The sequence below is a fragment of the Halichoeres trimaculatus genome, unplaced genomic scaffold (assembly GCF_033239565.1).
Source record: "Halichoeres trimaculatus isolate MK-OKI-2021-1 unplaced genomic scaffold, fHalTri1.1 fHalTri1_scaffold_4, whole genome shotgun sequence".
NCBI classification, from domain to species: Eukaryota; Metazoa; Chordata; class Actinopteri; order Labriformes; family Labridae; genus Halichoeres; species Halichoeres trimaculatus.
Genome location: NW_027437182.1, coordinates 25,852,222 through 25,982,988, shown reverse-complemented (window position 1 = coordinate 25,982,988; position 130,767 = coordinate 25,852,222). Strand labels below are relative to the sequence as shown.

Here is a 130,767-nt window from a genome sequence, read left to right as displayed (position 1 = left end):
AAATCACAAACTTGGGCACCAACCATGAGGAGTTCGATGTTCAAGTAAAAAGGCAAGATGAATTGTCCCAGCTGTGGTTAAGTTGTATAAAGGTAAATGTTTTCAAATTGGTTCAGGTCTCATTCATTCATTCATTCATTCATTCATTTTCCAAAACCGCTTATCCTGTTCAGGGTCGCGGGTGGCTGGAGCCTATCCCAGCTGTCATTGGCCGAGAGGCTGGGTACATCTGTTTGGTAGTCAATCACAGGGCTGACTGGTTCTGGTTTCCAATACAAAAAAGTGATAATGCTTTTTTTTTTTTTGAAAAGTGTAATCTTTCAATTTGTAGTTTTTTTTGTATTCAAAGTAAAGTGTATTCATGGTTATTTGTCTTTTCTATAAATTCTTATTAAAAAGTCAAGGCATTTCACTAAACTGTCAGTTGCATAAAAGAATGCTACTGAAACTGCAAAAACAACGTGCAAGAAGCGGTCACAAGAAAAATGGGCCCAAGAAGATACAACAGCTAGTTTAGATAGCTACGGAGTCATGCTAATGGATCTCTTGGGAAGTGTGCACTTAGTGCTTCTGAGGGGATCAAAGGACACACTGAAATTCATCCTCTTGGCACAACCATGTAATGACAGGACATGACTTTACAGCTATACATTATATAGTTGTTAAGAAATCTCAGTCTAGACTTAAAGAATTATATCTCCATTTTTAAACATGTATATCTTGTTACCAGAGGGATTAAGAGATTTTTCACAATATTAAAATCAAATAAACACATTATTAGGAGAGTTCAAAGTAAATAGTGGGGGAAAAGTGGAAATGAAGAATTGATCAAAACTATGGAGATAATGTAGTGAGTCAGTATATCATATACCATCTCATATCATGGATGTTGATGCTGTGAGTATTTGCGGTAATTTGTATTTAAATAATTTAACTTTTTTCTCTCACCACAGATTTTAAATAACAGCCCATATTTGAACATCTTCAACCACTCGAACTGAAACATATGTAAACAACAACAAAAAAAAGGATGGTCAGACCACTTATTTCCCAGTGTGTCCATCTACTCACCTGTAATTGCCATGAGAAAAGTCCCTCCATCACATATCAGATGAGCTTCCCACCTCATCCCAGCTGCTTCCCTGTCTCTTTCCCTTCATCCTATCCCCACTTAGTCCAATCAGAGAGGAGGGAAGCTGCAGAGGAGACAGCAGCTGTACAGCAGAGGAGAGGGTCATAAAACGCAGAAGGCCAAAAGAGGAAGTCAAGGGACCTGGTGAGTTATTGCCCCACAAACGTACACACCGGGTCCTGGGAACGGAGAACTTCTCACGGGGGGAAACTTGTGGAGTGTTTTCCACAGGCCTGGACGTGCCCTTCACTATGTGTACTCTTTATCACCTCATCACAGACCAATCACGACCTCTCACACCTTTCTGTCATAATACAGCATGTGTATTTAAAACAGAGCTAACCTTTAACTGTAATAAAAACTGGCGTGATAAACTTCTTTTTCCCATCACTTCATGTTTGTAAATGTTTTCAGAAAAGTTTCTTATCTGTCCCACTACCTCCAATCAGACAATTCTGTTGGTTTATTAATAGTGACATATCTGAGGACGAGGGGGACGTACACAATGCTGAGCTGTGCCTGTGAGAAAGTGAGGGCTCAAGTGTGAATTCCAGCCATGCCTGTCTTTTAGCAGCTTGTGAATTTATGATACAATTAACCCTGGGAGATACTCCGAGCTCAGTCACTTTCCACTCAGTGTTGCTTCTCTCTAAACACAAAAATATGCAGAGAAAAACAAACTGCGTGAATGGTTTTTGAACTAAGCGTGGGGGAATGCAAAGTATAGCTGAAACAGGCTGAACCAGGTAGTGTTGAATCACCAGAGGATGTTAGACTGTTGAAACACTTGTAGCAGGAAAACAATTTTGAACAAAAAAGTGAAAACACATGTTTTTCATTCATTTAATCACAGTTTTAGTTAAGTTAAGTTTAGCTGATGGAACTGTCAGTAAAAGTCTTCAATGAAACGCTTGCTGCAACAACCATCAACAGTCTTAGCGTCATCACTGTTCCAAGGCAAAAGCTTATTTCAGAACTCAAGACTCTAATGACTACAACTGATACCTTTATTTTTAGCTCTATTATCAACAGTGTAATTATGAAAACACATATGAGACCTTAATATACGGATCAATCTGTTAGCATCAACTTGAAGTTCCTGCAAAAGGTGGAATTGTCTGTGTTGTATTCATGTTGTTATTGTCATTCATCCATGTCCATCTCTCTTTGTTTGCCTCTCCCTCTTCCCAACTCTTTTCAAGCAATTCAAACACTTTCCAGCACCTCTGTGAGTTGTGAATTAGCATGTTTCTGCAGCCAAGATACACAATCTGTATGTTCACATTCATCTAGCAGTCAGTAAAATGAGAGCCAAAGGACACTTGGTTAAATCAACTCATTCTTCATTCATGCAGCACATTTTATCCAAAGAAGTGTGAAGCCAAAGTGCTCATTAATACAAAGAAAAACTAAAAAAAATGTAAAAAAAAAAAATGTAAAAAAAAAAAAAAAGAAAAAAGAAAAAAAAAAAAGAAAAGAAAGAAAGAAAGAAAGAAAGAAAGAAAGAAAGAAAGAAAGAAAGAAAGAAAGAAAGTAAAACAATCAAAGAAGAAATTTAAAAAAAAGAAAATGTTAAACAATATTGTAAAATTATTTAAAATTACACAAAATAACTTTCTGGTGTGCTTTAAAAAATAAACAAACAGTTCTTTTATTTTCAGATGGAGAGACAGATTAATCCTGAGAGGTGAAAAACTTGGACAGACAGCACCTTGTTTGGCAGTGACCTTGGTAAAAACAATTTATGTGGAGAGGAGGATGGCACACCATCTAACTTCATACATTTTAACAACTATTAAAATTTAGACTAATGTCTGAAAATGTGTCAAAACAAATGTTTTAGAGATCTTTGATACCACTTTTTTTGCTGACCGAAACCAGTTCCAGTACTCCCTCTTGAGTTTTCACCAATAACAAGTGCTGATACTACTAGTACTTCTGAAACATAAAATTTCAATTAACAGTGACAGATCATTTTGAATAAGGACAGCAAAGTCCCTCTGCAATGAAGTCCAAATAAAACACAAACAACTCTCTCTGAGTTTAGAAGTTTTTTTTATAGATATTAAAAAAAATAATAATAATATTAAAAGTTCACAATAAAACTAGCAACTGTCAGTGTTTAAGTATTTTTTTTAAGTAAACAAAAGTGCAAAATAAAACAGTTTAACAGTTAACTTTCCCTGGTTTATTCATGTTGTATGAACGGGACCTGGAGCACATTTGCCGTGATGTTAAACTGCAGCAATTAGTAGCAACTAGTGGCAAGGAGGAGATTTTCTTGCCTAGAGTATCTGCTGCTAGTATCTGCAGCCTCCACAAGTACCAAAACCTTGAAAAAAGGCTGGTATCAGCCTGATACAGATACCCGGTATCAGTACTCACCCATCCCTAAAATGTTCACCAACTTATTTTCTCATCATCAGTTTTTTACTTCTCAGTCTGATTGTAGCTGGTTTGCTAAATGGCAGCAATGTGTAAAAAAAAACCATATTGGTCTTTAATCATTGATTGCTAACTGCCGGTTAAACTGGAGGCTCCAAAAGTTGGCTATCGTTCCCATCAGCAAACAGTATCAAAAGGTTGCCAGAGGATTTTGAGACTGTTTAACATGAACTGAAGTCAGACATGCTTTGGTCAAGTGACACACATGGTTTCAGTCTCAGTTCAGTACTCACACAGTAGAAAGCCTCTTGCCCTGACCTGGCCACTTGATTGAGCCAAGCTGTTTTACAGTATAAGCTTCACTCATGATAGAAAAATACAAATATAATCATTCAACTCATTCAATGCTTTCAATCTCTTTAATTTTTAGCATCATTGAACCTCTTTGCTCCACCTCTTCTTACTCCATTGCTGTGGTAAACATTGTGCACTGTGGTAGATTAGTTTGGCCTGTTGCACCCTTGGGCGTCATAGACCAAAGCCCGATGACAGCATAGGTTAAATAAGCATGTCAGAATTTCTTGCAGTAAGTCATTCACCCCCCACCCCACCCCTCCATGCACCCAAAGGCGACTGAGATGACTGGTGGGAGTAAGCAAAAGGGTCAGGGTGTGAAAGTCTCCTACTAAACTCCCCTAACCAGTTCAGCCCCATCAGTTCCCACTGTCTAAGCATACATCCACCTTTAAAGTGGTTCAAAACAGCAATTATCATGTACACTGGAGCATCCACAGCTTCTCATCATGGCACAGTTCCAGGCTTATGCTACATATATGGTAAAAATATGGTTACAGTGCAGTGATCATAATGTGGTAAGCAGGGTTTCCACATTAAAACACAAACTATTTGTTACGTCCTGGCTCTGTATTTGTTTTCTGATCCAGTAAAGAAGTTTTATTTGTTTCATAAATGACATATTGATTCTCTTCAGAGCTCAAATTTCACCCTCTGCGAAAGACAGTAAACTTACATTGATCCCTGAAGCACTTTTTGTGAGGACTGTTTGCACTCTGCAAATTACAATTGAGCATGCATGAGTGCATCTCTCTGTGTGTGTATGTGTGTTCATGTCTATTCTGTGTATTTAAAATCATTTCAAGGTAATTAAAATCTGTGTCCTTGTCCTTGCCACTGTATGACTTGAGGGCATTACAAACCTGAGTGTTCCTTGTGTTTCCAGGTTAATGATTCTCTCCTCTGCAGTCAAGTCTTAATCATCCATTATGGGTGATAATTCTTGTTCAAGGCAAATGTGCAAAGGAAGCTTTGCACATTTGTCCTGAAGTTGTTTGTGACTGAGGGGAAGCATGGCAATATGTGTTTGCATATGTGTGTGTGGGTAAGGAGCGTAAACATCGCACAACCCAGATGACACTGCCAGGGCCGTTATTTTCCCACAGTGCAATATAAATAGCCCGCTAGTGTGGGGTGACGGTGGGCAGGCTGGGGCGCTCAAGGGAGGATCCCATCCACACACAACAGCACATTCCTGTCCACCTGGCCCTGCCAGAGTCGGAGGTCACCTTACAGGATGTGTTCACACTCACACACATACACATCCCTCCTCCTCCTCTGGCGACTCACACCTTTCCTTCATCACCTGTTTCTTCACCTCCCTGCCACTTCCCCCCCTCCCCTCCTCATCAGACAGGGACGCCCCTGACAGGCCTCTGCCCACATCACGCCTGGTCCCTTACGCTTGCTGACTCTCCACCTTTAACCACTGAGGAACGCCATGACGCACAGTCTAATTCACACACACTATCATGATTTCTGACACCAACATACACACCCACCTCTGCTTTTAAATGATCTGTTACAACTCCACCTTATATTAATGATTTATGCTCACTGAAATGAATCTTATATATGGCTGTTATGCATTGTGCTTTTTGTTCATAGACTGCATAAAACAGATTTATCATCCATCCTGATGCCTAACTACTGAGTCTCACTTCAATGAAAATGAGCCTATACTTAAGTAAAGTGTTTTATTTTCAATATTGGATGTTTTTCCTTGTCTTCATTTTACTACAATGCAGAAAAAGGAAAACAAATCACATTTAAAAAATCTTGCACAGTTATGTTGACACTTTAATGATCCTGTGTGTAATCAAGAGATTGATAACACTAATTTAGCACACATTTTGTGTGCTTTTAAAATGTACACCTGCATTATTTGCCCTCATGTTGACACATGGCTCATATAAACTTAGAGTCACACAGGAAAATGATCTACTGAGATTAACTAACTGGAACGCCATGTATCAGCTCTGCTCTCAGACCATGACTCTGGCCCTGGTGGCCTATCTTTCAGTGTAGATTTTTGTTTCAAGGAGATCTGAAACTCAGCTGATCTGATACGCTCTGGTGTCTTAATAGTTCCTCGTTGTTATGGTCAGAGTAACAGGGCACCATGCAAAGTTTCCACAGCCCTCCTGAGTTTATTAAAACTATTACTTTATGAATCCTCTTGATTTTACACTCTCACAGGTCAAACACTGTCTTTGGCCTGTTTTTTTTCATCAGCCACAACAGGTCAGAGAGAATGGAAATGATAATCAATCCTAAATATACCCGCTCGCTTCCTCTCCCACAGATCTGCTTACACAGTGAAGTCCACATTAGACAGACGATGCTTCCAGCACAACATGTGCAAGAATCTTAAGCGGGGCACATGGGGGCATCAGCACTTCACACCCAATGATCTCAGTTCATGCATGCTCACCTCAGCAAAGCCAGCACAAAATGCCTGCAAGTCAACACTCAACAAAATCTCAGATATCAGTGGAGCATTCCATGCTGCATGAAAGGTTAAAAGTTTAAAATGGTGCAAAGAAGAGAATTTTAAAAGCCACTAGAGGCACAAAATGCAATCCAGAGCCACTGAACAAGACCTGCCTCAGTTTATGACTAACTTCTCATGCTGGAAATCAGCCCTTGCTACTACTAAATATAGAAGGCATCATATATACACTTGCTATCTCAGAATGTAAAGGCCTTGTGACTTCTTAAATGACAGACACTGGTTTGGTTTCCCATGGCTATCACACTGGGAGTTGGTGTGTTTATGGTTAAGGGGAGTGCACCAGAACACACACACACTCTCCACTGTAATCAGTCATTACTATCTGCCCCTGAAAACACAGTGTTCTGCAGTATAAATCTCCTGGCTGACAACCAGAGTCACCCTGACTGATGAGCTCCAAATCAGTGTGAAGAGTCCCAACAGCGGTGAAAGTGTCTCTCCCACCAGCACGGCAGGGGTCCATGGCTCTGATCTGGGTCCAGTTTTACCGCGGATCAGTGGTTGACCTGGACAGAAAAATACTTGTGCAGACAGGGGAGGATCCAGACTGTTTTGATAGAGGTGGCCCATGAGGGGTACTGATTTTTTTTCACTATCTGTACACACACGCGCAAGGATGATTAGCGCCGTCTACCAACCACATTCCCTGAGAATCTATATCCAGTTGAAATGTTGCAAAATTTTGCACCACATTAATTAACTGCTGGGTTTCTAATATTTTCTATAGTCAACAAAACCTGTTTCATCTGATAATATTGAGATATTTCATCATCTCAGTAGACTTAAGATGAGCTTGCTGATGCATTCAACATAAAAAGTGTTTCAATGGGAATTGAGCTGCTTTGTCTCCAGTTGCCATCTCTTCTCTTCGGAAACTGCTTCAGATTTATTGTAAAGAAGTCTTTCATCAGCACAGCAGAGAAAAGAGGAACTAATCAGCGTTTTCTGCTCACGAGGCGGCTCCACGCCCTTTCTCACCCCATGTTTCCTGATCTATATAGGCCAACATCTGGAGTGACATCATAAGGAAAACAGTGCTGCAGACAAAGTGAGGCTCTGCTGTGATTTCATTCACATTACTATTGGTGAGTATGAGCAAGGCTTCTTAGGTAATCAGAGGAATTATTGAGTGTTCTGAAATGAATATGAATTGATAACATGTTTTTTGCATGATGAAAAAGAGGAGCATCTGAGTCATTGTAATGATGTGGTTTGGAGATATGAGATCAAATCAAACACAAGTAGAGATAAACCAGAGACAGAATTTCAACAAATGCCTGGGCTGCATTTGTTGTGGTGCCAGCACCTGACACCCAAACAAGAACGGAAAGTGTGAGTTTGACATTAGCCAAAGCAACAAAAGCTTTGTGTATACAGACACCTGAAGAGTTCAATTCCCCCCTCCCAAGCCCTCACCCCATTTCCAGGCCTTTCAGCAGGGTTGAAAGGAGGACAGAGGGACCGTTGCAGCAGCAGGAGGCTTGGCAATGTTTCTCTAATGAGGTGTTAAGACAAACAAATCACTGGGATGAGACGAGGCCTTGTTATTGTGATGAGCCTGTGATTTACACCTGGATCATTCCAGCTGATAACAGATAATTAGTTTGCGATTACTCTGAGGGCTCTGTGAAGCTCTGTCAGTCTGAGGATGATTAAAAGGGTATAAAAGGCTGTGGCAGGGTTATGCTACATTATGGGAGTCAGGGCAAAGGCAGGACTTACTCTTATGGTGTGATAATGAAAAAGAATCAAACAAAATCAATACTGCCATATGTTTATTTCGATGAAAAGTACATTGGAGTTATTAGTTGTTTTTCTTTCTTAAAGTGTTTTGTGTTTGTGGTGCTGGAACCATACCAATTGGTATTTTTCTAGTAGAAATATTCAAACTAATCTCTTTTTAAAACCATTAAAATGCATTTTCTGTTGATAAACCTATAAACTCACTTAATTATAAGTACTTGATAATGCCATAAGATAAGCTTAATAATTATGCAACACTCATGTGTTCTTTTACTTGAGTAATAGTTGCGTTTTATTTGAAGATCACTGTAACCCTTAAACTATGAGAATGGCATTAATTTAGTCTCAAGATAAAATTTCTTTTTAAATAATAATTTTTGATACTCTCAACGAATTCAGTCCTTTAACATATCAAACTGGGAAAGGGGGATTTTGGTCTAGAAAATCTACATTTTGCCAACATAAGTGGTAAGCTATTGGTAATAGACTACATTAAAACTGAAAAAGCTGCTGCCATAACTCGTCTTGATTTGCAGGCCTGTTTATGCCCTGCCTTAAATTCCGTAAGACATGGTATTTTAATCAAGTTGTTTCATTCTTAGTCTTAAAATGAAAAAGATATACAATGTCATTTGACAGTAACTACCGAAAAACACCTTCATATATGCTGGAAAAAAAACCCAGACGTCATCAGTTTTCCACTTTTGGACTATTTGGCTTCTGTGAGTAAAGATCCAAATGCGCATAAATTACCTGGAGGCAAACGCTCCAAAACCTGAACCCAGGAACACACACAGTTTGGCATAAACAGTGGCAGTGGCATAGAAATCAAGCCAGAAGTGGGTGTTAAAAGACATATCAGGAGAAAAAAAACGTGCAGCGAAAGGGAGGGGAAAGAAAAAAAAAACAATCATTGAAGAAGGGGTTAATTTTGAGTCAATCCAGGCTCCGAGAAGTAGAAAAATGAGAAAAAAATTCCTCCGCCGCAGCGACAGAAAGAAAGAAAACTTTTCGTTTTAGAGTACATTCATGTGTATCCAGGTTAAACTTGACGAGTTTCTCGACTCGAAACACTGTTTGAAGCGTCACTTCACGACATTCGCTGAATAAAACCTCTAAAGATGTTTTCATCTTTTCAGACTGACAGTAGATCCGCGCTGACTTCAGCGGAAGGATACGTGCTGCTGTTCCTCCACTCAGGGTGACTTCGGTAACTGCTGAGCGGAGAGGTGGAAGACTTTTTCAGCGCCGACTGAGACTGGTAGAAGTTAAATACAAGTGTGTTTAAAGCGATTTTTGTTGGATAAACTTGCGGAAAACTCTCTAAATATGCTTGACTCGTTGTAATTTGGCGCTTCGGGCACTTTATCGTTTTAACAGAGTGACCCATTTCCGAGGAGACATTTTTGAGAACTAGCTTACCGCTCCGGGAGTCAACTCATTTTTGGGGCTGGCGACCTTATGTGGATATTACAGAAAATATGGAGCTGATTCCCGGTTTATCCTCGGGCAAATCACTAGTCCTGGTCTTCTGCTTCATCCAGCTATCTTTGGGTAAGTTTTTAAGACAGTGAGCGACTTAAAGGATCTTCCTAATTATTCATAACTTGTCATGGTCACGTTTTGTTGCCTCTGCATCTGCGGCGCACGGGGCAGACATAGCATCACTACACACACTGGTTTGCTCCTGTGTCTTAACTGTTTCTTGAGAAAACCAGTTTTCACACTATTAAAACTCCAAATGAGAGCCCGGAGTGTAGAGAAAGGGCCTTTTTGTTAAATGTGTTGTAAATTATAAGACATATTAAACGTTATTTGTGGTGACGTTTTCGTTTCTGGTGCGATTGGATGAACGCATAATTTACAGTCTTTACCCACACTTTCACTGGCACATGTCACATTACTCAAACAGCATCTGAAAAATCTTTACGGGTTAATCGTGTCTCACATTTTCTGACCCATTCAGTGGGGTTTTCTATTCGAGGTATCAGTGCCATTAAATTACCATACCTAAACGCGCATGTGCCATCTTGTTTGATTGTTAAGTGGCATTAAACGCACCTAAACCTGTATCAGACATAGTCCCATGTCCAGATCAGAGAGCTCTGGCCTTTATCTGACTGTTGCACCGCTGGCCAGATGTTGGAACAGCAAGAACAAGAGAGAGAATTCAAAATGGACACCTACAATGTCAAGACAGCGTCTGTGATGGAGTTTGGATATTTGGGCTAATACTCTTCATCATACTTAGAAACTCTCCTCCAACTATTTTCTCTTCACAGACTCTGGGTCCCACTGTCAAAAAAGGGCTGTAACAGAGGAAATATTAAGGCAGGTAGCTGTAGGATGACACAGGTTTGATTTGTTTGTCAATCAAGCATCAAACCCAGCATTTTGAATAAGTCATAGAAGCACAGGCAGCATGTAGAAATTTACTTTATAAATATGCATGTCATGTGAAAACTGGTTTGCAACTGTTTTCACTTAAGCTGTAATTATTTTCCACTGTGCACTGCCAGTTAGCAGCTCCGTACATGGAGGGTTGGTTTGGGCTCGGAGGAGATTAGGAAGTACTCAGGAGAACTGAAGTAGTAAAAAATGTTTCTCACCCAGTTTAGAGCAATGGAAGAAAGAAGGATCAGTAGTGTGTTCTATCTATCTATCTATCTATCTATCTATCTATCTATCTATCTATCTATCTATCTATCTATCTTGATAGAGAAAGAGAAATTGGGGTAAATCTCACTATTTTACAAAGGCAAGTAAAGAATTACTCCTGTTTAAACTTGACTGAGTCATAATTTCACAATACCCTAGTTTGATGTTTGATGCTGAGTCTGTGTGGAGGCACCTTTCGTTCCCTTCAGGTGCAGTGTAAAATGTCTTCTCCTGTCTAAATCCCTGTTCGATTTCCTCAGCTGCTCTCAGAAAGGAGACATAGCCTTTAGCTTTTTTAGCCTTTACGTAAAGTTCAATTACTCTCACAGTTTTTTTTTTAAGTCTTTGTAGCTCAGAGTTGATGCAGCTCTGCTCTTCTCTCTCACGTTTTTTTTTTTTTCCGTCATGGGCGATAGGTGACTTGTAAACAGAGAAGTTACACAAAAGAAGAAAAGACAATGTAAAGTGCTGCAGGCTGTGCAAGGAGAGGCAGTGGAATGTTGTTGGTGTTTGACATTCCTCCCCCCTCTCTGTTCAGCCTCTATCACTCACACACGCACACACATGCACACACACACACTTGCTTTGTGCACCATGGCTCTCTTTTCCTGGCTTTATCTTCCACTATACTTTCCATGTTGGTTCAGACCTTCCGAGCAGTTTGTCTGTAGCGTGTGAGGCACGAGAGGTTTCCCCTCAGCAGGATGGCACGATGGAAGGTGTTGCTTTATTGCTTACCTTGTTGACATGACAGATTTTTGAGGGTTTACTCTGGCTGGATTGACTTCCATAAACCTGCAGCTTTTTTTCTCTATGGGACTTAAGTATTTATGAAATGATTTGTCCAGGGTTTTTGTAGTTGCCAGGGTGCCATTAGGATTTGCAGTTGAAATGCAAACAAGATCTGGGCTCACCGTACCAAACTGTATCCAACTGTACCGAGCCATACTAAACCCATCCAGGTTGAAATGCACCACCAGAAACACAGATGTATGGAGAAACAGTCTATTATACAATATTGTATTTACATGTTTGTACAAAAACACTATTTTTATTTTTTGTGGGCATCACTTATTTTCCGTCCAAACCAAAATGCATTACAGCAGTTTTGGCGTTCAGAGATAAAACTAGGGATGCACCGATCCAGCTTTTCTGGTCCTGATACCGATGCCTGGGCTTTGAGTATCGACAGATCCAATACCAGTGTTAAATTATGACTAGAGCTGAAACGATTCCTCAAATGATTTAGGGTACTCGATTACAAAAATTACTCGAGTAATTTTCTCCGCTTGAGCAATCATTTAATTTTAAAGAAGATCAAAGAGTGGTATTTCAAATAGAGCTGAGGCCATATTTAGAGAGTTTTCAGACCCCTCAAGCTACCTCTTATACAAAATAGCAACTAACAACAAATCTAGCTTCTTTTCTGGAGTTTGGAGACTAATGGGTCATTCTACGAAACAGGGGCCATTTGGGTCCACAACATTTGATGAGATGTACAAGGCACAAAAAATGTGTCAAAGTGTGTTTACAGATTTTGGAGCTACCAAAGAAAGTGCTCTTATTGACATGCTGTATCAGAAAATAATATTTCTTAAAGAGAAAAATTCTCATTTGGAAAAATAACTGCTCTTTAACTAAACAAAAATGTATTTTATCCGATTACTCGATTAATCGATGGGATTTTCAGTAGAATACTCGAATACTAAAATATTCGATAGCTGCAGTCCTGATTATGACCTGCATGCTCTACTGTGGGATAAGACTGGCAATGTTTTGCGTAAAAGACAAAAAATAGTACAAATAGAATTATGAAGTTAATATTTATTTAAACTACAAGTGTCTAAATGTTTAACTGAAGTTTGGTTAAAAAATGCTTCAGAATTTAGAGAAACGAGTTATTGATTGTAAAATGTTATACCTTGTAGACTAAATCACAGTTCAGCCTTAGTTTCAAGTCTTGACCAATCCTTTCCCATTGATACCTGATCCAGCTTTGAGGGGCTGGATCGGCGCATCCCGAGTTAAAATGTCCTAAGTGTCAGCTGATTGTAGAAGAGAGCAGGTTTGACCTCAACAACTCTTTGAACCTAGCAACAGTAAGCTCCAGTGAGAAGCGGTATGACATCGAGGCTGTGGACACTGTCAGTAAAAACAAAAGGATGTACATTACACATCCTGAAACAATCGAGAACACAGTTTTGTTTATTGATTGTGCTGAAAACATTTCCCAAACACTTCTCCTGCAGCTCCTCTGGAAAGAACAAAAATCTTGTAGATTGTTTGGTCACTTTAAGGCAGTGACAGACAATGACTCCTCTCTGCATGTTGAAGTCCAGCTGACTCTTAATCTGATTCTTGAGGAAGCGTAGGTGTCATCTTGGTGGCACACGACAACTGAGTGTTACCCTGATGGTGTGGGCATGTGGATGGTTGCATATATTTACCCAGTGCAAACAGCAGACAGCTGACATGCGTGTGTGGATGTATTTGCGTGTGTGTATTTATTGCGGTGTGGATACAAACTGACAAAGGCCAGCGATTGTGCAGTCGGCAGCTTACTTGCATCTGACCCGAGCTGGAGCCTGGTGTGAAATGTGATTTATCTGCGACATGCTTCGCCCAGTGCTCTGAAGACAAAGATATTTATTGAGCTACCCACAACACTCTGTTATTTACTGACCACCAGCACTGCCCACTGCCGTGGCTGAGATATTAATGTGGCTTTAGAGATCTTCCCTGTGACACCCTTCCAGATTTCTCTTGTGTTTCTTTCTTCTCGTCTGCTCCCTGCAGTCGCTGTCATCCAAACTTTCCATTGCTTCAGCATGTTCATATTTCAGGTTATATGCAGTTCAGCCCTCTGATTAGTAGTGCAGTTACAGGCCTAAGCCTTCCATATGTTTCCCTCCTCTACTTGTTGGTTGCAGTAGGAGAGAGTTGTAAATAATGTGAAGACCAGACTTGCAGCTCCGTGGAGCTGTACTCCAGATGTATGCGTGTCCAGATTTGGATGCAGGCATACAACATGCATGTGTAGCGTGTGTATCACTGTAGCTGTGTTAGTAAGGGTTGGTGTTAACTAATCTAACCCCAGTGATTGGACACTTGAAGTTGAAGTGCATTCTGGATGGGGTTAAAGTCACAGCTACACTTACAGCCTCCCACCCTGAGGCCTCACAGAGCTAATGCAACATCAGCGCCTGCCTGACCAGTTTGCTCTCCTGACTGTGATCCTCCAACACTAAATAAATATCATTCAGATGTGAATAAAGCTAGGTGGATGCCCTGCATGAACTACACACACTGTTACTATAGGAGGTGGTGTTTGCGGCTGTGAAGGTCGAGGGGATTACAGAGCGTTGTGTATGCACTGTTGAACAGGTTAGCAAATTAACAGGGAATTACTGCGGCCTGCATTCCTCGGCCAACGCAGATCCGTAATCCTGGAGACACTCAGGCAGGACGCATGGAGTAATGAAGCAAGCAAGACACATTCAGCTGGAGAGAGAGGAAAGTACTTATGGGGCTTTCAGTATTAATTAAGTCTGCTTACTACCTATTGTACTTTCATGCTTTTAATCAGCTTAATTTCGCTGTTCAGGTTTGAACCCAATAAAATGGACTCTCAGTCTCTGTCAGCAAAAACTGCACTTGAATAAAAAAATCTGTTAGAGAGAAGCATTTCTCCTGCGATATAGTGAACTACACTTTCTATGAGCTCACACCATGTCGTGCTGTTAGTTTTACTTTGTCGATCAAACACCTTGGTGAGTGCTGACTGAGGCGATGAAGGCTCTGCCTCTTGAAGCGCAATTTTTTACCCCCAGCTGGGAAAACTGGGTTGACTGTTTATGATTAAGGTGTTTGTTGTGTTGTCTGTTTTTTGTTGGCACTACTTTCTATCAAATTTGGCGTGCTGGCTCGTCCATGTTGATGGGCTCACCTTCTGCATTCGGTTTGACTCTGAAATGTTCCCGCTATGAGACAAATGTGCCCAGGTGCTTTCTGTCATCCAGCCTGTTTGGAGGGGAGAGACAAGGAAAAAAAAACACCCAAAATTATTGTGTTCGTTTTTATGTATGGATTTATGATAATCATCATAGGGGTACTTACACTTGGTACTTTGAGTGCATAAATTTATTCATACTGACGGTATAGAAAAACATATTGCACTTTGATTTCTCAGCTGGTGCAGTTAAATGGTAAAAAGAGTGAGTGTGGACTGCTGGAGGCTTCTTACCCTCAGGGGTGGCCAGTAGGGGTAGGAGAAAATTTTGAAAATTGATATATTGGGATTTTTTGTTTGGCAGTATCAAAATCAGGATTCTTTGTCAAAAAATATTTTATTTCAAATTTAGATTCTTAATTTTAGTCTTTGTTTATAAACTGAATATGAAAAAAAGTTACCACAATTCTCCAGCTGAGGGTGAAATGTTTCTCTGTGACTCACGTAATGTGTATTTTATGGGAAAATATGGCTCCTGATATAGTCTGCAAACATTATCATCATCATTTAACTTGTCCACATGGTCTGGTGTGGAAAAAAGCAAACAAAAAATCACAAAAATCGTAAGTGTAAAAGAACCGCAATTTAAATCGAATTTGCACCCCAAAAATGGTAATCAAATTGAATTGACCCCTAGTGGGGGATATGTGCAGCGTAGACGAAGGGTTGATGGCTGTAATCATTGAAAAAATCAGAAGATTACCTGTAAACACTTGTGAACTATGATTGTTGTAGTAAGTGTGGAGCTGCAGTGTTTGATCTGGGACCAAACTACCCTATAAGATTTAGAGCACTGTTCTAGGCAGCACATAGTGTACGAAATAAACTTCATGTAGGTGTACACAGCCTTGGTTTTCCAAGGATGGAGAATCAGGAAGTGAGCTCACAAGACTCGTCAAGGCACTTTTGGAATAAGTCAAACTGATTGGCTACTGAAGTTAAAAGGACATTGATAGAAAAGTGTAAGAATACACAGTGCACAGGCGTGACCTGAGGAAATGTGACCGTGGTGGTGACATTATTCCCAAATTTTAAGTCCATTCTCTCCTCTCTCCAGAGTCTGAGGGATGTACAGTCCACAGAAGCCTCACCTGCTGCTAACAGTCACCACAGCTCTCATTTAGCCAATGTTACGGCTGATCAGTGCACGTGTGTTGTTTTATATTTTCAGTTAACTGAGGAACATTAAAAGGTCAGTTTAAGTTAACATCAGAGAAGAAAAATGTAGATACAGATGAGCAATGGAAAGTCCTGATATTAGCTCTGTCTGGTCTGCTCCCTCTGTTCCTGTCTGTCTGTCTGTCTGTCCCCTTTTGTCTCCAAAACACACACTGAGCCAGCAGGTCAGCTCTCAGTTCAGACAAGACTCTTTCAATTTTTAAAAAACAGCTAAAAACTTTTTATTTTTTACCAGCTGAAAGGTTTAAGAGTAGTCCTCATTTTATTTTCTGACAAATATCTTTGGATCTTTTATGCTTTTCTTGTTATGAACTTCTGTTTTTAAGGTTTCATAGTGTAAACATCAGACGCAGAAGTTCTCTTTGCTCTTGCAAAGAATCAGGGATTGATAAGTAATGCTGACACTGCTGCTCTTCAGTAAATCAAAGATGCAGGCTTGAGATTACTCTTGACATTGTTTGTGTTTGTGGTTTCTGTTGGCCTGTTCTGAGTCTTACTGTCCGTCCCCTCCCTCCACACTGAAGCTGACCTGAGACACTGAAGCTTTAAAGCCCCTGCTCGGTTCGTCTGCTGTTTGTGTGGGCCAGTGAAGCTTCCCCCAGGGTACTGGTGTTTAGTTTGAGCCTCGTCTCCCTCCTCCCATGCTGAGCTAAGGGTATTTTATTGCAAGTTACTATGACAACTGTGCAGCCTGCTGGATATAGAGGCTTGTGCAGCAATTCCAGGAAATGGGGTTGCTTCCTCACTCAGTGCGAACAACTTCCTGCCCTCCTTGGTGTGGATGTGTGCCAGGGCTCGGGGACACCCATTCGTGTGCAGTCTTTGTCTGCAGTTTCATAATTACTTCCTCGTCTCAATCCTCAGCTATTAACTCAAAGCCCGTCCACCCCTCCCTCCTCCACTGTCTCTTTTTCTTCTCATGACATGGCTGGATCTCAAGGGGACCCTCTGTGGTGTCTGTGGCATGACATGAGTGAGTATTAAGGGAGGAAGCAGCGTGTCGACAGCTGAGCACAGTAACCTGTACCTCCCCCAAAAACACACATCAGGATTTTCAAGCTACTTTCATCATTCAGGGGTTTACATCTGCATTAATTCTCAACTTTTCTGGTAAAAATGGGAAATAAAAATGTTGAATTTAAACTTTTTGAAAGATAAAAAATTTGCTGCTATCAGAAACTGTTAGCAAAGTGAAGCTGGTCCTCTTGAACAGGGAACAGCTTAGTGAACACTGCTGCTAATAGAATGAGACAAGATAAATAGAGAAGGGGAAAAAGAGCTGCTGACTGTATACAAGAGCTGTTTTAAGTTACAAGAAAACTCAACTTGGACTCTTAAGCCATGCTGGTCGCTCTGCTTGCCTTTGCTTGGAAACAAAACTGCTTTGTCTCAGATACCAAATATAGTATGCTAACAGCAATGCTAATGATAACATTTAGGGTTACTTTAAGTTTCTAAACCCAAACATTGTGTCATAGATTAGAGTTCGTCTGTGGGTCTATGTATCACCGGCTTTCTTACTGATCCTCCCTGTTGTGTGCAAGGTTATAATAGTTAACTAAAACGAAACTAAAAAGGAAAACTAAAATTTAAAATACATTGCAGTTAACTCAAACTAATAAAAACTAGAAAAGAAAACAAAAACGATAAGTAAACTAAAACTGTATCTTGTGTTCACAAAACTAACTGAAACTAACTAAAATGATAGACAAAATGTCCTTAGTTATCGTGTCCGACAATATTGATAGCCTATAGGATTTAAATTAATCCGACACATTTTCCAAACCAATTTTACGACAGTTTTCGGCAGTTGTCAGTGCCAGTACAGCACCGTCATAGCGACGTACTGGGTCGTGCTTGTTTACTGCACTGACTGTCTGTGCGCTGTGCTGCAACGAAACGTAGAGGAGCAATGAATCAGAGCATCTGTAACAGTTTAATTTCATGTGAGTCTGACTTTATTGTTACAGAGTCCAAGTTTCTGATTATTAAAGCTCATATTATACTGTTTATATAATTTATGTTTTTATTATTTTTATTTAATTCATGTTAACATTATGTTTTACATATTTTATGTTTAGATTTTTTTATGTAATTTATGTTAACACTAATTTCATGTAATTTATGTTAATATTTTTTATATTAAGTTTATATTATTTTCTTGTGTTTAAGGCAGCAGCCAACAGTTCAGTATCAGCATTAACTGAGCAGTGAGCTCTATGTTGGACTTAAAAATAAACAGTATTAAAAGATATTTACTCTGACCTTTTTGAATCCTGCACCTGGTTAATAAGGTATGAAAAAACTAAAACTAAACTAAAACTAAACTAAAACTAAGCCTTGTTGCAAAAATCAAAACTAAATAAAAACTAGAATGCCCGCTCTAAAACTAATTAAAACTGTAATAGAAAAACAATGTCAAAACTAACTAAAACTAAACTATAATGACAAATCCAAAACTATTATAACCTTGGTTGTGTGTAATACCTGTTACTGATTGGTCAAAACTCCTAAGCAAAAGTTACTGTAACCTCTCAGTCTGTTCTGTTTTGCTGCTGCAGCCAACCAGTCACGCTACTAAATATGGCAGAACTGGTAACCATAGTAACCTTGAAAATAGATGCCTGTCAGGTGACCATCACGTAGACAAGAGAGCATGTTTTTTTTGTGACAGTTGCTGCTGCTGAGTGTTGCAACAGAGAGATGAACAAAAAAACAGCCAGATGATGAAAACAAGGGGCCCCTGCTGGTTTCATTTTTGTTGCCTAATTGACAGAACCAAACCAGATTTTTTCTCTTTGTCGAGGCTTTTATGAAAAATGACAACTCTAAGCCTGGGATTGCACATTCTGTCTCTCTGTTCTCTTTCAAGGAGAATTAGGACCTCGTAGACAAGATAAATCATGAGCATCAAAAGAAAATGTCGAGTTATTTCAACCCAGAGGTGGCAAAGCTGAAACAGTTCTCAGTGTCATATTGAATTACTCTGTCAGGCGTCTGCAAACACTCCAACAACTAACACAGTGGCAACTAAGAGCAACAAGTCTTATTTTTGAAGGGAGGTGGAATCAACCTAACGTAGCATAGTATGCAAGAATCATAAAAAGTTACAGCTGCAGCCATCTTTGCCTTCATCATTCGAATGTTGCTGCCTCTGTGGGTGAACTCAAACTAGTTTTATACACCGCATCTGAGCTTATGAAAAAAAGGACACAGATTGTCATTTTTTCATTTACCATTTGTACCATATTACCATTTTTACCAACTAAAAGATTTTGAAAACATCTAATATTTTTCCAGTGATACATTTGTAAACACATAAACACAAAAAACAACTAAAAAACACATTTAACATTCATTTAAAAATTTGGTATAAAAACAGGGGCTGGACAGAGAGGCAGTACAAAAAATATTTCTACTGCTCAAATGATTTTTTATTCCCTAGGTAGTGACATGTTTTCTGCTTCATTCATGTCCCTTAGTATATCTAAGAAAAGTTTTTTTTCTGTTTTTTTTTTTTTTTACTTTATTGTTTCATGGATCACTGGCTCTTTGTTTTCAAAGCAGTTTGTTATCATCTCTAAATGTAGTAAGAACTCAAGATATTTGTTTCATGTTGTGGTCATTAGGAAGAGTCTTGACGATGTGCATTTGATTAAGTGAAACTGTTTTTTCACAAGCTGCAGTGTCAAACAGTGTCATCTTTGCAGTTACAGCTCCCTCACACATGCACCTGAACCCAAACGAGAAATTTTCACATTTTTGTTCTGCTTTACCTCCCCTCTGCCCCATAAACTCCATGCACACACAAAAACACAACACCCACACAAATCTGGGAGATAAATGAGGATTGCATAGAGAGGAGAAGGAAGGTGGAATTTAGATCCAAAGGGTGTGAATATCAGTAATTGTTCAGCTAGTCAGCTGTGTGTTTTGTTTGGCCCACAGTATCTGCTTGTAGTTTCACTGTTGACTTTGTCGATCAAGTCTTATCAAGGCCCTCATTCCTGGGAATGTGGTTGTCTATGGCTGGTTGATAATGAAGTGTGAGAACTGCCAGGTAAAGGATCCAATGTTGGTGATGGTTGGAGTCTGAATGACTTAGCACAGGACAGCCAAAAGAATGTGTGTGAACATTTTTGTTTGTTTGTTTTGCTTTGGAAACAGACTGCTGAAACCATTTCCACACTTTGAGTTGGGGTATCAGTGACCGACTAATCATGGGGTAATTTGTTTGTTAGTGTGTGTCTTAAGATGGCGCAATGGGAGGCCAACTGTTCAGAAATCTGTTCAGATCATTGTCTGGCATTACGACAGCATGCATGGGAAGCTCATCAAACCGTGGAGAGCAGCTTTTTTTCCATCTCTGCTCTCTTGGCTCTAGCTTTCCTCTCTCTAACTCACTGGTTTCATACCTTCCCTGCCTTCCCTGCGTCCTACAGCTGAATAGTTTTAGGACACAGTCGCATTGGCAAACCGTATCATGCTTAAGCACGCTTCAGCCCTGAAGTCCAGATCGTTTCCGCCAGTGTGACCACAAGTGTGCTGTGCTTGAGGACGATTCACTTCTTCGCTTTAGCAGAGAGCAGAGAGCTTCAGAGAGGTGGGCTTCAGCACAGTTCACTTCATACACAAACACAAGCAAGCAGTATCATCGCCGCTCCACTTGACAATCATTTTAAACAGTGGCGGGGGTGATAGACAGCTGTAACGGACCAAAACAACTTACCAAAAGCCAAAAAGTTGCAGCAGTGCTCTCTGTGTCTCATTGTGCTGACTACTGAGATCACACTTCGTGTAAACAGACTCTTCATGATGACAGAGGCGGGCCATGTGTGTGCCTAAAGTCTGGTTTATATATTTGTAAATTTCCCTCGGAGATCAAAAAAGTATTTCTGATCTTTCTGATTCTGCTATCGGAGTAGTGTGACCGCTGATCGTGCTCTTTCAGCGGGGGAACGGCACTGCAGGGGGGCACTTGTGCTTTAGGACATCACAGTTAAAATTGCCAGTGTGACAGCACTAGGCCTGTCACGATAACAAATTTTGCGAAACAATAATTTTCCAAAATATTATTGCGGATAAACGATATCATTGTCAATATTATTTTGATTTTTTTTTCTATTTTTTCATTGATGTTATTATGATAAGTGGGATAATAAAGTGAGTACACCATATCAAAAGCAAGAAACTTTAATTTCTTTAGAGTATTTAAGTGTAATTAAAAGGTCAGGATCTTTTAAATAAAATTAATTAAACAAAAAATATAATTAATTTAACAAACAAGAAGGAGAAAAAAAATACAATGAAAACGAAATGGACTCTCATTTAGAAAAAAATACGTCAATGAAAATAATTTATACTAATCAAAAACAATAAAACATAGACCCTGTCTCTGAAGAAAAAACGAAACTCCCAATAAAAAACAACAACAATAAAAACTATAGCCTAAATAAACGGGATTTTATACAGTTCCTGAATTGTTTGTTACATGTACTTTTTCCCAGTCAATCGGTACTGTCTGTCAAACATTTTTAACATTTCTGGCTTTCAACCGTATTGAAGGGCTGCATTTCTTTGGCAATGTAGCTGTCTTTGAGCGCCCACCATTTGGCGCTTTTATTTCTATTTACTTTGCCGACCAAAAGCCTCAGTAAGAGCGGATTGTCAAAGAACAAGGCTCCGCTGCACCTCCCCTTCTTCTTCTTCGTCGCCACTATTTTCAAACAAATGCGACATATCAGCTCGTTGGTGTTCGTGAGCTCACACTTTGTTCATTCTGATAAAAAACAAAATATTCCCACACTGGGACTGTGGCAGGCGGCTTAAGAACCATATCTTTCGTGCCATCACTCATATTAGGGTGTGTTTCCTCCTTACCCCTCAGGACGCTCGCTTCAGCTCTCTCCGTGTGTACGCGCGAGCAGCCCCATCTTCACCCCAAAGATCGCATTTTTGACAGATGCTCCGCAAAAATCCGCAAAATCCGCTATAGAAGAAGAATGTTAGGAAAGATAGACTTAGTGAGCCATCTTCTCATTCAGCCTCTTTGGTGGAAAGAGAGGAGGAAAACAAACATGCATGCACGTGTCAGTTTATCGAGGCTGGCAAACTTATCGAGGACGTTTTTATTTATCGTTCGGTTAATTGATTTATTGATTATCCTGACAGGCCTAGACAGTGCCCCTGGTCAGTGTTATTTTCTGCTCCTGGCGACAGCACATAGCTGGTGTCCTGACAAACCACCAGGTGTGCTGCTCTGATTTAATGGACTACTACCAGACTTGATTCACTTTGATGACTTTGATGACTTATTCAAAGCAGATCAAACACTATTTTGAAGTATTCAGACTCTATTAAAGGTGAAAGTGAAAGATCTACTATCACAGCTTTAACCACATGTGTTGATTTTCTGCAGTTTGCATTGTGTTATTATTATGTGTGCATGATTTTCATGTAAAGAGCTGCGGCGTGTGTCTGCTCAGTTCAGACCCAGGTCCAGAATAGTCTAATAGTTTTTGTGGTTGTTCTGCAGCTGAAGTCTGACATCGACCAATGAGGAATCACAGTGGATGACTGTGCACTTGTGCAAACCGAGGCATGTGTGTGTGCATGCGTGCATGTTGGGATTATGAATTTCACAGTAGTTTATGTTTGGTATCCCCATGTCTAATGCACTATGTCTGTCAGCCAGGCTCTTAGACACCAGCCTGCCCCCACTCTGTGACCAGACTCAGCTCAGAAACTAGACCAGCTCAAGTTTAAATGTCCTAAAACAACATTAACAAGTGTCGATGATAGTTACTGAGTCTCCACAACTCTTCAGCTTCAGTGAAAATGTGATTAATGTCGAGGCAGGAAGTAACACTATAGCTGAGCGCACTTCCTTGTAATGCAATGACTGTTTTGTGGAGACATTGTTGCCATTTCTTTGAAATCAGCTGACCTCAGTTTTGTATAAAGAGCCTTGTTCTTCAGAATGGGGATTAAGCACGTAACCACCTAAACACTCAGGACTATGAATGAACAGAAATATTAAAATAGATATAGTTTTACAACCAGAATGATGGATTACATTTTCTCAGTAAATTACACACACACATACTCAGACTCACACACTTAACACTGTGGTCTTTATTTGCCTATCTTGTGAAAGTTGGTAAATAAAGACACAAAGAGAACCACACTTTGAGCTGGCCTGTTGGGTCTGCATGGTGTGTGTGAAGACCACTTGAGGGATGTGTCTCTGGCGGCTTGAGGCCACACAATAGCTGGAGTGTTTGCGTGGAGTGTTGCAGTGTGTGGAGACATAGTCGGGCTTTGTCGTCTATATCAAGGCTCATTTCTGTCTGATGTCCCATCCGGTGGCCTCGTAACCAACGGGTGATTTCATGCCAGCCTTTTACATTTGGTTTGATTGGTGGCGTGCCCTCTGCATTTCTTCAGTTTCCTATTTTCAACATAATTCTTCGCAGTAGCACTTGGATCATTTTACCTCAAAGTGTTGCCTTGTGTGGAGTACTCCAAGAAAAAGTTACAGAGATGGCGATTTAAAAAGATATCCAAGAATCTTAAAGAGAGACTTCACCAGCTCGCTGTTTAAGAGTGTGATGGTTGTCTCAACCAAGGTTAAAATAGTTTTGGATTTGTCATTATAGTTTAGTTATAGTTAGTTTTGACATTTTTTTCCATTATAGTTTAGTTTTTATTAGTTTTGACATTTTTTTCCATTACAGTTTATTTTTAATTAGTTTTGGAGCGGGCATTCTAGTTTTTATTTTGTTTTGATTTTTGCAACAAGGCTTAGTTTTAGTTTAGTTTTAGTTTTTTCATACCTTATTAACCAGGTGCAGGATTCAAAAAGGTCAGAGTAAATATTTTGTAATACTGTTTATTTTCAAGTCCAACATAGTGCTCACTGCTCAGTTAATGCTGATACTGAACTGTTGGCTGCTGCCTTAAACACAAGAAAATAATATAAACTTAGTGTAAAAAATATAAACATAAATAATATAGAATAATGTCAACATGAATTAAATAAAAATAATAAAAACATAAATTATATAAAACAATATAATATGAGCTTTAATAATTAGAAAGTTTGACTCTGTAACAATAAAGTCAGACTCACATGAAATTAAACTGTTACAGATGCTCTGATTCATTGCTCCTCTACGTTTTGTCGCAGCACAGCGCACAGCCAGTCAGTGCACTAAACAAGCATGTCCCAGGATGTACGTACGGCGCTGACAACTGCTGAAAACTGTCGTAAAATTGGTTGGGAAAATGTGTCTGATCAATTTAAATCCTAAAGGCTATTAATATTGTCAGAAACTATAACTAAGGGAATTTTGTCTATAACTTAGTCAGTTTCAGTCAGTTTTGTGAACACAAGATACAGTTTTAGTTTACTTATCGTTTTTGTTTTCTTTTCTAGTTTTTATTCGTTTGAGTTAACTGCAATGTATTTTAAATTTTAGTTTTTCTTTGTAGTTTTGTTTTAGTTAGCTATTATAACCTTGGTCTCAACATAACCTCACATGGTACAGTGTATGAAAACAAACTTTTGGTAGATGTGAAATATTTCCAATTCCTGATTGTCCACTGTCTGACTTGTTGTCTGTCTCTTGCAGCTCTGCAGTGTATGGATGATAAGGCTCCCTGTGTGAACAATGCTACGTGTCTGACCTTGAGCAATGGCACAGAGTACTGCAGGTAAGATTGATCGGCCTGGTCTTTGACCCACTCACACTTTTCAGCAAAACTTTGCTGTCACCACAACACAGCAGCAGCACAAACACCTCATAAGGGGATTATTGGTGGTGAAATCCAGCACAAAACTTTTTTTTTTCTTTTTTCATCAACCCCTGCCTGTCCACAGGAGCATGAGGTTTAACTCAGGCACAGAAGAGGGAATAAAAGCCTCCTCTGTCTGACAGAGTACAGCAGTACTGGGAACAAAACCAATGCACACACTTCCAAATCCAAGATTTTATTTAGGACATTTCAGGTTTCTTTTTTTCCAACTGTCTTTGCTATAGAATTGATAACTTCAGGGCTGCCAACATATTTTACAGCCTCCCGATTTGCTGTTTCTGCTGAATGTCAAGATTGTCAATGTCAAGACTAATATTTTGTGTACATGAGAAAGTATTCAGAGTGATTAATAGAAAGAAACAAACTGAAACTTGGTAGATTAAATCAAAATGACAGGTAGGCTAATCATTTTACCACATGTGTTATTGTAGCCTTTGAGTTACTGCTGTATGCAATGTTGTTGTTGAGACTGAAAATAATCCGTAAGTCAGTCTCTCCTATAACCAGTGGTGAAATCACTCTATGTAAGGAAAAAAAAGGGAAAGTGCAGCAGCGTAAAGGAGAGCAGTGTTTGATGTATGCCTTCCACTTTCTGACAGCTTAGTCTAGTTTGTAATTAACACTGAGCTATCTTTGTAACTGCTCTGCCACTCCCGAGCCAAATTCCCAAAGAAAACACACCATAGCTGGTTCATGAACCTGATCATATTTCATCAAATGTGATGTGAATCACTCTGCATGTCTGTTCCCAGAGCTTTAGGAATTTCAACACTCTGCTACTTGTGTAAAAATGGGGTAAGCTGCATTCCATAATCACTGTTTGACTTAGTGCTGCAGGTGGAGAGGGACTCTTTCTTAGTGCCTGTGAGTACAAACATAAGCCCCACAAACTGCTCATGATGATAAAAAGCAGGAACTAGGTTGTGACTTTACTGTTTTTGACTGTAGACAGAAAGTGTAACCATATAAACAAACAAACAAACAAACAAACTAGCAGTGACGTGGCACAAAGAGGGGTGTGATGTTGTGTGACTTTGCTGTATGAAGGTGGTGAAGCTGCAGTACGGTGCAGTGGGTGATGGCTGTATGAGTAAATCAGGTGTCGTTTACACAACAACAGTTTCAGGATGAAACACAAAGGTATTTTCGCGTCTCAGCCTCTTGCTTACACTTAAACATTGTTTTTGCCGACCTAAAATGGAAACTTTTGAAAACAGCCTCCAAAGAGATTTTTTTCTGGAACGCCACAGCCACTGTTTGTGTAAACAGCAAGCCAGCGTTTTCAGTGGAAACGCTGGTGTAACACTCTGCTTTGCGCATGCACATTACACTTTAATTTAGCAACTTAAAATGCCATACACAAACTGGACGACATCATCAGTAACAGTGGCAGACTACTGTGTTCAGCACGTGCTGCCAAATCTGCTGACTGCATTTCATCAATATGTGCAACTGTTGCACCACTTCTGCACTTAGACGCATTCAAAACAAGATAATCAGCCCACCTCTACTTTGTCAAAAAGGTGTGATAAGACATTGAATTAAATGACCTTTTCAGTGGCTGCTGACAGTTAACAGCTTTTACATTTGGAAATGTTTCTCTGACAGTGGTGACAGAAATTGATTTTTTTTGGAGAGATAATTTTTAAAGAATAGGAGTGGACCAGAAATCACATACTGTGAGCAGATGGAGAGGAAGTACTGATAATTGTATCATAAAGCTCAGGATGTCGATGTATTGCTTCAGTGGCATTTTCCTCTCCTCTTTTTTAAATTCTTGCAGGGGTTTAACGCTTTACCAACTGTGATAGCGCCAGCACTCCATTTATCTTTGCTGGAGTGTTATTACCATAATACTGTCACTGTTTGTTCAATCAGAAAAATTCAAAAGGCATGGGAAACCTGAGATTTTCACTTTTCAGTGATAAATCACAGCCCCCTACCGTTATACTGGGGGTGTAGGCTGTGAGACAAATATGTTTTATTTTCCATACAGTGCCAGATCAAAGCAGAGGTAATTTAAGGTTACCTCTTTATTAGATCAGGTCTATACCTTCTTTTTCTTTTCCTTAACAGACTGACTAGCCTTATTTACGTAACGGGGTGTCATTTCTGAGTCTGTGCTGTTGCTCGTTCTCGGTATAGCAGAGTTCTGCCCCGATGGGTACGCAGACGCACAAACACATGAGCACACTTATACAGACAAGCACACTCCATGTAGTGGGAAGAGTCAGGAAAAATAACGTCCCAACCACCACAAAAAATTAAAAATTTCTCTGCCTTTTTTTCTAAGCTCCCAGTGCCATCTCTGTAAAGATGGCAACACCCCCATCATGGCCACTGCTGCTGTCCCCCAAAAGCCCAGGGACATCACTGTTTATTGTTTATTATGGTAATGAAAAGCATGCGACACAAACAAAACAATGGAAATATCGTGAATATCACTTCTGAAAACCGTAACTTCTTGAGTTTTTTTTCCTATCAAAAAAATTCCCAATGCTGAAAAGAAGAGCTAAGAAGCTGTGCTTTCTAACGAGACCAGTGAAACAGTAATAATGTTGCGTCTCACCAAACTCTAGGGCTGGCCTGGGACGATATGCTACTGTCATGATGCGATTTTGTTGTTTAGCTTTTTTAACACCACATCATGTGAAAAAGTTAAATAATGATGATAATGTCTACAGACTATGTCAGGAGCCATATTTTCCCATAAAATGCACATTACATGTGTCAGAGAGAAACATTTCACCCTCTCCTGGAGAAAAGTGGTTACTTTTTATCAATCGAGTTTATAAACAAAGACTGAAATGAAGAATTTGAAAAAAAAAAAAAAAACATTGTGTTTTGGACAAAGAATCCTGATTTTGACATTGTCAAACTAAAAATCACGATATATTGATTTTCAATTTTTTTTCCCACCCCTACTAAACTAAACTCCTTAAAAAAAATAACTTTTCTTCTTTTAAACTGTTACTTCTATACCATGCAATAATCATTTTCCAGATTTTATAGAAATTAAAGTGTGTTCGGCTTGAAAAAAGGGCTAAACCCCTCGGATTATTTAAAAATATGCCAATATGGCCATTTTTGCCTTGATAGGTAAAGGATCAGTTTGTGGATACATCCTCCTTAGATTAGTTTTTATACTTTTTTTTATCACGTAAGTGGAGTCATTTTGTGATCCTCCCTCCAGTTTTGTTTTATGAATGGTGGGAATATTTAATATCTTGCATTCACTCTCACCCTTTTTCCGCCAAGCTGTCTCTGTTCCTCACTAAGCAATGAGTATTTCTCCATTGTGCTTAAAGATGAAATTGGCGATAAAAGAAAGAGAGACAGAGAGAGTGCAAAGAGACTTTTTGCCCTTAAGACACACAGAGAGGAGCCTCTCGGTTTAGGAAAAGTCAGCTGACAGAGCGCAGGCCCACTGTTAGATTCATTAACTCATCAGTCAATTCTTTCTGCCTTCAACAAGCAAACATAAACAACTGCACATGCCCACAACCATGCACACATATGTGCACACAAAAGACGCACTTGCCCCTGTCTGGCCTGTCTGGCCCTGTCTGCACTGTGCTGCTGGTGAAAGGACGCATTGTTTCAAATCGAATTATGTCTTCATTAGTCTGCTCACTGTATTAGAGGCTGTTGGTTGTAAGTAAACAGTCACTTTGGCCTTTTGGCTTGGACCTGCCTAATTAAGTCACATGGCTTCACGCCGCGGGTGAGAGCTAACTATAATTACAAAAGACAAACTAATATGATCTCCATAAGAAGCAGCAGCTAGTGAACAGTTTCTTTCTTTTCAGGCATTTGGAGGGATTTCTTCTTTTAAGCAACCGTGCCTGTTTCGTGGTGCTAAAATCAGGAAGTGAAATAAAGAGTCAATGTGTGATCTGTTTTTTTTCCAGTTTATAATGCAACAGCAGTGAAGTGTGCATATTTTTTTATTTTCTGGTATCCTTCATGAAACGGCTCCACAGTAGAGACGATGCTGTGTTTTGATTGGCAACCAGATTGTGCTTCTGTGCATGTTGTCATTCTTTAACTTGCCTCAAGCTTCCACTGCAAAGTTCCCATACATTCCTGAACTCAGGAAAACTCTTTTTTTTAACAGAGATTCATACAGTATGGATACTTTTTTCCTTATTAACACCTTTTTTTTTTCTTTTTTTGCATGTCTCTCTCCTATTACTTAAGACAAGGGGACATGGTCAGAAACTTTTAACGGATGTCTGAAGCAACAGCAGAAAACTACATTGAAAAAAATCTTGAAAACTAGAATGTTTAGGAGCTTAAGGTGTGTCATTTTGGACTCAGCAGTGTTGTAAGAGAAAGACAGTGCATGGGAGAGGTCGACTGGCTTACTTGTAGAGCAGGCTGCAGAGAAGTCGTCCAACTGGTGACACTGCAAGCCATCAGCCCTGGGTGTGAGAGAGAGGTGTGTTTTTAGAGTGAGTCTCTGTGTGGGTTTGTGTGTGTCACAAGTTTGCTGGGTTGGGGTTTGTAGATGACATCATTGTTGAAGAGATGCATAATCACTTTATGATGAGGGACTGACTGAGATGAACAATGATCCAGTTTGTGAGCCACAGCAGAGTTCCTGTCAGTGAGTTGGAGCCTGACTCGGAGTTAATACCTGATTAGTTGAAACAAGAGTGAGTGAGACTACACACATTATGTTGTTGGCATGTCCCTCATTTCTGGAGGACAAAGTGTCTTTGTCTGCTGTGCTCCTAGAGCAAACTGATGAACTCCTCTTCATTACTTGTTCTTCACACCTCCCTTTGCTCTCAAAGTCACCGTTAGGCCTTTGTGTTTATTCATGAAAAAGAGTCGTGTTGTTTTTTTTTATCTTGAAGTGAAGGTGGAGAGTTAGTGCGCTGTGTGGACCTGCTGCCTGTTTGATCTGACAGGTAGAATTTGCCTGCAGGGCAGACAGAGGAAGAGAAAGAGCCAAAAGAAAAGAGGATGTCTTCTTCCAGGTAATTTGAGGAGGAATCCCTCGGAGCAAAACTCTTTACTAATGATGAGAGAGCTGAGAGGAACAGAGCAGAGAGAGGAGTGTAATTTCCCTCTTCTACGCCTCCTTCATCAAACTGTCACTCATCCATGTATGCTGTGGTCCCCTCTCCCCTGCAGGGATTTGGATGCCCCTGGACACAGCTCACCAGGCCTCTTAATCCTTACCCTAAAAGTGAGGATTTTAGTTAGTGAGGATCTTTTTCTTTTTATCTCTATTCTTTTCCCCTCCATTCATATCTTCATGTTGAAGGAAACTGTTTTAAGATCTTTTCCCTGGTTGTTGTAATTAGGCCTGTCACGATAACAAATTTTGCCAGACGATAATTTTCCAAAATATTATTGCAGATAAACAATATTATTGTCAATATTATTTTGATTTTTTTTCCCCATTTTTTCATTGATGTAATTATGATAAGTGGGATAATAAAGTGAGTACACCATATCAAAAACAAGAAACTTTAATTTCTTAAGAGTATTTAACTGTAATTAAAAGGTCAGGATCTTTTAAATAAAATAAATTAAACAAAAAATATAAAAAAATTTAACAAACAAGAAAGAGAAAAAAAATACAATGAAAAGGAAATGGACTCTCTTTTAGAAGAAAATACATGTCAATGAAAATAATGAATACTAATCAAAAACAATAAAACATAGACCCTGACTAACAAAACTCCCCCTCCCAAAAAAACAACAACAATAAAAAACTATAGCCTAAATAAAAGGGAGTTTATACAGTTCCTGAATTGTTTGTAACATGTACTTTTTCCCAGTCAATCCGTACTGTCTGTCAAACATTTTTAATATTTTTGGCTTTCAACCGTATTGAAGGGCTGCATTTCTTTGGCAATGTAGCTGTCTTTGAGCGCCCACCATTTGGCGCTTTTATTTCTATTTACTTTGCCAACCAAAAGCCTCAGTAAGAGCAGATTGTCAAAGAACAAGGCTCCGCTGCACCTCCCCTTCTTCCTCGTCGTCGCCACTATTTTTAAACAAAAAGAGAGGAGGAAAACAAACATGCATGCACGTGTCAGTTTATCAAGGCTGGCAAACTTACCGAGGACGTTCGATTAATAGATTTATTGATTATCGTAACAGGCCTCGTTGTAATCTATCAATTTGCCCACTTTTTTTCTCAGTCGTGTGTTGTTTGGTTGATGAGTGGACTTATGTTGCAGATGGAAGGAGTAGGGAGAAAAAATAGACAAAAAGCTGAGAAACATCGATAAACCAGCAATTTTCCCCACAGACTTTAACTGGGTGAGGCACATGATCCATTCTTAAGTCAACAAACACCAGAGTAACAGATAGGCACCCACAGCAGTGATTTCCCGCCCTTACTCTCCAAAGACTTATCTCCTTCCCACAGCTCGGCTACCAGTGCTGCACATGTGGTCAGGACTGGGACCACAGTGATAAGGGTTTCTTTGTGTTTAATTCGAAGTGTGTTGCGTGTTTCTAGGAGAGTCAGGGGCACCTTTGAGCCTCAGGCATGTTCACATGCTGGCACAGAGAGGTCTGAAGTTCACTTTTCATGTTGGTTTTTGTATTTTGGAGACAGAGATGTAGCTCAGTGCGACAAGAAGGAGATTCATCAGTGTTGTTTTATAGCTTTTTATCAGCTTTTCATCATTTTATTTTAACTTTATTTGGAAAGTGACGACAATTTCCTAGAGCTTGAGCTGCTGTCTGTGTGTCACTGCTTGTGTTTAATAAAGGAAAGACTTTCTGTCTTAAAAATCAAATAAAAATGAACAAACTAAGAATAAAACACAGATGCTGCCATACTGCCTGGACACACAGACTCTAAGCCTCCTTCGGACACAGGAAGCCTTACAAAACAGTGGGGAATGTAGCAACCAGACCAGAAACCCGCACACAGCGAGGTGACAAGTGGCTCTGTGTCACACATTGATGATGACGCCGTGGGGGCAAAAGTGTCTCGGCTTTGTCACCATTTCACAGTTTCTCTGCACATGCACCAAAAAGTCAACTGATCAGCTGGAAATGTGTTATTATGGATACGTGATGTTCAGTACAGTGACCGTGGCAGCTTCAAATCGTCACAAGATGCTGCTGTGTGGTGTAGACTGTGTTGACCTGATGGATGTCGGTTTTATTGTTTCGGTTGGTGGATGCAGCTGGACTGTAGAACAGGAAGAAATGGTGAAAAACCAAGACTTGGGTACCAGGACTCAAGCCCATAATAAGCCGCGTTTTCACCAAGCAGACCGGTTCAGTTCATCTCAGTATGGTGCGCATTTTGTGGCGTTTCCACTGACTTATCCCAGGACAGATCCCCATATAAACGAGACGAGCCATCCCACTTTTTGGGACGCTTAGACTGAACTGATCCGCTCTTAGAAGGTGAAGCAACACACTGCACACCGTTGATTGGTCAAAAGAATCGTCACTTACCCCGACAGCGGCTGCATTTCTCCTGGTGGCACACAGACTTCTCTGAAACAAAGCTTTACTGCGCTTTGTATCAAAGAGCTACATGCCAATCACAGAGAGGATGAAATGCTGCATGTCTTCCATCTATGCTCTTTGTTTACTGTCACATTTTCTTCTTCGTTGGATTTATTAGGGTACACTGTGTCACGCTGCTACGGCGTCACACTATTGTTAAACAGCTGCGGCTTTCTGCATCAGGCTTACACGCCGCCTATCACGAGAGGGCACAGTTTTGCTCTGTAAACGCAAACTGAAACAGGCTTAACTGTACCAAACTTTGCCAAACCATACTGAACTGAGCCGGACTGCTTGATGGAAACGCGGCTATACTCCCTTTTCCACCCAACTGGTGCTGGTGCCAGTTAGCACTGGTTCTTTGTGTTTCCACAGACAAATAACTGAAGTGTAGGAAAAATTAAAGCACTAATGCCCTGCCCCTCTAATAGATCAGGTCTCGATGGCTTGTTGTTTTATTTAACTAAACTAAATTGTCTCATATTTTTTTATTATTCTTAGAAGGAAAAGCTGCCGAGAGAGTCATGTGTTGTTCTTTTGGCGTTTACATAACAGGGTCACTTTTGCCTCATGTTTCTGCATTGGAAACAAGTAATATAAAACAAATCTCTGCCTGTTTGCAACCGCTCCCATCACCATCTTTGTAGCCATCTCCTGCACTATTCGTCTGCAGCCTCTCCTTAGAGTGCCAAGTATGCAGTGACCTGATGACGTTTTACAGTGACGCAATGACATGGCCCCGACTTGGTATTTGCTAATTAATAAAAAAAATGGTTATTAAAAAGAATGTGGTTAGAACCCCTTTTCCACCAGCACCAAACGAGCACTTGTGGAAAAGGGGTAAATGAAAATTATTGTCATATGTTTGAATGAGTTTTTGTCAAAGTTATCATCCGTTTAGCTAAATCAAATTGGTTTCTGACTTGAATTATTATTTTTTGTAATATTCATTTTTTAAACTCTCCAAAAATAGTAGTATCAACACAGGCATCAAAAAATTGAGAGTTTTAGGCAGAAAATGTGAAAGAGAAAAACAGAGAGGTGAAAGCTTCTCTATTTGAGGCATCCTGGGCTCAGTCGGTTGTCTCACAAATGGAAGGTCTGAGGTTCAATTCCAGCTCCTTTTGTCCCAAGCCAAAGTGTCCTCTAAGCAAGGCACCAACCCCAAATTGCTCCTGCTGTTGGTCAGCTGTGTGTTGGTGTGTATGAATGAGATCAGCTGATGCTGGTGGTCTCCTATCATAGCTGACAACAGAGTGTGTATGATGTGTACGTGAATGGTTGAATGTAACTTGCACTGTGAACTGCTGAAAGTGTCAGAAAGACGAAAGGTCCATTTACAGTCGATGGGTAGTATTCAGTAACTGGGTAGACATGGAAATAGCCTGCTGTCTTTTTTCAGAGTTTCTAATCAGTCAGTGGTGAACTATCCATAGTGCAGACCTCGACATGGAGCTTTAATGGGCCAACAGGACTATTGTAGGAGACTGCACTTAGAAGAACCACAGAGTCAGGATAATGAAAGAACAGCACAGAGAGACATGCAGATGGAGTGCTCAGAGAGAAAATGGGTCCTGTGCTGCATACCACAGTCACGCTGATGAGTCTTTTTGAACAAGTTTCTAAACACGGTTTCAGATTTTACCACATGTCCCGAGTTTGTGCTCCACCCTGCTCTGCACTCCTTTCCTCAGTCAACACGGATGCTTTTCAGTCAGGCTGTCTGGCTTCCTCTTTCCTCTCGTCTGTCTCTCTCATTACATCTCTTACTTTTACTAACACCTCATCGCTCTTTTCACTCTCTCATTGTTCTCTTTCTCTTCTCTCTCTTCTTCTACTTCTTTTTTTTGGCTTTCATGTGACCTAACTCTGCCATCACTCTTTCACCTCCTTTTTACCCGCCTCCTCGCCAACCTTATTTTTGTAGCCTCCGCTCTTGTCTTCGAAAATGAGAAAAAGAGTATTCTGAGAAGTGAGGGAGTGTGTGTGGGAAGAAACATCAGCCCACTAAGACTTCGCTGCTACTAATGATTTTTTAAGTAAAAGATTCATGTTTTCCACAACTCCCCCCTAAAAAATCCCCCATGAGTTAACCTTTACTTCCAAGTTTATGTGCATTTTATTTCCCAGTGTAGAGCAGGAGTCCTCCCCTCTGTGGCTTTTACTGATGTATAGACTTAAACTGGACATAGCCACACACTTCATCACACTGGAGCTGTTGGAGAGATAGAGCCAGAGAAATTAAACAATAGTTGTTCACCAAAGAAATCTATATGTTCCTTATTTTTTCTGAATATGTGCTAGTGCTTGTCACCGTTGACTGTTAATCATTTACAACTTCTCTTTTCAATCCTCTGTAAGATTTCTTAAGCCCCCACGTTATCCTGAGCAGTAGTGACTCAGTTATTGACATTTATTGAAATGAGGGGTTGTCTAATGAGCTGAGATTAACCAACCTTTGATCAAAATGGTGACAAAGACCTCAGTTGACTCCTCTGTGCCAATGCAGAGCATATAATCATGCCGTGGTGTACCCCCACATGTAGATGAGCGCACTAAATGTGTCTTCGGGGCTCCCTGATTGACCTCTAAGCTTTGCCTTTGAAGTTTGTGGAGGGTATTCCTGTTTGTGTCCCCCGTCTGGGCCTGACATGACTGTGACAGCTCACCTCAGTCATTCAAGTGCTGCAATGTCTGGAGAAAGTTTTTGAATTACACATATGAAGAGTTTTGTCGTGTGTCATGCAGATTTGTCATGATGCTATATTTAACAATATTGATACCTGTTTGGTTAACACTGCAACACAAGCTGAACTCCTCAGCACACACAATGGTTCACTCTGATATTTTTAATTTACAACTTTCAGACTGAACTCTTGAATTATCAATCATTATCTGCTCGATCTGCTCTGGATTTTTTCTTAATTTTCTTACCCATATGCTCGTTTAATTCATGTGGATTAGGCCTGTCACGATAACAAATTTTGCTAGACGATAATTTTCCAAAATATTATTGCCAATAAACGATATCATTGTCAATATTATTTTGATTTTTTTTTTCCATTTTTTCATTGATGTAATTATGATAAATGGGATAATAAAGTGAGTACACCATATCAAAAGAAAGAAACTTTAATTTCTTAAGAGTATTTAACTGTAATTAAAAGGTCTGGATCTTTTAAATAAAATGAATTAAACAAAAAATATAAAAAAATTTAACAAACAAGAAAGAGAAAAAAAATACAATGAAAATGAAATGGACTCTCTTTTAGAAAAACATACATGTCAATGAAAATAATCAATACTAATCAAAAACAATAAAACATAGACCCTGTCTCTAAAGAAAAAACGAAACTCCAAAAAAAAACAACAACAATAAAAACTAAAGCCTAAATAAACGGGATTTTATACAGTTCCTGAATTGTTTGTTACATGTACTTTTTCCCAGTCAATCCGTACTGTCTGTCAAACATTTTTAACATTCCTGGCTTTCAACCGTATTGAAGGGCTGCATTTCTTTGGCAATGTAGCTGTCTTTGAGTGCCCACCATTTGGCGCTTTTATTTCTATTTACTTTGCAGACCAAAAGCCTCAGTAAGAGCGGATTGTCAAAGAACAAGGCTCCGCTGCACCTCCCCTTCTTCTTCGTCGCCACTATTTTCAAACAAATGCGACATATCAGCTCGTTGGTGTTCATGAGCTCATACTTTGTTCATTCTGATAAAAAAACAAAATATTCCCACACTGGGACTGTGGCAGGCGGCTTAAGAACCGTATCTTTCGTGCCATCACTCATATATCATAGTGTGTTTCCTCCTTACCCCTCAGGACGCTCACTTCAGCTCTCTCCGTGTGTACGCGCGAGCAGCCCCATCTTCACCCCAAAGACTGCATTTTTGACAGATGCTCACTCCGCTATAAATCCGCTAAATCTGCTATAGAACCTATGCACCCCGGGGTTAGGAAAGATAGACGTAGTGAGACATCTTCTCATTCAGCCTCTTTGGTCGAAAGAGAGGAGGAAAACAAACATGGCAAACTTAACTCAACAACTCGAACAACTCGGTAGTTCGCAACGGTACTGTTGTCCTGTTGTATGCACCCGAGGCGGAGTGTGACGTCGGTGTTCCCACTGAAAACGCCGGCTTACTGTTTACACGGCAACGGTGTCGGCAGTGTTTTAGAAAAATCCCACTCTGGAGGCCGTTTTCAAAAGTTTGCATTTTAGGTGGGCTGAAATGCTGTTCCCATGTAAACGAGAGGCTGAACTGAACAAAACTTTTGCATTTCACCTCAAAGCCGTTCTCGTTTAAACGGCCTCTAAATGTCGGAATGATTTGACCCGTTGTAGCCCTTGACTGCAGCTACAAAATCACAATACATCCCATATTCCAATGTATTATTTCTCAAGATTTGAAGTGAACCACACTATCTGACCCCAAAAAGTGGTCTTGAAATAATTACCCAACATCTTAAAGATGTCCTTTATTTGTTTTTGATGTGCTAAGGAGTTCTTTGTTCCTGAAATACAGCACTAATCAACACACAAAACCACTTACACACTGAGCGCCCTGTGATTGGTTGATGGAAACACGCTTAAAAATAATCCTTATACAACCAAAACATCAACATGCAGGCTGAGGAGAGGGTTCGAGGCAGACACTGACATACATGTATAAAGGCACAGAAGTGATGGTTAAGCAGTATTATTTATTTCTGTAAAAGTAGATGTTTTATTTTTTAGGTGAATCCTGCAAACTCTACCTTTAATCACTGCATTAAAACAACAGCCGTGCCAGTAACATGCTCCGAACTTGAAGGGTGACGTCCTTGCATGCACACACAGGACCACAGAGCAGTGAATAGATCGTCTTTGCTCCAGCCAAGCCAGGGAATGATTCAGTTATTGAAATGTGAGCCAGCCTATGCTCCCCTTCTTTCTCTCTGAGTGTTTTTTTTTTTTCTGTGATGGCCTCGGGGAGAGAGCATGATGGAGTTATTAAGTGTAGCTGTGACTAGATAGAGGCTGATGGAGAGTGTGGTGGTGTTGGGGAAGAATTAGCAAAAGAGAATAGAGGAATTCGGGATTGGGAATGAGAGGAAGGAGATCAATTCGGGGGTGGTTCATGTGCTAGAAGTTAGGAAGAGAAGCGAAAGGAGACATTTCATGAGTGAGTTAGAGTCAACCGTCTCTACTTATTGCTGCTTATTAAGCCCCCACGGTCAGCCAGGACAGGCCGAGGTCAGCATGAGGTGGAGGAGGAGGGAGAGGGAGACAAAGAGAAGGGGTGCAGAGGGAGAGACGGAGGGGAGGGGGTGTTTGAGATGGGGGCGCTAATGTGAACCAGCTGTAGAAACCTGACACCTCAAGAGTGGGTTAGAAATGAGAGGTGCAGGAGTGAGAAAGGGAGGGAAAGGAGCGCTTCAGGAAATAGCATGGAGTAAGAGAAGGATGGAGAGAAAGATGAGGAAAAAAAGTCCTCATGGAACAAAACAAAGGATCCCATAGACCAAACTTTGCTCTATTGAAAGTCTAATCAAACGCGTGTTAAAGGTAACTTTGATTCTTAGCGTTTGGAAATCTTTCTGTCCTCTGTGTTGCATTCAGAAACAGATCATCCCCTGTGTTTTGTGCTCCTCGCTAAAGCACCACTCCCTGACTAATGTGAATCATGCACAGCCTTGTCTGTTTGCTTCGGGCTCTAGTAATACAGCCAGAGGCTAATAATGAGCTCTCTATCAGGCAGGGAAACCTGAAGGACAGGGTGGTATCATTTCCTGACGCCATGGCATGTGGTTCTGTCAACACTGGTTGAATAGTAGCCGTTGAATTTACATGAGGTTGCTGTCTGTCCATCCTGTCAGCACTATTACATTTTCTCAAAAATCTTAAAATCACAAACAAATATTGAAAGGTGTTGTAGAGTCCAAGACTGCTGTGTAGGTAAAATCTTGTATATTGAGTTATTAACGAGGCTAACTAAGAGGCTTATTCCAGGCTCAAAAGATTTGTGATCAGGCTAAAGATTATAACAAAGCATTGGTTTCAAATTACAGCCCTCTCACTGAAGTGGTTATACTTGACTTTGAGAATGTGTGTCGTGTTTCCCAGAGTTTTAACAGTGAGAATGTGTGAAATCTTCCCAGTGCAACGTAAACCTGGCATTAACCTGGACACGCCGTTCTTTGTGTGACGGCTTGCTAATGTGATGTATGTCACAGGGCAGAGAGCCGTGTCATTGCTCCATGAGAGGGGTGGAGAGGTCGCCCAGCGGAGAAAAAGAGCAGTCCTAATTCCCAGGACGGCCGTCTTGTTGTGATATTATGACCAAGCTGTGTTTGTGTTTGAAGTGAGGAGGGCCGTCTTTGTGTTTGTGTATTTATGTGTGTGTGTTTGTGTATAGGCATGTGTTCAGGGGTGTGGAGGGGGTTGCACTGCAGACGTGCTGATACAGGGACAGAGACAGGGAAGAGGGAGGGTGGCCGTGTCTAATCAGAGAAAGTTGGGGTCAGGAGGCACCAAGTCTGTGTTTTCTTTGAAGATCATACATCCCTAATCTGCCATCTGGTCTATCTGTTTGCCACCCACACCGTGAGTAAAAGCACAGGACTGTGTTAGAGAAAATAATGCAGGGAAGGAAACGTGTTTAAAGTGTGAGTGTCAGAAACATTCAGAAAAACAACAAGATTTTACAATGTGTTAACTCCGCCCAAGCTTATAAAAATGTAGAGTTAAAAAGACCAGTAAATGGTAACAACTGTTACAAAAAGCCTTTTTTTTTCAATCTAAATGATATCTATTTTTGTAATCAACAACTGTTATGTCACACAACATTTGACGATTTTCAAGCTCTGTGGAGTGTTTAACAAAGGAAAACAGAATGCTGTGACTTAAAGGGATAGTTAAGTTTTTTGAAGTGGGGTTGTATGAGCTCTATGTGACCGCTAAGGACATTAGATACAGTAGATCCTCTCCCTCAGTAAGACACAAACTTTAATCGATGGTGACGAGGAAATAGACGCAAACAGGGAGAGATCGTACCAAATTCAAAGGCTATTTTCTCTGCCTACAAGAACTAAAATCAAAAAGTAATACCACAGTTTAAGAGTACGATACATAAAATATTTTTTAAGTGCGTAGGAAATTCAAAATGAGTGACTATGACAGCGACGAAGAAGTTTCATTCACTTTGGAACCAAAAGGATACCTGTATGAGCCGGAGTATCTACACAGAAGAAGAGCTGCTACAGATGGAGACTGAAAGGAATACAGAGGAAACATCCACGGACACTGGACATCAAGATGCTGAGTGTTACTGCTGCCACGACTGTTGTTGTTGTTGCTGTTACAGGACTCTCCAGAATTTAGAAGAGCAGGGAAATCTGTGTGATGAGTCATATAGACGGCTTGAGAGCCAGCAGTGTCCTCAGACAAATCCTGAAGAGTGTCTGTTACCAAGTTTCACTTGTGGCCGCAGTAACACTCAGCATCCGTGGGCATTGAGTCACAGCTCAGACATTTACACCACTGAGTATTTCCGACTCTATCTTGATGTCCAGTGTCTGCGGATGTTTCCTCTGTATTCCTTCTTCTTCTGTGTAGCTGCTCCGGTTCATACAGGTATCCTTTTGGTTCCAAAGTGAATGAAACTTCATTGTCGCTGTCATAGTCACTCATTTTGAATTTCCTACGCTGCCTCACAATCCTTAGAGTACAAACAAAAGAATTACGATACTTTATCAAACTTACACGAGGCTAAAACCAGTGCATAGCTTGTTTACATTCCCTACAGCTGAAAGGAGGAGGGGGGACGGAGCGCACTAGCGCTGCGCGGAAGGACACATGACCAGTTAGTTAGGTTCAGATAAATGTTTATATTTCCGAAGACTTAATGCACTTAAAAAATATTTTATGTATCGTACTCTTAAACTGTGGTATTACTTTTTGATTTTAGTTCTTGTAGGCAGAGAAAATAGCCTTTGAATTTGGTACCGTCGGTCCCTGTTTGCGTCTATTTCCTCGTCCCCATCGATTACAGTTTGTGTCTTACTGAGGGAGAGGAGACAACTTTCTACTGTATCTAATGTCCTTAGTGGTCACATAGAGCTCATACAACCCCACTTTAAAAAAACTGGACAGTCCCTTTAATTACTGTCTTGGACATATGCAGTTTTGCAAAAGATTTGAACGACTTTGCAGCACAGATAGGTCGTACTAAAGTTGGAAGAACTTTGAGATGAAAAAGTGATTGTAGCAAAGAGATTCCTTTCTTATCTGTTTCAAACTGACGCTGCGTCATTTCACATCACATTGCTGTGATGCTGGAGCACAAGAGGCATGGCTTATAATCACACAGCAGGAGTGTTCATGCATGCACACACACACACACACACACACACACACACACACACACACACACACACACACACACACACACACACACACACACAAAGTGGTTCTGCCCTGCTGTCCTTTCTTTCTTCCTCTGTTCCTGTCTCAAAGAGAGGATCAGAGGTGGAGTTTCACTATCAAACCTCTGAGCATCAAATGTTGTGCTCAAGGCGGACAGATGTGTGAATGTCCTGCCTCGTACTGACAGTGTAAGTGACTTTATTTGGAGATGTTGTTTGTCCAACTTGAAGAGTCACTGAGTCAGTCACACATCATGCAGGCAGACATATCACAGATGTGATTGATCTCAGAAACTTCTGCCTGACATGATTCACAACTCTCCTTTGTTCCCATGCTCTCACAACCTAATATCTTCAAGCTGCTTTGGGGCGGGGTTGCCAATAATAAATACAAGTCAGCAAGCGTGAGACTGAATTTCAGATAAGTCTTATTTTCAGTGTTTGAAATGGCGCATGACACTGATCTCAACTCTCTCTTTTCACTGCTCTATTTTCACATGCTGCAGGGCTGATTATTTGGGAAATAAGCACAGTTTCTTCATTAGAAATGGTTATGAAAGAGGATATAAGTTTATCTGTGTGTGTGTGTGTGTGTGTGTGTGTGTGTGTGTGTGTGTGTGTGTGTGTGTGTGTGTGTGTGTGTGTGTGTGTGTGTGTGTGTCTGTGTCTGTGTCTGTGTGTGTGTGTGTCTGTGTGTCTGTGTGTCTGTGTCTGTGTGTACACCGAACACTATCTCTGCTCTCCTATTATGTTACCTGAACTCCTCTAGGGAGCCAGTTTTAGAGAGCTTTGTAAGAGGCAGCGGGTCGCTGTGCCGCCCAGGATCCCTAGACAGGGTGTCTGCCATGTGCCGTACACACACACACACACACACACACACACACACACACACACACACACACACACACACACACACACACACACACACACTCTCTTATGCTACACAGAGTGCAACAGGCTGCTTATTTAAATAGCAAACACAGTAAATTACCTGACTAATGAGGTTTTTCCCTGTAAAAATCAACACATCTGATGGGGCTCTGTCAGACAGAGAAGTGGTGAGGGAATGAGGGAGAGGCTGAGAAAACAGAGGAATAGAAAGTGAGGAGGGGATCATTGCCTCTGTTGACATCCCTTGTGGACATGTTGCGTAATATTGTAATTTCCTCTCCCCTGCTGGGCATGTTGCTGAATCATTTTACTGAAAACACAGAAAAAGAGAATTTGAAAGAAATGGACGATGAACAGTTTCTACCTTCATTGTGGACCTTTCTATGTGACATCATTTATCTGTTGGCAAAAACTTTGTTCTTTGTTACACTTGCCAAAATGTTTTGGTGCTTTCCACTCATTGTTTTTAGTTTCTGCCAGCTTCAGTCAACAACTTCCAGATGACTCCACCTCACATCCTTCCACATTTTTACTTCTCTTTTGCCATCTCTGACCCTTTTTTCAACCTCTCGGCAAACTCCACTTCCCGTTTTTTCTGTCCTTGTAGGGTTTAAGGGTTAACAGCTTTGGGTTTAAAGCAGCTAATATTTGTAGTTGCTAGGTTTGTCTGTTTCTTCTCACATCATAAGTGTTTCAACGGCTCCGTGATGAAAACTTGATACTTTGGTCAAACAGCTTAACAACAAACATGCCTGTGTGTTTCTTTCTTGTGAAGCATGAGATGTGTTGTCTGTCTCTCAGGACAGATCTAAAAGCACTCAATAACCTGTTAACTGTTTAGTTGAATGGTTGGAGTATTTGAACAACTACTCTCTCTGAAAGCACAACCACACATTTCACTAGTACTCCTACTTAGGGATGTGGTTCCCCACATACTCTTGTTTAAATCACTGAGCAGCAGAGACAGAACTGTCTTTTAGACGGTACGGTCGAAATGCCTCTGAGCTCATTGGTTCATTTGTTCTTTTGATGTGAGTGTGTGTTTTCAGACTATTGTTCAGTGTTACTCTTCTTCATCAATGCTGTTTTCTGATGTGGTGCGTTACGTGCACCTGACTGAAACTCACTCTTTTGTTTTGTTTGTTTGCCTCTCTGTAAAGCTCACAAACACACGTCAACCTGACTTTTTGTTTAACTTATCTTTTATCCTCATTGTCATAACTGTGTGTTTGCTCCATCATTAAACTCTGTTTGTGTGTGTGTGTGTGTTCAGGTGTGCCCCAGGCTTTCTGGGTGAGTACTGCCAGCATAAGGACCCTTGTCAACCTGGCTACTGCCTGAATGGAGGGAACTGTTCGGTGTCCATGTCGGCTGGCGTACCTGTCCCGGGCAGCGCCATCTGTACCTGTCCTCTTGGCTTCACTGGTCAACACTGCCAAACTCCTCAGAACTCAACTTGTTACCCCCACAACCCCTGTGCCAACAAAGGTGTCTGCACCCTGCTGTCGCTCGACAAGTTCAAGTGCGAGTGTGCCAGAGGATGGACAGGTGAGGTGTTTAAAAAACAAAGCGGTGAAATGTAAATTGGCTACTCACAAAAAAAATTGTTTTCATTATTTTTATGAATTTTGTCTTATTGACTTTATGATTTAGCTATTTACTTTCGTTTACTGAACTGACAGATATAATGTGACGTTTACTACAAAACAAATGATATTGGACTGTTGGAGGATCTAATCCCAACCTTCTCTCTTATTTCTTTTTACATCCAGGTCCTCAGTGTGAGCAGGAGGACAGCTGTCTGTCCAGTCCCTGTGCCAACGGTGGAATATGCAGCCCTCTGTCTGATGGAAAATACACATGTTCTTGTCCAAATGGCTACATCGGTCCCCGCTGCCTCAATGACACCAATGAATGTGCTATTACACCTTCCATATGCCAGAATGAAGGAGTATGCCTGAACACCCCAGGCTCCTACAAGTGAGAATCACATAGAATATTTTCATGAATAAATCTGAAGTTTAAAAAGGTTTCCACTGTTTTTATGAAGGCTGAATACACCACATTGAATGGATCTTTTCTCTTGCTGCAGGTGTAACTGTGCCCCGGGGTTTACGGGCAGAAACTGTGAAAGCTCTTACATTCCTTGCTCACCTTCACCCTGCCTGAATGGAGGCACCTGCCATCAGAGCTCTGAGACCAGCTACTACTGCCACTGCCTTCCAGGTAGAAGGATTTGAACAACAGATGCTTAAAACACTTTGATTAAATTTGAACTAATGATACAAAAAGCAGGCCAACAGAGGTGTGAGAAGGAAAGGCTGTATGAGAAAAAAAGAAATTTAGACACAGAAAATAAAACCTATGAAGGGAGAAGAGCAACACTGACTCTGGTGTTTATGTATGAACACATGTACCTATGAGGCCTTGTAACAATATGTTGTTTGAGGTCTAAACAGTCTGATCCTGTTTGCTGAGCTGTTTTAGAGACTCCTGTCATTTGGCTACACTTAACTAGTGGACACAACAAACACACAGGTTGTGTTTTTACATCACCAGGACGTGTCATAAGACTTATGTACACCAAACACCGTCATACTGAAGCTGATATCTATTAATCCATGTTTGCCCCTATAAACACACCAGCAAAGCAATAATGAAATTATATATTTTTTTATTTTGCAGGTTTTAATGGGACAAACTGTGAGAATAACATTGACGACTGCCCTGGTCATCAGTGTGCCAATGGAGGAACCTGTATGGATGGCGTCAACACCTACAACTGTCAGTGCCCTCCAGAGTGGACAGGTACAGGATTGTGTGTTAGATGGTGCTGGTTGAGCATAATTGTTCTTCTCCTCTGTGTTACCTTTTACTCTTTTATGATATTACTTTTCTGTCATTCTTTTTGTCGATCTCCTTCTGTCCTCTGGAGACTCTCACTCTGCACTAGGCGTGTCTCTGCTCGCCACTTGTGTTGCATATGTAAGCTTTCCGTTTACAAAGCAAACATGCATACTTTAGCTTCCTCTGATCTGTCTGAGTTTATGTAGCACTAATTCAACCAAGAGAGACTGAATCAATTGGATAATAGGGCCGAGTATTAAAAAGTGCATCTAAATAAGATTTTTTTTTCTTTTTTTTTTTAATTTGTACATAAAGTTTAACCTTCTTAAGGAGACGGTGCATCTAAAACATCTTGGTCAGTGTAGCCTTGATTTATTGGGATTACTTTGTCCTTGTCCTAACCACAGGTCAGCACTGCACAGAAGACGTGAATGAGTGTCGCCTGCAGCCAAACACCTGTCAGAATGGAGGCACCTGCAGCAATCTGATTGGTAGTTACGTCTGTGTGTGTGTTAACGGATGGAGCGGACCGGACTGCTCTGAAAACATTGACGACTGTGCGACGGCAGCATGCAGCCCCGGCTCCACGTGCATCGATAGGGTCGCATCTTTTGTCTGTGTCTGCCCTCATGGAAAGACAGGTAAGCCGTCACCAGAATTTATGTTTTAAATCAAACCCTGTTAAAGTAAGGCTAATAACTACATATCAGTGGTGTTAACACACACAGAAAACTGAGATTATCAAGGTTATTATTGTCAATGAAAACTTTCGCAATAACGAAAATGAGAGGGGAAAAAACATTTTTATAAACTGAAGTGAAAATAAAAGTAAAGCTTTCCAAAGAAAAATTAACTAACTTCAACTGTATTATGATTTTACAAAAACTAAAATAAACTCAAAGTATAAAGAAACAGCTTTAGTTTTCAGCTTTGTCAATCTGTCTCTTGCATAAACTCATTTTTTTGTACCATTTGGCCGGATAGATTAACATTGAGTGACACATTTTATTGTTTTATATGGAGATACTATTTCAGGTTCAATATCTGTGTAACATAGTTCATCTTGTTTTACCCATAATGTAAATAGTTTCTTGTTTCTTGTTTTTGTCAAATTGCTTATTCTATCACTTATTTTATTACTCCAATTCTATCTTATTTCCAACTGCGGTATTATGAAAAGAGCAACGATGATACCAATTTTCCACAGGGATTAATAGAGCATTTCTGAGTCTGTTTCTGTTGTTTTATTTGGATTGTTGTGAAAACCTGCTTTGAAAACTAATTAAAACTGAGTGAAATTAGAAAAAAAAGTCAAAAAACAGCAGCCCAATACAGAACAAAAACATTAAAAACTCTAAACTATACTAACCTTGCAAAAGACCTGGTAAGGTTTTGTACTTCTCTTTATTTTAGTGTAGAAAGAGAAACAAAACAAGACGGGCTAAATACATTTATGAATAAGTCTGTTTTGCTCTCATATTAAAAAGCTTTTGATTAGTTGCAGTTTCAGGAGTTTTAAATTGTAGGATATATCGACCTGAACTGAGTTCTTGTTCAGGTAATTTCACACAGTAAGCAGCTGAATGTGAGCTTTTCCACATGTAACACTTTTATACAAAAAACTGCATTAGGGGTCTTGATTGAAGCATCTCTGTAATAGTTTTTTTCACATTTCCTTTTCATCATGGCTTTCTTTACAGGTTTGCTCTGCCACAGAGATGATGCCTGTATCAGTAACCCCTGCAGAGAGGGCTCTCAGTGCGACACCAACCCCATCAGTGGCATGTACAACTGTAACTGTCCACCTGGGTATATAGGCAGCACCTGTCAGACAGACAGAGACGAGTGCAGCATTGGTGAGCAAAACAAAGCGAAACAAGACACATCACATATTTAGCTTTTGGTGTGTTCTGCTTTTAGCATTCCTGTTTCCTCTTTACCACTAGGTACCAACCCCTGCGAGCATGGCGGTCAGTGCGTGAACACTGATGGCTCCTTCACCTGTAACTGTGTCCGGGGATATGCTGGACCGCGCTGTGAGCAAGATGTTAATGAATGTGCTTCAAGCCCCTGCCAGAACGATGGCACCTGTCTGGATCGTATTGGGGACTACACCTGCATCTGCATGGCTGGTAAAAACTCAGTGCTCAAACAGCGTAGCACCCTACGTTTAACACTTTTGTTAGACCTTCTCATACAGATCATCACGAACAAAGTGCAACATATAACTATAAAAGCACTGAGAGAGCACAGACCTCCGCCAAGCATATTGGGATTCTCCTGCAACACTTTAGTCCTACTTTAATGTTATACTCCCTTTCAACAGACTGTCTGCAACAATTTGGTGTTAGTTGCTGGTTTGTACGATAATTTGTTTCCTGACAGTGTTGAAAATTATGATGACCCAGTACATATTTCATATTCTGGATCTTAGTATCCAGGTATTTCCAGGATCTGGATCATACTTTTACATCTGTCAGAAATTATCGTGACCTTGTCTAGTATTGTTTTGCAAAGCAATCCAACCATTTATCATGGAGTTATATACACATATGGTGAAAACAGCCCTATCTCACAATGATAAAGAATCCTCTAAAAAAATCATGGATCCAGATGGCGATCTGGATCACCAAATTTAATCAAAGTTAATCAGAAAAACTCTCCCAGAAACATAACCGCCTTGGGGGAGGTAAAAATGTCTCTTTCTTTGAGTGTGTGCCCTTTGCTGAAGATAAATGAAAAAGTAGTTGAAATCATTAATTTAACTCTAAAACTGAGCTACACTCCAACAATACTGTTAATACTGTTCATTTGGAAACATATATAAAATATTTTAATTTAAAAAACTAAAATGTATTTTATCAGTCTCCTGATTCAGATTTACACACTACGCACTTTTAAAATGATGGTGCAATTTAGTAGTGTTGTTTATACATTTCCAACAAGCAGTGAAAAAAGACTTAAAACATTTGTTGGAGCAGCAAACAACTACTAACTGGACTACATACGCAGCTAATCCTCAAAGATTGAAATGAAACAGCTTGAGAAAGGAATGGGATTAAAAGAACAAAGTCCTGGTCCTCTTGGATAAAAAAGGAAATTATTAAAACATGTTTCTTTCCAAACATGCAGGTTTTGAGGGAACTCACTGTGAGATCGAAGTGAATGAGTGTCTCAGCTCACCCTGCCTCAACCAGGGGAAATGTCTGGACAAGGTCAGCCGCTTCGTCTGCGAGTGCCCAGCAGGTTGGTACACTGGTTGCTTTCTTTGATTGATTCCCTTTCGTTTTTAGTAAAACAAAAATAGCTTATAAAGCTACAGGTGTGAACAAATTTTTATCTTACTATATTATACAGTTTCTTAATACCTTCTTTATCGCTTTTATGTGTTTGTTTTCAGGCTTCAGTGGTGAAATGTGCCAAATAGACATTGATGAATGTTCCAGCACGCCCTGTTTCAATGGTGCCAAGTGTATCGATAGACCCAACGGATATGACTGTGAATGTGCTGAAGGTAAAAGAAAAAACTTCATCTTCCGCTCAAAAAAAAAATGTTTCTTGTTCTTTTTTATTTTGCCATCACAGCTGTGTGCCAAAAAAAGTGGGTAAAGTACACACTACATGAAAATAAACCCCATGCCACTTTGGCACAGAAAATAGTCACTCAATCTCTCCTGTCATAGCTTTTGTCATTGTCTAAGATTATGTGTCTCCTTTAAGGCTTCACTGGTCTCCTCTGTGAGGAAAACATCAATGACTGTGTACCAGAGCCGTGCCACCATGGTGTGTGTAAAGATGGCATCGCCACCTTCTCCTGCGAGTGTCATCTTGGATACACAGGCTCCATCTGTAACATCCAGGTGCAGGAGTGCCACAGCAATCCTTGTCAGAATCGAGGACGCTGCATTGACCTGGTCAACGCTTATCAGTGCAACTGCCCACCAGGAACCACAGGTATGAAGACTTTGTGTAGAAAATGGCATTGCCTGCTGATTAAAGAGTAAAGTCTGATGTATTCCTAATAGGTAAAAACTTTCTTATTAGATATTAACAATGCAAGAAGCAGTTGTGCAATTGTAATTAGATGTCTGGGAACAGTATTTATTGACAAAAACATCTTGGGCCACGATAATGAAGAGGTACTTTTTCACTAATTCTCTGACTTTAAACAAGCTCAACATTTTTGTAAATGAAGGAATCTTAATATGAGTCACATTAAATGTTCTCCAGAGGGTTTTTTTTCTTGAGTTATAGTTCTGTGACCTTTAATTCTATAAAGTTGAAGTTCACAGCTACAGTTAAATGTAAAGACCTCCATCGCCCACATGTACAGCTTCCTGTGCAGCTTCAACATGCTGATACTGAGTGTCCCATAAAGTGTAGAGCACTCTTAAGCCTGTGTGTGTGTCTGGTGTGTGTGTGTGCACAAGTCACAAGTCTTGGTTGAACAGTGTAGCACTGCGTTTCTTTGTGGATTAGTAGACTCACTTGAGTACACTGTACCATCCTGAGGCCTGGTACTGAAGTCTGTACTGTCCTCACTTTACTTACACTAGCGTCAGGTCACCATGTCAGGTCTCACTTTCTGGTTTCATGCCCACACTTCCCCTCCTCTCATGGCTCTGTTCCCTCTCTGCGCCTCTGTTTCTGTTTATGTTTCTCATCCATTTCCTCTCTTTTCTCTCTCTCAGACAAACAGCTGTGTCTGTCGTGTTATTCTTAAAAAGTTTCTGCCTGTATGTCACACTCAAGGCGAAGCAGGCCTCTGCTGTTTTTAAAGTCCGTCAGCAAATTTAGCAACCTTCCTCAGTTCTAGTTAAACTTTGTGGAGTCTTACTCCCCCTGGTGGTGAATGAGTTAACAACCACATTTTGTTCATGTTACCTTATCTCTTTCACCCTGAACTCACCTTTTTCTTGACACCAGCTCCAGAGGAATATGAAGGGATGTGTGAAGTGTGCTTCTTAAACCACAGCAATCATTTTCTATATTGAGAAAAATGATAATTCGTTACTAGGTGATTGTTACTTCATGAGTTTGTGTTGTTTCTCATTCTACTCAGGAGTGAACTGCGAGATCAATGAGGACGACTGTGCAAGCAACCCCTGTGAATACGGAGAGTGCCATGATGGCATCAATGAGTACAAGTGTGTGTGCGCTCCAGGATACACAGGTACAGTGTAGTGTTTGTTTAATCCATTTCAGAAAAGGTGGAAGAGGAAAAAATACCTTATATAGACTGAGACATGGCTTAAAATAGTGACACAATAAAAGTGAATGGATATCAAGCAAGAACTGATATTTGATGTGTCAAACTAAAGCTAACTCTTTCTTATAGGTGTTAAATGTGAGGTGGAGATCAACGAATGTCACTCAAACCCATGTTTGAGTGGGGGAACCTGCATGGACAAGATCAACGGGTTTCAGTGCCTGTGCCCACCCAGCACCCACGGCCCACTGTGCCTGTCGGGAACTGACCACTGTGCTCTAAAACCTTGTGTGCATGGAGAATGTGTCGAACAGCAACACGGGTATTTAATCTTGAACTGCATCTTTGGTTATATGATGTTTTCTGTCTGTTCTCATGTGAAATGTCCTGAAGCTGTGAGAGAAAGTTAATTGAATGGATAGTTCTGGTGAGGATTTAAAGGGATAGTTCGGATTTTTTGACATGAACCTGTATGGCATCCTCATCTGTAGTTATGTACATCAGCGCTGTCTTACCCCTGTCAGCGTCCTGTGACCCGAGATCTGGTGCAGTTTTGGTCCAGACGAAAGTAGTCCGGCAACATGGCTGGGGTCCCGAAAATAAAGCGTTTTTCCTCTCAAAACAAATTGTGTTCAAAAGAGTGATGAATTTGCATCACCAAACTGCAAACTGGAAAAAAGTCAGACTCCGTTATCGATTGGCACTACTTTCTGCTGCGTATCACATCGCCGCGCGGTGCATCCAGCTGACCGACGCGCATTGGCACCGTCATAACAACTTAAAAAAGTTAACGATGACATGTCTGACTACGACCCTGATAAAGATGACAACAACAGTTGGACTGGTGGTCAAATGCTGTCTCAGTTTTTTTTAACTCCCTTTTCTTTCCAAGTTAGCGCAACATTTAAAGGGGCTGTGAGGTGTTTCAAAGTGATCTTGAAAAAGTCTCTCTTCTAGATATATGCCTGATAGTAATCCACACTTTAAAATGGGATTATCAGTGTCAATTTAGGTTATTTCAAAATGCAGATCCCCTCACAGCATCTTTAAACTGCAGTGTCAGCAGCTGCACAGAAAATGACCTTATTATTATTTAATTGTGGCTGATTTTTCCAAAGTTAATCCCCCTTGTTTTGTTTAAAGGTACCACTGTGAGTGTGAAGCTGGCTGGGTGGGACATCACTGTGACGAGGAAAAGGATGAGTGTCAGCCCAATCCATGTCAAAACAACGGCATCTGTGTGGACCGATTTAATGGCTACACCTGTCAGTGCCAACCGGGATTCAGAGGTAATAATCCTTAGTCTGAATATTGCACATTTTCAGTAAAGACAGAATCACAACTTGTTTTTTACTGACTGAAAGCTCTGGTCCTTTACAATAAATGCCTGATTTACCCTCCCTCTGTTGTGAAGGTTTGAGCTGCGAGAAGAACGTGGACGAATGTTTGTCAGGGCCCTGTCTGAATCAAGGCATTTGTATAGATGGAGTGAACAGTTACAGCTGCCAATGTAGTCCACCATTCACAGGTTTGTGTTGTCATATTATCATCCTATCAACACACTGTCTTACACTCAGAATCATTAAGTAACATGCTTTGTGTGTATTTCTTTCTGTCAAACAGGAAAACACTGTGAGGAAGAGCAGGTTCCCTGCGCCTCTCACCCATGTGAGAAGGGAGGAGTGTGTCGACCATCCTCAGACTACACCTCTTATATCTGTCAATGTCCCACCGGCTGGCAAGGTATGTGTCTGCCAGACTGATTCAATGAGAGGAAACTTAAATGCAGTTAACCCTAAAAGCTGTCATTTGATTTATTTGGTTAGGACCACGCTGCACCGAGGATGTGAATGAATGCAAAAAGAACCCCTGCAAAAACGGCGGTCGCTGCATCAACAGCTATGGCAGCTACACTTGTAAATGTCAGCCTGGGTACAGTGGACACAACTGCCAGACTGACATTGATGACTGCTCGCCCAGTGAGTTTCACTTAGACTTATTCAGACGCCTACAAGCACCAAATCTATGCACTTTACAGCCAGACCTCTGTGATATTCTGTGACAAATCATCTGAGACTTAGAATGACTGATTTAAATACACATCAAACACAAATAAACTTCAAACAAAGAACAGGAGAAAGTATTTTGCACGTATATTACTTTAGCCAAGCAGCTATTGCAGTGCATGACCAGGATCAATTGTATATTCATCGTCTGCTCCACAGATCCCTGCCTGAATGGAGGCTCCTGTGTGGATAGCATTGGGAGATTCTCCTGTGACTGTCGCCAGGGTTTTGAAGGGGATAGCTGTGAGACTGAGGTGGACGAGTGTGCCAGCCAGCCCTGCAGGAACGGTGCCATCTGCCTGGACTACGTCAACAGCTTTGTGTGCGAGTGCCGACCAGGCTTTGATGGAATCTTGTGTGAACGCAACATCCCTGAGTGTACCGAGAGGTGAGCCATAAAACTTGTATTTTATCGCCAGACTTGATTGCTCTGTGCTCTTGTTATAAATTTTTCCTGGATTAACATTTTTTCAGCAGTAACTGCACAGAATGAGTGATAGTTTTGTGGAAAACAAATGCCTTAGTTTTAGTTAACTTGATGGTTAGCAACAGAACACACTAAAGTTGAATACCTGATTTCACCAGTGTTCACAGTACTTAATACAGATGGATGAAACTTTTAGGAGTTTTGTTTTCTTGTTTTTATTTGTTTTTATGCATCTTCCCCACTCTCACCCTTATAAGAGATGCTTTTGTATTAACACTTGGCCTCCTTTTTTTCTGTCTCCTCCTCACAGCTCCTGTCTAAATAATGGCACTTGCATTGATGACATTAACACCTTCTCTTGCCGTTGCCGTCCTGGTTTCTATGGGGCCTTTTGTGAGTACGAGCAGAACGAGTGTGACTCTCAGCCCTGTAAAAATGGAGGCACCTGCACCGATGGCCTGGACACCTACCGCTGCACCTGCCCTGTTGGCTACAGTGGACGAAACTGCCAGGTAAAGTGTGTCAGCAACAGTGGGTTTCATATTCATTTTATATATTTTGATTTGATTACCACCTAAGAAGATATTGTCTGTGTACAAAAATCGAATGCTCCTGAACTGTAGTTAACAGTAATCCACTGTCTTATTAAGAAAATTGGTTTAGTTTCATTTTAGAAACATGATTTTAGCCACAATTTCCAGTCACCTTGGACTCTCATTTCCTTTTTCCTATGCAGAATTATGTAAACCTGTGCAGCCAGGTGCGCTGTCTCAATGGCGGCACCTGCTCTCAGACAGCTAATTCCTGGACCTGCCACTGCTCATTGGGATGGACGGGCTTATACTGTGATGTCCCGAACCAGTCCTGCCAGGACTTTGCTGCCACAAAAGGTGAGAGGCTATTTTCTGTTTCTGTAACTGTTTAAACGATATCTGTTTGAGACTAAGAAACACATAGTACTGCAATGAAGCTAAACAAACTAAAGTCTTTTTCTCTTGCTAAGTTCAAGGGTAACATTTCTTTATGTTTATTAATTATATTACCCTTTTCTTGTTATGCATCTGTAGGTATTGAGGTGGAGAATGTGTGTGAAAACGCTGGGCGATGTGTGAATGAGGGCAACTTCCACAAGTGTCTGTGCCAGCCAGGATACACAGGCACCTACTGTCAAGACAAGGTTGATGAGTGCAAGTCAAACCCTTGTCGAAATGGAGCAACATGCAAGGACTACCAGGGCACATACGAGTGTAGTGTAAGCAAATTTTGTACTTTTTGGTGGTGATTTAGGTATTGGAATAACCAAGAGGCTATGTTGATCCAACTCCTGTCTCTTCTGTCACTGATCCAGTGTAAGCCAGGCTTTCAGGGGGTGAACTGTGAGTATGATGTTGATGAGTGCCACTCTAAGCCTTGCCTACATGGAGGAACCTGTATCAACCTCATCAACCGATTCGCCTGCGCCTGCCCACCTGGAACACATGGTGAGTCTGTTTGAAAGAGAAGTACTTTAATATGTACAAGGGAGGATTATATTTTAAACTCTCATGAAAACATTAATCTAACTGTTTTAACTCTAATACAGGTGTAAAGAAATATTCCAGAAAACATTTTATACTATAGGGAAGGACATAGAGGAAGTGGTACCATCCCATGTATTTTTGTAAAGAAGTATGCGATGCTCAAGTGCATCAGTCAGAATATTATTTGTTGGTAGGTGATGAAAAAGCTGTTTTGGTATCAGAGAAAGAGCTCAAGGAAGCTCTGTGATCAGGCGCTCTTAGGAAATGAGAGCATAAAAAGAAGAAGTCTGAACTGAAGCTGAAAGAGACCAACTGTGTGAAGTGGGTGCCACCCAGGGGGCTTCTGCCTTAGAGAAGGGCTATGATCCTTTTTCCGATAGTTTTATTATCTAGTTTTTGTTTTGTTTTTTTTTAAATACAATAGTTTCAGTTATGAGCCTCATTCTTATTTTTGTTTCATTTAATGAAAATGTTTTTGGCTAATCTAGTTTCCATTGTTTCATTAGATTTCATTGACAATAATGATCTTAGTAGGCCCTCTAACCTGTCTTTTGTATTCATCATTTCATGAAGAAAGTTTTCTTACTTGGCTCGTAACACTGTTCTTTTCTGTAGGGCTCCAGTGTGAGATCAACGTGGACGACTGTGCCCCTCAACCCGGCTCCTCTGAACCTCGCTGTAGAAATGGCGGCCAGTGTGTGGACGGCATAGGCCGCTACACATGCTCCTGTCCTCCAGGGTTTGTTGGAGAACACTGTGAGGGCGACCTCAACGAGTGCCGGTCTGGGCCCTGCCATGCCGCTGGCAGCCTCGACTGTGTGCAGCTGGTCAACGACTACCAGTGTCGCTGTCGACTTGGATACACTGGTACAGTCTTATTGGCTTATCAGAAGGATATTAAAAAACATTTTATTCTGTTAATTTTATGTATTAGAAAACTGGCACAGGAACGACATGTCATTAATAAAACAAACCTAAACAATGAATGTTATAACTATAGAAAGTTATTTCAGGTTTTACAATAGGATAAACTTCTCCCATTCTTCCATTAAAAATCATGCAAATAAATCATTCCTTTTGATTGTGTTATTGTGTCTTCCAGGTCGTCATTGTGAGTCCATGGTGGATCTGTGTCTGTCCAAACCGTGTCGCAATGGTGGAGTCTGCTCAATGAACATGAGCTCAGCCCATGGCTTCATCTGCTCCTGCCCACCTGTAAGCTCCTTAAAGTCATACATTTTTATATCTTAACAGTTTGAAGTGATTTCATTTGGTTATTCCCCTCCTGAATGCTCTGTTTTTTACAGTGAAAGCAGGTTTTACAGATGTTTTCCACCATAAGCTTCTTTTAGCTTCCTATATAATTCTAATGTAGACAAATTGCACCAGGTTATTTTTTGTATTGTGTAAAGCCGAAAGTTGAGAATTATTTCGTAATATTATTGCATGCCAAATAAGGTTTTTGTTCTTTATTTCCAAAAAGCTGTGCAGCACTTTCAAAAGATAAAAGGTACCATGTTTGGCAGAGGTGCAAGAGAAAAAAAACACTCATTTCAGCCAAACTACCAGAGATAGAACTGCAATTTATCAATAGAAAGACAATCAAGTGACTTTCCTTCATTGGCTTCACACTAACAAGTAATTTTTTAAGCTACCAGTTTGTATTTATATTCTCCTCCGTCTATTTACACATCCTTTTAGACTTAGCATGAAATGATAGCTCCACTTAGCAGGGCACAGGTTACTGTGAGCAGTTTTGAATTAGAATTCTGTTCAAGTTTTCAGATGGAAAGATACAATATGATCAACTAAATACAACCCTCTTAATGATTTTTTTGTTTTTTTTGTTGTTTCCAATAATTTCAATAATTGAATATCACTGAAGTGTGGAAAGATTATGGATATGTTTAGTTTGTCTTTAAGTTAATAAGTTGTATATGATATATAATTCACCAGCATACGAGTTAAAAAGTTCACAGCTGACATTACTACCTCACTGTTTCCTTTTTTTACTCTTGCTAAAACATCTTTTTTGTACTAAAGCTTGATTTTCTTCTCACTAACCTCTCTACTGCTCCCTCTTTTATTCTCATGCTTCAGAGGGCCTCACCATGGCTGAGGTATGGTAGTCAAGCAGCTGATTATAGGGAACTGTAGCGTACATTAGTTATTAGTTTAGGTCTTTAAGTATCATTATGGACCCTAACATATCAGTAGTGAGGCCAAAGTTTTAGATTTGCTTCACTGCTGTCTCGACTAAATATATTTTTGTTTTATAGGGCTTCACTGGATTTAACTGTGGTGAACTAGAGGGCTACAGTTGTGAGAAGCTTCGCTGCCAGCACGGTGGGCGCTGTGTGGAGTCAACAGTTGGCCACCTGTTCTGTCAGTGCCAGCCTGGCTTCAGTGGGCCTCACTGCGAGAACGATCAGAGGTGTCAACGGAGCTGCCAAAACGGAGGAACCTGCGTCAAAGACCCATCCAACCCTTACCAGTACAGCTGCCGCTGCCCCATGCACTTTTCCGGACGATACTGTGAGAACACCCTCCCCAGGACACACTCCGCCTGCCCTTACCTGCAGTGTGAGCAGCAGTCTGGGGATAAAGTGTGTGACGATCAGTGTAACAACCACGAGTGTCAGTGGGATGGAGGAGACTGCTCTCTCAACTGGCGCCAGCCGTGGGCCAACTGCACCGCCACTGTTCCCTGTTGGGATTACTTCAAAAATGGAAAATGTGACAAGGAGTGTGACAACGCTGGATGTCTGTTTGACAGCTTTGAGTGTCAGGAGACCAAACCAGCCTCTTGCAAGTATGTGACCTTCCTCCGAATCACTGTTTACTTAAGTTTTATATGTAATACTGTTGATAACGATGTTGATGTCCTTTGCTTATGTATTTCAGGTATGACAAGTACTGTGCAGATCACTATGGTAACGGAATCTGTGACCAGAGCTGTTACACGGAGGCTTGTGGCTGGGATGGCCTGGATTGTTCCTCTGACACTCCAGCCAAACCAGTGGACGGCTCGCTGGTTATTGTCGTTCGGCTGCAGCCAAAGGAACTGCTCGGAGACTTGAGGGGTTTCTTGCGCTCACTCGGCGCACTGCTGCACACCAACCTGAAAGTGAAACTGGATGAAAACAAGAACCCAATGGTGCGACCCTACTATGGTACGGAAGAGGAGCAGGGTCGGCATGCACAGAGGAACAGACCCAAGCGGGAGCTGGAGAAGGAGGTTATTGGGTAAGGATAACTCCTGAGGGGTTACATCACTTCTCTTCTCTCAGATCTGAAACTTGGTCACTGTAAATGAATCCCCAATATGCTACCATCAAGTCATTAAGTGTTTGTTTGCGCAGATCTGTGGTCTACCTGGAAATCGATAACCGTGAATGTGTCCAGAGCTCTGTGGACTGCTTCACCAGCACTGATGAAGCAGCGTCCTTCATTGCAGCTGCACACATCAAGGCTGAACTTCCTTACCCTCTTGTATCTGTTCATAGTAAGTAGTCCTATCAGCCAGCCATTGATAAAAATAATACTGCTTTGCTTTTAAGTAAAAACAAACAAATAACTGCTGTTAGATTTGCCTCTAGGTGACCGAACAGTTCCACCGAAGTCCCCTCTGCCATACCTGGTCGGAGTAGCTGTGGTTATTATTCTGCTCATCCTGGTGCTTGGGATGCTGGCAGCCAAGAGGAAGCATAAACATGGTTTACTGTGGCTGCCTGACGGCTTTATGGCCTCTAAAAACGACAAGAGGAGGGAGCCTGTGGGACAGGATGACCTGGACATGAAGTGAGTGGATCAATAGATGACCAACTTGTGACCAAGTGTCTCTAAAAGAACATGCTGTTAGATACAAACTACTGAGTGAGCATCATGTGAGCCTGACATATCATGTTAAATTTTCAAATTAAAAAAAATACCCAAATTTGTCAGATAACCTTAACTTAAATAGCCAGAAAGTGTCAGTGGCATCAATACAAGGCTGAAGTTATACTAGCCTGCATGAGAATAGCATTGGTGTTTAAGAGGCTTAGAGAAACTGTGACATTTGTGCTGTTTTCTGGGTAAATAACGATCAGAACAAGACACTGCTGTCCCTCATACACTTGTTTTTTTCTCAAATCAGGAATTTCAAGACCCAGGATGGAGCCATGATTGATGGAGGTCAGAGTCAGAGATGGCTGGAGGACGAGGTCCCCAACAAGAAACCAAGAGTAAGTCAAAGTAGAGAGGAACAGTCAAAGAAAAGCAAAAAGATCAGAAGGGGTTTAAATTGAATTTGAGTTGAAGCGTCTTTGAAGCAAGAAGAGGTTTATGATCGTTGTGAATATTATTTCACATAGCAATGCTTGTTACAGACTGAAGACAAACCCTTGCTGCCTATGGCGATGGATGGAGGCATTGACCGCAGGGAATGGACCCTGCAGCACCGCAAGGCTGCTGACATCACCCTCACTCCCCCTCAGGCTGACCTCGATGCCGACTGTCTTGATGTTAATGTCAAAGGGCCTGGTGAGAAAAAAGCGCCCTGTTAAACATTTTAATCTGTCTAGTTTTCAACATCTTTGATTCATAATGGTTTCCTCCTCTCAGATGGCTTCACCCCTCTCATGTTGGCATCCCTGCGTAACGGCGGCGGTCCGGACTGCAGCCTGCATGAAGAAGAGGAAGAGAGTGGAGGGGACGAGCCTGGACCGAGTGTTATTTCAGACCTGATTGCTCAGGGAGCCTCTTTGATGGCCCAAACTGACCGCACAGGTGAAACAGCCCTTCACCTGGCTGCCCGCTACGCCAGAGCTGATGCTGCCAAGAGGCTGCTGGACGCTGGAGCTGATCCCAACGCCCACGACAACATGGGCAGGACTCCACTACATGCCGCTGTGGCCGCTGATGCCCAGGGAGTCTTCCAGGTAATATCACTTTCTGACCCAGGTTCAAACATTCTGGTTCCAATTAAACTGTCTTAACTCACAAAACAAAAGTAAAGGTAACTCCAGTGATGAGATAATAACTCCTGAGATCCTCACCACTGTGGGTTTGATGAATTATCACATTTATGTTTCTGTCTTCATCATCTCAGATTCTGATCCGTAATCGAGCAACAGAGCTGGATGCCCGCATGAATGATGGCACTACTCCACTGATCCTGGCAGCCAGGCTTGCCGTGGAGGGCATGGTGGAGGAGCTGATCCACTGCCACGCAGACATCAACGCTGTAGATGACCACGGTCAGAAAACCTGTCTTACATTCATTTTTTACCCGTGAAGTCTTTTCAGTACCGTAAACAACACAGCTCATTTGAACAATTTTCAAGTCCACTTTTACACCCTCTGAGATTTGTGCCAATGTTGCTTCATGAATTAAAACAACCATCCCTGTGATTGAGTGATTTGAGAGCTCTGATAGATACGTTTTTTATCCTGAGGGAAATTCATGAATTAGTTTAGTTTAATTTAATTTGATTTAGAGGAGAATGAATTGAATGTGGGTGAAAAATTACAACTTTTGATTTTGTTTCATAATTGTTTTTCCCACCTTTTAGGCAAATCTGCTCTGCACTGGGCAGCTGCAGTTAATAATGTGGAGGCAACCCTGGTGCTTTTGAAGAACGGAGCCAACCGTGACATGCAAGACAACAAGGTCAGTCATTTTGGTCTTAATTATTTTTCATCCCGTCTTGAGAAGGTTGTTTTGGTCTCGCATCTAAACTATTAAATCAGCATTTAAATAGAGCAGATCAGTGTATCTAGGATCTACTAAGCATCCTTTTCTTACTGTAGTCTTTAGTTTGACCAAATGTTTTTTATTTGTTAATCCATAATTGGCATTTCTTACTGTAGTGTCAATTCTAAACTTCCAAATCATTTGTACAATCCTTTTTAAACTGTATTTTAAAGATTCACAATTTGCCGGCCCCTTTTTATCCTTGGTTTTCAGTTGGAACACTGAAAAAAACACTAATATCAAGATGTTAAGCTTCCACTTTAGTCTTCACGTTTTATCTGCCATGTGTGGAATGGTTTGCACATGACTTTTAGACTGTATTGGTTTATATATATATATATATATATATAAATATATATATATATATATGTAAAAGATACCTGTGATTTAGAATTAGTAAAGAACATATACAAAACTATTACATCAAGTATAAAACAATTAATTAACAAAATGTAATAATAAGGACTCATCGGGAGAATTTCTAATATTTTTATATTTATTGAAACTTTTTGTCAGCATGTGTTGCACAGATGTGCATGTTGATATTTGTTTTTTTTTTTTCAGGAGGAGACTCCTCTCTTTCTTGCGGCACGAGAAGGCAGCTTTGAGGCAGCTCAGGTGCTCCTTGACCATTACTCCAACCGTGACATCACAGATCACCTGGATCGACTGCCGCGGGATACAGCTCAAGAGCGTATGCATCACGACATTGTGCGCCTGCTAGACCAGTACAACCTGGTTCACAGTCCACATAATGGGCCCAACCACATGGGTGGGGGAGGAAATTCTTCTGTTATGTGTGGGGCCAACGGAGCAGGTTACATTGGCATGCGCCCCGGGCCACAGGGGAAGAAGAGCAGGAGGGGTGGCGGTGGGGCAAAGGTGGGAGGAGTCAGTGGGGGAGCTAAGGATCTGAAAGACATGAAGGCAAAGAGAAGAAAGAAGCCTGCGGGAGGCGAGGGTCCAGCTGCAGGGGCTGGAGCAGGAGGAGGAAATGGAGGAGGTACGGGAGGAGGGAGCGCCAATGGCGTGAAGGCAGCAGGTGCACTCCCAGAGAGCTCCGTCACCATGTCACCTGTGGACTCCCTGGAGTCCCCACACTCATACACAGCTGATGTTTCCGGCACCGTCTCCACCACGGCAAACTCGCCTCCACTCCTGAGCAGCCCCACGTCCAGACCTATGCTGCCTCCTGTCAGCCACATGCTGGGACAGCAGCAGGGCTGGGTTGGCATGACAAAGCACGGCTACAGTGGCCACATGTTTGGCCTGGTTCAACACCAGATGGGGGGGTCTCACCCCAGCATGGGCCAGCACCACAGCCAGGGCCCCATGCTCACTCCCATGAACGTCACCATGAGCCGAGAGCAGCTACCACCCATTGTCACGTTTCAGATGATGGCACCTGGTGGAGGCCAGGCCATGATGAAGCAGCCTCAGCCGGGGCAGGTCCAGGTCACACAGGCTCAGGGGCCGACCCAGAGCCAGGGGCCCGGCCACCTCCACTGCTCCCAGAGTCTCATGTACCAGATGCCGGAGCAGCTAAGCATGGCCCACGGGCTCTCTCACACCATGCAGCACCCCCACTCCGTCACCCATGGGGGCCACAGTGGGATTGAGGGCCAGTCTCGGCCGCTGCCCTCTTACCCACCCATGCAAAGCCCGGTGGATAAATACCCCACTCCCCCCTCCCAGCACAGTTACACCACCGCTGGCTCAGAGGGCACCACCCCTGGCCACTCTGCCCACCCACCGAGTGAGCACCCATATCTCACCCCTTCACCAGAGTCTCCAGACCCCTGGTCGTCCTCCTCCCCACACTCCAACTCTGACTGGTCTGACGTCACCACGAGCCCCACCCCTCTTGGGAACCCCCACCATGCACTGCCATCTTCACACCACACACACATTCCAGAGCAGGTGCAGCTGCAGCCGCAGTCGCAGCAGATGCAGCAGGGCTCTCAGCAGCCGCAGCTGGGAAATATGCAGGTGTTTGCGTAGACTGGACCGAGGAAAGCAGAAACAGACTGACTTTTGGGCTCTGTGTAGTGAAAAAACACAAAGTAACTCCTCTGATGCTTTTCTCTCCTCTCCTGTTAGTTTGCGTTGTCTTTTACCATAGTAATCAGTCATTTACCCTTAAATGTTTTCTCCTCTTTGCACTTAAGAAAACTCTGCGTATAGTGTCTAAATCATTATTGAGTATTATCATCTTGACTTTTAAAAGTTCTCAGAGCCAAAAATCTTTGGAGTTAGCTGCCAGTCACCAGCTTCATTCAGTTATCCATGAATTTCCTGAGATTCCAGCTGAGGATCCTCCACTCTCTGTTGGCCAGGTCAGACTTCTTTTCAGCCTCTGGCAACGAAACAGAAACTATTTATGGAGGGATCCTGGAGGAGCTGCTGACCCCATGGCTGTTAGCTGTAACGGATGGACCCTGAAATCAGACGGACTTGATATCATCTGCTTTTGAAAACATTGTAATTTTGTTCTGCTATATGCTATCCTTTTTGATGTGTAATGTGATAAGCCTGCCAATACTAACTCCATGTTGAAACCATTCATGTTTCTAAATGATCAGTCACATTCAGTTTATGCTTTAATTCAGCAGATCTACCGAGTTGTTGCTTTAATATTTCTGAATTCATGCATTTTGTTCAATGTGCTGAGGGGGGGTGGGGTTTACAAAATGATGTTGCATGACTAGGAAGACAAACACCAATAACTTTACAGTAAACAGAGGTGTAAACAAACATCTTGTTACTAAATTTCTCTGTATTTGTGCAAAGAAGTTAAATGTATAGACTTTTTTATTACAGTTATCAGTGTTTCCCATTGAATATTGTCTCTCTGAACCCTCGGAAGGTTAAGTACGTGTACGTGATGCGCTTGTTGTCGGTGCAGCAAGAGAGCAGAGTGTTTCGCTTATTTTGAAGGCAGTTACTGATACAATCAGATAGTTTGAGTGCAGATGTCTTGCCACAGACAGTGTCATTATACTTTGACTGTTGTTGAGGGATTCATGTAGAAGCTTGATAAACTTTATGCAAACAAAACATTAGTTTTAGTCTGTTTTATGATGAAATGTACATAGACACACTGCACATTCTGCTTGTTACTGAGCTCAATTTGGTTGTCGACTTTTTAAAATGTATTTTTGTATAAATTCTGTTCGCACTTCCTTTTTGATCCTGAATGTTACAGAGGTGCATGTTCTTCCTTTAAAACTGCCTCTTGCTAAATGTTTTCCAAAATCATTTAACCAGTTTGGCATTTTGCTTAACTACAATCAGCGTATCTGAGCACCTTTTAATTGTCATGATTCATGAACCAAGTCTGGAGGTGAGTAAGGGTCAATAAAGTATTGTTGCTTTTTTTGTCTCCATTCTTAAGGTTGATGTGGATCGTAGCGTTTTGTGACTACTCAGTATACACAGACAATCATTCAGACTTTTTATTTTAAGACTCCAAAAGGAGGCATCAGTGTTTCGAAGCCAAAAAAAATCAGCCAAAAACATTCATTTCTTTTTTTGTTGTTGTTGGCTTTTGCCCTCATTTTATAGTTGTGATCGGTTCAGAACTTAACACACCATGAACATGCCACACACACAAAAAAACATGTTCTTGTGTAAATGTATTGACTACTGCAAGTCTCAGAAACAAAAAGGATTCATCAAAAAAACATCTATTGAATCTAATGATTTTATACTTTTGGATTTTCTTTCTGTACTTGTGTCCAAAATTTTGAGGTTTCAGTAATTGAGTATGTCAATGCCTTTCATGTGCAAGACTGGTCTCTGTGTTTTGTATATATATTTTTTACTTTATTCTGTTAACCAAATAGCCTACAATGTACATGACATATGAAGTAGTTGTCACCATGTTTGTATGAGGTAGAAGAACTAAAACTGATGATAAAATAAGTCATCTGTCATAAAAGAAACCCCAAAATGATCAACCAAATGTGCTTACTGAAATAAAACCCAGATCTTTATAAACTCTTGTACTGGTCTTCTCTTTGGAAAGAAGTTTCTGTTTGAATTAATGATCATGTTATTTGTTAAAACTATTCTGTTGCTTCCCTAAAGAAAGTTATCTTTTTTGCCGGAACGTGGCTCAGTCATTATGTTTTCATACATTAAGTTTCTTATATCAATGAACTTTGCCTCCTCTGGTTAAACTATACAAGTATTAAAAGATTTCTAAAGGGTGGTTACTTTTTTATTGACACTCCCTGGTATTTCGACTTAAGAATTGAGTTTATTCTTGCTAACGGCTGGTTTTCCCAGCTATACTGAGACTACCACACAAGAAAAAGCTCTTACTTTGAAAGGGAACACTATGGAAAGAACAATTTCCGCTTTGAGTTCTGCAATCTTCCCTCCGTTGGACGGACTAAACTATAGACTGAGCTCTCCGTTAGTGTTTTTGAAAAGTTTTCTGGTCTGAAAAAATTAATATTGTCCGGGCAGTCGGTCTAGTACCATCACGAACCAGGAGTGCAGTTTGTTTCCGGTCCAGCGGGAGGCGCTGAATCGCACCGGAAGCTTTGACGCGGGATCGAGGAAGAAGTGTGTACACGGAAGTCATCCAGGATCCCACTGCATGTGTTTGTTTCTCTTTGTAGACTTTACAGCTTACTTCGCCAGGCAGTCAGCGTTCAAACGAACAGCCATGGCTCTGAATGAGGAGGCAGGTGGTGTAAGAAGCCAAAGAGGATAATGCTCATCTATTCGATGACACTTGAGATCCTCAGCGGGTCAATGGACGCCAGGACTTAATGTGGAGCTGTTTTGACAGCTGGATCGAGCCCCCAGTACCTGATCCGTGTGCCTGGAAGAGAGAGAGAGACGGTCAGAACGGACAAAACTGAGGGGTTTAATTCTTTGAAGTGGTTTACTCTATGTAGAGACGAATTCACTCGTCAGTGGAGTTATTTCTCAGCGTCATTGAAGGAGGGGCAGAAAGGTGAGAGCCTCTCTCGTCTCAGCAGTGTTTGCTTTATGAGTCACAATTGGTCTCCAAACTCGATGCCACTTAAATTTATTTCTGTCTCTCATATCTCTGTCAAGTGTATTCCAGTTAAACTTTTCCTTAAACTTTACCTCTGTTTGATCCAGCTTCCCACCGACCAGTGGCCATGGCCTCATCCCGACTGAAGTACCTCTCTTTGGGTGTGCTGGTGTTCCAGACCACCTCCCTGGTGCTTACCATGCGCTACTCCCGCACCTTGCAGGCCGAGGGCCCGCGGTATCTGGCCTCTTCAGCCGTGGTGGTGGCCGAGGTCATGAAGATCCTCACCTGTGTGCTGCTCGTTTACAAGGAGCACAGTGAGTGCACATGGACATAGTGCAATGAGAAAAAATATGCTAAACCCTCATTTTTTAGTGGCTGGAACAAGATCTTGACTAGTATTACTGAATACCACACAACCATATTACGCTGAAGATGAAGTATTGTATGTGATAAAGACTGAGAGCTGGATTTCAGCTCTTATTTTTGTACTAATGTTTAAATATAGTCTTGTTTTAATTAATACTGCATCATATATATATATATAAAAAAAAAAAAACACCCAAAGAACATAGGACACAGTTTCCTTTTAACATCGTGGGCTTAAAACGATTGTTTAAGCCCAGGTTTTCTTCTCAAAAAAGCATTTAAAGAGCTTTGAAAGTACTATTAATAACAGTAAATACTTAACTGTCTGATACATTTTCTCTTAAAACATGTGATCAGGTTTGTCAGGTCACTCTTGTCTCACTGTTCCCTTGTCAGAGTACAGCATGCGAGCCCTGAACAGTGTACTGCGTCAGGAAATTGCACATAAACCCATAGAAACACTGAAGCTGGCCATCCCCTCAGGAATCTACACGCTGCAGAACAACCTGCTGTACGTCGCCCTGTCCAACCTGGATGCAGCCACCTACCAGGTACAGCAGATCTCAGAGGAGATCATTGAAACCTGTAGGAAAACCAGGCTGAATGTTGCACACATTGGAGCTGATCTTCATTCCTAAGCCATTCAATGAGCACATTTGTTCATGGACCATTTGACCTCTTTCCTGTTTTTTTCCCCATCAGGTGACATACCAGCTGAAGATCCTGACCACAGCACTGTTCTCAGTATCAATGCTGGGCCGCAGACTGGGCATCTATCAGTGGCTTTCATTGGTAATTCTTATGGCTGGAGTGGCTCTTGTGCAGGTACAGTACAAATTAATACTGGTTAATTTGCTTGAATGTAAATCACATGATTACCACCTCCAGTAAGCCAGAGAATATCCACCCTGTGTTTTTTTAAAGCTCCTGTGAGGAGTTTTTTTTTAGCTTTTAATAAAAACACACTGCACATGATGTTTGTATACCACATACAAAAATAAAACAAACCATCAATGAGAAAATTTATATCAGACAAGGTGATAAACTGAGCACTACTTTTTCATGTTTTCCTCTGCAAAGATTCTTAATGAGTGATGGCTTCGACTGTTAACGACAGCAGGATGAGAGTTTTTGTTAAAAAGCACAGTTTTCACATGTGCCTGACCAAATTAGAAAAAAGATTAGGCGTTTGTTCACAATGCCATAAAAGACACAAACCCAAAAGTTATTCACAGTAGCTTTAAGTGACTACAAATGATTTTACAGGCACAGAGAAGGACTTTGATTCTGAGTAGCTGCTGTAACATTAGATATTAGTATCAAAGCTGGCTTCTGTTGTATAATGATTCAGCAATGTTTATCTATAAGGGAGTAAAGATAAGATGATTGGAATAAGGTATTGAATCTTTACAAGGGCTGAAAATAACCAACAGATATGCATCTGTTATAGCAACCTTCACTCTGTACACTTTTTTCCATAAAAATGCAGCCCGAGTTGCTCAAAGGAATGTTTGTGGTTGTAAGAAATATTGTGTGGTAGTTTGTTTCGTAATAGCTGCACAACAGCTTTTCATTACAGTTGCTGAAGTTGTTCCTCTAGTTTCATACTCAGATTGAATTTAGTTTTAGATTTTAAACATTATTTAACAGCATTTTTTGTGGAAGAGGTCTTCATTTAAAACATTTGTTATCGAGAGCTTATCCCAGCTGTGTGCAGGTGGGGGACAGGTACACCCTAGACTGGTTGTCAGTTGGTCATAGAACTAACATGGAGACTTGTGCTCACGACTAGTGACAAAGGAGCCACCAGTTAACCTGATGAGCATGTCTTTGGAATGTGGGCAGAAGCTAGAGAGTCTGGCGAGGGCCTCTGAATGGGGTTAATATGTGCATATACAGAAAGGCCCAAGCTGGGATTCAAACAAGGGACTGTCTTACCATGAGGCGTCATAGGGTGTGCAGCCCTTTTTGATTAAGATTTCAAATTACAAGCTTTTTTCTTCTGCAAGAGTAGTGACTGAATGTACATCAGGTGTTTGTTCTTGTTAACTTAGTAAACTTTGTATTCATGCTTGGACCTTCTGCTCTCCCTGAATGGTCACCAGTTAACAGGAAGCATTTCAGTCTTCAAGCAGCTACCATCATGAAATGGTGGCAGCATGTTTTGGTCCAAAAAGCCAATAAATCAAGCACAGCAGCATTGTTTCCAGGCTCTCATAGCCCCTCTGTTCAGAACGGAGCCACTTAGTCTTGTCTTCTCCTGAGATGGGAAGCTTGTTCATAGAACTACGTGTTTGTTTACAAAAGATTTCTCTCCAGCAGCAGGTAGAGGAGTGGGCAGGGAGGGGGTTTGGGGGTATCTGCTCTGGTGGACCAATCAGGTCAGACTTGCTCCTGATTGGTCAAAAAAGAGAATCGCTGGCGTCAGCAAATCCCCAAAATCCAAACAGCTGGTTTTGGGTCAGGATTTTACACTCACAAGCACTACTAAGTACAGGTTTTGTCATTAAATATCACATTTTGTGGGCTGGGAGGAAAGACAAAGACCCACAAATTTCACTCAAAGACTTAATAAAGTGATTTTTGCATAATATGGGACCTTATAAAAAAAGGAATCTGTGAATTGCTCTCTCTGCCTCTTTGCATCCATGTCTGTACAAAATCTGCAAAGAGACCTTTATATTCTCAGAGAGAAACTTGTTCAAAGAAAACTGAAAGAAAAAAAAATCTAAGGCCTGGCACCACTGAATAAATATTTTCCACCAGCGGTTAGGCAGTTAGGTGGTTGGTGGCGATAAAAGATGAAGCGTTCGCTGTTGTGATATCACTTCCCCCTCAAAACAAAGAAAATGCCAATCATTCAGTGTTTCATCAAATCCCTGATCAACCCTGTTAGAACACTTAAAGAGAATCACAATAGAGGTGGAGCACTTGATGAAACACCTTAGTGGATCTGCAGGATCAGACAGGTACAGTGTTAACCCCTGAACAGCGTTACCTGCGGTGTGAGAGTAATTTTGCTATCACACCCTTTAACAGCTACAAATAAGAGCAGATTATTTATGCAGAGCAGACAGCTACATCAGATGTGTTTGCAAACAATGACGCCCACTATAAAAATAAACCGGCTAAAAACACAGCATGAGTCTGCTGCAAAATAATCATCCTGTTCTGCATTAAAACAACTTCTCAATTTCACTTATATCACAGGTCGTTACTTCTCACTCAGCAGGATGTGTTTTGCATGATAGAGGAGATATGTTTTATCGCTAACATACTGAGATGATCTTAACCCAAGAACCATATTGCTCTGATAAATGTTTGTCTCTGAGTAAAAGTGCAGCGACAATACTTTTCTTACTTTGCACAGAGATCATCACCTTTTTCCCCTTTTTTTGCATTAACACTCATTTTCCTGCTTACTGCAGCACATAACGCAGGAGCTCACACTTGTCTCCTCTTTTACAACTCTGCAAAGTTGTGAAGAAGCCTTTGTGTAAATTTCAGGTACCGAGGATTATGAAGTGAGAGAAGGAGAGAGCTGAGCTCATCTGTTAAACATTACATAGAGTTTACTTTTAACTGAGTCAATGAATGTGGGTATGTTTGCACAAGACAAACTAACACACCAGATGTTTCATTTCATCCAAACACATGTAGCATCAGGTTTAATGGTAGGATCTGTCTGCTCTCTGTTATAATCACTTGGATATACATTTGTTTCGTACAGAGCTTATTCCAATGGCGGTGCTTGAGAGTTGAATCACAACAAAGCTTCCCAGAGAAAGAGTTGATAAGTGATCAAAATGCCAGTGTAGGTCTTCCTGGGATTTACATTTAAAACTAAGATAGAGATACATGAGCAGCACAATGTATTGAAATAAATGAACAATTTATCTGTAAAAAAGTGTCAGCTTTAGTTGTTAAAAGTCCCATATTCTGCTCCTTTTCTGCAGTTTAATATGGATCATTGATGTCTTCATTAAATGGTAGTAACATGTTTTGGTCCAAAAAGCCAATAAATCAAGCACAGCAGCATTGTTTCCAGGCTCTCATAGCCCCTCTGTACAGAATGCTCTGATTTAGTGGGCGTGACCTTCATATGTAAATGAGCCACCGCTGATACCGTCCTGCTCTTCCGCGTCACTAAGAGCGGCGCCACGAGCTCTGAGTGCTCAATGTTTAGAAAACAGCGAAGCTCGTTTACCGTAACATTACAGGCTAAAACAACAGGCTAACCGCAGCTAAAGTTAGCATCCTGAAGCTAACACAGAGACAGGGGGGACACTGAGGAAAAGCTCTTACATCTGCTCCACAGCACACAGCATTTAAAATACTCACATTTCCAGGGTCTGAGGTTTGTTGGTGGATGGTTGGTAATGCGCCTGGACTCTGGACCAGTCTATTCACTAGCCCTCTGTTGTACTGTCAAAAGTTGGAAAAGCAGTCAGCCGTGAAGTGACTAGCTCACACATGCACAGTTTTACTGAGTGTAGCTGGCACATTTCCTTGATAAATGAACTCTAGCCACTTAGTCTTGTCTTTTTCTGAGATGGGAAGCTTGTGCATGGAACTATCTGGCTGTTTACAGCCAAAAACAGAGCAGTGATGGCTTTTCAACTTTGGCATTCTCCTCCCAGCTGCTTGTTTTAGGTCAGGATTTTACATTCACAAGCACTACTAAGTACAGGTTTTGTCATTAAATATCACATTTTGTGGGCTGGGAGGAAAGCCAAAGACCCACACATTTCACCAAAAGACTTAATAAAAAAAGTGATTTTTCCATAATATGGGACCTTTAACTGTTGGACACTCATGATCCACATGCTAGCTATTATACAGATGACATGACAGTTTGGTGCTTTACATTGTTTCTGAACAAGTCAGGTAACTTTTACAGTGATCTGCCCCCACCTCAAAGAGTGCCTGTGCACGCTCTCACAGAGGTCAGGACAGGATACAGTGAAGTGGTTGCTGGGCAACATTTAAAGCTCAAAAAAATCCTGTATGGTTGGTAAACTTTCTGTTTTTCCTGCTTCAACTTTCACCCCATGAGCCTTTAACCCCAGCCTGCAAATACTGACATTAAAGATCTTCACCTTAGGGTGGTCATGCTTGTGAGCAGGCTATCATTTGAGATTTTCTCTCACCTGAAAACCATTTGTGAACTGTCAAGCTCGAAGCAGGATGTGATCCTGATGTTTTCCGTTGTGTTTGCAGTGGCCCTCAGAATCGGCAGAGACCCCAGAGAAGGAGGCCCCCTCTGCAGGCTCCCAGTTTGTGGGTGTGGCAGCAGTGCTGGTGGCGTGCTGCTCCAGTGGGTTTGCCGGTGTCTACTTTGAGAAGATCCTCAAAGAGAGCAAGCAGAGCGTCTGGGTCCGGAACATCCAGCTTGGTTAGTATTCATCGACTTGTTGAACCAACCCTGTCAACTTGAAGGGAAAAACAGCTGTTCTTTCACAATTTAACTCAATACACTGTAAAAGTTGTTTTAGACTTTATGATCAGGGGACCACTGTTGACAGTTTGGTTGAAAACAGATGAAAAGGCTCTAACAAGCTTCTGTGTTTGAGCAGTTTCTTCTCCTCTGTACACAGAGCCAGCTGGGCTTTTTACCTCAGATATGTTTTCAGCAGAGATGAATGTTCCTGTCTGGTTTATTTTTACCCTGGAGCGTGTGAGGCATGTGTTAAGTCTCCTGCGATTCTGGGGTGTGTGCTCAGAGCTTTTTCACCTGCATTAAATTCAGATGCTAAGATCTGCAAAAAAAGGGGCAGAAGAGAAAAGGTTTTCTTTGGTTGTTGTTGATGATGGTGTACATAGTTTTTGAAAGGGAAACAAGAATTGTAGAAGAAGGGGGTCAGGAGTCGCCACTAGAGTGAATTTATTAACTGAGAATTTTAAAATCCAGTCAAAGTAAAATTACAAACAAAATGCAATACAGGTAACACTTTACTTTAGAGGTCTGCAAATTTCATCACACTTAGGTTATAATTAGACAAAGTTTTTTCTTATTTCTTTTAAATTATCCCCCAAATTTCATGAGAATTTGGTGATAATTAGCACATAACTTCTGGACAGATTCTGTTTTGCAGTGCACCTGTACTCACAGTGTCTATCACAATCAGGTAAGGCCAATATACAACCCCACTCTTGGTGAATATCACGTCTGAAGTCTTCAGTTGTATCATGTAAAACATTATAGACCTAATCATAAAGGTTTATCACTTTGCATGTAATCTCAATTATGCATATCAAGAAACTGGGTACTAAAGAACTTGGTGAAATTAAATAACAAATAGCAAACTATCAACTGCTTATTGGGAAATTGAATTATTCACTTAACATTTCAAAGGTAATTATCAGAGGAAACAATGAACCTAACTTCTGTATTCAAGAACTTAGCAGCTATTTATCACCTGCTTCTCTGGAAACAGCAGAAACATTGGGATACTTCTAAAAACGTTTTGTGGTGGGTTGTGATTTAATTTCAAATAAATTATTTGATTATTAACATGTTCTTACCTTACAACTTGGAGTAAATTTCAAAGAAATTGAAAAAAAAGTAACCTACCAATTGTGACTTGCAACGATAAATTACATTATCACATTAAAAAACATTATTTTTAAGAAGTTATGTGCTAATTTTAAAAAAGTTCGGTGCATATTTCAAACAAATAAGAAAAAACTTTGTCTAGTTATTACCTAAGTGTGATGAAATTTGCAGAACTCTAAAGTAAAGTGTTACCCAATACTAGGGCTGAACGATTTTGTAAAATAATGTAATTGCGATTTTTTTGTACCAATATTGCAATTGCAATGAAGCATGCGATTTCTGGGAGGGACATTTATCTTCTGCATTATTCACTAAAACAAAGCAACATATCATTATATAATATGATGAACACAATAAAGTATACTGTTAACATATAAACAATTCTTTCCGGTCGGCTAGGACGACATGTTATGATGAAATGACATGAATTGATAAGAATTACATGTCTTTATCTAATTATTACAATCACAGCAGAATACTGACTGATTTAACTTCAAGCCTTGAAGACATGTAATATTTTTGCCAGAAAACAACATATTGACTCTTGCTTGTTTTAAGAAAGAATGAGTACAGGTTACTATATTCCCCCCAGAACTGTGTATATGAAACTTATTTATTCGTTTATTTATTTTAATAGCAGCCTTTGGGATTTAAAAATTACATTTTATTACGTTGCGATGTCGGTTTCAATTCAATTAATTGTTCAGCCCTACCCAATACACTGTTCATTTGAGATAATCCTGAGTGTTTTTGGTTTTGTAGACTAGTGATTAAGCCTGAATTTATATTTTTTCCCCTTTAAACAGCTGAGCAATGAATCACTTGAAGCATCATTCGTCAGCAATATTTACCTGTGTATCAGTGTTCTTTTGTACCTTTTTTTTTTTCTTTCACAATTCTTCAGTTTCTTGTCTCTGAACTTTGTCAGAGTTGCAAGATTCAGAGTTAAACTCTAGAATTTTCATTCAAGTTTTAGAAGAGCCTTATATCTGTGCTGCTGCAGATGTTTGCTCTCACGTTGACTTATTTTCATAGTGTGTAAAAAAAAGTGTGTTTATGCCATCATTAGAAAAGTGTTTGCTCATTCATGTATTTCCATGTTCTGTTCCCAGGAATGTTTGGTCTGGTGTTTGGTCTCTTTGGGATGCTAATGTACGATGGGGAGAGGGTGAGGGAGTCAGGAATGTTCCAGGGATACAACACAGTCACCTGGACGGTTGTAGCTCTGCAGGTAACGCTCAATTGGCTGATCCAAAACTAATCTAATATATAACCAAGCCTCTGGGCTGAGAGTCTTCTTATTTCTTGGATCAGACTCTCTGTAGGCCAGTTCAGGTCATGCCTTGGTCCATCTGTGTCTGTGTGTTTGTTGTTTCTCCAGGCATTGGGGGGTCTGGTCATTGCAGCGGTCATCAAGTATGCAGACAACATCCTCAAGGGCTTTGCTACATCGCTCTCCATCATCCTGTCAACGCTCATATCGTACTTCTTGCTCCAGGACTTCGACCCTTCAGGGTAGAAAAATACTTCTTATCCCTCCCTCTCCCTCAGCCTCTGTCCTGTGAAATCTTCATTGTCTGTCTCATAACCACAATTTCTCCAGCTGACAGTTTTGTCTTCTGTCCTCCACAGCGTCTTCTTCCTGGGGGCCATTTTCGTCATAGCAGCCACTTTTCTTTATGGCTATGAAGGCAAGCCCTCCCCCAACCCCAGCAGGGCGTAGGACACTCTCGGCTGACAGTACAGCAGCAGGAGGTAGTCCTGTTGAAGCATCAAGATGTGGAGGGGGGAAAGGAGGACTGAGAGCTGGAGGGGAAGAAGGGGAAAGGTCTTCATCATATATTGTGATCACAAACAGGCAAAGAGTGCAGGGGAGTAAGAGGAGGAGGAGGAGGAGAGGTAAGCACTGATAACCGAGGACAGAGTGAGAAAGAAGGATAAAAAAAAACAAGTGTGCATTATGCTGTGGTTGGTTTTACACACCTGAAGTGCCTCCACTAAGAAGGGTAAGAAAACTGTGGCGAGACATGATTGTGTTTCTCTGTTTTCCCTATAAATACCGCTGTAGAGATAATCCTGGCTGCCACAGCTCCAGATCTGGAGACTTTTCTTGTCAGGACTGAGTGATTTAATTTCTTATTGAGGATCCATTTGACTGCCAGTCACTGTAGCTGCCACAGTAATACACCTGAACAGTGAAAAACAAGAGGCAGACGTAGGGTAGTAAGCCCACACTGTTGGCTGGTTCACCTCAGAGTTGCAGTATTTATCTTTCTGAGTCTTTTTTTGTCCTACTTTGAGCTTTGAAAGCACATTTAGTCCCAGAACGAGCCCTCCATGAGCAGGTTCTTGCTGTAAATCTGTGAACAATACACTGTAATGTAGTTGAGGTTAGCTTTGGGGCCAGGGTCGGGGTCTGAGCTCTGTGAAGAGGTAGGGTCAGTCCAGAGCTGAAGAGGCAGGTCTGCCACCCAACACGTCAATGCACTGGGGGCCTTTCACCTGTGGTTGCATAGGATTTACAGCAACCATAAGGTATTGTTTCCTTAATTACGGCTCTCATGTTGTTTTTGGTTCAGCTATTTTTGGAAATGGTTTTTGTCGCCAGGCAACATATTTTCACTGAGGCGTCTTGTATAACATATGTGTCTCAGCCCAGGATCTGTTTTACTGAATGACTCTGGGCTGTCTGTATCGGGTGGGGTACTATGATTAGAAGTAATTTGGGTTTATCAATAAAATGCTGAAAGAGAAAAATTGTATTTAATTGATAAATACTGCTCTAGATTTGAAGAGGGGTTATCTTTTGAAGATATTGTTTTCCAGGTAGACGTTTCCCCAGCGTGGTCAAGATAACTTGTAAAACTTGAAATTATGCTAATCTCGGGTGTAAATATTCACACCATTTAATCTATCAACCTGGATAATTTGTCTGTGTAATTTATTCATTCATCAAACAGGAGAGAACATGACTTTTGGAAGCCATTGATGACGAACATCTCGTCCACTTTGTCCTGAGCTCATGTGATGATATAATCCATTGATGTGTTTTTAGGATGAGTAATCAAATTACTGGATGTGGCCCAGCCAAGTCTGAACAGACTGATTTGTTGACTCTCTTTACATCAGACTTCTGAGAAGCATTATTTCCATCAAAAGTAACATTCATCATGATTTGACCAGTGGTTTTCTTTTGGAGCAACTTGTTTTGGTTATAAAGCGGGTATAATTAATAACTTTATTATTTTGTGACCAATATGTGAATCTTTTATAAAAGACAAAAAATTCAAACATTTCAGAGTTTATTTTTTATTGTGTGTCCTCTCAGACCTTCTGCACACTACAACACCCACATTTTATCCTGACCTGCCAAATTCAAATTCATTGCTGTAAATTCTCACTGAAGTACAACTCAGAGTGCAGAGCATTTCTGTAAGATATTGTTTAACAACTCATTTTTAATCCTTAAAAGATCCCATATTATGCTCCTTTTCTGCAGTTTAATATAGATCATTGATGTCTTCATGAAATGGTAGTAACAAGTTTTGGTCATGAGCTCCGAGTGCTCAATGTTTAGAAAACAGCGAAGCTTGTTTACCATAACATTACAGGCTAAAACAACAGGCTAACCGCAGCTACAGTTAGCATCCTGAAGCTAACACAGAGACAGGGGGGACACTGAGGAAAAGCTCTTACATCTGCTCCACAGCACACAGCATTTAAATACTCACATTTCCAGGGTCTGAGGTTTGTTGGCGGATGGTTGGTAATGCGCCTGGATTCAGGACCAGTCTATTCGCTAACCCTCTGTTGTACTGTCCAAAGTTGGAAAAGCAGTCGGCCGTGAAGTGACTAGCACACACAGGCACAGTTTTACTGAGTGTAGCTGGCACATTTCTTGATAAATGAACTCTAGCCACTTGGTCTTGAATTTTTCTGAGATGGGAAGCTTGTGCATGGAACTATGTGGCTGTTTACAGCCAAAAACAGAGCAGTGATGGCTTTTCAACTTTGGCATTCTCTTCCCTGCTGCCGGAGGATTTCTTTTCAGCAGTGGGGAGGAGGTTCGGGGGTATCTGCTCTGGTGGACCAATCAGGTCAGACTTGCTCCTGATTGGTCAAAAAAGGGAATCACTTACATCGGCAAATCCCCAAAATCCAAACAGTTCATTTTAGGTCAGGATTTTATATACACAAGCACTACTAAGTACAGGTTTTGTCATTAGATATCACATTTTGTGGGCCGGGAGGAAAGCCAAAGACCCACAAATTTCACAAAGTGATTTTTGCACAATATGGGACCTTTAACATTCTCAGCTGCCTGTTATTTGATCATTTTATTCCCACCATGTCTTGTTCTGGATAAAGTTCTGCACACTGACACATCTGCCATGTGTAATTTAGTACCTGGCATGTTGCCGTGGATGTGCAAACTCCATAAAATGAATAAATTCACACAGTTATTTTTAGCATTTGTTTTAATGAATTTAAAAACACTGCATGCAAAAGCCAGACAGTCTGAGAGAAAGGACTGTAACACACCAGAGTTTTATATCCTTACATTATAACTCTGTAAAACACCCTTACCCAGTCAGTCATAACAAACCAATAACTCCATTTGACTCCGGTCAGTCAGCAAAACCATCAGGATTAATAACACACTCCTCATACGGAAGGGGCTGTGTGTCGCTGTACCCTTTTTTCCTCAGGCACATCTGTTATTGTAAAAGACACTTGAGGTCCTAATACTCACAACAGACTGAGTTTAAAGGTATTCATTTTGATCCTTTGATTTCTGCAGAATAAACCAAGCGCTGGAGTGTTCACCCACCAATAGAGAACATGAGCTGGGGTTAGACTGTCATGAGACAGGTTAGTTTTACCCTGCTGTGTGTTGTTCCACTAGTTCTCCTGCCCACTTTTGCACATTAATTTTTGCCTACAATTTACCTTAATTGGGGCAACTTGAACATTTTTAATTCAGCTTCAACCTAAAAAGCCTCAATTCAGTTATTAAAGATCATCTGTTCCACTCTAAAGTTCGGCTCCAGATGTTTCCCCTGATTGTCAGCTGCTGTTTGCCCCAAAAAGGCCTATATGTCATGGCCACTAAAGTATGATGTTCAAGCGTTCAGTCTGTGCTCCCTCTACATGATGAGTGTGTCACAGAACCGTTCGCTTTCATTCGTAAATGTATGCAAACGTTTATGTGATGGTGTGTGTGAGAGAAGGCTCGGTTGGTCTGCACCAGGAGTAATGAGCAGCATGGGTAAGATGACATGATTACATCCCCCGTCTCTCTTCATCTCTGTCTCATGTGGACCAGCTCAGCACTTCAGCACACCCTGTTTTACTGGCCCTCTGTGTGCTGAGTGTGTACAAACAGAAATACATCGCATAGAGGATTCTGTAAATGCAAAGCAACATTTTTATATTTATCATGATGTGTGAAATACTCTTTAAGCTGCACACTTTTTCATTTCCATATGTGAGTCTTCATTAGAAAAACACATTCTGTAAAACATCATAATGGCACAAGAGAATGTATGTGTAAACCAAATACTGCACACAGCTTTAAAGGGTCACTTCACCCAAATAATAATTAAAAAAACACAAGATCAACAAATATATATTTATATGTAATTTTCTCCATATTTTGATTTATATCTGTATCGAAGCCTGTAGAGTGTTTGGGCTTGCTTTTCGCAGGTCATCTGCCCCTGGGATTTCTACCTCCACCCATTACAATGTAAGTGATGTATATCCCCCTGTGGTGCTCCTTGCTTTGACAAATTTCCATTTGAATTTAAACCATATTTCTCTGATGTCTAGTGAGCAAGTGAGGCTCAAATGCAGTTTTAAAGTTGCATTTCTGTGTTCAAAGTTTATGTCATGTTAGGGTAATTTTTTTTTATCATTTGATTGCTTCATGGTTGCACAATTTAGTTTTAGTAAACATAGGGGTGAGGGGTCATATTTAACATAATATATTTTAAAGATCCACTGGCTACCAATTCAAAACAGCTAATGCAAGCAGCTTCCCAGCTAACATAATGTTCTTTAAGTAACTTTCAAGATAAAAGTACAATTCTTTGGCTGTCAGTTCTTTATGTAAGCTGTGAATTATGCAAGCCAACACTTTTCCTATTTAGCTGTGTAACACTTCCAGTTGGTAATATGATCCTTTAGCTACCTTCTTACAGTTTTATATAAATGGCTAAATGCTAACATTAGCAAATGTTTGCGTATGTGTCATAAGTTCTGTTTCTAAAAGTAAAAATACAGCCTGGTATTGTTTAGGGTCACTTTTTGTTGTCTCATAAGTTTCTGATAATTGCAGTTTTATGAATGAAGTTTTTTTAAAATGTACAGTCTAGAGCCTATAATACAACAGTATGACATTTTCACAGAATTTGAGCAGGGCTTCTGAGCATGCTAACAAAGGAAAATAGCAGCTGTTAATGTCAGATACTTGAATTTTTTTTTTTTTAAAGAAGTTTCCAGAAAAACAGATATAAAAGGAAGATCTGTCAATTATCCTGAGTAACTGGGATGCATGGTTGTTAAAAAATATGTATATATATTGCTGTAGAATATAGCCATGCTGCTAGCAAGGCTCAAGGAATGGCAGTGTTGGTTTGATCAATCGATAAAGAAGGTGATGAACATGGTCTGTAATAAGGTAGCGGTAAAGCATATTAGCAGTTAGCTTGAAGTGTCTTTGACTCTTAAGACAGACTTTAGGGAGCTGGAAGTGAAGCCATTTTTGTTGTTTTGATGTCTAAAGCCATTTCTTTCACCTATCTTGTAACTGGTTGGAAGGCAGAAATCACACACAGATAGAGGAGCAGAGGTGACTTTTTTCCTATTTTGCGCAACTATTGGAGCATAAATAATGTTATCTTTCATATCAAACTTTCCTCTTAAACACCATTCAGTAAATAGCTTTTCCTGCCTCTACAAGAAGACTGATTTTATGAATTGTAAATAAAAACGTCCCCTTTTTTTTGTACCTCACTGATCTAAATACCTGGGACATGTAAAACACAAAATCATGGTTTTTAAAAAGCTGTTATCAACACAGGCATCACTGGCTTTCAAAAGGCAGGGAGAGAGAAGCTCTGCAGCTTGGATGAACTGGCCATGTGTGACTGCAAAAGAAAAGTCCCGCTGCAGGGCATAATTTATAACTCTTTTCACTGCACAAACTCTGTCTGTTCATGTCACCAAAGCAATATTTCTATATTTTCACTGATATGTAAAAAGCAAAGTAGCTCTGAGGATGCAGGTATGTTGAAAATCTTTCACTTTTTATATCAACTTGAAAAATTTCCTTCCCTTTAGCATGAGGCCACGAGTATATGTTGGTTTTGAGTGTGTTTGAGGCAGTCTGGTGTGACAAAGCAGCAAGCCTGGACCCTGCCTTGGGCCCCATTATAGAAAACACACAACCACAAACAGGAACACACATGCCTTCTGACTACACTCAGATCATCCAGTAACACTTCAGGTGATTTTAAACTTGTCTTTGTCTGTAACGATTTCCCCCCAGCAGTTTCCTGTCTCACACATTAACACTGTCATCTTTCCTTTGTTTCACTCTTACACGTCACTTTACAGTACAGAGCAGGCCAGCTTTTTGTCATCATTAAGGCTGAAGAACCGTCTTAAGCAGGGTCTTTTATTTCTGGGCCTGAGAAGCTACAGTACAGGTTTTTTGTTACATCCCAGCAGTAATGGTGGATTTTGAAAGTTTTGCTCAGTTGCACTGGGCTGGATTGAGGGCTGTGACACCCAACAGCTCAACAGTAGGGTGACCATATTTTGATTTCCAAAAAAGAGGACAACGGCACTGGCCTCGAGGCACAAATTCAGACAGGCTTCTTATATTCTTAATATTTTCACTGCCCCGTGGCTACTCCCGTCTGTGGAAACACCACAGTACTGGATTTTTTTGAGTGCTTCATGAGTGACTTCAACAGAATGGGGGGCTATAACACCTAGGGATGGGTACCGAATCAGGTACTTCAAAAGGTACTGGCCAAATTCTGTCAAAAGTACCGAGTACCGATTCATGTAAAATCAAAAGGTACCACGTTTAGGTACCTGAACACATCCTTGTGACTGTGAGGAAGTGAAAGAATAGTCGATTTTCCATGATGGACATGAACACAGCATTGCAAGGGTATATACTGAAGGATATATATGTTAAATTGAAATATGTATATATATATATATATATATATATATAATATTGTTAAAGAAATTGATATTTTTTACCACATAACTACAAAAAAGTACCGAAAATTTGTACCGTTGAGTACCGGTACCGATTGCCAGGTACCAGGCATTAGTACCATATCGTTTCAAATGTGAAAGGTACCCATCCCTAATAACACCATTGACAATGGCTTCAGTCTTGGTGCGAACACTACTAAACTTTTTAGCAATGTCAGAGTCAGGAAATGTCTTTTTTTAGCAAGGCACTGGTGCAATCCATGGACCTGTAGCTGTTGTGGTGTTTTACAATATGAAATGCCATTGCACCCTCCGCTGCATTTACAGCAACCTATGTTTGCCCAGGTCTAACAAAGAACTCAGTCAACTTTGCAGAAGAACTCTCACCTCGCACAGCTTTTTAATGTTTTTCAGTGTCCATGTGAGCTTTCAGATCTCCAGCACCTTTATTGGACACTGAGACATATGTGCCAGCTTTGCACATGGTTCACTCCGCCTCCCACTTGTCCCGATCGGAACGGTATGTCGGAAATTTTTTTTTTGCAGTTCATCTGTGAAGCTGCACCTACGCTTAGGCATCTTCCGTGCAATTCAGCTCCGCTGTCTAAACATCCCCGTCTTCTCCGCTCTCCGTCTATGTCTCTCTCTCTCTCTCTCTCTCTCTCTCTCTCTCTCTCTCTCTCTCTCTCTCTCTCGCCTACTCTCTGATCCTCTCACTCTCTATGTGTGTGTGCACGCGCAGAGCAGACCTGCCCACAAGGCAGCCTCTCGGTAAGTGACGCGCATCATAGTATTGTTTGCAAGCGCCGGTCAATTTACGGACGCGCGTAATGGTCCTATGAAAAACAGTGAACACCGGACATTTTCGTGAATTTATTAAACCCGCCCGGACACCCCGGACAGGACGTAAAAAGTGGACATGTCCGGGCAAAAGAGGACGCTTGGTCACCCTACTCAACAGCACCAGAAGAAGAAACCATCAACCTTTCTGCATCGTCAAAGGCAGCTTTGGGGAATTAAGGCAGTTGTCCCCTCAAGATTTTGTACACAAAAAACTATGATTTGTGCCGTTGATGTTTCAAGTCTCAGCCTGCTTATAGATCCTTGTTTGTGTTTCTTTTCTTCTGATTATCTTGCTTGATAGTAGAAAGGGGCCACTACAACATTATAGAAAAACAGCCAAACAGATGCACTTTACATTCTACTTGGGTGGTATGACAACAAGAGGAGGCCCTCTTCTCGGCCTCCACATCAGGACCTGGGCGTCATTGGCGTTGGGCCTCCCCATGGCGTTGGGAGGGATAGGCTCCATGCGGGTCAGCACCCGTGGCTGATCCTGGTGCACTCGTCCCACCAGCCTGGCCCTGGAGCCCAGAGGCAGGGATGGATCCACAGCGATATCCACCCTCATCCTCCACTTGATGGTGTGGAGCAGGATCTTTTCCCTTGATGTGGTGTTTAATGCCACGAGCCAGGTGGTGAAGCTCTGGTCCCTTTTAATGTTTGTCAGCAAGGGTGTGTTGGATTCACTGACGGGCACAGCCCAGGTGACGCTGGGATAAAAATTGTCATTCATACTAACAATGAAACGGGATGGCTTGGAGGTGGGGCCCACTATGGTAACTGTCTCAGTTGTGTTTCCATACCAGGGGTAGCTCACACCATCAGAGTCGCTGATGGCTCTCACCAGACCTTCTCGGAGCTGAGGAAGCTCCCAGCTCGACCTGGGAGGAGAAGCAAGCAGGGTGAGATGGAAACAAAGACATTTTTTCTTTTTATTTACTTCTACCAAAAACAAACAAAAACAACCAATGTCAGTTTTCAACAATCCCTAGTGCAAACTTCTGGTGTGACATGCTTAAGGAGCTAAAAATCCAAAGAACTGACCAGCAGAACAAGAGTTTGACTGATGTTTGCTTCCCTTAAAGGACTAGTCAGTGCTTTTTATTCAAACATGATCTGCTGGTGTATTCCCATATATCATTCAAAATGGACATTAGATTGTCGATAAAAAATCTTTGGCATTTTAAAGTTGCGGATTCTCAGATATGTCTGTCTTAACTCTTTCTTAACACTAAAATCCCTTTATTATGAAACCAGAATACTTCAAATAGACCTTGCAGATGCAGAGATATACTCTTTTCAGTTATGTCATTTTTTGAGCTGAGACCTCCCAAAAAGAGACCAGAGCTTAAAGGGTTGGGTTTTTCCCAATATAAAAATGCAAAGATGCATCTGTGGCTTATAAAAAAATAAAAATGGTCTCTTCTTTTACTAAATATCAGTGCTTTGAATGTTTTGCATTCAGATTATTTTATAAAATCTTTCATAGAAACTAATGAGCTGTCAAATAATTGGGGATTTTGCTGTAGTTCTCATTTGAATTAAAAGTTATCTGAAATTTACCTGTCTAAGGTATCAAAATTTGTGTTTTTATCAGTTTATTGAGGAAAATTAGAAGAATGGTAGGGTAGGATAAATTCAGCCATGCTTCAAAACAAATCTCAAGCCTGCGGTGACTCCACAACAGCCGCCTGTAAATGATATCTAGTGGTTCAGTGTGTCAGCAGAGGATTATCATCATCTCTTTGTTGTGCCCAGCAGTTTTTGTCATCTGGTGGCCCCCTTCCATCTATGTGTTGCGTTTTTAAGCCCAAACTGCTACAACACATCCCTAAACCCTATCCTCTCACCCCTACACCCACCTACTCCCTAAACCCAGCCAGATTAAACACCCCCTCACACAGGCCGTACAGATAACATACAGAATACTGTAGTGTGTGTGTGTGTGTGTGTGTGTGTGTGTGTGTGTGTGTGTGTGTGTGTGTGTGTGTGTGTGTGTGTGTGTGTGTGTGTGTGTGTGTGTGTGTGTGTGTGTAGAGGGGGTGTGGGGGAGGACATGTCTCTATTGAGTGTGAGAGCATCGACTGTTGTTTAGCTCCTTTAATAGCAGCTTTTCTATTTAGGTGCCAAAGTCACAGGAACAGAATCTGTCGGTGGGCGTTTGAATGAAGGAGGCTGACAGGCACAGTTAACCTGCTGCGTGCACAAATGCTCCTCTGTGCAGCTCAGTGCGAGGCACAAGCGTGGTCACGGTGTGTGAGAGATTCTGGTTATAGACCCTCACCCTGTGCACACATATTTTTGTATCTGACGTCACATGTTATGGGGACGCAGGTGTCAGAGGTGTGAACTCACATGCCGACGTCTCCGTAGGTGTTGTAAAATTCCATCTGGGTGCACGCCTGGATCCAGCCCACTACCCAGGTCTCGTTGCGCGGGATTGGGGGCATCACAATCCGCGCGGAGGCTTTGAAATAGGGCGTCTTGTATCGCAGAACTATGGGAGAGCTCTCCTCGATGACAGTGGGGCAGTGGTCTATGGTGGCAGACAGGTCGTACACCACGATGTTCTCTCTTTTGATCCGGGACTTGTTACAAGCTATACTCTGGATGCAGCCCATGGCGGTGCAGGTAAAGGTGATGGTCAGGAGCAGCCAAGTGAGCCTGGCAGGCCTGTGGAGCAGCGCTGCTGACCGGGACTGGACCAGAACCAGAACTATGAGGCCGTGCATCAGAGGAAACTGTAAGGCAAAGGTGGATGCTACCACTCTGCAGGCCCGAATCAGAGAGACTGTAAGGCTTTAGGATGGGGGACAGATGGGTGCAGTGGTACTAGATCCAGGTCGAGTCCCTCTCTGTCCCCTGTTGCCATACACAAACGCTCCAGCGACGCAGATCTGGGGCTAACCCCGCGCTCTGACTTCAACTTGCAGGGAATAAAAAGTATCACATGAATGTTTGATTTAGGTGTTAGAGTATCCACAAACAGTGCAGTGTTCCCGTGTGCCCCTTTCTCAAGGATCCGGCCCGTCTGCACTCCTGCTCGGACCCCAGCCCGTAACCTTTGATCCTCTTCTTCCTTGCCCGAGCTGTCATGTCATAAGAGGCGTCGGGGGACCGGCGGACACCGGGACGCCGGCAGAGGGACCCGGTGGTCGGGTGTTAAGGCTCGTCGAGGCTGCACTGTTGTACATGAGACGCTGCTGCTCTTGCCGGGGACCGGAGCGGCATTACTGTCCGTCATACCTGCCGACTCGACGGGAGGGAAAGCCGGTGAAATAAGCTAAACACGGGAGCATCTGTGACGGGAAAAACAGCCTCCTCCTGCGGGGTTAGACGACGCTGGCGGGTCGTTTCCGATACTTACGATGGAGAAAATTAGCAGAAAATAAAACGACTGTCAACATCTGTGACAGAATGACGAAACAATGGCATCAAGACGGGCAAAACACAACTGACGAGTAGTGTCACAGTAGCCGTGATGGGCAGCGTACCCGCCGCTCGGCATCCTCATCTGATGAAGGCTGCATGGCTGAGTGTCGCTGTTCAGCTGCGTGGTGCTGAAGATGCTGAATGGACCAATGAGCGGTGGAGGGAGACTGAAGGCGTAGGAGTGCCCGCGTCTGCACAGTAGTAGCTCTACGACCTCTTTCCTCCATATTGTAATGATACTTTTAAACAGCAAAATACACATTGGGCAAGTTAGGTATAAGCACTGTTTACATTTATTGACAGGGCTTCAATATAAAATCTCTATCTGCAAAAGCTAAGTACCGCACAAGAAGCTCCTTGTCCAGTTAGTATAGTAATATGATTTAACTGTAGCACTGGGCATTTTGAATCATTCTTCTCCGTTTTGGTCCAAGAATTTGTTAATTTCTTTCTTTCTTTCTTCCTGTTTTTTTTTTTTTTTTTTTTTTTTTTTTTTTTTTTAAAGGTAGAGAATTCATTGCTCTGAGCACCATATGGTAATTTTTATTTACTAAACTACTGGTTCAAAAGCCTAAAATAAAATCTAGATGTGGAAGCATCAATCTTCGCTCTGTTCATGTAACAGACTTCTTTATGTTCACAAGTTGGATGGTAAAGAGGAAGACCCACAACAAGCTAAAGAGTTTTGGCAACAGAGGATTGGAATGAAAAGTATTTTTAAGTTTACATTTTGCTCAAGAGGCTATTTTATTTGCTTTCTTACTATTCTTTGGCTTACTCTTCCATAAGTTTTCGTCTCTCTTATACACATTTTATCTGATTTTCACCATTCAACTTTTGTTATGTTCAGAAAATGTGTGGTTGTATTTTTCACATTTCTGACCTTTGTCATTTAAAAAAAAAAAAAAGTCATTTTTTTAAAACATTTTTTTCCTGTTGAAATAAATGGAAGATTTCTACAGTTCTGCCTTAAACTGCCTCAACTTTGTGATTTCAAGGCTTCAGGACTTACACTCACAGACATCATCTGGGGTTTAAAATGTTCACGCCAAGCAAAATAGTAACCTTTGGCTAGTACCTGTACATCGCCAGCCTGTTTTTGCCCTGGCTGACTGTAATGTTATTGACTATCAAAATCTTTGCTGGGTTACCATTTGTAACCACTTTAATAACTTACAACCCCTCACATTTTTGTCATTACAAACATTGCAATTTTATTGTACCTATTGCAATGACAAATACAGTTCTATTCTATTCTATTCTATTCAAAACACATCAATGAATTCACAAAAAGGATCACAGAGTGAGCATCCCAAGACTCTGTGTTATATCTTTTTCTCGTATCTATCACGGTTTGCCACAGTGACAGCTGTTTCAGACTCTTGTCTTACTGAAAGGTCTGACTTGAGCAGGTGTGCTTGTCACGTGTGTTGCATCATTTCCGGTTTTTTTCTTACTCTGTAGCAAGCTGCAAACCTCAGGTCTTAAAGTATAAGGCAATTTGAAAGTGCTGAAATCTGCAGTCCATGAAGTGTCCTCTTGAGGCTCTAAAAACCACATACACACCAAGCAAAAATAGAAGCCCCTTTCACATTAGAAATACATTGTGTTCCAAATTATAATGGAAGATACATTTGTTTATATTTTTAAACTATGTTAATAAATTATTCCAAATTTGTGGAGTGGTCAGATAGGGAATATATATATATATATATATATATATATATATATATATATATATATATATATATATATATATATATATATATATATATATATATATATATATATATATATATATATATATATATATATATGTGTGTGTGTGTGTGTGTGTGTGTGTGTGTATGTATGTGTGTGTGTGTGTGTGTGTGTGTGTGTGTGTGTGTGCGTGTGTGTGTGTGTGTGTGTGTGTGTGTGCCCAGCATCATGCTTTTCATAGTACTATGGAATGTATTTTTGAATAAATGCAACAAAAGGCATTAATGAGTGAGCCTGACTATTATGCAAATCGGAGATGAATGCATATCACTTAAGCTAATAAATAAAGACTAGGAACCCAAACGTTTTATTGGTAGAACAGAATATTTTCAAGTGCATTCAAACTTCAACAAAAACATCTGGCTCCACAGTAGTTAAAGTTTGATGGGCACAAACTGACACAGTTTCATACACGTAAGTAAGAAAGATAACTAACTAATTGATTAATAAATCTCAGTTAAAAAAGATTCAGTCCAGCTTTCACCAATTGGCTAAGACCCTAAGACCTTATGCGCACGAGAACTTTTATTTTGAAGTCGATACGTGCACCAGTCTATATCGTCACTTCCGGCTAACAGTGTAAGCAGTCCGCTGATTCATACACAGTTACACATTCATACACAGAGTGCTGTATTGGGTATTTAAACATGTTTTAAACTACAGAGACACATCAAAATCACTTCTAGTAGGACACCATGGTAAGTGTTGGACATTTTTTACGACAGTTTGATATATTACAGCCTAAAGCTAACACTTCCTCTTTGCTCAGCTAAGGAAAGCTAATGCTAACTCAGTTAGTGTTGATGAAGATGGATAATGTGCTGCTTTAATATGTAGCTCTATTATAATTAAAGCAGACAGGACAAGTATAGAGGTTTTCTGCGTAGATAAGACTATAGTTGCTGTCTGGTATAGTAAAATGCTACTTTATTTGGAGTAGTATCAGTAGTCAGATAATTTTATTTTCTGGTTAAACTATTTATCAGTTATTACTGATGTGTTAGCAATCAGAGTTTTGAATGTAATCCTAACTTTGTTTTTAAGTTTAGTCATCTATTACTTTGTTACATTGTAACAACATAGGTATTAGTATCGGCAAAGCTTGAAATTAGTTTTGAAAAATGTTTTCATTATTGCCTTTGTTAATTTTCTAAACCTGATCCCCTCACTTGTAGGTCCCTACAGACTTTAAAGCCCTGATCCAGAGGTTTTATCACCTTCAGTCTGAGCGGGTAGAGACATATCGACTGTTTGAAGAGTAAGTCTGGATGTTGTTACAACCCACTTCATCCATTACAGATTACTTGTGTATATTTAATGTAAATTCACATCTGCATTTCTTCTTGTCAACAAAAACTGACCTGTACTTTCTTATTCACATCTACTTGGCTGTATTTGTTGTTGTTGTTAATGCTGCTGATTGACTGCCAGAGGACACGAGGCCTACTTGAGGACAGGGCCCCAATATGACTTCGATCACTACAGACAGCTGGTCCATGAGATAACGCAGGCCTTCTGTGGCATCTCCACAGAAGTGCTTGAAATCAAGGGAAAGCTACATCATGAGTTTGACCGTCCGGACCTCTCTGAGCATATTGAAAAGCTGCAGAGCAAAGAGAAGCAGAAACTTGAACTGGTATGTAAACACACCTCTAATGATGTGTTTTTGATAATAAGTATACAATTGAATAAAAAGTGTTGTTTCTCTAAATGATGATATGTACCCTCTTTGATTTAACAATGTAGCCCTTGTGATGTGATATCATCTGATAGTTTTTCCACTCTTATTTTTCTTCATTGCACAATGCATGTAAAGGATCCCCGTGATCCTCAAACAGTTTTGAACTGCTGCTTTTTATTTTGATATTCAAGGTAGGAAAATTTCTAGAGTTGTGAGAATCCTGAATGTGTCTTTTTCTTGCTAAAATACGCAAGGTTCTACCCAAAAAGAGCAGCATATGTGTGAATGTCGTTCTGCATTAATGATACCTACCTGAATAGGTAAGCTTGCTATACCAGTAGCACTTTGTCATCCTAATACCGTCACTGATACTGGCATTGGAACTGTGTGCTGATACAAGCCACGTCTATCCCTTTTCTCCACAGAGCAGAAGACTTGGTGTCCATGATTTCCAAAAAAGAGTCAATTTATTTTTTTAAACACAGGAAATGTTTTGGCCTTGTCCTTTCAGTACAGATATTAAGTGCAGATATCTATCTGTCCATTCATCTATCATCAGTCTGTCACTGAGGATAGCAGACAATTCAAAGTGTTGATAAAGTACTGATTCAGTGTCAATTTGAACGAGAAATAAAAACATTTTCATTCTGAGAATGTTTAACAAGTATCTCAACTTGAGTGCTGACTCCTCGTTTAACAACTGTACACACCACAGTTTCACCACAAGAGGGCAGACTTCTGATGCAAACATGCTGCGGCCATCAATGTCAAATATTCAATTATCTTTTTAAAAAAATATGAATTTCTTGAAATTAGAACCACAAGTGGTTTAACTGAACACTTACCAAGGGAAAGAAAAAAATATGCAACCATTGGACTTTAGTGCAAAACACCAAATTATTTAGCGCTTTAAATCATTCAGTGACATATCAGTGATTCTGAGCTGGTTCTGTTTCAGGTCAGGAACACAAAAGTAACAACCTGTCTTTGATTCTGGTTGTTGTTTAGACAAATAGTTGAAGCTGTCCTTGGTGTTAAAATCCTGATACTGAAATTCTTGAACGAGCCACAGCTCATACATCTGGTATTCATGGTGATGTGTGTCCTGGATTTATGAAGTTTTACACTCCTCCAAAAAAAGAACCTCAACTTCCTCTCTGCCAGTAATGTCATAAAAGTCCTATTATCTCAGAGTCCTTCCTCTGTCTCCCTCCATCCTCTGCTGATGAATGGTTTGCATAAATCTTATCTGATGTGCTTCTCAACAGACAGCCAAACTGCAGCTGGCCAGGCAGCGGGCCCAGGATCACCCTGAGGAGGAGGACTGTCAGGAAAAGATTCAGGAGATCAAGCATGAGTAAGAGCAGCTTTCACCACCCCTTAGTTTACTGTGTTTCCTCAATCCCTACTGACCCATCCACTCACTCAGTATCAACCTGCTGTCTGCTGCTTGACTTCCCGTTTTCCCTCCTCATGTCACAGATTATTTTGTAATCACACCAGTATCATAAACCTCTTGAAGACAGTTTTCTTTCACTACGCTAATTTTTACTCACTGCTTATTTCCAGGATCATCAAGAACAAAGAAGCTCTGAGTGAGATCATGCAGGACTTTAAGTATGACTCTGAGGAGTGTGATTGACAGGGGACTCCCAGGAGGCCCGTGGCCACCCTCTCGCATCACCTGTCAGCAGCACAGTGATGAATCGACTCGGCTCTGCTTCCATCTTGGACTCCTCAGCTGCACTTATCGACCCCTTCTGGCCCCACCCTGCTTGCTGCTGCAGTCTTACTCCACCCAGGGGACTTTTCACATTCAGACACTGTGTTTCTTTCTGTCCTCATGCCTTCATGTTAATGCATGCCTCAGCAGTTAAATAAGGAAAAAAAGTCATGTGTTTGTGATGACATAATGAAATGTGTAAATAGTCGAAGGGTTCATTAAGGGTTCAATAACTCTCAGAGGTTGACTCAGTATCTTTGTTCGATTATACATTGTTTATTTTTTTATTAAAGACACTTTTCAAGACATATTTTCACTGTTTTATACATTGAACTTTTTAGAGCCGTTATTAAAGTAATCTCATGCAGATAAGAAAAATATAAATAGTAGAAAAATATCTTCAAATATCTTTAAAGTAAATCTGGTTGACACTGGAAAGTATTTACATGTTACAAATAGCGATTCTTTGTTTCATTTGGGGTTCAATTAATCACACACCAGATATGAGTTTAAGAATGGCAAAATCTAAAATAAAAGATTAGTTTACATTGCATGTTTTTGGCCGGGTGCAACTCTAGCTGTGGTTTACGTTTCAGGTTTTGTTTTATTGAGCTGCACCTAAAATCCCATGAATAAGTTGGAGGATGAAAAATAACCCGCAAGCTATTTTGGAAGTAGAGAAACAGGCTTCTGGAGCAAGGCTGAAAAGTTTATATGTCTGATTGATCTTGGTTAAATTTCAGTGTGAATTAAAAATTTCATTTGGCTTAATCAAAAAGGAGATACTTACATTATTTACCATGTGAAAATGTGTTGTTAAATTATTTATTTACTAAAACAACAGCAGCAGCAGCAGTTTTTGAAATAACTACAGTTAACTTGCAATTAATACATCACAAATTCCTCTGAAATGTCTAAGAGGATACATTGTACAACAATATAAACTCGATTATCTCATATAAGGTATACATATAAGATTGTTTTTGGGCTCCATAGCTTTCATTTAGGGGACAGGAAAGTGGACAAAGTCAGAAACCTTGGAGGAAAGTGTTGGGATAATGAGGATTCTGTTTGAACCTGGTCTACCAGCTTTAAGGACTCTGAACATGTAACACATGACATAACCACAGAGCTAAACTTGCTTCACAAGTTAGAAACAGCATGCCTCCATTTGGCATTTACTGTGGGACTGAATGTAACTGCAAACCGATCTAACAGACAGAGGGCCAACAGAAACAGCAGAAAAGGACTGTATTGTCTCACTCAGGTTATCTCCCACCCAGGCCCAATAAACCAAAGTTAAAATTTTATGGCCAAGTGCTGCGGTATCCTTCAGGAGAGGCGTTGGACCTCTCACATGTCAGGGACCCATGAGGCCAGTAATCTGTTCTTGAATAAACTTCAAAGTGGTCCTGAGTGGAGATGCTATGAATTATCTTCTTGTAAAACCTGGGAGACAAAAACAGATGGTTTATATAAGGATCAATTAAAGGGGAAAAACCTTGTTATCTACCATCATCACAATAATAGCTCTGTTTGTCTGGCTGTCACTACTCTCTCAACCTCTTTTCCTCTTTGTCCTTTGCATCATCTCTTTCCTTTTTCTTAGTCTGTCGCTTGTAAGCCCCTCCCCCCTGCTACCTTTCTCTCAAGGTAATCAATGTGAACCTGTCACGGCTAGAGAACAAAGACATCATTCAGGGGACGACGTGTTCCCTGTAAAGCACAAAAACATGCAGACTGCTGAGCTAATCGAGTGTGGTGGAGAGAGGGCTCCTGTGAGTTTGAAACTGAAGGATGTTAACTCATCACACAGTCACAAAAACACAAAGCAACTGGGACTCTGGTTGCCATTCAAGATGGGATTGATTTTATTTAAAGATTCCTCTCACAACCAAAGAAAAACTTACCAGAAAGGGCTCAATAGGCTTTGATCAAATTTACATGTTTCATCTCTTTGTTGTGGTTCTTAGATGAAGATCAGATGTATTTACTGTTCAAATATGTAATAAAATCAGAGTGCATGACTGAGAGCATACCTACTTCAGGGCCAGTAAAGTCAAAACCGCATATTTTTACCTTTTATCATAAAGAACAGACTGACTCACAGAGCCAGCCAGCTCAAGAGGAATCAGCCCTCTTTGTGCTTGTAAAAATGCTGACCACATGACTTCACAAAGGAAGGGTCAGAGAATTATTTCTGGGCTTCACTGCAGCAGAGGCTCAGGAGAGACAGTGGAAAGAGAGAGGGAGATATTCTGCTTACCTACCTGGTTGCGTGTTTTGTCTGTTTTCTGCAGCCACACCCTCCACTGATCGTACAGTTTGATTGACATCCCGCTGCAGCCGTACGCGTGCTTGCGGACCCAGCCGAAGAACTGCTTGAGTTCCCGCCGCAGGGTGGAGTTTTGCTCACTGGGCTTGGAGTCACAGGAACCACTCTGCAGCCGCTCTGAGAGAGAGGAGGATGGGGATGAGGGGATGAGGGGATGTGGAGTGGAGGAAAGACAAAAGAGTGACTGATAACAAAGAAAAGTCTAAGTAAAAGAACAAGAGATAATCATCAAGGTCAAAGTTAGAAGACGCTTATAGACTAGATCAGGGGTCTTCAACCTTTACTTTCAAAGGAGCTGTTTAACCTCAGCTTACCTGGATTAAAGACAGTCAGCAGCCACAAAGTCTAAGTTTTCTTCACAAAAAAAGACAAAAAAGTGTATAAAATCCTAAACATCGTAAAAATCCAGAAGGTAATAAGCTAAACAAGAAGTTTTTTTTGTGTTTATAAAATTATACATGTGATGTCTAAGTTTTTTGTTTCAAACAAATTTAATATATTTTGAATAGAAAAATTTGTAATGTCATGAGTTTCATAAATTTACAAAATTTATGAAATTTCAATTGTTGCAAAATTTTTCAAAAATGTTAAAATTTCAGAAATTTGCAAAATCTTAAAAAGATGTAATTTAAAAACTGCCAAATTTTGCAAAAATTCCTCATATTTTCTAAATTTCAAAAATTTCCTGAAAAAATACAGTTTCCATTTTCAAAAATTTGAAAAAAAAATCACTAAATTTGCTTTTGTTTTCTTAAAAAAAGCACTTAAGTAATTTGCAAGATTTGCAGCCATTCCAAAAATGAAATTTGCAAACATTTCAGAGATTAAAATTTAAAAAAGTTGCAAAAAATAAAAAAAAGCTTTATTGCAAGATGTTGTGTGTCATCACTCTTTTTTAACAATCTGTTCATTCTCTTATTTATCCAACTTTATCTGTTTATGTCATTTTTAGCTGACTTCTACAGACAGATGCCATTGTTGATTAGTTTTTAATTCCCTAAAAAATAGCCATTTTGGAAGAGTTAGCTTAACATGCACAGCATTCAAGCTAACCTGCATACAGACCACATATTCATCTGATCTGTATCAGAACTGGAGCTGGCTGCAATATTTAGATGGAGATTCTGAATACCGAAGTCCAGTGGCACCATTAGCATGCATATTTTGATATATTAGCAGGTGGACATTAGTCTTGCTCCAAACACTAAGCTGAGTCATTTTTAAAAAATATGGTTGACAAGACAGTTATTGAAATAATAACTTTTAAATAAAACCGCTATTTTCACTTTGATACAATCTTTTTTTTACAATAAAGGTCTCAGACTGTTACATTAGCTGAGCAGTATTATCAAATGTTATCGAGTAGAGTTGTATTTAATACTGCTTTTCACTGCAGAGGCTTCTGGTACGGAGAGAAATGTTCTCAATTTAGAGATCCAAACTGAGGAAGTGATACCCCAAACTTTGCTTTCATGGCAGTAAAAGCTACTGAAACTCTTCTTCGATCAGTTCTTTATTGCAAACAACAGAGCCTGATAACGACTTCCTCCCTTCAGGGAGTAAATACCACATGACCAATGTAAGTCATTATCTGCTCCTCCTGCCTCCAAACCTGCTTCCACTCAGCCTTTATAGGCCCAGTGTGTGTGCAGACAGACGAGCAGCTTTTTAACCTGATCAATCTTTGAAGCTGACATCAAAAATCTATCAAACGTCCCCCTGGCTCTTTGCAGTTCACTCTAATCCTCTGCTGGGAGATCTCTATCAAGATATCGGGCACTATTGATGTATGCTTTTTCTTAGGTCACATGCGGTTTGGATCTGCTTGTTCAAGATGTTAAAACAGAGATAAGGACATAGTTTTTTCTGGCTCTAATTGATGCTAAGAGGTTGATTATAAGAATGGATGAATGGTCAAGATTTGTGGGCACTGGAAAAGACACTTTTGTCACGAGACACATGGAGAGACCTCAGTTTAACTTTTGATACTTGCAGGATATTGTGCTAAGTGAGTCCTTCAGTCATGTACTCACGGCTGCTCGGAGTGGAGGCAGCAGCCGGATGGCTCCAGTCACTCCAGATTCCAGTCTTCCTGGAGCCGTAGATGCCAACTGGATTGCATCGCACCTGGACAAAATAGACCATCCCAGGCCTGAGGCCTGCCAGCCGACACGATGTCTGGTTGCCAGCATCATCCACAACCTGTGGGAGGGAAGCATGGAGGAGTGTCTCTGATGATGTTAAGAGCAGCAACATTAGGTGATGAAATTTAGGTGAGTAGAGTCAGAATCCCCACCCAAACCAAGATGTGTTTTTGCTCATATCTTGTTTGCTTAGCTTGATTTTGTTTTGAATGCAGTCTGGAGACTGGCTTCACAATTATATCAGCACTATTCACTTAGTCCTCTCTTCACAAAGTGAATTCAGTAGACTAAGATATAATGTGCGTTCATACACACTGGAGAAAAAAACACAAAGCTGTGAAAAGAAAACATCAAAGCAGCCGTTTGAAAGAATGACAGTTTCTGAAAGCCTCGCTGCAGCACTTCTGGATCAAAGCCAGCTTTGTAAAAGGATCACAGCCGCCTTCAAGACTGAGACAAGAATATTATTTGCTTTAATGTAATGTGAACGTGCTAGAGATACTGAGGGAGTTACTTCTGTGTTCCTCATTTCACACATCAGCCAGTGCTACACCTGATAGTCCTAAGCCGCAGGGAAATTAGATCAGCATTAGATCATAAGTTTGTGTGAGAGTGTGGAGACCACCTTCCACTCAGCGCTGTCCTCCAGCCGGTAGCGGATCTGATATTTGGCCTGAAACAGGATGTCCTTGAGCTCTTTGGAGCTGGCCCAGCGGACCGTCAGCTGGTCATCAAGGTTGCCGATGCGGCTTACCTGCACGTTGACAGGGGGGTCTGTGGTCACTGAGCACACAAGGATGTAAAAAAGATGTTTTAGAAAGTTTTCTTTCAGCAGACGCTCTGACCGTGGAAGAAAGGTACAGAAAACGAGGGTTCAGAAATGTCTTTAGAAACAAAGAAAGACAAAATGTTGTGATTGTGATACTTTTCAGAGATGTGTTCCTCCACTCTGTGCTTGTCAACCATAGTTTAGCCAGACGTGTTAAAAGAATATTCCAGTATTTTCAAGGTAGATTTGCATGAGTAGCAAGTCACTGCATGCCAGCGAGGCTACTTTACTTTGCCATCAGAAAGCCTGGTTAGTAATGCAACAATTCCTAAATCATTAGAAAAAACAATGCTAGAGGTAGATTTAGTATCTTTATTAAGTTAAATTAAAAAAAATCCTTTGAACAAAATCCTAAAGATATACTTAGTGGTATGTTTTTGTGGTCTAATGGACAAACATTTACCTACACTAATAATAATGTCACTAAACCAGCTCATCAAAGAAGAGACAGATGGAGGGGAGGATCATGAGGATGGCAACATGAAAGACAAAGACAGGAACTTATAAAAGAACATTAAATGTCTTGTAAAACTGTTTCCTGCATCAGACCTCACCACTGTTTGTGATGCTATTTTTCCACTGAAGTTTTTTTTTGTATTTCTTCTCCCTGATACAGCCCAAGGGACAGAGAGCAAAACCAACAAATTTACTCTGAGCTTATTATTTGTGTCATTTTGGCTGTGCATCATAAATACAGCGTATCTCTTCCCTTTCCTCTACCCCCTCACAGCTCAGAGTTATCTGATCCTCGGTGTGCAGTGAGGAAGAAGGGAGGAAGAAGATGCTCAGTTACAAACAACAAACACTGATTTCAAAATGGGATGCTCAAACAGAGACCATAAAAACAAATTAAAATTACAGGTGGATTAATTATTAAAAAAAGACTGCTATTGCTCAAGCACTTTTTTGAACAGTTTACTGTTGAAAGTAACAGCCTGAACCTGTGGTGTTATTGCAGACTGGAAGTGAATCGTAAAAAAGCCCTCTACTCTCTACCCATGAAGAGTTTGTTTGCTGTAATGTCAGAGACAGGAAAGGACATGAAAAGAAATAAATGGAAGGAAATGAAGAAATCAAGGGAGAAGTCTTACCCACCTACATCGAGGATGTCGAGGGTGATGATGTCAGAGGTGGTAGAGCCCAGCTGATTGGCTGCTTCCAGCCAAATCTCATACGGAGTAAAGAGGGCGAGGTTACGGGGGATGTAACAGGAATAACGCTGCTTTCCTGTGCCATAAGTTTCACATTGCATCTCCTTTCCATACCACCTGGATACACATATAATAAACAAACAATACAAACAAAAATGTGTTTTCTAGATGAGGTGATCACCTGTGAGCTGCAGCAGGTGAAAGCACTCACCTCAGTTTGTACTTGAGGGTGTACGTGGTCCTGATGTGGGTCTCTCCCTGCCCCCCTGGGCTCCACTTGCAGCTTAAGTCCTTTGCATTGCGAGACCAACATGTGATATTAACTGACTTTTCTGGAGGCACTGCAAAAAAAAGAACAAAAAAAAAGTGAAGTAATTAGCATAAAAGACCCCAAAACATAAAACATGTCTTGTGGACATTGAGTTACAGGTACAATAAAAGAGTTATGTACAGTAACTTTTCATGACTTTATATTCTTATTTTGTGCTTAATCTTAAAAGCATAATGTGAGTTTATTCTCTTTTTTTAAGAAGCGTACAACCTGTGATTGCAGCTCAAACTTTATTAGAGGCAGATGGTTAAAACGTGCTCTAAAGACCTAAAAATTAAAGACACATATTTTTTGTTCATTTTTTGTTGTTTTTATTTTTTAAACTCTAAGTAAAAATAAAAATAGTTACACATAACTGAACTGTATCACTTTGTTGTTGAGAAAGAGAAAGACAAAACACATATTTGTTGTAGATATTAAAACTTGAATTATTTTAGCGGTGTGCTTTGATTTGCTTATTCATCCTCATACAAATGTTCATTGTCATTGTTGTTTTGTATTTGTAATTTGTGGGAAAAAAAGCACATTTTTTGCACCCCCTGCAGCCAAAGTGCTGCCTATAATCTTTTTGCTAGTTTTGTTTTGAATATGTGGAAATTGTGTATTATATTTAACACAAATCTGACCCTGCTGTCTTTAACACTGAAATATGTCCTCATCAAAAAGCTTTTTGTTGGCCTGAAGTTAATCAGTTTGTCAGACACCTACCCCACATAAGCAGACATTAATAGTAACAATATGAAGCAATCAGTCTTGTCTCTGATGACCTTATTTGCTTTTTTGGGGGGTTATACAGAAGCACCAGTGTGAATTTATGTCTGTTTCACCACCGCACAAAACTCCTTACAGTAGCTTTAAATTTAGCATTTGGGATATAGCATTCTTAACTGTACTTGGATTTTAATTTGGTAGCTCCATGACAAAGTGACTCATGAGTAACAACTTGGTTGATATTAAATTTGTACAAAATAACTTCAAACCTCTTTCTTATATAAAGGCATTTTGTTTTTAGCCAAACTCTGGCAGAGAAGACAGCACTGATCCAAGAACACTTAAAAAAACAACAACAATCAGCTAAAAGGGTTGTATTCACTATTGGCATCTTTACAAGTTATAAGAGGCCAATCACATGAGGAGTGAAGTTAATTATAAGATAACTCACTAAATGTCCCATTAAGTCACTGGTGTATGCCAGAAAGTAGATTAAAGAGACAAGAAAAAAGCTAATTTGAATGCAGTTGTTTTTGTCAATCACTCATCTGTGCTCAATATTCCAAAGTTAAACTCCACTTTGACCGCTTTTTACAGTTGGTGTGGTTTTCAGAAAGTTGCTCATATCATTTCACAAAATGTTTCTCCAAAGCCAAACTGTGTATCCCTGAGACATTTTGGAAAGAGTCTCCGCAGACTGAACTTACTGCCCACATAGAGACATGAACCAGCCAGGACCCGTCCACTTGCTCCGTGACACACCAGGTTGTCTCCAGACTGCTGCTGGGAGCCGTTGAGTTTGTGGAGGGTGACACTCAGTATGTCAGGACTCAGTACGCTGTAGGTGCTGCTGGACAGAACCATTCCATTCAGAGTCCAGTACAACGAGCCGGCATGGAGACCGAGCTCAGGACTCAGTGTGCACGTTGCTGTCAGAGAGGACCCGATCTGCAGAACTGGATCCTGAGGGGAGATCACTGCTACATCTAGGTGATAGACATGCAAATAAAAATATCCTTTAAGATTTGGTAATATATAAAGGAAATGTACATATTTCTCTTCTCTTCATATGTATCAAGGGTCCAGGACAATGTGTCTTTATTGTATTGTGATAGTGGAAAAAAGTCTCAGAAAGTTTCCAAATCCCAGGCTCCCAGGACTTCAAAGATGATTTTGTTCAACCAAATGTAAAAAATCCAAACATGAAACTAATGCTTATCTCACCAAGGACACCAGAACATGCAGTTAACTTGATTGACAAATGATTCAAGTAATTTCAGGAATATATGTCCCAGGGGTCAACATGTTGTAATACAAAACATTTTAGGAGGAATTTGGCCGGACCAATGTAGTCCAGTTCCAGTGATCACATTCTGTTTTGTTGTTTCCAGAGCTTCTGCTACAGTTGTGTTGATGCTTGTTGCCTGATAAAGGTCATTGACTTCAACTCTTCTCCTCCAATAAACCCTGAGCCAGTAGACTTTTCTATGATTTGACTGCAATGTACCCATAACTTCATGTTCTGTGATTTCTTTTTTTAATCTGAGGACCTAAATGGAGAGATTTTGTTATTTTTATTCCCATTCTTTTTTACTTCTAGATATTTTTGAGCAAAAACACTCAACAGTACGTCTCCAGGTTGTAAAATATTGAATGCATGCTACAAGATGTGACTGTTTAATTGTCTCAAAATGTCAGGAAAATCTGTTTACGTGAGGAAGAGGAGGAGGAGGAGTGCACAAGCATCAGCACTGCACCAGCACAAAGCAGCAGCTCAGCACATATTTATGACCTGGTAATGAAGTGGATTTATGGAGCCTCAGTAGGATCAGGCACACAGAGGTCACCCTGGTGTGTCGGTAAAAATCCTTGAACACTTTCACATACACACACATGATCTCTTCGACTCAAATTCTGCCATTATGATTCATACGCATGAGGACGCCTGTGCTGAGTGTCTGAATGTTACCACTGCTCTGCTTCTTCTCAGAGATGTGGAGGTCAGTGTGTGGTTTTATTAACCATCATCCAGGTGGCTGGTGGATAAGCTGTTTAACACATGTCTTACTAGCTGTCTTACTGAATTTTGGCACTGACATAAAACAATGAAAAATGTATTTAAATGTTAGAAGATTAAGGTGGAATCAAAATAAAAGGATACATGCCAAATCATAATCACTTGCAAATTCTTCTTCTCATAAATTCACGTGTGATGATTTTAAAATTGTATGGTTTGTGATTTTTTTATTATAAAAAAAATCTGCTCACGTTTTTTTTTTCTTTTTGGCAATAAATTACTTCTCTTTCATCTCTAAAATGTCCTACAATCCACGTTAACTTAACCACATCTGAATGGTTACACCTGTTATCACTGGGGTTTATATGAGTGAGTTTTTTTTTTGGCAAATGCTGTTAGGAATTAGTAACATGTTTGACTGGATGACTTTTTATACATCACTTATTTCCAAATGTTTGCATTTTCATTCTATTTACTAAATGTAAATGAGATCCTGGACATAATATATGTTTGTCTCAATGAACTCAAGTGTTCTTTGAAATGTACCATTCAATCAATACATGGAGTTTATCAGTATCATAATATAAATTCGTCATGAAAACAAAAGATTTTCGCTCTTCAGTGAACACAATGAGCATTTGCAATTTATAAAACCTACTTCCCGTGGTTTTCCATAGGTTGACTGGTGTGCCTGACTTTTTTTTGCTACATAACTGCAGAGTCTACATGAACTTTGTTGCTGTCTCCAGAAACACTGAGCCAGCCAACATGTTAGCAGGTCAGCTAGTCAGCCTGTCTGTCTGTCAGTCAGTCAGTCAGTCAGTCAAACACAGTTTGGTACTTACGTGTTGAGGACAGCAACACACGTGGAGCAAGGAAGAGGAGAGACATGAAGGAAAACATGGTTCTGCTTTCTACAACTTTTTCTCTCTTTTCTTGTTTCCTGGACGCAAAGAAGTAAAAAAAGAAAGAAAAAACAGAGAGGTGGGGTTGAAGGACGAGCTCGTCTCTCCAGCGGTTCAACTCACATCTTCAGTCGCTCCTCAGTGGAAACAGAGTATCAGTAAACAAAGTGGAACACGAGGTTTGTTCCCTTTAACTCCAGCAGAGTGTGTCTGCTGCTGCTGCGGTGACTCTCGGGTTCATGCTGTTTGCTCCTCCTTCGTTTTCCAACACGGACACAGGTCACCAGTGCTCCTCAGTCCGTCCCCTCTCTTAAACATCCTAAACACCCACCCACAGATAACAAGGAACACAGTTAGACTTAAGCATACACTCGCCCTGCTCTCTCCTCTCTAACTGAAAGCAGCTGGAGGCTTCAGGTGAGATGCTGACGTCATACTATACAATTTTAGGCTTGTGTGCAATTATTGCACCTAAATACCACTAGCAGGATAAATGTGGGCAAATAATACTATTGTATTTTATTATTTAAACATATACAGTCATGAAAAAAACATTCAATTTCTTGCTCATTTTAATGCCTGGTACCACTGTTAATATTATCTGAAGAAGACAATGAACATGACAAAAATGCAGCTTATTACATAATATTTTATATCCTATTTGACATGCTTAAGCTTTACTGTAATCCCAGGGTATAAGAGGCCATTTCATGTCATAAGCAGCATGCAAAGGCCAAGAGTGGTTTCCTGCTTACATTCAAGCTGTAGCACATCTCAGAAGTTGTCAACTCTCACATAATGCCTAAAATAAAAGATTTATGTGAAGCCACAAAGGCTGCCATCTTGGCACTGCTGGGAATTGGCATGAGTGAAAGTAGCCAAAAAACAGAAGATCTCTCAGAGTGCACTTTATAAAACAATCTAAAACATGGTATTGTGATCTGATTTTAAACTCAATTCACTTTGTTTCGAATCTTTTCCATTCTTTATTATTCTATTCTATATTAAAATAGATTAAGGATTGTATCACAGTATACATTAATGCTGTACAGGATACATTTATGGTACTAGCTCCACCAAGCTGTATAAAATTGATCTTTTCTTATGAATACTGCTATTGTTTGTTTATTGTTTATTAGATTTTGAACTACAAAAGATACATAAGATCAAACTGGAAATATTAAGAAAAACAAAGAAATGTGTAAAGAGAGGTCAAGAAGCCATTAGGCTTATGTAAAGGACCTCACCTTTCTATAAGAAAAAGAGAGCAGTCAAGATTTCAGTAAGAACACAGAGTAATACATGCATACATGTGTTCAACCTTATGTGAACAAACAAAAATAAATAATAACACTCAACATAAAACTTACCTAAATAGATTTAACAAGAACAAGAAAAATATAGAGACCATAAAAGAGTTGACAAAATTAGAATAGCATTTTAATACATAGGAAAAAAAAATTAGACTAAAAAAGTAATACTAAGCTTTGTGAAATAAATGTAAAGACACTTTCCTTTTTAAAACGTGAAGTGATGATGGGCTCTCAGCTACATGTCTCTTATCAGTCCACATTTTTACACCCTGATATCTGATGGAGAGCTGACCGTGTTTAGTTTTATTAAAGGGAAGGTGAAGATGACTAACCTGTCTGGTATTAAATGAGTAAATCTGTGAATTTAATTTGAAGAAAGTTCTGAATGATGATGGTAAAGAAGATAAGAACATGTATTTAGAAATAAACACACATATCTGATGAATATTTATATCATAAACTGAGAGAATATTCAGGTTTTTTTTAGATCCTGCAATATGAACAAAAAATTAAATTAAGAAAATAAATAAATATTAAATTACTAATAACAAACAACCATCTGTTAATGTTACCTTTTTAATATATTTGTTGGAACATGCTTTACCACGTACTTAAAAATTCAACTCATTTTTTCTTTTTAATAATAATAATAATAATAATAATAATAATAATAATAATAATAATAATAATAATAATAATAATAATAGCACACCTTTTCTTCTGCAATACTTGAGAAACAGTATGTCTGCACTGCTGGACGCCCTCTTGCCTTCTCCTCTGAAGATTTTAGAACGGCTTATTGTCCTCTGTAGGATATTAAATATATTGTCTTTTTTTCACCATTTACTTTGCAATTCACTTATTTTTTTAATTGTATTCATTTAACTTCTTTTCCCGTTGAACTGCTTTATTTGCTGTTCTGAAATCACTTCTCAATACATGCAGCTTATTTCTTGCACATTGGTGCTTTTTGCACTTCTAGTGGGATGCTTCACCACACTCAATGCTACTGAGGAAATTCTAATTTGAATTTGAATTTGAGTCAAATGTAACGAGTCACAATGATTAAAAACTTTATAGTTTTTGTTTTGTTGGTTGATTGTCTCTGCCTGGTCAGTGTGTGTTGCTACAGCAGGATCTTTACATTCAGCTGATAAGTCAGATATTTGAGTGTGAACAGTCAATAGTTGAACAAACGGCCCATCTGTCCTCTGTTCAGGACATCTGCCCCCCACAGCTCCAACCTCGTCTACTATCTGCCTCATTTCCATGAATATCACCACTGCCTCTCAGTGCACTGCAGTGAGGGTTTCTCTGCAAATTATGTATGTATGTGTATTTGGTGGAGGGGGAGCAGCCTGTGCGTGATGATGATGCGCGTGACGCCACGAGCAGCAGCGGATGAGCGGAGCAGACAGGAGCCAGGCTGAAGCAGCAGCAGCATCATCATCATCCGCAGCAGCAGCAGCAGCGCCGCCACAAAGGGAGCTCAGAGCTGCTTCGTCTCTTCCTTCGCTCCTCTTCTTCAGGGTTTGAGATGCTCCGGCTCAGCGGCAGGATGTGTGGCTTCTCGGCCCTGCTCTCTGTGCTCCTCGCCGGGCTCGCGGCCGCCTCCTCGGATCTGTTCGACAACCAACTGGGCGATATTAATTACTGCAAAAAGCAATGCCAGCTCACCATCAAAAACAAAAGCCCTGCAAAAGTAAGTTACCCCTCGGTGTTTTAACAGAAGCAGGCTCTGCAGCGAGCGCGCGGCTACATCTCGCTGTCCGACATTTCTGCGCCTGCATCGAAACACAAACTTACACACTAATATGTTAGGTTTCGAAAAAGCCTCTGTCTTTATATAAGGATTGCAAAATAACGCTTCCAGGTCTGTGCGAATTGATCCGCAATAGCCTTGGTGCGATTTTTCGCTGCATCCTCTTGATGCTACCGCGCACAATTAGGCCAAAAATGGATGCAGCTGATTTTCTTGTGCACCATAAGACTCGTCCAAGAAGTGGTTCTGCATCCAGCCAGCTCATCTTAAACCCGCTAAAGAATTGCGCCAATGATTGATCGTTTTGATCCGCAATTAAGATAATCTAGGCCAAAGGCATTGTAAGCAACGGAGGATCAGTGAGACTGTTGTGATCCGTGAAAACAATTATCCTTTATTGACAGTTTTACACAGCGCCTCCCATCTTACACAAGGCCAGGCTGGACTCAAGCAGGACGAAATTACTGCTTACATTTCACCAGGAGTTTTTGTGCTCTAGAGCCTCACATGTATTTCCAGATTCGGATGTTTTTCTCCCATCACCACCTCCTCCTCCTCCTCTTCCTCCTCCTCCTTCCCTGCTGCCTTCAGGTGTGGTTTAAAAGCATCCTGCAGGAGCAGAGCTGCAAAGCGGTGCACACTCACCTGGATTTTAAGCTTGATGGAAAACAAGAGCACGAGCATATAAGGCTTTAAAGCTTAGGGATCAGTATTACTTTTTCAAAAGCACACACTTTGAAGGTTATTAAGGTTTGGGAGGATCTCCACAGTCTGTATACTGTGAGCACACAGGGAAGCGCAGCGAAGAGGATGACAAGCACAAAGCTCCAATAAACCGTTCATGGTCGCGGTCAGGGAATCTTTGTGCCTCCTCTGTTCCCACAGGGAGTCACTAGAGGGTGCTGTTTTAAACAGAGAAAGAAAGCCTTAGGAGAAAGCATGCAGTGTGCATCTTTTTGCAACCTTCCCTTTTTTCCAACAAAGTTTTATTCAGTTGTCTGATCTTCAATGAAATGAATCCTTTCACAGAGACACAAAGCATCATATCAGCTGTGTCTGTCACACTGTAATAAAAGATCTGCACTGTGTCATTAAGAGACTCCCAAACCCTTTGTTGTCAAATTTATCTAACAAGGTTATTCTAAGTTTAGGCTCATCTCCAATTCCTTCTGTCTTCTAGGATTCCATAATGAATGCCTGCCACCGCGGCTGCCGCCTCTACTCCATCTGCCAGTTTGTCAATGGCAATGCCGGCTTTAATACCAGCAGAGAGGAGTGCCAGGGAGGTGAGTGTGCTTCTCTGTATGTTTGTTTGTTTGCTGAGGTCTGCTGAGCCAGCAGTTTAAGCAGCAGAAGTCTCAATACGTCATGTCAAAAAGAAAGCCAGTAAAAAAAAAAATCCACAAAAGAATACATTTGAAGCTGAGTCTGTTTTTTTTTTTTTTTTATTTGAACCTATAGCTCTGACTAGTGTTGGTTTGACTTCCTATTCCTGCAATTTCTACTTTAATTGTGTCCCAAAGGAGTTGCTTCTTTTAGTCTTTTTGAAGAGAATTCAAGCAGAAACAAAAAAAGGTCCAAAATGTTAAAAGGCAAAATGAGAAAGCAGCTACAATCAATCACATTCATTTTAAGCACTGGTGCAGGATAACATCTGCTAAGTATTGCATCCTTTTCTTTAAACTGGCACACTCTGAAGGCATTTGAAGGCTTTTCAGACGGCTCCTCCTGTTTGAATTGCTGTATTGGAAATCAATGATTTGATTTACCATCCAGACAGCAGATGCCCCATCGCCCCCTGTTTCAATAAAAACAGCGTGAAGTGAGCCATCTCTGTGGGGTCTGACAGATACATCTCTCTTGCATCTTTGACTTTCTTCTCACATTAGAAGGAAACCTGCACTGGCTTTATTTCTTCTTATCTTCCACCAAGCTGATTGTAGTGCTCCATGACCTCTCTGTTTTGCTCTTAATTCTTTTCTCTTCCCTTTTAACCATCATTCTACATCTTTTAATGCATCCTAACTCCTCCCCTTCCTCACACTCCGCAGCCTGCCAGGAGGCGTATATCAAGCTGCTGGAGCAGGAGGCCTGCAGCACCGGCTGTGCCAGCCAACCCTCTGAACCAGAGATCAAGAGAAGGAAGGTGAGAAAAGCCACTGGCTGCTCTCACAAATACAGCAGACACATCTATTGGCCCCCAAATCATGTGAAAATGATTATAAAACCGACAAAGATACACGTGTGCAAATCTGCAAAAGCATGCATTCTGTGTCCTCTGCAGCTCAGGGCCATGACCCTCCGTCCTAAGCCCCCCTCTGTGATGGAGGCCGTGTCCAGCTGGTGCAACGACATTGTCAGCTCTGCCCAGAGCTTCATCTCCTCCACCTGGACCTTCTACCTGCAGGCTGATGATGGCAAAGTCGTGGTTTTTCAGGTAAGACCAAGCTGAGACTTTATCTTGGGCAAGCAGGCTCTAGTTCTTTACAGATCTTTTCAGATCTGTACATGTAAGGTTCGCCGTTAATTGAGAAATGGTTAGAGCTGCAAAATATAAAATAAAACTTTGTTGCGGTGCTGTAATGGCAGTGTTTACAACTAGATCCAAAGGCTTTGTGTCTTGGGCAGCAGCACTAGCCTTTACCTGAAATAATTTCTATAAAATGAAAGCTAAAGTTGCAAACTGTAAGAAAATAGGATGACAAGTGATTCCATTTCTAACTTGCGATCAAGTCCACAAAAACAGCTGCAAAGTGCATTTTTTTAGTTGAAGAACTAACCTTTGATTTAGTCGATTTTGCAAATATTTTCATATTCATGGCCTTGAAATTTTTTCCTCAGAAATGCAAAACTTTTTTTTGTGATAGTCTGCATAAGAGGGTTAGGGTTAGTGCTTTTCTGAAGTGGATGCACACATATGTTGAGTGAAATTTCCACCTTCATGAACTATAGAATGGCACCTGGTGGTGAAAATTTGAATTCCTGCAAAGCTTTTGCAAGTTTTATGTTCAGATGTTGGGTTTAAAACATGCCGGTGACCTTTACAGATGATACAGCTAATCTCTGCTCCCTTATATGATCGAGGTATACAGTGTAGCTGCTCTGTACATACATATATATACATATTGTAGCTGTAAGGCTTGGGACACTGCCAGAACATCTCGCCGCTCATTCTCAGGTCAATGTATCTGCAAAGGTTGAGTGAGTGGGGGCACACAGCAGGGTGGGAACAAGGTGGTTAAACTCAGCACTTCTAATTGTCTGTAAATGTCCTTTTAAATTTAATCACAGCCCTCTGTATCATGCATGGTGATGACTGGCAGGGCTAGCTGTGGTGAACTCAGCTTGGGATGGAAATAGTGTGAGTTCAACAGAGATGGCTGCACAAGAAAAAACGGCGTCCTGGCTGCTAACCATAGGTTGCATAAAATGTGGTCTCAGGGCCGTCGTCCATTCGTCTCTGATGAGGTGTTATGAAGCAAAGATGGCAATCACCATAGTAGAAAATGCTGACTCCAGCCAACTTTTGGATGGAGCTAGGTGCAGCGAACCAGATGGGCCTCTTTTTTGCCTATTTATTCATCACTTTTAAAATGAAAACAATCTGTATTTACATTTTCTACACAGACAATACAAATTTGTGTGAATGTTAGTCGTCCAAGTAGTACAAACCAATTACATTCCAGCAGGCTTTGGTGTATGCAGGAAAAACACTCTGTTTAAACAAAAGCATGAAGCCAAAAAAGAACTTAAGCAGGCGGGACACAATCTGTGGTAATGACATCCTGGATTCCATCTGCTGTAATCTGAAAAACGATTTATGTATCTCTATTAACACATATCTGTGTGCAGGTGCAGCTAACAGTCTGTTTTAGATTAAAAATGTAACTAGAGCAACAAATCAGCTTGATGTTGTGTCACTGAGGCAAATCAGTGTTTATTTCACCATAGAGTGTGACCTCAGCTTGCCCTTGGCTTTTAAAGTTGTCTTTTTCTCTTGCCAGCAGGTCTGACACAGCTGACATTTTTAATTTTCACCAAAAGAAATCATAATGGTGATGTTTTGGCAACCTTCATACTGTAATTTTAATGAAGTAATTTACTGTTACTTTCTGGCTACACCTGAGGTACAGAGTAGTAGGCACCCACAACTTCAGCCCCTGAGATATATATCCTCTTGTCATCAGTTGATGATCAACAATAAATGCTGATGGGTTCTGAGACCAACCTTTATGTAATCAATACAGGTTGGTTGTCGATTCTTCCCCAAACAGTTGCTATGAATGACGGAATAAGGCGTAAGGGTTGGAACAGTTTTTGGATGGCAGTGTAAATATTTGAAGAAAGTGTTGCTCGGGTTTTGGAGCCGGCCATTAGTGGACACTAAAGGAAATGCAATTTTAAAAAGATTTTTTTTACTAGCTGCATTTATTGACAGAAGAGATTGGTGATTTCTGATAAGAAACAAAACATTTCAGAATTTAAAGAGGTGAATTAAAAGTAAAAAAAAAACAACAACAACTCAAATTAGAATCTCAATGCAATGCCATGATGACAAACACCAACCCGCTTTTGTTTATTCTCTGATGGTTGAAGCACTGGCTGGTTTACCCACTACTGCAGGGGTGGCCAACCTGCAGCTCATGAGCCGGCTCTTTGGCATGGCTCTTTGCCTTTCAGTGTGTGGCTCTTCAATCACCTCAAAAAAAATATTGTTATAAGTAGTGGTGTGTTGATTAATCTGAAATACTGATATATTGATGCCAAAAATGGGATCAGTATTGATCAATATTTGGGTAATGAAATTGATACTTAAGTTTCAGTTTCTTTTCTCTACATGTGCTCCTCTCAATTCCTCATGTGCTCATAGCTAGATAGATAGATAGATAGATAGATAGATAGATAGATAGATAGATAGATAGATAGATAGATAGATAGATAGATAGATAGATAGATAGATAGATAGATAGATAGATAGATAGAACTTTGTCTCATCTGCAGTAAAAACAGAAACTTGTGTTTGACACAGCTCAAAGAAAAAATTTAAACACACTTGCAAACACAATAAATCTTGCTTTGAAAATTGGAAATGTATTGATTTTCATTTTATGTCATTTTGTTTACATGTTACAGGAAGTGGGTTTCTAAGACCACGTGTGAGATGTGGCTCCTTGTAGCACCACAGTAGTTTTTTGTGGCTCTTGGTCTCTGACTGGTTGGCCTCCCCTGAACTACTGTATGCTTCACATGATTGAAGATCTGAGATAAATTGTTAAATCTTTGTTTAATTTGACAACAAATCTGGGTGTTTTTGTAGTCTTGGCAGATTTATGCTTTCTCTGAGTGTTTCTTCATTAAACTCAAACTGATTTCCAAAGTAAATGCCTGAAGCAGCCTTTACATTAAAGCTAAAATAAGATACAGACCCAACTGTGTCCTTTAAATTTAAAAAACTGGTCAGAAACCTGAATCCTCATCAAGGGTTTCCCTGTTTGCATAATGAGGCTTTGATGGCATTTTTAGCTACATAATGAAAGGGCTCAATGGGAAATGATAGTATTTATGCACACTAACCTATACAAAAGAGCTTCTATATACCAGAGGAGTCCTTTATACACTGAAATTTACCATTAGTTATAAAAAGTTTTGTACAGAGCGGGCTCTGAGATGCAGCAGCTGCACAACATGAAACATTTCTTTGGGACTCAGTGATGGATGATTGCTCTTTATGGCAGTGACGTGCAGGCCGGAGCAGCAGGAGGCTCCACAGGGCTGTGAGGAGACTATCAGGCCTGTGTTTAGTGGGCAGCTGGCAAACCGCCACCAACTTGACAGATTGACTCTCAGAGTGTTGAAACAACAGAAAAAGTCGAGGGACAGCAGAGGAGGGAAAACAAAGCTGCCTCCAGTATAAATTATGTGGATGTCCATAATGAACTGTCTTTACACATTCATCTGTGAGCTCATGTCTGTGATTCTGGGACCTCAAGCTGTGAGAATAGCTAGCTATGTGTACCCTTGAGTATCTGTGAAACAATGGAAGCGACCAGTGGCCCTAGATAGTTTAGATTTTGAGGGTAGAGTTAGTCACTTGTAGGTCACAAATGAGGTTTGTCCCCAGGGAGTCGAGAATAAAAAAAGAAAAGTGTAATTACGAGGACACATGATACCACACAGCCATTCCTTTTTCACCATAACTCTGTTATTTTGACAAATCAGTCCATGATAGTGCAACAGTTTGAGAGTTCAGGACAAAAGTGAGTTGATTAAAGACTTCCTCCCACCGAGCTGAGGTTTTGCTGGGAGTCGGCCTGCTGAACAAATTGAACTTTGTGTAAGAGTACAAAGAGAGAAATCCCCGACCATTGCATTAGTCACTGTGCCAGACCAAATGTTAAAGAAACCAAAACACTGGAGAGAACAGACAGAGCCAGAGGAATAACTGTTACTGACCAATGATACAACACAAAAGTAAAAGTCAGCTCCCAGATTCATTCAGAAACCAGAGACTTCAAGTGACTTAAAGGGGCTGTGAGGAGTTTGAAAGTGATCTCAAAAAAGTCGACCTTCTAGGTATATGCCTGATCGTAATCCATTATCAGCACCAATATTGCTGGTTACAGATTATTTTAAATTGCTACTTCTAAGCTTCAAGTTCGGCTCGTCCAGGACCAGATTGATCTACGGCACGTCTAGGTCTCTATGACAACACCACGCCGGCTGATGAAGTTTAGTAGTGAGAAGAGATAAAACACAGAGATCTATGTTTTTCTCTGCTAAAAATAATTTCCATGACCTATTTTGGCTATGGCTAATTAGCATTTAGCTTGGACTGTAACACTCTATAACACAGGGACTAAACTGTTCATCCCAACCCACAGTCAGCAGTTATTCTGCAGTGGTCTGTTCAAACTTGAGAGTCTATCAATAAAATGAAGAGTGAGGTTACGTCAGCTCTGCTTGGTAGATGACTGGCAGGACAAAGCTAACCAGGATTTACTAACGTTACACATTACAGACATGTCTTGGAGCACTGGGCTGCCAGCTGCGCTAAATATAAACAGCTACTTAACTACTTACAAACTGACAGTGTTTACTTGTTGTCCAGTTAGCCTCCAGGTACTTCAGAGCACCAGGCTAACATATGGCCGGCTGCTATGATGTTTGTTTGATGTCACGTTTCAAACTGTAGCACTACGTAACTGCACTGATAAATATTGTATCCAGTAAAAAGTTGTCATGAACAAAGAAAATTTGTTTCAATCTGATCTCCATTTGTTTCCAAAACAAACGCACGCCTCACTAAAAGTAATTTACGACAGTGTGTGGAGACTCTGGGCCACAAGGTGGCGACAAAGTGCAATCAAAATAGATCCTCCTCATAGCATCTTTAAGTATGATATTAAACAAAATAAACATATGTTTACAGTAAATACAGTAATTAAATTACAGAGGCTCCATTTATCAAGGCATGGTTCAAAAACACACACTGTGCCTGTGAGCATCTGCTGAGCTGTTACAGAAAGTAACTCTGTGGCAAGGAAGAGAACATGCTGATGTGAAGACAATACTTCTCTCTACCTTCCTTTGTTCCTTTCTTCCTTCCTTCTTACGTACTTTTTTCCTTACTTCTTTTTTTGCTCCCTTTCTTTCTTTCCTTCCTATTTGTCTCTGTTCTTTGTTTTCTTTCACTCTCTTTTTTCTTTCACTCTCTTTTTTTCTTTACAGTTTCTTTGTTTGTTCATTAACTTATCCTTTTCTGTCTTTTTTTCCACTTCTTTCTTCTTTTCTTTCTTTTTATTTGCTTTTTTCTTTCTCTTTCTGTCCTCATTTTCTTTCTTTCTGTCCCCTTCTCTCTCCTTTTCTTTATTTCTCTGTCTCCTTCATTCCCTTTCCTTCCTTCCTTTGTTTCATCCTTGTCCTTTCGTTCTTTCTTGTTTGTCTCTCATTCTTTCTTTCTATCTCCTCTTCCTTACTGCCTTCTCTCTTCTGGCATGTCTTTCCTCTTGTTTTTATTCCTTCTTTCAGCACCTCGACACCCCCCCTTGTAATGCATGACAGATGCACATCAGGCTTTGCTTGTTCTGATGCCCCTCTGACGTGTAGCCAATGAGAGGCACCTCCCTCCACAAAACTTTATTCTCTCTCTCTGCATCTGGTTCTAATGGACTCTGTCAGACAGTCTTCTCGCTGAGGGGTAATATACCTGGTTGTGAAACTTTAAACAAAAGAGGTTTGAAGTTTGTTTCACTTTGTTTTGTGAAGAAAAAAACTTGTTGTTTCTCCTCTATTATCAGAGTTTGTGTTGTTTCTCAATAATTGAACACTATGAAAAGAGCATTAATATTTTCCTGAGTTAATTTTTGAGAACTATTGAAATTGAAAACAATTTTCTCCTGCTTTAACTTCACAATTGAATGAACAGCAAAAGGTTTATAGTTGATTGATTCATTAAGAATCTGTCAGTAAGTTTAAGACACAGTGGGGCATACTGTGCTGTTCTAAAATTGTGTGTGTGTGTGTGTGTGTGTGTGTGTGTGTGTGTGTGTGTGTGTGTGTGTGTGTGTGGCGTTGTTGCTGAGGCCAGCAGTAGTATTGTTACAGCCCACTACAGCTGCTGCTGTTGGGGGTCAGCAGTGGGGAACCAAAATCCTCTTTTAATGAGTTCTCCAAGGGAACCAAAAACACTGCGCACATAATAAAAAACACACAACAGTGCAAACACTCACAGCAGGTTGTGTGAAGCTGTTGTTTTGAGAGGCATTTGTCCCAGTTTAAGGTTTTACCAAAGGGGTGAGGGTGGGTAAGAAAGAGACACAAAAACTTATCTGTTTGAAGGAAGGAAAGAAGATAAAAATCATTTTATTAAAGACACTTTTTGGAATCAATGACACCTGACAAAGTTTTCAAACTGAATGAAACCTTTTGATATAAGAACATCTTTGCAAATAACAGCAGAGTTTATTCCAATAAAACTATTTTTATCAACACCAGTGTTTGATCAATAGTTTTTTAAAAAACAACATGGTTGGAGCGCAGATGGCCTAGCAGTCTAGGTAGCACTCTATGAGGTTCATGGGTGGCCTAGGTTTGAGCCCAGTCTGCCTGTTTCCTGCATGTCACTCCCCACTCTCACCCTGTTTCCTGCACTGTCCACTTTCATATCCAAATTCTGATTACAGGCTTGAAAGAGCCCCGAAAGTGACTAGCTGAGTTCTACCCACCTTCACCTCTGAACCAAAATCCTGTGTGTCCCTTTTTCTGTTCGCTAAGCCGGGCTAACTCCCTCAGGTTCACAGACATAAAATTCACAACAAGGATCAATTTTCCTGAGATATATATACTCTGTACTACAAAAATGTTTGTTTAAAACCACAAAATCAAATCTTCACTGTGCCCCTCCTCACATAGCTTCATCTGATTTGCCTCTTGCAGTGTTCAAGTTGGTTTCAGCTTCTTGGCCAGCTAGATTCAGTCACAGATGTCAAGTCTGCTGGTGAATTACAGTAAAATGATTGCTGCTGTGCTCGCTGAGCATCTTTTTGTTGTTCTTCTCTTCTCCTCAGAGCCAACCAGAGATGGAGTACACTCTGCCCGAGCTTCAGGCTCCTCGTTCCAACGTGGCAGACAAACCCTGGCCTCAGGTCCACTCTCACACCCAAAGGCCCCATGGTGAGAGAATACACCACACATGCACATGTTTTTAATACTACTCTCAGCAGTACTATGAGTAAGTTGCAGTGTCACAAAGTTTATTGTTTTTCTCATGAAATGTTTGTCAGGTGTGAGGGGACACGGTGAGAGGGCAGCATCCAAAGCAGGAGGCAAAGGGAAACACCCCGTGCAGCATGCAGAGGACCCCACAGCTGAGCACGACTTCCTGGGCTGCATGTCAAGGTCAGATGACACTCTGTTTTTTTCATGGATATGCAGTTTATCATAATAAATCTATTTTTTATTATGGCCCAAAAGGATATGATAAAAGTGTTGTCCACAAAAAGAGTGGTGGACATGCTAGATTGAGGTGCAAGCAGTAATTATTAAACACTGTAATCTTCCACATATTGTGCAGCTTTTTTTTTTGTTTTTCTCTTTGTATTTGCAGCCTCATACCCTGACTTGTCTACTTCTTTTTATGCCCTATCCTCTTGTTTTCCAGACGTTCAGGCCTTCCACGGTGGATTTTAGCAGCCTGTCTCTTCCTGTCTATAATGGTCATGTTGTGGCTCAGCTGTGCCAGTCTGGTCACTGCCCCTGAGCAGCACATCAAGACGCAGGTACTAACACGCACACGAAGACTGAAAAATACTTGGTTTACAAATTCAATTTAATTCAGTTAAATTCAATTCAATTGGTGTGAGCATAAAACAATGAGTAAATTAGTCAGTTATAGACACATTCATGTGTTAGATATTCATATTTAAGCTTTAATCTTGCATCATGAAGTGACCAAAACAACAGGCGGTTAAAAATGAAAACATGTTAAAATTTTATTCCAATGGAAGAACCTCTTTACAAGAAAAACTCACAAGAAATAACAAGTATTTATCTTTACTTTAATAAAAAACCAAGCCAAATAGTGTTGAAAGTGGGTGTGTGTACTTTGGTGGTTTTCTGCCAAATTCTTCTAAGGTTTTTGCCTGGATTGTCAGTGTAGTTGTTCATTTTGACCTCTGTTTCCATTTCAATCTCATGGCTCATCACTGAGTGAACTCTCCTCTCACTTCTTTCTTCTTGCCTCTTTGTGTCTGTCTCTAGCTAAGCATCAACGGAGATAAAGAATTTCTGGACAATGCCATCAAAGTCAACCCATACCACCTGAGTCCTGTGATCGCCGTGGCTGTTAAACAGTCAGAGGAGATGCAGGAGGCGGGGCCTCTGCCGGTGAAGGTTGACCTTAACAAAACCTGTGTTTAGAATGAGCCAATGGGAGAGCTGCTGTCTTTTTCCTCATGGTTACTCCGTCCATTATCCTTGACCAGAACAAACACAACACAGGACTCACTCGGTCACCAGAATTTTGTACATTATATTTTTAAGAGCATGGCACCCTCCTGTCATAAACAATCCTACTACTGAGACATCTAGCCTGGTCCTGTTGCTGTGGTGGCACTTTATGCATTTGTTCCAGATTCTTTCAAAACCCCAAAAGCTCAGTCTGCTCATTGCTTATTGATAGGTTAGTGCTTGTGTCTCAGAGCCACATCAGGCACAAACAGTTAAGAGATTTCATGTCATTTAAATATCTAAAACAGACAAAAACAGAGATTCCTGATACTCATTTTCACCTAGCTCTTACACAGAGTTCATGAATACGCTGCTGAGAGAACGATAAGAAGATGGGATGAATATTTGGCTTGTGAGTGCTGCAGGAAAGAGATACTGTAGCTCACAGTTTATGATCTGTTTACATAATCAGCTTTATGAGCCGTTTACTCAGAGTGATTTTATGAATTGCTCGAGAAATTCAAAACCATGCTGTCCCACTTACGATGCAAAACAACTCAGAGCAACACATGCTCACCAGAGAAACAAAACCATACGTACTCAAAATCCAAGGCGTTCTCTGTTCTTACCTTAGTCTCTCTCCCGTGTGTTTGTGGGGGGTTGGATATACCTGGGTGCGTGTATGCGTGTGTACATCTCTAACAGCACATGATGAGTATTCAAGGGGGAGAAATACTAAAAAAACGCTGAATGCAAACTGAAACTAACAGAGCCCCTGAAGTCTTATAAAGTGATCATTTTTATCTTGTGGGCACAACATAGTTAGTTATTTTGTTTCCATTCCTCTAAGATTAATATTGAAGCTATGATCAAGGTAGTACAGTATATATTGATAAGCAGGGAACATTTGTCATCAAATCCATATGCATACAAATATATTGATGTTAAATTAAAACGTGCTGTTAAACGTGACACTTGGGTTAATAGCTCTCTTACCACGGAAAACACACTTAATGCAATGTGTTTTTTTACTGAGCAGGCTTCAAATCAACACAACATGGGGCGCACCCTTCTGCTTGGTGTAACAGAAGGCGCTGAGGTCACGCGCAAAATACAGTATAAATATTTATTTATAGTATAAGCAAATGCTTTTCATACACAATACAAAAAAACGTGCATTGATAACACATAATATAACGATGTATAGTAGGGAAACTTGGGTGCAAAGGTCTGTTAATTTGTGCACAAAAGATATGAATTATCACCATGTGGGATTTCAGAGGCTCTGCAGTTGCTGGACTGAGAACTATCCATTAAAAAACAATCTTTATTTATTTTATTTCTGTATTTATTCAGCCATCCACATAAGTTTTCTGTCAAATAGTGTCATGAAAGTGCCATGTACTGTACATATAACCATGATAAAATGTCATTGTTCTGTATGTAAAATACATCGTAACACAGATTGCAAAGAGACACATAGAGGGGAGATTGCACCTGTTACTGTACTATTACTACTCTTATTATCTTATTGCTCTTCTATCACTTAAAGAGTTCTTAGCTGTTATATGTGCCATGTGCTTTCTAATAGCTGACTATTTTGTATGTCCTAGGAGCACACACTGAAGGATAACCCTGTAACTGTGTAATGCAAAGCTTTGAGCATAGCCCTTTGTTAATGAGCGGAGTTGCACAGTCTTAGAGCAGATCTTCTGTTTCCCCTCTCAGTGCTTTCGGTATGTGTAGCGCTCTCTTTTCATCCAGGCTGTGTAGACAATAAACCGTGCATGCAAGTGACGCTTCGATAGTTTATCTTTAACCGCCTGCCACGTCAGGACGGCAAGCCTCTGCTGTAGACTTGTGATTTTTGTGTTACTATAAACTGTAAATTTTGAATCAATATGTGATGATGATTGATAATATGCCCATGATTTACAGGAAGGACTCTTAAAAATTAAAAAGCCATTCAATCAATATCTGTGCTGGTTCAAACTGATATCACAAGGAATATGATATATTGTTTCCTTTTTACTGGTCTGTTTCTTTTCAATGAAATGATACCTACAACATGATGAAATAAAGTGTTTTCACTGTAAATAAATGACAGACTTTGTGCTTTTTTATGTTAGCATTTGTGCATAATGTTGTGAGGAACTCAATAGTTGAAAAAAAAAGTCATTTTAATGAAAGATGCCTGTACACTGCAAAATGATAACAAGATAGAAACTGGAAGAACAGCATTTCGCTCTGATAATGAGTTTCAAAGGCAGTGACTACACCGCTGAAACTTATCTGATCATCTGCATCCAAGCATACTGAAGGTGTGTGTTGTGTTTGAAATCAGAAGCTCTGTGCCATCAAATAAAGTCGTTTCTAAACTTACTGGGACGTTAGAGAGCTCAGGATGATTGTGATGTGGGACAGAAATGTAAGAAAGTACATGTCCTTAAAATGTCATCAGAGTTTTTTTTTTCTTTAAATGAGATTTGATTCTCCTTAAACTTTTACTTTCAGGCTCTCTGTAAATGGAATACTGAAAATGTAGTAAGTGTTTTGTACCACTGGGTGGCAGCACAGTTTAAGAATCATGTAAATCTACAGCACTGTAGTTCTTATTTCTAATCTGCTGTGCCTTGTTTTAGGTTTCAACTTAGAAGTCTCAATTAGAGGTGAGGTTTTAAAATCTTTTCTGGCATTATTTATTGAAAGAGATAGAGGTTTCTCTTGCCATACAAGATGATGTAGATCTAGGCAGTCGTGGTGGCACATTATGCTGTTGGAAGAGCTGTTCAGAGACTAAATAAAGCAGATGAAATAAGCGATAAAGATCATTCATAAAGACAAACTAGATGTGCATTTGTTTGTTTTCCATAAAGTCAGAGTTCAGAAAAATATGTATCTGAGTAGAACTTGGTTCCATTGCAATGAATGTCTGTGGAACTAATGTGACTAAAGTATGAGGACATAAAAGTGATGGAAATTTAGTTTGTCTTCCCTGTCACTGCATCAAAAACAGACCAGATATGATGGATACATTATCAAACACTCAAAAACAGGGGCAATACAGCAGAGCTCCCAGTGCATGTATCCAATTAGCATAACATGCTGGATGTCTGTGTGAAAGACAGACAGAAAGAAAGGAATATCAAAACATGTCTGCTTCTTGTCAACTGTGACACATAATCAAAGGAAAACTAAGCTTCCATTCAAGAGGCTGTTGTTTTAAATTATATGACATTACACTGTTTGAACAGGGTGGATTTTTTTAAAAAGGAAAATCATCCACAGGTGATGACTGACATTATGGTAGAGTGCAATGAATCAGAGGAGGATAAAGCTTTCAGTTTCATTTACTGACCAAGAAAAATAACATATTTTTCCTAATCATTCCTATTCCTAAATTTGTTGTGAGCGCAGCGGGTGCAAATGTGTATAGCTCACTTCTTTTTCAACCACCCTGTCGAAGGGCACAGGCTGGATCAGAGCTCTGCTTTGTCTGCCATACATTCACACATTTTAGGTAAAGAGAGAAAAATTGCCCACTGTAGTGCCACTTTAGTTACTTGACCCAGCGTGTGTGCGTAGTGGATGAGTTTGGCAGCAGCTGGGCTTCCATTGATAAAAAAAATGAAGAGGGTGAGAGAGGGAGCTGATGTGTGTCTGTCTTTTACTGATCTGACTGACAGATCCTGTGCTGATGTGCAGAAGCCATGAAGAAGAAAGCGCTAAAAAGAATCAGGAACAGATTGTACATTTCACACAGACTCGTTGACTCATTTAATGCAAATGAACGCGGTTGTCTTTATCTTCCTCTGGCTCCGACAATCAGACTTTCAGTGTTGACGCAGGGGGAGACAAACAGAGGTTTTATGGTCCCTGCAGCCTCACCCTGCAGGACAACACACATGAGCTGACATTAATGACCTGATCGAGCTCAGTCTGTGATTTCATTATATATGTTATTACAATTACAGTCTTCATCATTTAGGATTGGCTGGGTGGAGACTTTTGAAGAAGTTCAGAGTCTAATCATGGATTAATGCATCATCACCAAATTCATGAAACCAAAATGTGTTAATACAGCCTCCCTCATTTTGGTTTGTGGATCAAAATGCAAGTTTCTTTTTATGATGATTAAAATTATTTGAAAGAAAATCTTAATGAAAAAATTCTCTGTACCCATCAGAAAACTTGAAAACTAGCTATATCTGTGTTTCAATGCATGCAACATGTAAAGGGAAATAGTTGCAGCATGAAAAGAGGGACCAACGTCTGCAACAAGGACCCCTGGGCTCTGGCTGTTACTCAGCTATTCAACCATAGGGGGCGCTCTGGCTTTAGCTTTGAGTGCTGGTGGCCCCATTATTACAATTTAATGGTTTATGTGAGTGAAGAGGCAATGTTCCTCTCCCTCTCCCTCCCTCCCAGCAGAAAGCTGTGTGCTGCTCTTATCTGGCCAGACCTGCTGCAGGAGCCAACCTGCAGTGCATTAAACAAGCCACCACCACTGACACACACACACACACACACACACACACACACTCACTCACACACTTTTACACACACCAACAGGCGAGTACACACTGAGCTGCATGCGTAGATGTGTGAGTGTGTGTGTGTGTTACTGGCTGTGGAAATGAACAGAATAATGAGAGAGGAGTGAGAGTCTGAGACAGTTAAGGAAAGGAGAGGGAGAGTTCATCAGGGGGACTGATTGGACAGTCTATTGTGTGTGTTTGTGTGTGTGGGGTATTTTATCCTTAGGATTACACCTGGAGAAATAATAAAAAATACAGACTATGCCAGAAAGTGACCTGCAGATGAGAAGTTTAATGCAGCAGAATGGGGAATAAGACAAACCATCTTGACATTGGGGTGTGTAGAGGCCTCCTACATAAGATGCTATAAGGTGAAGTGATACTAATTCTTGAGAAAATAATTTCTAATTCAATATATTAGACAAAGTGATGATGCCATTGTACTCTAGCAGCTAGGACTAGTTTTTCTTTTCCTGTTTTTGTCAAACCTTGAAATCTTGAATGTTTCCAAACCTGATAGTTTATTTTTACCCATGATGCTTTGAGCACAACAGCACAAATAACAGAGGTAGCCAGGCATGAAACCTGTCAATTTTGCAGCCACCTGAGTCATGCCAAGTGGGTGACAAGTGTCAAAGTGAATGCGATTGTGTGTCAGATCTGCTCTGCCACGGTGAAAAGTTTGGTGGTTTTATGGGAGGGGAAATGTTCACACACTCTTCATCTTTCTGACAGTCGCTTTGTTTCTGTCCCTTTCTCGCGTTCACACGCACACACACACGCTCCCTCTCCCCCTCTCTCACACACACACAGAGGGAAAGAGCATCCACCAGAGCGGATTTGGTTGGAGCACTAACTTTATTTCAACACGACATCTGTCATAAACCTCCGCTGCGCCTATAACAAAGATTCAATCAAAGCTTTAGCAATATGTCAAATCAAAATTCCGAGCGCATTTCGCCCCCTCTCCTTCTCTCTTGCTGTGTCTCTCAGTCTTTTACAGCCGTAACATCCATGCACGTACACATGGGGAGACAGACATGTACATACAGCACGGATGCTACCCGGACTATTAAACTCCAAGCTGCCCGACACGCCACTCTCTCCAAACTAGGCGCACAGGCATGAGAGGACGGTTTCAAGTTGCCCTCTCTGTGAATTGATTCTACTATGAGCCTACACGAAACTCTCCTCTTAGAGGCGGGGGTGCACGGCAGACAACAACGAGTCTAATTCGAGTCGAAACCTCTTTAAATCTCAAAAAAAGTATTACTCAGTATCCAAAATATGTTTGCCATTTGGTTTATTTTGCTTAAACAGAAAAACTACTCTTTTGTTGAGGTATTTATGCCAACTCCTGGATTCTTCCACCCCTGCGCGGCAAAATGGAATATCCCACAATTTATTCCAGGGAAAGACTGACAGTTTTTTGGGTCATGAAGCAGCTGTTCAAGTCAGCAGCCTGTCCCCCCTCCGCTGGAATAAGAAATTAGTCCATTTTAAAGTAAATAACTAAAGCCTCTGGCCGATAAGAAGGAATTATAGGATGGTGTGCAGGCACATTTTAAGGGAAAGAGAGCCCCCAAAACATTTAAATCCAATAAATATATTTTTTTCTCCTCCTACATCTAATTATCAAACACATTGGTGTTAAAGTTAGGCCAACTTACCAAAAACAAGAGAAAGGATGAGATAATATAAGTAGTTACAACTATTATTGGAGAGGACGTTTGTGAGGCTGACATATTGGAATTGTCTTTTTTCTTCTTTCTTATAGTCTTTTATTTTAGTGATTTCATTTTATCCCACACATTATGGTGTGACATAATTTTTTAGTTGTTTAAATGAAACTTATGGCCCTGGAAGTCATTCTGAATACCAGCCATGTTTAGGTTCATTATACTTATTTGAAGTACTGTTAATAATGATAATACTGATCTGCTTGTATTATCACCAGCATCAATGTGTCGGAAATCTCTACATGGAGTGAATTCAGCACTTCCCACAAAGTCTTCCTTATTGTACTCTGTCATCTTAAGTTATTAAATGTGTTATACAAAACCTGTTTGATGTTACTTATCTTCCTGACCTTTCATTGCAGCTGCAATGTTAGACAAGTTGTAGAATTAATTCTTCTTTCATTAAACAAATCTCCAAATCCTCAAATCTATTTGCTGAATATACTCCAGATTTTAAAGAGCTGCACTCAAAAGATCATGAATTCAGCAATATATGAGTATTGTGCCAATGTTTAATTAAGTTTCATGAAGCATGGTATATTCTGTACAAGATTAACAAATTGTATCCCGAGCTACTTCTTGTTTTCATCTTGTTTCTATGTGAAAAGAAATACATCACATCCTCCTCATTTCGGCACTGTGAAACTAATGCTGAGAATGGTTCATAAAGTTTACCGTGAGGCTTGTTAAATGTTGATATTTCAATTACCCACAAGCCTGGTGTATGCCAGAGATTAAGTTTCATAGAACGGGAAGACCTCTGCTTTTAAGGCTGTGTGCTGCTGAACACTGCATCAGAGGAAATATTCAGTGGAAGAGCCTATTGATACAAAAAAAGATGAGTCACTTAATCTCAGAATATTATTGACTTCAATTAATTACACAGAAAACATGAATTAAATTTCATTAAGATATACTGCTCTCATATATAACTATTGCTGTAATGAATGTTTACATCTTCAAATTACTTGCCTAATTGACTTTATTCAGTTATTACTCAAATAATTGAAGCAGTCATTTTGCTAACATAAGATTTCAAAGACAAGTACAATATACATAATATCAGTAACACCAACAGCATTAATAGCAACAACGTTTTATGTAATAAGTGAACAGATGGTGCATGATGTCTATGTGGGAAGATGTAAATTAATAATCTGCATATCGAAGAGAAAATATACATTTCCTTGGCACACTTCACAGCTGTTCTGTGGTACATGCAAGACTCTGAAATCAAACCAACGACCATGGATTGTAAAACTTCATTTGTGTTGTGTAAGAAAATTTGCATGTATTTAACTACACTGACTGTGTACAACACTGTTTGACCGTGTGAAAGGAAACATGATGGAGTCAGGACCTGTCTGCTATTAAAGTGGTTTGTTCAAACACCAAACTTCACTCACTTTTCCTGTTTCTCCTTTACACCTTTCTGTTTTAAATGTCACAGATCTCCTTTTATCGACACCACCTGATTCATTTTTCCCTCCCAACATCGCCACCCTCCATCTGTTGGCCTTCCTCCATCTCGTCTTCCACCCTCTATTCTCCTGTTTGCTTAGAGTCACCAGTCATCCACCAGCATGCATTGCTGCTCTGGTCATAATGGAGATCATATGTTGAAGCCAGCTCTGAAACCCAACACGGGACGTCCACATCAAATAAAACCTGCTGTCAGCAGCAAGGCCTGGCTCTGCCAAGGGGAGTGAAACCATATCTGTGTCGGCCTCACCAGCACGCCATAAAATGGGTGGCCAAAAGACAGGCAGGCAGACAGACAGACAGACAGACAGACGGGCAAACACACAGACGGGTGATAGACAGACACTTTCTGAGACTCAGACTACATCTCTCTGGGAGACATTCCACTTTCCGCTTTCAAAACTACTGCTAATGCCACATATTAGTCGAGGTATGCAAAAACATCTGAGGCCTGAGATTTGCAGCTTTTTTAGCCAATGAAGGCAAGCAGCTGTCAATCATCTGAAAATGAGGTCTGACTGACAGGCAATTTGTTGATTTCCAAGTTTTAGTGAATTTTCTTAAAACTTCTACTTCTGTCTCGGCTGTTTTGTCCTCACTATGACATTCCTCATAAGTCATCCGACACTTTGTTTATTCAATTACCTTTCTTGAATAAATAGGTGGAGTTTCCATACTGCACATAGGGCGAAGTTGGTTATCCTGGTGCCCTTAGATGACTTGTAAATAGCTTCTGCTCAGCTTCTGCCAATGATGACAGCATTGCTGTTTTTCAAGTCAGCACCAAACATAGATCACTTGAACATAGAGTGTAATATCATGAAAAGAAACAATACAAAGGCTCCAGTAAAAACTCAAAGCAAGTTGTTTCATTTCTGTAAATGAAAAATGTACATCAAATTCCCAAACCCCCTTGTTTTTACCCCAGATCAGGAATCTAATGGGCCACTGAAAACTATGTCCACAATAGCCGCTTGACTGTGTCACCGAAGACACACTGTAACTGTATGCACTGAATTAAAGGCGTGTCTTGTCATGTATGTGAGAAATGCTATGGAGTGCACCTGTCCAGAATTTTAAGTTTCCAGCAATAATCAAGTGTCTCACAATACACCAAGGGATGAGCAATAAGATTTTATCAATATCAATGCCCTTATCAATTCCTTCTTTTTCAAGTGAATAAATATGTAATTGGTCACTGGATCTGGATCTCCCGGCGTAAATATAAGGAAATAAGTAAAAATTGCACATCATGTGACGTTAATGTACAGTTTTGTAATATGTTATTGACCTAAGTAGGCCATCTAGAGTCTCGAAGTGGTTATAGCCTTATACTTAGTTGTTTCGAACCTTGTCGTAGTTATGAAACGAATCATGAGCCTAACTTTTCTTTGATTTTCTTTGAATTATTTTGACATTTGGAGTTCTTAGTATTGTTTAAAAAGAGTAACTGTGATATATTCCTGTGATGGAAGTTAAAATTCTACTCTAAAGCCAAAGTTTTACCAATGTATGCTAACCGCTAGCTTATCAATGCAATTTTGCATATACATTAGCATCAAGCTAGCGCTATTTTGTTTATTTTGAATGTATTAAATAGGAATCTCCTGTGAGAGAGTAATGTCGATTCCTGTGTCCAGTTCGTCAGTAAAATTTCAAGCTATAAATCCTTAAACAGGGTTTTCATGGGAAATGTTATCTAACTGCTAAGCTAACACAGCTGCAGCAGACTCGTCACATAAGGTCCTGCAGCTCCGGCATAGTGTGAAGAATCGATAAGGGCATTGTTGAGCACAAAGGCTAACGATATTGATGGACTGAAACATTTCTTATCGATTCTCAACAGGAACCTGTTTTCGATTCCCAACCCTAAATACACGGCAGCTCTCAAATTATAGCTAGTAATTAAAAAGTGGGGTACATGTAAATTAACGTACATGTGAACGATATTGAATTCTACAGACCGATAGTTTGCATTGACCAAAAAACTGGCTGATGAAGCCATGTGAAGAGAAGATGAAGTGCGTAAATATGTTGTAAATAGCAAATTAACTGATGAATAAGAAAGTGTGCGGTATACTGTTAATGAAAGTCATGGGTCGGACAATAGTATGCAGTTTCTGAGACAACGTTTGTGTGTCTAGGAGTAAGAAGTACAGTGGCTGATGAGCCAAATACGCTGCAACGGCTGAAATGACGTACATAATGATAAACGCGCATCATCAAACATGCGGTAAAGGAAACAAATGAGGTAAAAACAACTGCTTCAACTCAGACACACAGCAAAAAGAAAAACAAAACTGAAGCCATAAACACACACACAACCTGAAAACAACTGCAAACAAAGAACCGCTGCAAGTTCAGTCTTTAACGGAAGTACTCCAGGCCTGTGGGGGCGCTCTGTGCTGCAGCTCACCAGAGGGAGATGGGCAACTTGTGACAAATCTAGTGGCTTTCCTGGAGTTTGGAGACTGATGTGAAGCATGTATTAATCTCCAGCACTGGCTGCTTCTCTACGAGCAGCGGGTGCTGCTGTAGGCTCCTCCCCTATCCAAAACAGTCACCAACGGACAAGTCCTCTCAGCTCACACCTACAACCAGAACGGGCGACTGCATGCATATAAATCGTGCAAAGACTTGTCTTTTTACAGTCACATTTGTCCGTCCCAAGCTCGGATAAAGAAGGAGGGTTGGTGCTGTGACATAAAAACAAGGTTCAGCTGAAGAAAGTCCATTTATAGTTATTAACATATTTACTTTGTTTTTTAACAGACGTCTTGTCTCCCATGACCACACAGTCAATGTCCGCAATATTATCCCTCTCTCCCTGTGTCCATGACTAATTTGCATAATAATCAATTTGCATATAATTAAAAAGAGCTGAAAACCTGTAAAACTACTGAAGCATGTATAAGTCACCTATCTTTAAGATTTTTGTGGGTGTATCTTAAGTCAAAATATCAAAGTTGTTACCATCATGTACATATCACCTTGTGTGGTGTTGTACACATTTTGCCTATGGCCACCACCCGTTGTATAAGGCAGCAGCAGCAACAGTAGCAGCGGCACCACCATTTCTCAGCAGATATGACTGAGATTGAATTGCCCTTCCAGTCCCCATGTCTGAATAGCACAGATAGAGATCCGAGGTAAGAGCTGGAAGATGGATGGAGCATCGGTGGTGATGGTACTGCTGCTAGGGGGGAGGTGGAAGCTGGGGGTGTCCTGTTGTTCGTCAAGTAGCTGATAGATCAGATGCTATCAGATTGGGAGGTGTCTGCTCTGCAAGGCTTTGCTCCACAGGCCACGCTCTGCACACAACCGCCAGTTTACGTAAAGGATAAACAGTGACCCTAGGGTTGTAATCCACCATCAGGCCAAGCAGGAGCTGTGTGGATTACTGGAGGCTAACTGTAGCCTCTCCACTTGTTTTACACCTCGAGAGGATCCTAATTGAGCTCAATCTCATTATTTATGGCTGACTATGGAGACCATAATCAGAGAGGCCTGTGTGTCTTTAAACAGATCAGTCAAGAGCTACGTCTGTTAATGCGAGCATGTGCGCATGAGCACATAAAGCACACACACTTACACACACAGGTTCAGCTTCCAGGTTTTACGCACAAAACGACTTAGCAGAGGGAGGGGAAACGTTCGGTGGTCATTAGAGGCTCAGGTACGCTCATCATCACTGTGCTGCACATGTGAGAGTACAACTGTGTGAAAGGGGGAGGAAGACACTGAGGGATCTAATATGAAGATGTTTTGTTGTAAAACAAACATACCTGATGAAATTAACACTGCTGTCACTTGTCGAATGACATACTTAATATTTTTATGAAACAATGGTTAACAAGATTTTTTCCTGCCTTTATGCCGTCTGATTTAATGAATCCAGCCGAGAATATTCATCGCAAGCAGCTACCTAGACCAGCAATTTCCCGTCTTATTAAAAGGATTTGTCATATCGTTGATATGAAGATATGAAGTTTCATTGCTGGCTGATATGAGAGTTATGAATGGCTACACAGGGCAAGAGCTGACCCTGTGTGGATTCGTGGCGGTGAGGGGTCTGCAGCTCGGCGGGGAGACAAAAGGAGAGAAGAAAGTCCAAGAGCCGTTCATATAACTGTCACGCTTTCAAGACTGCTAATAAAAAAAACATCTCACAATAAGAGAGGCAAAGAAGAGAGAGAAATTAAGCAAGCAGGAAAGCATGAAAGAGCAGGAAAGAATGACGGAGTTTGTTAATATATTTCAGACAAAAGCAAAAAAAAGAGGGATATCAGGCAAAATGGCGGTGGAGTGATTTTGCAGAGGTTTGAGCTGGTTGGGACGAGGTGATGTGGAGCGGAGTGAAAGAAAAAGAAAAAGGATAGATGGTGGTTTGGGATTTTAGAAACCTCTCAAGCGAATGCATTTCTATGTGTGCAATATACATGCAAATGGCTGCATGCATGAGCGAAAGGAAAGCAAGAAGCAGAGATGATTTAGTTTTTTTCAGAGCCACATTACCCTGAATGATGCTGAACTCCAGCTTACCTCCACTCATCAACACAAAAAACACACAAATCTGCACAGGGCATTGGACACTAAACTCTTTTGTTTAGTCTTTCCCCGTCAATCTTCCATGTCTCTAATCTGTTAATATCAATCTGTCTGACTGGATGTTGGCTTCTTGTGTTTTAAGAGACATTTAAACAAATACTTATTTGACAGCTCAAAGAACTGGGAAAACATGCGAGATTAAATAAGATTTAGAGCTGGAGAGAAACAGTAAATCTGAGAGGCAGACAGATAGACCCTGGTTCCCCTAGGAAGAGATAACCTCACTTTGATTTTGGCTCACTTCATACATCAACAAAGGAGCTCCGACTTTGAGTTGGAAAACCCAGGGAGACGTCAAACCCCAAAATAAGAAGGAGCTTTGTCTGGGGATGCTGATCAGGTTGCTATATGGATGTAGCACAGATATTTTATTGGGGGACATGAATTCTTGAGAAGACATTTTACATCTAGGAATTTAACCACCACAATACATCTTAAATGTTGGTCTAAATCTTCATGGATATTTGCATCAGTGTCTGTGCGCTTGAGCCTGTCTCTCTGCAGACACCAATTTCAGTTTTAGAATATGCAAAGTTTTTCATTTGTGTTAAGTGACATGGCTTATTCATTTCCATATTTGGCAGGTTAGGTTTTCGCAGGTTGAAGCCCTGTTTCCACAAGATCAGACTTTCTTGGGGACCATGGGACAAATTCACAATGGTTATTCTAAGTCTTCATTTAACTTAAGTTGACTGACGTGGCGTGAATACAAAGCCAAGGCTCCTCTCAAGATAGACTTACTTAAAATTTTACTCTTAGCAGACCATCACTAAACATCTGTATGGATGTCAGACCTGCTGAATGTTTCTTACACATACGTTCAAGCATTAATTCTATCATCCTTCAAGGTTTCCTTCTTCTGTTCCTCTTTCTGGTTTGAGCTGTCCCTCTTTCATGGGTGTCTTTCTGCAAATATGTGTTAAAATGATAGACCTCCTGAATTTGTACCTCAAATTTTTTTTTAACTGCAGCTGCATTACTATGACCACTAACAGATAAAGTAAATATTTTTGATATTGCTTAACAGTTACACCTGTCAATGGGTGGGATCAATTAGGCAGGAACTTAACATGTTGTCCTTGATACTGGCGAGTACAAAGCTGTATGCGAGGGACTTTCAAGGACTAAATTACGGCTTATTATGGCTAGAAAATTGGTTTGAAACCCAAACTGCAGCTCTTGTAGGGTATTTTTGGACTTCGAGTGGTCAATGAGGACCAAAAATGATAAAAGGAATTGATTTCCAAGTCACTTGATCTCAATTTGAGGGAACATCTGGAGGATACAGGAGCTCCACCCTGCAACTCACTGGACAAAAGGGAATCTCCTTTTAGCATGTTACTGCAGCACACCTCCAAAGGTCTAGTGGAGTCCAGTTTAAGGTGAGACTTGACAAGACAACGGTCCGACATAGTATCATAATGCTATGGCTGATTGGTGTAGGTCTTAACTTGCTTAACTGACTTTATATATATCTGTCATCAACTTTACCAAGTTACCTTGGTGTTTAGGCCGACCAAGCTATGAATGTTTCTCAGTGTTAACCCACCTGAAGATCAAGCTTACCATGACATTATCATTGAAACAAAAGGTGAACTACATATATCCTGCCATTCATGCAGAAATCATTGTGTGCAACAACTCAAAATATGATCTAAATAAATAAAAACAAAACAAAACAAAAAAATAAACTGTATGGATATGCACTGGAAAATGTATAGTGAGTGGGTGGTATTGCTAACTAGAACCTGATGAGGTGAGCCAGACCTTGATACAAAGTGTGGCAGTCTTCAATTATTTATATCATTTATACTTTTTTTAGAAAGACCTTCCATGTTCATTATAAAATTGGTATTTTACATTAATTTGAGCATTTAAATTCACTTTCAATTTAACTGAACATAGCTATTAAAGGCTATATCAAACAGGGTTAAGGGACCTCTGCAGGAATATTTGTGTTGACATTTCTGTCCCCTTTTTTTCAGGTAGCTGGCACACTTTGTCATAATCAGGTTGCCCTTGACGTTGTTCAAGCTTTTAAGAAATGATGAACATTGTTATTGTTAGTTTTGACCAACCAGAACCAAGTATTGAACACTGCATTCTGATAAGACATTAACATATTTTCTAGAAGTCGACCATGGACAGTCTAAGAATGTAACAGCAGAGCTGTGCACATGCTTTAAACTGATTTTCTCAGAAATGGTGGAATCCAGTTTCACATAAATACATTATGTTAGCATGTATCTGATGGAGCCGTAGTTAGTGGAGCTAAATTAGCCAACATCAGCAGGCGCAGCTTGTGACCTTATATTAATGTATGGTTCCTCTGTGTAGCGTTTCAGTACAGACACAAACTAATAATTTTATCATTTCCACATAGAAAGCCAGGAAGAGAATGACTGTTCTTTTAGCATCTATGTAGCCATTGCCTTGCAACAATGTTCCCATTAAGTTACCACTTGTTCTTCAAGCTGTTAATTCAAAAAGCTTAATGTCTTCACAATTTCTTCTTGAAGGCAGCAATAGATGGATCCCATTTTAAAAAAGCCAGAAACGACACTTTTCATGAAATTAACATGGGAAAACCTTTTTTTTTTATTTTCTTTTGTCACGACTCTATTTCAGCTCAAACAGGAAAACAATAACATTTTTAAGTGTTGTAAAAAGTTAAATAGGAGGTTCTATATACATATTTTTGCCCTCAGTATTTGTAAACGCGGTAACATACAGTAAAACCTGTTCAGTGCAGATCTAAACTAAAAGTGTATGATAGGGACTGGTCAGTCTGTGGATGGTTTAAGTGTTGACATGGGAGTGTGTGAGCATGGCTTCATAAACACAGCGGTGTTAGAACAGGAGTTTAAGAGGGTGCAGAGGTGTGGAAGAAGGGGAGCCAGTGTAAATGTTTGTCCTAGAGTGGGAGCAGTAAAAGCATTGATGTATGTCACACTGTGACTGAGAGGACTCAACGGGTCTGATTGTATCTTTCTGACCAAGCACTGGACTGTTTTATGTGCAGTAACACGCATGTTTGTCCTCTGAAGGGAAGCAGCAAGCATGGATTTATAGTTTTCTATGAATGCATCTGTAGGTATGTGTGTGTGTATGTGTGTGTGTGTGTGTGTGTGTGTGTGTGTGTGTGTGTGTGTGTGTGTGTGTGTGTGTGTGTGTGTGTGTGTGTGTGTGTGTGTGTGTGTGTGTGCAGTTTGTTGTGAGAGGAGCTGGCAGCAGCCTCCTTTCTCCTCTTCTCTCCCGCAGTAATCAGTAAGAGTGGTGGCTCGGCCTTCTCTACCTCTCTCTGCATGTGGTTTGTTCACATACCGTCTCAGCCGAGCTGGTAGGAATGTGTTAGTGCCTGTGTGTGTGTGCGTCTGTGTGTGTGCGTGTGTGTGTGTGTGTGTGTGTGGAGCATAGAAGCATTTCTATGTGTTCTCATGTGACATACGGATCGTGCGCTCAGAAATGTGTGCATCTTTGCTTGTGTGTTGGTGTGTGTGTGTGTGATAGAGAGAGAGGTGGATAGAGAGAGGGGTGGATAGAGCGAGAGATTTAGTGCGTTTGTGTGTAAGAATAGAGGGTGGGGGTTGAAGAGGCCCCGTAAGGGAGAAGACTGAAAAGCTGAAGGTAGTTAGCTAGCCTTTTTTTCCTGCAGGAAACAGCCCATGATACACATTAATTCAAACCAGCCCATTGTGTATGCACATCATACAAGTACGACAGTCATTTCATACGACGGCAACAAAAGGATTGAGGGTTAATATTGAAAGTAGGGGCGAAAAGAATAAGTACTAATACAGATTTGAATTTTTCCAGCAGTGTGCAGATTTTCTTTTCTTTTTTTCCCTCAGTATTTTGGTGTGTTGCATCAGAAAACATCAAGTGATAGAGGTGTTTTCTGTATGGGTTTTCTTTAAACTGAAGGAGACAGACAACTGTGGGCTATGCTATTTTTCAACACGGGAAGAAGAAGAAAAAGCTTTAAAACACCCTTTCTGACTTCTCACAGACAGTCTGTACATTTACTGAGCCTTTCTGCTTCTTCATGAAAACTTACATACTTGTCCACATGTACATGTTTGTGCATGTGTTTTTAATCAAACACTATCATTGTAAACAAAAAAAACATATAAACAAGAAATTCTCCCTCTGTCTCTCTCTCTCTCACACACACACCACACGTATATCCACCCTCATGCTATCAAGTTCATTAATGAATTGTGGCCCCGGAACAAGGCACAAGGCACAAGGCAGGGATTATATTACACGAGGCTGGCATGATCCCGAGGCTGATGTAATCAGAAGTGATGAGAGGTTGTGATGACACGGTAACAGGTAACATTTGGTGCCTCTCCAACATACAGTATGTCACTGTTACGATAACCCACCTACCACCATGTTATGATGCCTTTGCAGTCATGGCAAAAATGCTCCAGAGAACGTTCCAGTCAGTCCTGTTTTGGTTTGATTGAGATGTGACCCCCTAGCTTTCAAGTATTTTGTCTCACTTTGTGAGATGATAGAGTTATAATAACAATGGAGTTATTTCATTGCTAAAAACAGTTGAGGCTCTATTTTGTTTGTCTTCAGGAAACTGGTTTAAGAACAACTCCATCACCAATGAGTTTGCAGATGAGGCACCATGCTGTTTTCCAGGGTTTTCACCACTGCTACTTTTTTCTTTTCTCATTATGATGAGGGCAGTCTGGGCTCAAACAGTTTTCTACTATCAAGAATCAAAACTAAACAAACAGTTGGATTATTCACACTTACCACTGCAGAAATCATACCAGACATCACAGACTAATTAGGTCATGTGGTGTTGATTTGCCTCAGCCGTTAAAGTGTGTGCCTGTCACAGGGGTTGCTTGTTTTACTGTATTTTTATTCATTTATGAATCTATCTGTCCGTCTATAGATACATATATAATGTATACTTGGCC

General features: G+C 40.5%; 6 protein-coding genes across 10 annotated transcripts in view; 4 read left to right on the top strand and 2 right to left on the bottom strand.

Annotated features, from left to right (window-relative positions):
• Positions 1-9,314: 9,314 nt before the first annotated feature.
• On the top strand, positions 9,315-63,377 carry notch2 (notch receptor 2). Of its 2 annotated transcripts, none has more exons than XM_074667720.1 (35): positions 9,315-9,683; positions 24,609-24,690; positions 42,863-43,137; positions 43,362-43,569; positions 43,682-43,815; positions 44,275-44,397; positions 44,844-45,077; positions 46,137-46,292; positions 46,383-46,568; positions 47,569-47,682; positions 47,837-47,950; positions 48,157-48,390; positions 49,499-49,609; positions 49,775-49,967; positions 50,789-50,934; positions 51,060-51,173; positions 51,269-51,388; positions 51,472-51,624; positions 51,871-52,099; positions 52,449-52,650; positions 52,875-53,028; positions 53,206-53,390; positions 53,487-53,619; positions 54,274-54,525; positions 54,761-54,873; positions 55,938-56,470; positions 56,563-56,904; positions 57,021-57,163; positions 57,258-57,459; positions 57,797-57,884; positions 58,029-58,182; positions 58,264-58,580; positions 58,751-58,898; positions 59,214-59,311; positions 59,960-63,377. In XM_074667720.1, exons 1-35 carry the CDS (start codon positions 9,611-9,613, stop codon positions 61,394-61,396), a joined length of 7,500 nt encoding a protein of 2,499 aa, XP_074523821.1. In that variant the 5' UTR covers positions 9,315-9,610; the 3' UTR covers positions 61,397-63,377. The 2 variants fall into 2 exon arrangements, with proteins under 2 accessions (XP_074523821.1, XP_074523820.1); XM_074667719.1 differs by having other exon boundaries at positions 57,246-57,459.
• A 500-nt stretch (positions 63,378-63,877) lies between these two features.
• slc35a3a (solute carrier family 35 member A3a) lies at positions 63,878-74,630 on the top strand. Its single transcript, XM_074669192.1, has 8 exons — positions 63,878-64,364; positions 64,517-64,726; positions 65,175-65,329; positions 65,481-65,603; positions 69,999-70,173; positions 72,447-72,565; positions 72,716-72,849; positions 72,967-74,630. Exons 2-8 carry the CDS (start codon positions 64,537-64,539, stop codon positions 73,055-73,057), a joined length of 987 nt encoding a protein of 328 aa, XP_074525293.1. The 5' UTR covers positions 63,878-64,364; positions 64,517-64,536; the 3' UTR covers positions 73,058-74,630.
• Positions 74,631-80,531: 5,901 nt separating this feature from the next.
• Positions 80,532-83,954, bottom strand: fam78bb (family with sequence similarity 78 member Bb). The gene is made up of 2 exons (XM_074668466.1): positions 82,771-83,954; positions 80,532-81,296 (listed from the first exon to the last, which is right to left on the bottom strand). The coding sequence occupies exons 1-2, from the start codon at positions 83,145-83,147 to the stop codon at positions 80,774-80,776; spliced, it is 900 nt and encodes a 299-aa protein (XP_074524567.1). The 5' UTR covers positions 83,148-83,954; the 3' UTR covers positions 80,532-80,773.
• A 2,218-nt stretch (positions 83,955-86,172) lies between these two features.
• On the top strand, positions 86,173-89,361 carry rex1bd (required for excision 1-B domain containing). Its single transcript, XM_074669236.1, has 5 exons — positions 86,173-86,306; positions 86,784-86,866; positions 87,040-87,244; positions 88,558-88,646; positions 88,859-89,361. The coding sequence occupies exons 1-5, from the start codon at positions 86,304-86,306 to the stop codon at positions 88,929-88,931; spliced, it is 453 nt and encodes a 150-aa protein (XP_074525337.1). The 5' UTR covers positions 86,173-86,303; the 3' UTR covers positions 88,932-89,361.
• Positions 89,362-89,980: 619 nt separating this feature from the next.
• crlf1b (cytokine receptor-like factor 1b) overlaps positions 89,981-130,767 on the bottom strand; it is an 83,264-nt gene continuing 42,477 nt past the window's right edge. Inside the window, exons 2-9 of one of the 4 annotated variants that reach the window (XM_074669233.1) lie at positions 99,376-99,754; positions 97,221-97,499; positions 95,683-95,812; positions 95,416-95,588; positions 94,117-94,274; positions 93,381-93,549; positions 91,279-91,464; positions 89,981-90,461 (exon numbers count right to left, since the gene is read on the bottom strand). In XM_074669233.1, the coding sequence (XP_074525334.1) occupies positions 90,445-90,461; positions 91,279-91,464; positions 93,381-93,549; positions 94,117-94,274; positions 95,416-95,588; positions 95,683-95,812; positions 97,221-97,499; positions 99,376-99,433 (1,170 nt within the window). In that variant the 5' untranslated portion in view covers positions 99,434-99,754 and the 3' untranslated portion in view covers positions 89,981-90,444. Of the gene's footprint in view, positions 90,462-91,278; positions 91,465-93,380; positions 93,550-94,116; positions 94,275-95,415; positions 95,589-95,682; positions 95,813-97,220; positions 97,500-99,375; positions 99,809-130,767 lie in introns of those variants that run through there. The other 3 variants (XM_074669231.1, XM_074669232.1, XM_074669235.1) reach the window with 3 other exon arrangements.
• Positions 102,128-114,810, top strand: tmem59l (transmembrane protein 59-like). Its single transcript, XM_074669061.1, has 8 exons — positions 102,128-102,450; positions 103,691-103,796; positions 104,562-104,656; positions 104,795-104,947; positions 112,077-112,182; positions 112,293-112,407; positions 112,670-112,787; positions 113,269-114,810. Exons 1-8 carry the CDS (start codon positions 102,286-102,288, stop codon positions 113,425-113,427), a joined length of 1,017 nt encoding a protein of 338 aa, XP_074525162.1. The 5' UTR covers positions 102,128-102,285; the 3' UTR covers positions 113,428-114,810.

Coding starts and splice junctions, on each gene's coding strand:
- rex1bd (XM_074669236.1), top strand. Junction 87,245..88,557: donor AGAAGCAGAAACTTGAACTG/GTATGTAAACAC, acceptor GCTTCTCAACAG/ACAGCCAAACTGCAGCTGGC. Junction 88,647..88,858: donor ATTCAGGAGATCAAGCATGA/GTAAGAGCAGCT, acceptor GCTTATTTCCAG/GATCATCAAGAACAAAGAAG.
- fam78bb (XM_074668466.1), bottom strand. CDS start 83,147: ATGCACGGCCTCATAGTTCTGGTTCTGGTCCAGTCCCGGTCAGCAGCG. Junction 81,297..82,770: donor ACCTACGGAGACGTCGGCAT/GTGAGTTCACAC, acceptor TTCTCCTCCCAG/GTCGAGCTGGGAGCTTCCTC.
- tmem59l (XM_074669061.1), top strand. CDS start 102,286: ATGCTCCGGCTCAGCGGCAGGATGTGTGGCTTCTCGGCCCTGCTCTCT. Junction 102,451..103,690: donor AAAACAAAAGCCCTGCAAAA/GTAAGTTACCCC, acceptor TCTGTCTTCTAG/GATTCCATAATGAATGCCTG. Junction 104,948..112,076: donor GCAAAGTCGTGGTTTTTCAG/GTAAGACCAAGC, acceptor TCTTCTCCTCAG/AGCCAACCAGAGATGGAGTA.
- slc35a3a (XM_074669192.1), top strand. CDS start 64,537: ATGGCCTCATCCCGACTGAAGTACCTCTCTTTGGGTGTGCTGGTGTTC. Junction 65,330..65,480: donor TGGATGCAGCCACCTACCAG/GTACAGCAGATC, acceptor TTTCCCCATCAG/GTGACATACCAGCTGAAGAT. Junction 72,850..72,966: donor CAGGACTTCGACCCTTCAGG/GTAGAAAAATAC, acceptor TGTCCTCCACAG/CGTCTTCTTCCTGGGGGCCA.
- notch2 (XM_074667719.1), top strand. CDS start 9,611: ATGGAGCTGATTCCCGGTTTATCCTCGGGCAAATCACTAGTCCTGGTC. Junction 43,816..44,274: donor CTACTGCCACTGCCTTCCAG/GTAGAAGGATTT, acceptor TTTATTTTGCAG/GTTTTAATGGGACAAACTGT. Junction 45,078..46,136: donor CTGCCCTCATGGAAAGACAG/GTAAGCCGTCAC, acceptor CTTTCTTTACAG/GTTTGCTCTGCCACAGAGAT.